Source organism: Peromyscus maniculatus, chromosome 8 (assembly GCF_049852395.1).
Source record: "Peromyscus maniculatus bairdii isolate BWxNUB_F1_BW_parent chromosome 8, HU_Pman_BW_mat_3.1, whole genome shotgun sequence".
In the NCBI taxonomy this organism is placed as follows: Eukaryota; Metazoa; Chordata; class Mammalia; order Rodentia; family Cricetidae; genus Peromyscus; species Peromyscus maniculatus.
Window position 1 is genome coordinate 84882912 of NC_134859.1, and position 106992 is coordinate 84989903.

The 106992-nt window shown below is 50.7% G+C and overlaps 2 protein-coding genes, 2 non-coding genes and 1 pseudogene across 7 annotated transcripts; all 5 read right to left on the minus strand.

Moving 5' to 3' along the window:
• Window positions 1-22403: 22403 nt before the first annotated feature.
• Plxdc1 (plexin domain containing 1) lies at window positions 22404-92283 on the minus strand. 2 transcript variants are annotated; one of them, XM_006971857.4, is made up of 14 exons: window positions 92073-92283; window positions 84317-84495; window positions 57866-58009; window positions 57523-57592; window positions 56899-57021; window positions 56303-56421; window positions 55031-55130; window positions 45505-45600; window positions 42461-42542; window positions 37639-37699; window positions 35749-35881; window positions 28178-28213; window positions 25760-25920; window positions 22404-23611 (listed from the first exon to the last, which is right to left on the minus strand). In XM_006971857.4, exons 1-14 carry the CDS (start codon window positions 92149-92151, stop codon window positions 23492-23494), a joined length of 1503 nt encoding a protein of 500 aa, XP_006971919.2. In that variant the 5' UTR covers window positions 92152-92283; the 3' UTR covers window positions 22404-23491. The 2 variants fall into 2 exon arrangements, with proteins under 2 accessions (XP_006971919.2, XP_042138657.2); XM_042282723.2 differs by having other exon boundaries at window positions 23351-23611; window positions 37630-37699.
• Window positions 80270-84455, minus strand: LOC102915630 (large ribosomal subunit protein uL1-like; annotated as a pseudogene). Its single transcript, XR_013041896.1, has 3 exons — window positions 84317-84455; window positions 81672-82000; window positions 80270-80616 (listed from the first exon to the last, which is right to left on the minus strand). The product of XR_013041896.1 is annotated as a large ribosomal subunit protein uL1-like (transcript).
• A 1605-nt stretch (window positions 92284-93888) lies between the features above and the next one.
• Trnac-gca (transfer RNA cysteine (anticodon GCA)) lies at window positions 93889-93960 on the minus strand. Its single transcript has one exon. It is a non-coding gene; the product is annotated as a tRNA-Cys (tRNA).
• A 578-nt stretch (window positions 93961-94538) lies between these two features.
• Window positions 94539-94610, minus strand: Trnac-gca (transfer RNA cysteine (anticodon GCA)). Its single transcript has one exon. It is a non-coding gene; the product is annotated as a tRNA-Cys (tRNA).
• Window positions 94611-95248: 638 nt separating this feature from the next.
• On the minus strand, window positions 95249-101593 carry Arl5c (ARF like GTPase 5C). 2 transcript variants are annotated; one of them, XM_042282724.2, is made up of 6 exons: window positions 101470-101593; window positions 100442-100502; window positions 98947-99094; window positions 98332-98415; window positions 97565-97716; window positions 95249-95947 (listed from the first exon to the last, which is right to left on the minus strand). In XM_042282724.2, exons 1-6 carry the CDS (start codon window positions 101543-101545, stop codon window positions 95899-95901), a joined length of 570 nt encoding a protein of 189 aa, XP_042138658.2. In that variant the 5' UTR covers window positions 101546-101593; the 3' UTR covers window positions 95249-95898. The 2 variants fall into 2 exon arrangements, with proteins under 2 accessions (XP_042138658.2, XP_006972105.1); XM_006972043.4 differs by lacking the exon at window positions 101470-101593 and adding an exon at window positions 101199-101353.
• Window positions 101594-106992: the final 5399 nt, after the last annotated feature.

A 106992-nucleotide genomic window follows, 5' to 3' on the forward strand; every position in this document is an offset into this window, starting at 1 on the left:
TGGTCACAGTTCTCCCAGAGGCTCAGGCTTCTGTGTACTAGTCTTATTTGTTGGAAATGTCACTCACTTCTCAGTCAACTTTTTCCTTCTGGTCTCGTCAGACTCGGGTCAAAGGTCACCTCCTCTTGAACTCCTCCGGCTCTTGCATCCCCTCCCTTTCCCTAGCTGAACTTGGGCATACCCTCTGAGCTCTGTGGCGCTTATTCGTTAGTTGGGGCGGAGCTCAGTCTACTGATAATGGTTGTGAGCCTGTGAGCCTGCTCTCTTTGGGTCTTTGGTACCTTACACGTTTCTCTTTATCAGACAGGTTTCATGTAGACCAGGCTAGGCTCTAACTCAGGACGCGTAGCCAAGGATAACCTAGAATTTCTAGTCCTCTTGCCTCTATCTCTCATGTGCCGGGATTTTGAACCACCATACCCAGTTCATGCACTGCTGGGGGCTGAACCCAGGGCTTCACGCATGCGAGGCAAGCATCGACCAAATGAACTCTATCTCTAGCCTATGAGCTTCTCTTAACTGATTCTTTGATCCCAAGTTCTTCTACTGATAGAAGATCACTGCTGTGTGATCTCGGCTGATCCACTTAACTTTCTTGCATTTTAGTAGAAACAATATGCCCTTGTTGAAGAGAAACCAGTAATGCTCTGTCAGCTTGTTCTCCACAGCTTCTCAAATATAAGGACCTACTACGTGCACTATGAAGTGGTCCTGTGGTCCACATGCTTTTACTCTGTTGTGGTTGTGGGGGTGAAATCTAGGTTCCGACACAAGCTAGGCGTGTGCTGAGCTATCATAAGGCTGACTGTGCGCTCTCTTGCCTTTCAAATCCCTTGGGACCTTCTTCGCACCATCAGATGCCCCTTTCCCCCTTCCAACGCCACCTCACCTCACCTCAACTCCCCCCTTCTCTCCCGCTCCCGACACAGGCCGCCCCAGCCCCAGCCCCACCTCCGTCTGAAGCGGGACTTTCTTTTCTTCTCCTCATCCTGCCAGAGCCCTTCTCAGAGGGCTTCCTCTGGGTCCCCTGGCTCCCTCAGCCCTCACACCCACTTCTTTCCTGACTGACACAATCTGGATCCTGCCCTCCCACAGCCTAGTCACAGTGCCCTCTGAGAACTCTCTTGCTGCTGGGTGGCAGCCCAGGTTTGCTCATGGGGATCTCTGGGGCATCCTGGGGTCATCTCCTGGTCTGGGCCTCTCCTCCCTGTCTGCTCTGACTCTGCAGTTGCCTGATTCTCTTTCCATCACAGTGAGTTGTTTGTTCTTTTCTCATCAATGCTGGCTCAAGGCTCTAGCCAGGGCCTCTTGTCTTTTCTCTTCCCCTGGGTGGCCTCACCCTCTCCCAAGACAACCACTGGTTGCTCTGGTTTTAACTATCAACTTGACACAAACTTGATCCATCTTAGAATGAATCTTTTCACTGTTTTTAAATTTATATTTTATGTGTAAGTGCTCTGCATGTATACCTGCATGCCAGAATATCCTAATGTAGATGGTTGTGAGCCACCATGTGGGTGCTGGGAATTGAACTCAGGACCTCTGGAAGAGCAGGCAGGGCTCTTAACCCCCAAGCCATCTCTCCAGCCCTCAGAATGAATCTAGTTAAACATTTCTTATTAAAAACATGGGTTCTGGGAACATCACTCAAGTCCTCAGCAAGAAGAGCACAGGTTCTTAAATGCTGAGCCATCTCTCCAGTCCTTCTGGAAAGAGATCGTACTGGAGAATTATCTACATCGGTTTGGCCTATAGGCTGTCTGTGGAGAGTTGCCTTGGTTATCAATTGAGGTTGGAAGACCCAGCCCACTAGGGGAGACATCATTCCCTACTCAGAGGGTCCTGAACTATATAAGACAGAATAAAGATGGATGACAGCAAGCTTATTCTCTTCTTTGCTGACTATGGATGTGATACTTTAAGTTCCTGCCTTGAGTTCTCTGAAATAATGGACTGTAACCTGTAATTATAAGTAGACTAAACCTTTTCTTTCTTAAGTTGATTGTTGTCAGAATCTTTTATTATAACAATAGAAATGGAGCTGGGACCCCTCTCAGGCCATAAGGTTAGTGGAGCTGGAGTTCTGTGTGTCCAGCTGCTGGACAGATATTTTTAGTGGCCTTGTCCCAACCTAGAAGCATCCTCTCGCTGTCTTTTCCCACGCATCCACTTCCGCTCCTGCTTCTGTTAATTCATGAGCAGCTCTGACGTTCCTTAGCCATCTGTAGCACGAATCGTTAGAAGGTCTTATTAATTAAAACAAACCTGAAGCCAGGTATTGGAGTGAATGCTGGAAGATCAGAGAAGCAGAACAAGCCACAGCTAACCTCACCTTGCCAATTCCTCAGCTGATCCTGTTTCCTCAGACTGGAAGCCTCTGAGTCCTCATCCAAATGGATCTCAGCTATGTGGTGGTATTGTGTCCCCCAAAATATTGTGTACCTTAATAAACTTATCTGGGGTCAGAGAACAGAAAAGCCACTAGTTAGGCAGTGATAGCACATGCCTTTAATCCTAGCATTCCAGAGGCAGAAATCCATCTGGGATCTCTGTGAGTTCAAGGCCACATTGGAAACAGCCAGGCATGGTGACTCACGCTTTTAATCCCAGGAAGCAAGCCTTTAATCCTAGGGAGTGATGGTAGAAAGCAGAAAGGTATATAAGGCGTGAGGACCAGAAAATTAAGCATTTGGCTGGTTAAGCATGTGGCTGGTTAAGCATGTGGCTGGTTAAGCATTCAGGCTTTGGAGCAGCACAGTTCAGCTGGGATTCATTCTGGATGAGGACTCAGAGGCTTCCAGTCTGAGGAAACAGGACCAGCTGAGGAACTGGTGAGGTGAGATAGCTGTGGCTTGTTCTGTCTCTCTGACCTTCCAGTATTCACCCCAGGTTTGATTTTATTAATAAGAACTTTTAAGATTCATGCTACACAGCTAAACTGCTGCTAAAAGCCTGAAAGCTTAACCAGGCTCTAGTTTCTAGTTTATCACACCTTATATACCTTCCTGCTTTCTGCCATCACTTCCTGGGATTAAAGGCATGAGTCACCATGCCTGGCTGTTTCCAGTGTGGCTTTGAACTCACAGAGATCTGGATGGATCTCTGCCTCCAGAATGCTAGGATTAAAGGTGTGTGTGTGTGTGTGTGTGTGTGTGTGTGTGTGTGTGTGCCACTATTTTCTGGCCTCTGTGTCTATCTAGTGGCTGTTCTGTTCTCTGACCCCAGATAAGTTTATTAGGGTGCACAATATTTTGGCGAACACAGTATCACCACAGCCATCAGATGCTCTTGTTGTATATTCAGCCTCTTGACAAGTAGGTGGTCGCATCAGAGCATCTCAGCTGCCCATTTTGACTTCCCAGTGTCATGCAGAGGGCCTTCATCCTCTCTCTAAACCACCTCCACAGCCCTCTATCAGCAAATACGTACTGAACACACACTCTGTGCCAAGCACTGGGAAATAAGAAACCGGTGTCCTGCATGGCTGTTCCCAGGATGCTGAGAGTCAGGAAGGGGCGTATGTCTAGGCTCACTCTCCACAGGGCCAGAGAGAAGCAAGTGACAGGAACAGTAGAGGATACTCGGGGCCTCCTGCCCGCTCCCCCTGGCCTCCACTCTTCCTCCGTCCCAATTCGTGTTCTCTGCTGTGCCAGAGAAACATTCCTTAGATCCTGTGACAGTTCTGCCAGGACCCTTCTTCAGAGCAAGGCCTCAGCATGTTTGTTCAGATCTTCATAAAGTGCCTCAGCCTGCTTCTTCTCCAGAGCTAATACCTAGTTTCTCCCCTCACTCCCCATCATAGCCGGCCCTCCACCACAGCCCACCCTCCACCACAGCCCACCCTCCACCACAGCCCACCCCCCACCACAGCCCACCCTCCACCACAGCCCACCCCCCACCACAGCCCACCCTCCACCACAGCCCACCCTCCACCACAGCCCACCCCCCACCACAGCCCACCCTCCACCACAGCCCACCCTCCACCACAGCCCGCCCCCCCACCACAGCCCACCCTCCCCCACAGCCCGCCCCCCCCACAGCCCGCCCTCCCCCCACAGCCCACCCTCCACCACAGCCCGCCCCCCCCCACAGCCCACCCCCCCCACAGCCCGCCCTCCCCCCACAGCCCACCCTCCACCACAGCCCGCCCCCCCCCCACAGCCCACCCTCCACCACAGCCCACCCTCCCTCCACCACAGCCCACCCTCCCTCCACCACAGCCCACCCTCCACCACAGCCCACCCTCCCTCCACCACAGCCCACCCTCCACCACAGCCCATCCTCCACCACAGCCCACCCTCCCTCCACCACAGCCCACCCTCCACCACAGCCCACCCTCCACCACAGCCCACCCTCCCTCCACCACAGCCCACCCTCCACCACAGCCCACCCTCCACCACAGCCCACCCTCCACCACAGCCCACCCTCCCTCCACCACAGCCCACCCTCCACCACAGCCCACCCTCCACCACAGCCCACCCCCCACCACAGCCCGCCCTCCACCACAGCCCACCCTCCACCACAGCCCACCCTCCCTCCACCACAGCCCACCCTCCACCACAGCCCGCCCTCCACCACAGCCCACCCTCCACCACAGCCCACCCTCCCCCACAGCCCACCCCCCCCCACAGCCCCCCCACAGCCCACCCTCCCTCCACCACAGCCCACCCTCCACCACAGCCCACCCTCCCCCACAGCCCACCCCCCCCCACAGCCCCCACCACAGCCCACCCTCCACCACAGCCCACCCCCCCCCACAGCCCCCACCACAGCCCACCCTCCAGAGCTCTGAAAAGACCTTGTTATCGTCCCTGCACCTTTCTCTCAGAGCCCCCACAGCTGTTAACATCCTAACTGTGGCTCTGTCCCCAGCAGATGTGATCCTTCTGTCCAACAGGACTCCCCTTTTCTTTCTCAACAGCAGAAAACCCATGATGGGCAAACCCTCTTCTAGAGGCACAGAAAGCTGCAGCATGCATGCCCCAGGGTTTCTTCGCTACCAACAAGAGCCCCGCTGAATGAGACCGATGGCCCAGAGCACCCCAGGCTTGTCACAGAATACAGATAAGAGCAGAGCCAGCCGCCCTCAGTAAAGACCATCACCAGTGTGACCGTCAGGAGTGGAGAGCCGTCAAGTGTGTGCACAAAGCTCTGTGCAAGCCTGTGGAGTGAATGCGCAGTCCTGGGAAATACCCGGGTCCCCCGCCGCCCTCTCCAGTGTCCTCTCGGTTCCTGCCTCCCACACCGCTACTGTGGCGCATCCCTCTTGCCTCCCCTGGCTCCCACATCTGCCATGCCCGTGGGGACCCTCTGCTTTGTAGACCTACCTTTTCTCCCTCCCTCCTGCCCTTTTTGGAAACAATCTCTCTGTGTAGCCCTGGCTGGCCTGGAATTCACTCTGGAGATCAGGCTGGCCTTGAACTCACAGAGATCCACTTGCCTCTGTCTCCCAAGAACTGGGTTAAAGGTGTGCACCACCATGCCCAGCCAGATCTACTTGTGTAAAATTGACTACATATCCATGGATTTTACATCCATAATTTTTTTTAAAAAAGCATTTAGTAAAAGATTTATTTTATTTGTGTATGAATGTTTTGCCTGTGCGTAGGTATGTACACTGTGTGTGTCTGGTGCTGTGGAGGCCAGAAGAGGGTGTCAGGTCCCCTGGAACTGGAGTTAAAAATGGTTGTGAGGCCAGGTGGTGGTGGTGCACGCCTTTAATCCCAGCACTTGGGAGGCAGAGCCAGGCGGATCTCAGTGAGTTTGAGGCCAGCCTGGGCTACAGAGTGAGTTCCAGGACAGGCACCAAAACTACACAGAGAAACCCTGTCTCAAACAACAACAATAACAATGGTTGCAAGATGCCATGCAGGTACTGGGAATCAAACCCTGGTCCTCTAGAAGAACAGTAAGTACTTTCAACCACTGAGTCATCTCTCCAACCACTATACAATTAAACCAATTGCAAGTATTAAGAAATGTACCTGTGTTGAGCATGCATGAACTTTTGTTTCTTGCCATGATTCCCTAAAACATACAAACACTATAGAACATGTATGTTGTGTTGGGCATTCTATAGTAAATAGCGATGGCAGGACATGCCTGGACTACAAGCACGTACTCTGCTGTTCTATACAAGAGATTTGGGTATTCTCAGACTTTGGTACTCCTTGGGTCCTATTCCCTGTGGACATCAAGTGATGGTTGTATTTTGTTTCATTTCCCCTGCCTGACCCCCAAACTCCTTAGGACAAGCCCTGAAGCATGGAAGTGGGAGGTGACCGTAAACTTGAATTTGGGATGCTTTCTACTGTGGTGAGGTAGGGCAACACGGGACAGGGACCGTATCCCAGACCTGATAGAGTCATACTGTCCAGGATGGCTTTCAGAGTGGTTTAGATGCTTGCGCAGCCATACCCACACTTTCTTTAACACTGATTAAGGGTTTCAGCCCCAAAGTGGTTTATTGCCTTCCGTGGCATTTCAATGTAGGATGAAATTCCTAGTCAAGTGGAAATTCGAGCCACAAAAAAATTGAATCAACATTTAAAACCTAAGTGTTACGTTGCTGGCGCATATGGAAATGCCTAGCTCAGTGTCTGACACATAGTAGGTGTGTTCAGTCGATGTCGGCGTTATTCCATGCACACCTAAGACAGTTTCCTAACCATCAGTGGAAAGATTCTCTCTGAGCTGGAAAGAGCTGGATCGATGATAGGCGTCTCTCCTTCGCTTTCCTTTGTGGGCAGGTCCGTATTGCCTGGGGATAATGAGAAGAGAGCTGTTGTGTATGGCGAGGTGAACAGGGCTGCCAGACGGCCATCCCTGAACTTGGCAGAGCCTGGCTGTGCCACCACATTGTGCTAACATGCCACCGAGCTGAGGAGTTGCCTTACTCCCCGCTGGTGACATACGTTGCGCAATCTTTCAGTTTCAAAGAACAATAGGACCTTTTCCTGGTAAACTTTCATACCTGGTCATAATTCTGAGAGGTTGAAGAGCATGCTGATCCTTTGGAGGTGAGCGCCAAGCTATTTACAGATGAAACAGCAGGGTGTCTAATACGTGCATCGACCTGGTGACAGAGGGTAGGTGGGTAGGGCTATGACAGCCCTGTTGATGGTTACCGTCCTTGTTGATGGGTAGATTCATTCACGGCACCAGCTCATGGGGCCTTCCTGTATGTTAGAAAATTAATTTTTTTTTCAAGCACAGATTTTTATTTTATTTTATTTTATTTTTTTAAAGAACAGAACACAACTGGATTCAACTTCCCTCTCTCAGGTCTAGGGGTGTGGTAAACTAGTCTCATATTCATGGCCCTGGGTTCAGTCTCCAGTACCCCAGAAAGGAAAATGAGGACCAGTGGGTAAAGCACGTAAGCATGAGGACCTGAGTTCGGTTTGTGTGCTTGTGATCTCAGGGGTGGGAAGACAGGATGGAGAGGCAGAAAGGGCAGGGCCCAGGAAGCTGGCTGGCTGCCTCGTCTAGACTGCTTGGCAAAGTTCCAGGCCCGTCAAACAAAGGTGGGAGTCACCGAGGAATGACACCTGAGGTTGATTGTGTACACACACACACACACACACACACACACACACACACACACACACACACACACGAGGTGGGGATAGAAACACAAAAGGAAGAGAGAAGAAGGTTGAAAGGAACGCAGATTCCTCCCGTTATTTTTTTGTCTGGGTGATCTTGTTATATAAGTCTTCTACACCCAGTTTAAATGGTAACCAGAATAGTTTCTGGCTTCCAACTTTGGAGCAAACACACCTAGCCCCTGCGCAGGCCTGGCACACAGTACTCAATCTGTACTCCTGCTGTGGCTCTGTGTGAGCCTAAGCACGCTGGTTATCCTGACCTCAGACTATCTGCTCTTGTAATTCCCAGCAAATGGCGGCCCTGGGCTCTGACTGGGTACACGGCCTAACGTGCCTGCAGTAGTTGAGGCACAATGGTGGACTCCTAGAAAACATTCCTTTTATGTGCTTGCTTGGTTTGGCTTTTTTGAGACAGGGTCTCGTGTAGCCCAGGCTGGCCTCTCACTCATCATGTAGCTGATGAAGCTGGCTTTGAACTCCTGATCCTTTTGCATCCACTTCTCAATTTCTAAAATTACGGTCAGGAGCCACTGCACCTAGCTCTCTTTCAGTCTCTTTGACTGGGGATGCAGAGGGGACATTGAGAGGAGGAGAGGGGCGTCGGCAGGGTGGGTGCCCGCACTGGCACTCGGGCGGCACTCTAGGGTCCTCAGCTTGATTGTCACAACGAGGGGCTGCAGACATGGAGGGGACAGCCCAGGAGAGCAGAACCCTGAAGTGGAATCTCTAGCAGGGACCTGATGGTAGGCACCTTTTCGTTTTCCGTCTGGACATTCTCCCATGAGCAGGCAGCCGGTATTTCGGAGGCTGTCTTGGGACTCTGGTTCTGTCTACCTGGGCAGACTTTCAGGGTCCAGCTGGCAAGGCAGCCCTACCAATTTTGGCAGAGGAGAAAGTGCTAGAATAAGGGAGTGAGCTCAGAGTACCCAGATTCTTCTCCTTCCTGAGCCCTCTCCTCCCCCACACCCATCTCTGCATTCCCCCCTCCTAGGGTAGCTGAGGGGATTTCTGCCAAAGGCGGGCCAGAAGCCTCCCCCCCCCCTTTCTTTTTCTTTCTAAAGACACAGCATTCAGCCCCTGCCAGATGGGAACCTGTCAGCTCAGCAGGCAGATAATTATCTTTTCAGCCGTGGGAGGCCTTTCCATGAATGGAAATTCAGGTATTTGCTTCAGCTGTGGTCCCAACACCACACCAAGCAGGCAAGCGTCCCCCGAAACAGGTTTGCAGGACATCAAGAGGGTGGCGGTGGGGGCAGATTAGGCTCCTACCTACCATGGAGCCTGCTGGACCCACCAGAGCGTCTCTTCCTAGAAGACAGTGTGACCCAGCCCATCCTTCACCTTGCCTGAGTGGGCACTGTCCTCCGTGAGAACCATGAGCTCCAGAGCAGAGGTTAGGATGAACATATCTTCCTCATTCGATGGAGGAAAAAAAAAATCTAATAACCAGTGGGAAATATTGCCTCAGAAAATAATGACAACCCCCCACCCCCACCCCCATTGCTGGAGGTGTTTAAACAACGCACAGCCTTCCAGGGATACTGCAGAGAGAAGATCTGACCTGAGTGAAGATTTGCCACCTCTGCCCTTCAAAGACTGCCTTAATGAGTTCTCAGGGGTATAAGCATGAACCTCAAGTCATCATAGGTCCAGGGTTCAAGTCCTGGCTTCACAGGTAGCCAGCTAGATGTCCTTAGGCAAGAATGTCTCTTAAGTCATTATTTATTGTTTTTTGTTTGTTTGTTTGTTTTCCCCCGCCGACAGAGTTTCTTTGTGTAGTTTTGGTGCCTGTCCTGGATCTTGCTCTGTAGACCTGGCTGGTCTCGAACTCACATAGATCCGCCTGGCTCTGCCTCCTGAGTGCTGGGATAAAAGGCGTGCGCCATCGCCACCCGGCTTAAGTCTCATTACTGTTTTACTTTTATTATTATTGTCTCTGTGTGTACATATGCATGCTATGTGTGTGGGCGCACATGTGGAGGTCAGAGGTCAACGTTGTAGAACTACTTCTCTCCTCCCACCGCGTGAATCCCAGGGATCAAACTCAGCCGAACTCGGCAGGCTTAGCAGCCTTTGTCCCTGAGCACCTCTCCGCCCAATTGTATTATATATTTTTTTTAAAAAAGACGCTCACAATATAGTCCAGTGTGGCCTGGAACTCAAGGTATTCTTTCTGGCTCAACCACCTGTGTGCTGGGATTATAGGTGTGCATCACTGTGCCCTGCAGTGTCTGTTGTTTGGTTTTGTTTGGGCCACTCTCATGTAGCCCACAATGAATTCAATATGTAGCTGAGGCTGGCCCTTACCACCTTAGTGCTTGGATGACAGGCACATGCCTCTCTCTCTCTTTTCTTAAACAAAGATCTGTGTGTGTGTGTGTGTGTGTGTGTGTGTGTGTGTGTGTGTGTGTGTATGCCACATGTATGTGTGTGCCCACAGAGGTCAGAATCCAGCATTAGATGACCTGGAGCTGGAGTTACAGGTTATGAGCTGCTCAGTGTGGATTCTGTGAACTGAGCTCTGGTCCTCTGGAAGAACAGCAAGTGTTCTCAAAGGCTGAATCATCTCACCAACCCCTGGCAATGATTTTTTTTTTTTTAATTTCTTAAATTGTATAGCATATGCAAGTATTCAAGGCCCTTGTTTTGACTCTGAGCACTGCCAATCTTAAAAAGTAGGACGCTGGGAAGGCGAGTTGGCTCAGTGGGTAAAGGTGCCTGCTGCTAATCCTGAGTTCAATTCCTGCGACCCACGTGTAGCAGGCGAGAGCTGACTCCTGCAAGTTGTCCTCTGACTGCCACATGTGTTGTTTTAAAAATGATAAATGGCGCTGGTTACCGTGCAGAAAGGTCACGAGCCACGACAAAACCCAGTATCAGAGCTTTATTAGAAGGGGGGGGGAGGGGCAGAAGAACCAGGCCTGGGGAAGAGGCACGTGAAGAGAGGGTGACGGGGAGAGAGCACAAGAGGGAGGAGTCTGTGTCTGTTTTTTTAAGGATCCCCCTGCACGTGCACAGGGGGCCTTGCGGAGCTACACCACACATGCCCTGATTGTGTGACCACGCTGTGCCCATTTGCACAATCAGGCAGCGCACTGATGATGTAAGACATAAGACCCCTTGCTGAACTGCATGTACTATGGCACATGTGCACCTGTACACATACTCACGGGCACACAAAATAAGTAAGATGGGGAAAAAAGCGGGATGCCAATCCCTACCCTGCCAACTTCCAAAGAGACCTGTGATGACTAGCTGACACACCGCAATAAGGAAGTGCTTTGAAAGCAATGCCAACACCAAGTGTGATTGTATTTGTGCTGAATCCCGCAGCATGCTTGGGTTTCGCCTGGAGAGGGCCAGCAGGGACGCTTCCCGTGACTGCATCTGAGCATGCGCCCTGTGACCGCACCTGAGCATGCGCTCCACTCCCACTCGCCCTGTCTTTCAGACTTGAGTGTGTGGAAGTGTTTTCAGAGCTGTAAAGAGTTACAGAGGAATCCTTTGATTAAGCGTGGGGGCGGAGTGGGGGCACTGCCTTGCCAAACTGATGAGCTCGGAAGAGAGTGTGGAAAACAAGTGGCTGGAGAGACCCACCTAACTCATGTCAGTTCCACACATCCGGGTAAACTGAAGACAAGATGGAAGTGACCGTGAGACTTCCTTTAGGTACCAGAGGCAAGCAAGAATGGGAGGAACCTTGGGGGACCTGCAGAGATTGCCTGCTTTTTTTTTTTTTTTTTTTTAAGATTTATTTATATACTATCTATACAGTGTTCTGCCTGCATATACACCTGCACGCCAGAAGAGGGCGCCAGATCTCATTACAGATGACTGTGAGCCACCATGTGGTTGCTGGGAATTGAACTCAGGACCTCTGGAAGAGCAGCCAGTGCTCTTAACCTCTGAACCATCTCTCCTGCTTTTTTTTGAGGCTGGCCTTACGGGGCCTGCTTGGTTTAGAGTTTCCATTGCTGTGAAGAGACACCATGACACAGCAACCCTTATAAGGAAAACATTCAACTGGGGGGGGGTGCCTCGGTACAGTTTCAGAGGCTCAGTCCATTGTCGTGGTGGGGAGCATGGCGGCATGCAGGCAGACATGGTGCTGGCTACATCTTGACCAGGCAACAGGAAATATCTGTGACATCGAGCAAAGGTTAACCAAAAGAGACCTCAAAGCCCGCCTCCACAGTGGCACACTTCCTTCAACGAGGCCACACCTCCCAATAGTGCCACTCTGTATGAGTTTATGGGGGCCAATGACATTCAAACCACCACAGAAGCCTTTGGGTGTCTGGTTCTCCGCGACAGGCCCAGAACCCCTCCAGCTCCGGCTCCTCTGTGTCTGTATCATAGCAGGTGATTTTCCCCAGAAGCTGGGACCTGGGTGGGAAGAAGGTTCTGGCAAGTGGTTTGTTCACTGCGGTACTCTGCCTTTCTTGGTTTTGTGCCCGGTCTCTGTGAAGCACACTGCCTATGAGTCATGTATTTGGGTGCTGAGGACTGAGACTCAGTTTTCTGTTCAAGAACCAGAAAACTGGCAGGGCCAGGCCTGTGGCCTCTGTGTGTGGGAAGAGCCTCCATGGCAGTGGTCCCTTGTCCTGCGGCAGGGAGCTGCCAGGGCCATGGACTTCCTGTGCTCCTGAAGAAGGGGAGGCAGGTAAGGGGTGAGGAGGGTCTTCAGTCTGGTTTCTGCACCCACCTAAGAATAAGAGGCTCCTGCAGCCAGGCCCCAGGCCTTACCTTGCCCCCTCTCTCCACCTGAGGCTCACAGCCCCTCCAAACACACTGCATGCAAGAAAGCATCACCCGCTCACAGTGTCTCCTTCCATGACCCTGACAGAGCATGAAGGCTTTCCAGTCTGTTTCTTCCCATTATAATATCCGTGGGGGTGGTGGGGGCGAAGACCTGTCGGGCTCACTTTCATTTGCCTTATCTACTGAAGCACCTGTCACATGCAGAGTGGCATTCAGGCACTGGGTTAGGTTAATATGGTTGTTTTGTTTCTTTACGGATGCTTTTATTGAGAGTCTCACATACTAGGGAAGTCTCTACCACTGAGCCACACCCCAGCCCGAACTGTTCCTTTTTCTTTTCTTTTCTTTTTTTTTTTTTTTTTTTTGAGGAGGGGGTTTCGAGACAGAGTTTCTCTGTGCAGTCATGGTTGTCCTGGAACTTGCTCTATAGATCAGGCTGGCCTCCAACTGGCCTTGAACTCAGAGATCCACCTGCCTCTGCCTCTTGAGCGCTGGGATTAAAGGCGTGTGCCACCACCGCCAGGCTTGTCAAACCTGTTTCTAAAAAGAATTTGTAATGATGAATGTAATTAAAATTTAAAAGGAAAGAGAAAACACAGCTCTGTGACTTACCTGGTTTACAAACAGGACATCCTAGGTACTCAGGCCTCTGTCCTCCATCCCTGAAGGAGGGGAGGGAAGGAGAGAGAGGAGGAAGGAGGGAGGGAGGGAGAGAAGGAGGAAGGGAGAGAGGGGGGAGAGAGAGGGAGAGAGAGAGTGAGATTTCAGATACAGAAGCTCTCTATTGTCTCTGTGTGGCCCAGGTTAGCCTCAAACTCACCATCCTTGTGCTTCAACCCTCTAAGTGATTGGATTACAGATGTGTTTTGAAGATTATCTATATCTATATCTACATCATCTACATCTATAGGAAGGCAAGAATCAGTGGTGACTAAATGTTCAAATGTCTTTCTCCTCAGAGTAGTGAGAGCCGAGATCTGCCCCTGGGGGGACAGAGGTGTCTTTCCTAACCCTGGATTAGCAGGTGGTATCTGAGAGAAAGATGCAGGCAGCCAGCCAAACAGAACCCCTCCTTCTGGAATAAGCAGCCGAAAGCACTAGACAAATCCCTTCTCTACCCTGGGTCAACGGATGAGTGTGGTCGGCCATTAGCAAATAATAAAAATGGCAGCAAGTGCCTGATGAGGTGCATGGGTTCCAAACCCTGAGGGGGTGTTTGGCCCTCCCCAGAAGCCTGATGTGCCAGGTGCTGTCACCCCGCCATTTTCACTAAACAGCTGTAAACAGCTGACTCAGTGAGACAGAGATACTGAGGCACCAGGAATGGGGTCAGGCTCTGCCCCTTCTGAGGCCAAGTGGTCACTCTCCCACCACCCTGCCCTACTGCCAGCTGCCAGGGCTTTCCCACATGCTCTGAGGTCCTGGGCAGGCAGGTCATGTCATCAGGCCTCAGTCTGGACTGGAAAGCTGTCCTGTAGGCTGGAACATAACAGGTTCCAGGCTTCAAGCTGTGTGTCCCAAAAGACAAGAGCCCATTCCTCCAAGGCCAGAGCCTAGCAGCCCAGGATCACCCAGCAGGGGCCCTCAAGACTGCTGAACTGAGGCACATTCCCCTTCCTGGCTGGGAAGTTCCGATCTGGGGAAGAAGGGCCCATGGAGCCCTTGACTGAAGGAGGGTTGCCAGGCAGAGCAGGAGAAGACTTACTCTTTCCCACTGAGCCATCTCTTTAGCCTCCAGAGTGAGCAGTTTATTCATTTGTTTTAGAATCTCAGGTGGTATCTGAGGAAGGCGATGAGGCCTTACCTAAGGTCACATGTATTCAGACCCCAGACTATTGCTTTGACATTAAATATTTCTATGTAAAGGGAATATTAACCCCTTCAGCAGCTTTTACAACAAATGCTGGAATTCTAGCTTCTTGGTTGGTGAGAAGCTTCCGATTTCAGGGTGAGGTGTTCTTCCCTTTCCTCTGGTCCCCAAGATTTCTGTATCTTTCTACCCTGCCTCAGGCAGGGGCTGTTGGCTATAGGCTTTACCATTGCCCAGAGCTGTTCATCTTGGTTGCTCTGGGGCTGGAGGAGGGTGAAAACAGGGAGTGAAACAGGGAGGGATTTCATCCCTGCCAGGCTTTGGGGAGGAGACCTGAGGAGCAGAGAGACAGTCAGCAGCTGTGGAGCCCTGGGCAAGAGACAGGTCCTGAGGGAGGCTCTTTGGCATTGAGAAGGGGCTTTCTAATATTCCTTGAGAGAATGGAGTCAAGGCAAGGGTGGGCTGAAAGTGGAATATCTCTGTGAGTAAATTAAAAATGATGACTAGGGCTGGCGATGTATCTCATTGGCAAAACACTGACACCCCCTTCCCCACTCCCAGGACCTCAGAAAAACAGAAATAAAAATAGACTCTAATTGGAGCAGGCCATAGGGCAGGCCGTTGAGGGAAACTGCTGCAGGCCGCAGGAATATATCATAAGAACTCAGCTGGTTATGGCAAAGTCACTACCTGGAGGGATCAGGGAATTCCTCCAGAGGAAGCCAAACCCCAAGGAGTTTTTGGTGTTACTTGGCTTGATATATATCAGTTGTATTCTGTTGTGAAAATCATGTGTGCCTTCATAGTTTTCCCAATTGATTTTTCCCTAAGAAGGGCTAACAATGTGGACTGATCACTCTCTAGACATACACATTCCAGGCATTTGGAGAACAGCCTCAGGAAAGGCTTTCTCTGGAATCAGATATCTCCCCTAGCCACTTTCAAGGACTAAATGAGACATCACCCAGGTGGTCACCCAATTTCCGAGGATTAACAGTGATAACAACCCACAGGCGAGTCTCCTGACTTAAGGTAAATTCCACAAGGGGACACCGCCTAGGTCAGGTAGACATTAAGTAATAGCTTTACACAATTTAGCTCAGACCCCTCCTTTCTTACAGCCTTACTAACTTTATAGATCTCTAACTACTTACCTAACCACTTCTAGGAATTTTTAGATAACCTTCTGTGCTAATAGCTATGCTCAGCCAGAACTCCCAGTTCAAGCCTCCCTGTAATTATCATTATTGGTAGCATCCGGCCAGGTCCATCACCGGATGGAGGAAAGTACCTTATCAGAGATACCTCTGTACTCTCTAAGAACAGACTTAAGCATCTAGGCTACCTGTTTGAGAAGGCCTGGTGGATGTGCTAATTAAGCTTAACTTCCTCCTTTCCCAAACCTTACCTCCAGTTCCAGATCTCCCTTTAACTATCACCAGAGGCATCTAGCTGTACACAGGTTGCCTAGAGACTGAGCACACTTTCCCCCACCCTGCAGAAAAGCGGCAGACAGCTTGGACAGATAGGAGCCACAGGAAAAAAGAAGACAGTTTTATTTTCTCCCATTGACCTAGCAACTTATAGATTTTTAACATCTTTTACCAAACACATTTAAGATTATAGTTGTGCACATAAAATCCCTCTTCTTAGATATTACCCATATTTAGCCTTTAGTTAATTCATTAGTCACTTCCCCTTTGGGTCACAAATGGTAATTAACAACTAGTACCCCTCTTTGTAATTCTTATCAACCCTCCATTTGATCCTGATAGTGGACAATCACTGCCTGAGGAAGTTCAGGCTGAGTGTCCTGGGTGGAGGGGAGGATTGTGATTTTGGGGAGATATATAACTGTAAAGCAGAGGACAGAGAAGAGGGAAGAGAATGGAAGAACTAGATGGGTAAGAACTTGAGAGGAACAAACTGAGATGGGGAAGAAGTAGATTGAAGGGCTACAGGAGAGCACTAGAGGAACGAGATGGAAGATGAGGAAGAGCCAGATGAGAGAGAAGGAGAGGGAGAGGAGATGATATGGGAACAAGATGGATGAGAACCTAGAAGGGGCAGAACTAGATGAAGGAATTAAGATAGAACATAGAGGGGATCGCAGACAAGTGTAGAGAGAAATCAGGCTAAAGATGACCTAAATATGAGAGCAGAATATAAGCTTATAACTGTCACAGAATAATAAAGTATATGGACTAAGGAGTTTCGTGTACATAGATTCATTTCTTTTCATCAAAGATTAATTATCAGCTGGTTGTAGATTCTTCCCGGACCCTGGGAGGGGACTATTGAGGGGCTGGACCCCCATGGTCCCCGATAGGAAACCAAATCTGTTGTTGTTTTGAAGGTTTTCTGGCTTTTCTCGGCTTATCTGGGCAGGATGACTCTTGCCTCTTCTGGATACTCCATCAAATCAAAGGGTGTCTCCAAAGGAGGAGGTGAAGAGTCAAACCCAAGGACCTGGGAATAGCTAATGAAATTTATTTATTTTTTTTTAAATCACATCTATTTATTTGGTGTGTGTACTTGCTGCAGCATGTGTGTGGAGGCCAGAGAGTAATTTGTGAGAATCAGCTTTCTCCTCCCACCATGTGGGTCTCAGGGGTCAGACTCAGGTTGTCAGGCTTGGTGGCAAGAGCCTTACCCTCGCTGAGCCCTCTCACAGCCCAGGTCTGCAGACAGAGGCCTCGTTTTCAGGGCGTTTAGTTTTGTGGAGAACAGTGGGTAGCATCTAGCTGTCCTTTGGGACCTGATATAAAAAAAGTTCTTTGAATATTAGAAAAAGAAAACATCCCCCCTCCGAAGAACCCCTCTTTAGTTTTAGCAGTTCACGTCGAGACCTCCTTCCGGAAGCAGAGCAGCAGACCAGGAGGATGGCTCAGTGGTTGAGAGTGCTGGCTGCCCTTGCAGAGGACCTGGGTTCTGTTCCCAGCGCCCACACGGCAGCTCACAACCATCTGGATCTCTTCTGGTCTCAGCAGGCACCAGGCACGCACCTGGTGCACAAGCATGCATGACATGCAGGCATAATACCCATGTGCATAAAATAAGTAAGTCTTAAAAAGCCTCATCATCATAGTCATCCTCATTGTCATCAGCATCAGCATCATCAGTATCAACAGCAGCAGCATCAGTATCATCATCATCAGCAGCAGCAGCAGCAGCAGCAGCATCAGCAGCAGCAGCAGCATCAGTATCAGCAGCAGCAGCAGCAGCCACCGCCACTATGGCTTGCTCTGGTGCTTTCTTTCTGTGGTCCTGTTGCTGAAGCAGATGGAGGTGGAGGAGGCAGCAGTAGAAAGAACATCTGCATAATCATAGGGTTGTGTAAATGAAGGGAAGATGCACACACAGCTTCGGGAGCCAAGAGTGAGGACTGGAAGTCGTGAATGTGAACCTAAGTGAGGGTCTCCATGGGCCGGGGCATTCTGTCCAAATCTGTAATCTGTTTCTCTGTTACACTGTGACCGTGTGGATCTGTGCTGTACTGAGGTACACAGAGGATATTCTCCAATGGGATTTTGAAGACCTGGATTTGGGACTTGTCTTACTAGCTGTGTGGCCTAGGATGGGTCATTTGGTCCATGGTACACATGATGAATAGATAGTAAATCATCTATCTGAGCCTCAGTTTCTTTGACTGAGAAATGGGAAAAACAAAGCCTCTCCACCAGCTGTGATACCATGCAGAATTGCTTCCCATGAATCCCTGAGGCTGCTCAAATGTATGTTCTGACTTAGTGTGTCTGGAGTGGGTGGGCCTGAGTCCTGTGTTTCCTTCCACACTGTCCCACACTGTTCACACTGTCTGGACATATGTGGACCAGCCAGGTTCCTGACTACATCCCTAAAGAGCTTGACTTTGTTAACATTATTCTTTCAGCCAATGGGGTGGGAGAGTCCCCAAGACAACATGTCTCTGGTGCCTGGGATCAGAGAGCCTCCTGGGAAGCAGGACTTTCAGGACTAGAGCCAGGAGAGTCTTGGACCAACTAGAACAATGTGGTCATCTTGTCAGGATGATGGAAGAGAAAGGGATGCTTTGATTCAAACTGCTGTGTGAATTGAAAACAACCAGGTGAGGGCAGATCGCTAGGGCCTCTCCTTGGACCAACTACACTAGCCCCTCCCATTTCATAGAGGTGGAAACAGGCCCTGAGAGGTTCAGTGATTTGTCACACAGCCCCTCAGGGGCACTGCTGAGGCCCCAGCTCCCACCGTCTCGTTCCATGCAGTTCCCCACCTTCTTCAACAGCCTCCACTGCTTTTCCCAGCATGCTCCTCTTCATTTGGCGATCAGGGCATGTTTATTTATAAATTGGCTTGTTTGGAGCCTGAAATTTGGCATCAGTGGTTTTGGCTGTGAGGAGTTCGAATTTTTTCCTGTTTGGTTTGCTAGCTCATGTTTTGTGAGAGGGGAAAAAAAAAAGGAATAAAAACATGAGGCTGCTGAAGTTCTTCGAATGTGAAGCATCCAGAAATGTGAGAGCATCAACTTGCTCAGATTTATTTTTCGTTTCTAGATAGTAGATTAAAATGCATGAAGTTGGCTCTCAAGGATTTACAGACTCAGCAAGAAGTTCACCGCTGGGTTGCTCCTGGATGATTCTGTTGGAGAGAGGGAAGGATGCCCGCTGGGCCAGTAGCTGGAGGCTTTTTTCCTCCACAGCCAGACTCAGGGCCTGCTGGGCAGGGGATCAGGGCGTGTGGACTCTACATCCTTTATCTCACGCTTTGCACAAAACCAAGGTTGTAAAAGATGGCTTTGTTTTATTCTTAACACCGGAAATTCATACAAGAAACACAAATCTATTGTTTGTAGGGTAACCAGAGTCTCCCAGAATCCAGGTCCTTCTAGATCTACTGAAATTCCAGTAACTTCTTGGAGAAAGACAGACTGTTTTAATGGGTGACATTGATTCTTCTGCTGTGGGTACAGCCCCTGAGTGCTGCTCTATGCCAGCCTGAGTCTGTCCCCACAACCAGGAAGCCTCAGTCCTGCTCACAACCAGACTGGGTCAGCTCACGTGGTGAACGCTGTTTCTGGAAGAGTGTGTCTAGCTAGCAGCTTTTGCCACTGGCCCAACAAATTATGCTAACTGCTGAGTGTAGCTCTAGCCTTGTCCAGCATATTGTTATTATTTGTTTTATTGAGATAGGAATGTATGTAGCTCAGGCTGGCCTCAAACTTGACATGCAGCCAAGGATGACCCTAAACTCCTGATCCTACTTAGCACTACCTCCCAAGTGCTTGTTCAATGTTTTTAGCAATACGTGTGGTTGTGTGTGTGTGTGTGTGTGTGTGTGAGAGAGAGAGAGAGAGAGAGAGAGAGAGAGAGAGAGAGAGAGAGAGAGAGAGAGAGAGAAAGAGAGAGAGGACACAGTGAGCCTGATAAAATGTACCAATTTTAAGAATTGTTTCCAGGCCAAGGGCGGTGGTGGCACATGCCTTTAATCCCAGCACTCGGGAGGCAGAGGCAGGCGGATATGTATGAGTTCGAGGCCAGCCTGGACTACCAAGTGAGTCCCAGGAAAGGCGCAAAGCTACACAGAGAAACCCTGTCTTGAAAAACAAAAAACAAAAAACAAAAAAAACAAAAAAAAAAAGAATTGTTTCCATAGGTTCACCAAGAACCTTTCATGATGCCCAAAGGACACTGTGAACCTCAGGCTCCAGGCTTGTGGTAGTTTGAATGTAATTGGCCCCATAAACTCATAGGGAGTGGCACTGTTGGCAGGTGACTTTGTTGGAGTAGGTATGGCCTTGTTGGAGGAAGTATGTCACTATGGAGGTGGGCTTTGAGGTCTCATATATGCTCAAGCCACTCCCAGTATCTCAGACCACTTCCTGTTGCCTATGAGATCAAGATATAGCTCCTTCTTCATTATCAGCTCCTTCTCGAGCACCATGTCTGCCTGCATGCCACCATGTCCTGCCATGATGATAACAGACTAAACCTCTGAAACTGTATGTCACCCAGTTAAATGTTTTCCTTTATATGAGTTGCTATGGTCACGGCGAATCTTCACAGCAATAGAAACCTTAAGACAAGGCTTAAAAGTGGCCTCCAGAGTCCCAGGGTCCACCGGGCTGGGTGGGGGTCATAGCTGGAGAGTGATTTCCAGCTAAACTGAGTGGGGGTCTCCTGGGTGCTGGGGTTCACAGTAGGCTCATATGACTCGTGTTCTAGAATCAGACAAGGAGGCAAGCCTACAAATCTAGGCTGAATGAAGGAGGCAGCGATGGCCTCTTGCACCCAGGCTTTGCATTCTCCTCCTATTCCCATTTTCTTTTAGAATTATATCTATTGTTTGTATGTGTGTGTGTGTGCTCACATGTTCATAGTGTGCGTGTGGAGGTCAGAGGACAACTTGTGGGAGTCAGTTCTCTCCTCCCACCCTGTAGGTCCTAGGGATTCAGCTCAGGTCTTCAGGTTTGGCAGCAAACATCTTTACCCACGGGGCCATCCTCTTGGCTCTTAGACTGGTTCAAGGGTACAAAACACAGCCATCCCAGGACCCACCGGGCTCTTTGAACAACAGGGAAAACCCCCCATCCAGGTTCACAGACTGAAGCTTCCTACTGTGGGATGAACTTTTACAGAGCCCTTACCCACTTTCCCTAGGATGCTCACAGCCTCCATGTGGAGAAGGCACTGGCAGCTACCTGAATGCGCCTGAATGGGGGTGGAAAGTCTGGTTGATGGTGCACGGTACAGGAGACACTCACTGCCTTGCCTTGCCAGACTCAGCCAGATGTGGAGGAGAGGCCCTAAGACCTGTGTCTCCTGTGTTTACTCACGGTCCCTATCCAGCTCCCCAGCTTGCTCAAACCTTGGGGTCAAATTTCCCGGAAGTAGAAAAGCTTCTCTGGACAGGGAAGAAGCTTGTGCCATGGAGGCCCATGTCTGTGGTAACTGTGGGGTGCTTGGCTGTTCTTGGGAGCCCGGGGTTCAGTGCCCTGTTCTGAGGAATCCAAGGCTCCTCAGCTTTTTGGTGTAAACAAACGGGTCTGCCTGTTTTCCAGTGTCTCTGTATCCCTCCAAAAGTGACACCCCAGGGGTCAGTCAGGCTGGCTCAGTCCAGGCTACCACACCCTGACTTTGTTTCCCCATCTGCAGTGGGTAGTAGCAAGATGTCCCTGCCTCCCTCCCCATTTGTCCATTTCAGGATCCCAGCATGGTTACCCGGGTTGCAAGCGGAAGAAGTGTGAGGGAGTTTGGGTGGGGGCAGAGGCACTGTCCCCTGGGTAAGCTGACGTCCTGAGTGTCCCCACTAGCCAACTGCCAGGGTTAGTTTTTTGTCAACTTGACACAAGCTAGAGTTATTGGGAAGAGGAACCTCAACTGAGAAAATGCCTCCATCAGATTGTGCAGTCAGGTCTAGGGGGCAGTTTCTTGATTAATGATTGATGTGGGAGGGCCCAGCTCACAGTACACGGTGCCACCCCTGGACCGGTGGTCCTGGGTAGTATAAGAAAGTAGGCTGGCTGGGCTGTGGTGACACACGCACACCTTTAATCCCAGCAGGAGGCAGAGGCAGGCGGATCTGTGAGTTTGAGGCCAGGCTGGTCTACATAGTAAGTTTCAGGACAGCCAGGACAGTTACACAGAGAAACCCTGTCTTGAAAAAAACCAAAAAAAGAAAGTAGATTGAGATTGAGAAAGCCATGGGAATAAGCCTGTAAGCAGCACTCCCCATGATCTCTGCATTAGTTCCTGACTCCGGGTTCCTGCCCTGACGGTGAGCCTTTCCAAATTGCTTTTGGTTATGGTGTTTTATCACAGCAACAGAAACCTAAGTACAACACCATCTCAGACCCAATGGTCCGTGGTGTTTTGCTGATTGGTCACTGGCAAAGATCGCCACAGGGCTGGGTGCCCAGGTCACAGACTCGGCCGTCTCCTGAAGTCTGCAAAGCGCTCTACTATGCTTCACTGTCACTTTCTCAAGTCCCGTCCTCCACCCCGTCCCCACAGCTTTTTCTCTTTGGGTTTACGAAGCAGAGCAGACAGCAGCATATTTCTGGTTCTGCTTGTCACTGATGTCCTTTCACGGATCAGTCGTGGAGTGGCTCGAATTTTCTGGACCAGATGTGCTCAGGTATCTGCAGACAACCTTCCCTCCTCCCACTGACCCGCCTGGAGCTCAAGCTTCTTCCCGGGTGCTTCCAAAAATGCCCAAAGGCATGGCGGAGTGGAGGCCGCGACATATTTATTTGCTGATGGTATTTATTTGGAGGGAGGGTAAGCTCTAGATTTTCATCGTCCTTCGGAAGCAGTCCTGCCCATCACAGGGACAGAAGTCCCTTAAAACCAGGCTAAGTAGGGGAGCATCAACTCCCTGTCCCCAAAGCTCTTTGCAGAGCTGGAGAGCTGGAGGCCGATTTCCAGGTCAAGGTCCCTCCCATGCCTGGTTTCTCGGCCCTATGTTCCTGGCAGCTGTGCTTCTACAGGATACAACCGGATGGGCTGGTTCTCAGGGAAACCTCTGGCCACCTGTTTGTTGTTAATGGTTACAAAAAGACCCCACCCAGGTCAGTCAAGGAGAAATAGGAGCCAGGTAAGTTGTTTCCTCTCTTTAGGAAACTCCCGGCATTGACAACAGAAGAGGCCAGAGGGTAAAGCGGGCACCAGACACATGGTACAGCAAGGGCCCACTCATTGCTGGCAGCCATGCAAGACCGGCTTGCAAGGGGGAGGCTGAGGGGCAGCGCAGGGCGCAGCCTGGGATGCAGGCTGCAGTGTTCTGATGTCGGCCCTGGGTCTCTGCAGAAAGGATGCAGCAAAGGACCAAGGCCAGAAGACACAAGTTCCCCAAGGTTCCTTTTCTTGCCTCTCACTTTGTCTCAAGGGATATGAGCTCTCAGATGGAGGGGACCCCTTCTTCAGGCTTCCAGAGCCACGGAGTTTGGAGCCAGGCGCACTGACTCCCCAGCTAGGAAGACCAGCCCTTGAGCCTCTGGACCTTAGAATGCAGGAGCCCCAGCAGGGGCTTGTGACCAGGCTGTCTCCAGTGGGGAGGGGCTCTGTGATAGCTACAGCGCAGACCATTGGGAGACCCCAAAAAAAGAGCCCCTCCCATCGGAACAGAGAACTCTGAGGTTAGTATTCCTTTAAGAAACCCTCATGGTTGTGTTACTGAACCCCTTTTATCTGGGGTGTGAGGACCAAACTCTGGTTTTGTCACCATAAGCTGTTGTCTTCCTGGCTCACGGCCAGCTCAGAGGAAGCCAGGAAAAATCACTTCTCTTTGCTGTGACTCCATCTCATGCCATCCCCAGGTCTCTGGCCTGATGCTCTCAGCACTGCTCGGCCTCCATGAAGCCCTCCTTCTCGTGGCCTGAGGGCTCGACCTCTGTGTAGGTGGAGTGGTTGGGGTGGTTTCGGAACTTCATGGCCGGCCAGTGGTGAGGTCTCCGCTGCAGGGACACAGAAGCAAAGTCAGCGAGTCCCACCTCCTCACTGGACCCCAGCCCTGAGGGCTGGTGCAAGGCTTTCTCTTACAAGGCTTCTGAAGGAATGGGGACTCTGGAGAGACAGCTGTGGCTGGGGCCACTCTCTTCGCAAGACTCAACAAATAAACCCTAACCCACTAGGGACCCTATGTAGTCCTGGCTGGCCTCGAACTTGCAGCAATCCTCCTGCCTCTGCCTCCCAAGTGTTGGGATTGGGGTGTGCACCACCTGCCTGGCACGTTTAGAAGCAGGTTTGGAAGGAACGCATTTTATCCATCACTGTGCGGTTTGCGATATGGAACTAGAAGCTTCGACCACAGACTGGAGGTGCGAGACTGTAGGGAGAGGTGAAGCAGGCCACAGATGCCTGAATGATCTAGGAGACTCTGGGAATGCAAGACAGCCCTCTGGACAGACAGCACAGGTCCTGCATCAGAGTTGATGGGAAACTTACTGAAATCCTTGCCCTGCCCTGCCCCCACTCATGGAAGTCCTTGTGGCCTGAGGACCAGTAGTCCTTGGTGACACCCAGGTAGGCTAAGAATTCAGAACAACTGGAAAGACTCTGTTTCATTTTAAAAAGCTGAGGGAACTACCCAGGCCTCTAGGGAATGAGGTCAGTGGGCTTGAGAGCCAGGTAGAGACTGATGTATCAGATGTGCCTGTAAGGATTCGGTCCTTAATTGTGTCATCAACCTGCAATGGCGTCCCAGCATAAAATGCAGGTGGGCCCTCTGTGCATCTCTCTTTCCTTTCTGCTCCTTCCTTCCATCTGTCCTCTCTCTCCCTCTCTCTCTCTCCCTCTCTCCCTCTCCCCCCGCCTCAGAAATCATTGAGGGGCGGTCTACCGTGGGTCTCGGGAAATGTCTTTACCAGTGGGATAGGGGCCAGATGTCACTGAGCTCTGTGGCTTGCTGAGCCTTGCTTCCCGTGATGTACTCCTGTTCCCTCTGAGCTCCGGAACATCAAAACTGCAGCACTCCCAGCGAAAGCTCCCTGAGAGCCCGGCCCTCATTAACGTTTTGGCTTGTCAGCTGTCAGCTAAAAAGCCCACAGAAGCAGTGAAATATGGTGGCTCCATCATGACTCTGAATAAGTCCAAAAATCTCGAATTTGGGTACAAGAAACCACAAGTCATTAGGGGACGACCCCTTGCCACTATAGGGTACTCTGTGGCATTTCTGACGACTTCCTCTGGGGGCTTTCCTAACCTCATAAGTGGGGAAATCAGCCGCACCCCAGGGAAGGAAACCTAGATGCTGGGTCCTGAGGACAGCAGACTTCCAGAGCACCAGCCACCGAAGATGTGATGGAGTGGAGGAAAGTTTCTCAGGGAGGTGAGGGATGGGATGGGATGGGGCGAGGCAGGTTCTGAATGGCGAGGAAAATACTGATGTGGAAACCGGCCTGAAGCAGATACAGGCAAATCCCAAATCCCACACTAACCTCTGTGGTGATATATTGTGTACTCTAATAAAATTGCCTGAAGATCAGAGAACAGAACAAGCCACTAGATTAAACATAGAGGCCAGGCAGTGGTGGCACACATCCTTAATCCTAGCACTCGGGAGGCAGAGATCTGCCTGGATCTCTGTGAGTTCAAAGCCACCCTGGATTACATGAGATTGATTCAGTCTAGGAGAGAAATAGAGCCACGCAGTGGTGGCACATACCTTTAATCCCAGTATTTGGGAGGCGCGCACACACACATGCCTTTAATCCCAGCACTAGTAAGGAAGTGATGCCTGGGCAGAGAAAGGTATATAAGGCCTGAGGAGACAGGAACTAAAAGTGTTTTCAAGGCTGGGCAGTAGTGGCGCACACCTTTAATCCCAGCACTGGGGAGGCAGAGGCAGGCAGATCTCTGTGAGTTCGAGGCCAGCCTGGGCTACAGAGTGAGTTCCAGGAAAGGTGCAAAGCTACACAGAGAAACCCTGTCTCGAAAAACAAAACAAAACAAAAACAACAAAAAAAGTGTTTTCAGGCTGAGGAGTTGGTGAGGGAAGAGGTGGCTGTGGCTTGTTCCTTTGTCTCTCTGATCTCTCAGCATTTACCCCAATATCTGGCCCCAGAATTTTTATTAAAAGACCTACTAGATTTCGTGTTACAAACCTCGATGAAGAAGAGCGCAGCATTGGAGTTAGGGTGGCCGCTGATGTAAATCCCAGCCAGGATGATGGCCGCCACCAGGAGCACAGCCAGCGCGATGCCCACGATGGTGCCCAGGTGCACAGGGGGACCCTTGGTCTTTGGGGACAAGTTGTCCTGAAGTCCTGTGGAGATACAGGTAGAACAGAGAAAGATTTCAGGGAGCAAAAAAAAAAAAAAAAAAAAAAAGCTGGGCCTCAGAGCCTCAGGTTCTGACAAGGCCCCAGAGACAAACACCCACATTTTCAAACCCACAGAGAGGTGTGGTAGGAGTTGGTGGGACGATTCTAACTACATGAATGTTCTGGCACCTTTAAGGTGTTTTCTAGAATCATTTAGAAGTTGCTCTTAAGTTATAAGGGCCAGGTGGTGGTGGGGGCACACACCTTTAATCCCAGGATCTCTGTGAGTTCGAGGCCAGCCTGGTCTATAGAGTGAGATCCAGGACAGGCACCAAAACTACACAGAGAAACCCTTTCTTGAAAAAACAAACAAACAAAAAAGAAGTTATAAGGAAGCTTTCACAAATCAAATACCTGGTCACAGCAGCACTTCTAAGGAATTCACAAAAGGCACGTGATAGTTAAGAGTTTGGGATCTCGTTAACTTAGGAGCTAACCAGATGGCTCAGTGGGTAAAGGCGTTTGCTGCCAAGCCTTATAACTTTATAACTTGAGCTCCATCCCTGGGAACCACATGGTGGGAAGGAGGGAGCTGATTCCTGCAAATTGTCCCCTGACCTCCACAGGGAGGGTAGCAGGTGTTCACAGACTCTACACACAAAATAAATGTAATTAAAAAAAAATTGGCATCTTAGCTCTGAGTGTGATCTCAAAGGCCTGTAACTCTGCACTTGGGAGAAGGCAGGAGGATCAAGAGTTCAAGGTAACATCCTCACCTACTAGTCAGTTTGAACCTAGCCTAGGTGTGGTGGCATACGTCTTTGATCTCTGCACTCAGGAGGCAGAGGCTGGTAGATCTCAAGGTCAGCCTGGACAGCTAGTACTGTAAGGACACCTATCTAAATAATAATAACAACAATAAATGCCACTTTTTAGCTGTGTGACTCTGGGCAAGTTAGCCCCCGAGAGCCTCTGTTATCACCTTTGTAGGACAAGGACAACAGCTGGGGGTCACTGTGCCGTGGATAAACAGAGCTTATGCCAAGTCCTGAGAACCTCACCCAGCATCTTGGAAGTCCTGAACTAGTATTAATTGCTTTGATAGCAAATAGCCATAGTTATCCTTGCTTCTGTCTGTTGCCAGATTGAGACCTGCTGGATGGTAAGATTACTATCCAGCTCTTAAGAACAAAGGGGTCCACTGTGAAGTGGGGGTCCCATTTCGCCTGAATTCAGTGGGATGAACTAGAGCCTCTGGAGGCACTACAAACTACTGTCAGAGAACATCCCAGGCGTTTGAAATACATCCCAAGGATAAGAGGGCTCATCCAGGCTCACCTTTTCTTTTATGGCCAAGGTAACGGAAACAGAGAAGTTCCGCCATTTGCCTAAAGACACACAGACTGTCAGCTGCCGAGAAGCCGGGTTCCCTAATATTACCTGTAGTGGGTACTTGCTGCCTCCCCTACCTGAGGTGGAGGTATGAGCTAAAAGGACAGATGTGAATGTCAACGACAGAAACCTCCTTCTCACATGGCTCTTGGGTAGGAAGGGAGGCAGTGGAGTGTGAGGACTCGGATAGGATGTTGACTGCATCAGGATTCCTGCTCTCCCCATTTGCCTCTGCGGGCACCGTGTACACAGAAGAAACCCAGGATAGAAACTATCCAGGCCACTCTAGTGCGCGATGGGGCCTCAACCTTCCATGAAGTGGGGATGTTGAAAGGGCACGTCCAGCCTAGGCTCTGCTGACTTGGTGGTTGGCCATCAGCCCTTAGCTTGCTGTGACACTGTGATCTGACCTTCAGGGCTGTGGTAGATGAGCACGTAGCACGAGCTGGAAGAGCCTGGCCTGGCTCCTCCCCCACCCCACACCCAGCCTCTCAAACTCGTGGAGGGGAACAATGGTGTCATCTCCACTGGGAGGTAAGCCAGGATGCTGTAAAAAAGGAGCCTCTCCTGCCCGACTCCCTCCGACTCCGGGAGGATTGGAAAGGCATTCCCACATCCATCCTTGTAGCAGTTCAAATTCTTTTCAGGACAGTAGACACCGGAGGCTCCTGGCTGAGACAAGGGGTGTCTCGAGTAGGCATGCTTCGTTGAGCTAGCGGTCTGTGACCTCAGACCCCAGCCCTCCCGTCCAGTCGGAGGCCTGGGACCCTGGTTGCTTTCTTTTTCTCCTTCCCCCTCTGCTGGGACTCCTCAAGGTGGGCCCACAGCCGTCCATCTGGTGAAGGGGGACAGACAGTTCTGCACTCACCGTCGCCTCCTGCGTAGGGATTCAGTTTGGTGTCATCTTCAAAGAGGACAGAAAGAGCAAAATTAGCACAACCATTCAGACATCTGTCACCCTGGGTCTGGACGGAACTTCCAGGAGGCGTCCTTTCCAAACTTTCCATTTAGACAGGGGAGGTGTCCTGCTCAGAACTGTATGGCAGTGCAATAGGGAGGATCGGGACAAGCCAGCTTTTCTGTCTTGTGTCATTCATTCAACAAACATTATATGAGCCCAGTTCACTGTGGGCTGGGCACGGGGGGGGGGGGGGGGGCGGCGAGGGAGACCACAGATAAAGGATGGACATGGTCCCCACCCACATCGGGAAGGGAATAGAGGGGTAACTGAACACACACAATGCCAGGCAGTAGCTCAGTCACTGAGCACATGCCAAGCGTGGGACATGTGAGAAGCTCTGGATTTAGCCTCTAACACACACACACACACACACACACACACACACACACACACACACACACACACCAAAAACAAACAAACAAACCAACCCCAAACTATAAACAAATAAACTTCACATGATGAAGTCTCTGCAGGCCTCACCCAGATCGTGGGAATCAACAAGTTTCCCAGAGGGAGGAAGTGAGTCCTAAGCTGGGAAGTGGGGAAGATGTGAGAGCCAGAGTCAAAGAATCTGCCAGCTGTGTATACTACTGGGCAGGGAGATGAAAGGGGCCAGGCAGCTGGCTGGGACGCTGTACGGAAATCCTGCCTGGCCTTCTAAGGGGCAGCCGGCTGCTGTGGAAGGCTTACAGTGGTCCCTGGTTGTTTGCGGACCCCAGGGCCTGCAGCAATTTCAACGTTCTCTCTCTACCTCAAGGTGTACACCGCCGCCACTTTCTCGGTTAATCACTCCACCTGACAGTCTCAACTGCACCACAGTTTACAGCAGCTCATTCCTCTTGAGACTCCTATTGGGTCCCAGGTTTGTTCACGGGGGGGGGGGGGGGGGGGGGGGGGGGGGGGTTTGTAGGGTGGGAGTGGGGGGTTGAGGCCCTAGTAGCCCCACAGTGTGGCAGAAGCTGCTGGAAAGAGAGCAGCTGGAGAAGCTGCTTCAGACCCCCTGGCCTTCCACACGTCTGCTCAGCTGTGCATACCGTCACTTCCTCCATGCCCTCTCTCCCTAAGCCTCTTCTCTGACTTCCTCCTCCAGTGTCTCACCACGGAAAACTGAAGAGCTGACCTGGGAGTGCCATCCTCTGCTGAAAACTTTGGTATTTGGCACATCATAGAATTTTTAGATTTTATTTTGATCTTTATCAACACTACATTCAACTATTTCTCTCAAATAATTACTTTCGAGTTCTTTGGAGTCGCCTTGAAATTCTCACCCAAGCCGACTGCCCTGCTCACTGGTCCTGCCTCTCACTGGTCCTGGTCCTGCCCCTTCTCAGGGGACAGTTGGTTGTGTTTTCTGGGCCTCACTGGCCTTAGCACCCGCTTGTCTGCAGTACTGGGGTCCCCAAGGCTTCCACATCTACTGCCTGTGCTCTCAGGGTTTTCAAGTGTTAAAATGGAGACAATGGAAGAAAACTATACTCAAAAAATTTAAGTTGGGGGCTGGAGAGATGGCTCAGTGGTTAAGAGCGCTTGCTGTTCCTCCAGAGGACCCGAGTTCGGCTCCCAGCACCCACATGGCAGCTCACAGTTCCAGAGGATCTGACACCCTTTTTTGGTCTCTGTGGGCACTGCATGCATGTGGTACGTAGCCGTACATGCTGGGAAAACACATACCTAAAAAAAAAATCTTTTAAAAAATTTTAAAAACTTGTTCTTTGTGGGGGGAAGAGGAAATAAGCTGGAAGAGCAGAACAAGAAACAAGACATCGTTGACTATACCTGCTTCTGCAGATTTTACTTTGAAACTCCAACAATTACCTTCAATTACTAAATGATTTTAAACTGTAAATATAAAAAGCCAATCCCTTGGGTCAGTGAGATGGCTCAGCGGCAGGGGTGCTTGCCGCACAAGCCCAGTGACCCAGGTTTGATTCCTCTGACCTCCACACATGCACCGTGACGTGTGCTCCTGCACACATCATACACACACACTAATTATAATTTTTAGATGTTTATAGCGGGGCTGGAGAGATCGCTCAGAGGTCAAGAGCACTGACTGCTCTTCCAGAGGTTCTGAGTTCAATTCCCAGCACCCACATGGTGGCTCACACAACCATCTATAATGAGATCTGGCGCCCTCTTCTGGCCTGCAGGGACACATGCAGACAGAGCACTATATACATAATAAATAAACAAATCTTAAAAAAAAAAAAAGATGTTTATAGGGCTGGAGAGACAGCTCAGTGATTAAGAGAACAGACTCTCAGAGGACCTAAGTTCGATTCCTAGCACCCATGTTGGACAGCTCACAACTTCCTGGAACTCTATCCCAGGAGAATCTGATACCTCTGGCCTCCTAGGGCACTCTTGAACATATGCACACACACATAATTAAAGATAATAATTTTTAAATAAAAAATTAAAAAGCTAATTCCTACAAATTGAAAACAGAGTCACAGACTCATCAATATACTTCCAGGACTTCAATAAATATACTTAAATGAAACTTTGAACCTAATTTTTAATTGCAAGTTGAATATAATTGGTTGACAAACACTGACCGAAGATTTGTGCGTGACTTGAGGCTGAGGCTGGGGCTGGATCATCCCCAATTCAAGACCAGCCTGGGCTACATAGTACAGCAAGACCTTATCTCAAGAAACAAAACACAGGAAAAAAATTTAAAACAAACAAAAAAACCTGATCGAAGTAGCCTTAACTATCATTGACAAATTAGCTTGGCTGGGAATATAGACCAACCAATTACTTGAAGAATGTAATGTTAAAAAATGTTTTACCTAAAGATTTATTTATTTATTATGTATACAGCATATGTGACTGCAGGCCAGAACAGGGCACCAGATCTCATTACAGATGGTTGTGAGCCACCATGTGGTTGCTGGGAATTGAACTCAGGACCTCTGGAAGAGTAGTCAGTGCTCTCAACCTCTGAGCCATCTCTCCAGCCCTAAATTTTTTTTTTTTAATGTGTATGGGTGTTTTGCCTGCATGTGTCTGTGCACCATGTGCATTCCTGGTTACCAAGGAGATCGGAAGAGGACACTGGATCCCTTGGAAAACTCGAGTTGCAGATGGTTGTGAGCCACCGTGTGTGGGTGCTGGAAACCAAAGCAGGTCCTCTGGAAGAGCAGCTAATCTCTTCCCCACTGAGCCGTCTCTCCAGCCCCAAGAATGTGTGTTAGAAGAATCCAGTGCTGCCCAGCCCCCAATGCCTGCAGTAGCCTTCCTCTCTCACGGACACAGTCAGGCACTCTGTGAGACTCTGTCTGGGAGCCCCTGGCTAACAGCCTTTGAGTGCAGGGTTTCTCACCTGGGGACGCGAGTTTACATCAAAGGGGGTATTGGTGGCCCCACACCCACTCTCCGCCCTTTCCCTGGCTCCTCCCTGAGAGCCTGGCTTCAGTCTTGCACAGTGAAACCACTCCCATCCTCAAGGAAGGTGTAAGGAGAGACTTCAACTTCAGTCATGTGGGCCCTGATTCCTCTCTTCAGAGCTCCCGTCATGCTGTTGTCTGTCTGTCCATAGCATTAATAGCTCTTCGAGTAAACTCCATGCTACCCCCCTCCCCCACTTCATCTCAGTATCCCTTCGAGTCCTTTCAACTACAGTCCAGCCCACACCTATCCTGGCAGACAAATGGATGTGAGGGACTGTTCCAGTCCATCCTACAGAGCCACCGAAGGTGGCCACACTGCCCAAGGCAGCCTCTCCTGCTCACCAGGTCTGGGTTCCAGGGGCCATCTGCCAGGGCTCTGTGAAGTATGAGGTGGCTCTCTAATCAAAGGAAAGAGGATGCATCAGCTATTAAACTGATAAGCGCAGACACTACAGTTGTTCTTGGGCACGAGGCCAAGATGCAGTTGGCCGACTAATGAATGGGCTGGATTGTCTGGCAAACACACTCAGAGGCAGATAGGCAGGTGATGCTTCTGGAATAACCACTCATCTAGCTGATCATTAGTTCTAGCTGCTAAGCCGAGCCCTCAGATGCCACAGTGATGCCTGGTGTGAGTCTGTCTCCCTCAGTAAACTCACAGGCTTTCTCACAGTTACTCACTCTTCAGAGGTGATCTGTCCACTGGAGTGAGGGGCTTTTGACGGTATGTAAACACTTAAATCCAGTCCCCAGGCCTCCAAATCCCTGGGTTCTGTCTCTGTCCTGTCCAGGCAGGCTCTCTGCTGCAGTCCCACATCTGTCACTTTACAGCATCTCCTAGGATTAGACTGTACTCCAAGAAAGACAGCATCAGGTCAACTTTCCCATTCATGCCGCTACTAGTGACGAAGGTGGCATGTCACCGCACAGGTGGGAGAGTGACCGACCCCTGTCACTCCACTCATACCTCGAGAGGCTGGGATCACTGAGGAGAATGTTCATGAAGTTCCTTTTGTCTTTTTGGCAATGCTTGGAGTTAAGTTTAGGACCTCATGCCTGGTAGGCAAGTGCTCTACAACTGAGCCACATTCCCAACCCCAAAGTTCATTTCTTTTTGTTTGTTGGTTTTATTTTGTTTTTCAAGACAGAGTTTCTCTGTATAACAGCTCTGACTGTCCTGGAACTCACTGTGTGGACCAGGCTGGCCTCGAACTCACAAACATCCATCTGCCTTTGCCTCCCAAGTGCTGGGATTAAAGGCATGTGCCACCACGGCCTGGCCCCAAAGTTCATTTCTCATGGATGTAACTTGACAATGTTTGCCATGTCCTCTGGCACAGAAAAGACCCAGAGCCATAAACATCCTCATTTTATTGAATGTTTCTGTCAGGAACTATTACACAGCACACAGGCAGGCAGGTGATGCCGCAGGCATACCTCACTCAGGTGATGCCACTGGCATACCTCACTCACTGCCTCTGTACTGAGACAGTCCATGAGAGAATCAGCTCTGAGCGGGGCTGTGAGTACAAGCAGGATTTGCACTCAGCCCCTAGATCTTGTGTCTTGGGGTCCATGCAGCTGAACTTCCACTTCCTAGTGCTGCTGCTCTACCACACAGCTGCCCTCCGAGTGGGTGGGCTTGCTCTGAGCCCAGTGCAGGAGCAGACAGGACCCCTACACATAGGTTAGGCTGAGGGTGGCTCATTAGCTTATTAGGCTTGTTCTAAACATCACCTAGAGGACTAGAGAGCACCAGCAGACCTGAGACTTGACAGGAGGAGAATGAGCTGTTGATAAAGAGACCTGACAGCTTTTTTTTGGGGGGGGGGGGCTGACTATGGGAGGAGGGCTGAGAGCCATGCATTAACGACACCCCATTCCTATGATCCTGGAGGTTGACATTGGAAGGTAAATGGAGGTCACTCCTGCCCTGGGATACTAATGCTCTGAGCACAAGTTTCCCACGTGCTCCGTCCTTACTGAGTCCCATCGAATTCCGAGGAGGCAAGGTGTGCTCTGCTCCTACGTCACAGTCTGGCCACCTTGTCGTCCCTGGCTGCACGAGTAAGGCCAGCTTTCAGAATTATGTTTACCCTTTGCTATTTTCCTGTGTCCTGGATTCATTCAGACCCACTTTTGCCTCTCATAGCACAGAGGAAGGCAGGGGAAGTCTGGAATTCCTGGAGTCCAGTGAGACCATGTCTCCATGTCTTCCTGTCTGTGTGAGCCTAGGCCAGACATTCACCTCTCTGAGTCATAGTGTCTCCTCTACAAAATGGGGGTGCAATAATATCACCACCCAGGACTGTGGGGATAGGGTGCTAATGTCTGACTGTACATCCTCCTGGCACATAGCTAGTGCCCCCATGATGTCTTTCCATTGGTGGCTCATTCTCTTCCTGTCAGGTCTGAGGTAGCTGTCTCTCTAGTCTAGGTGTTTAGAAGGTCAGGGGATCTTATGTAGCCCTGAGTGGCCAATTTGGCCTCTTATAAGCTTCTTACCATCAAGTAAGAATGCATTGTATTTTCGGATGCTAGTCTTTTCTTCTCCCCTTCCCTCCTCTCTAGGGACACTATAAATATCTTACAAGCCTTTCAGGCCTCCTAAGGGAAAAGGATCAGGTTGAGGACTAAATCCTAAAAGGAACAGAAAAGACTCGAAGCCCTTAGGACTGGAGGCCACAGGGACTGTCAGAGACACTCACACGATGTTCCAGGTATCCTGATCTCTGGCAACTTCAATCAAGATCCCCAGGCTTCGAGGCAGCAAAGGAACCCTGTGGACAATCGGGCCTTAGCAGGCAATGGATGGGCACCAACCCAAGAAGGAAGACTGAGTCAGAAGTAAAAGTAAGAGAGGCAGTGTAGCAAATGCCTTTAATCCCAGCATGAGGGAGGCAGAGGCAGGAGGATCTCTGTGAGTTTGAGGCCAGCCTGGTGTACATAGTGAGTTCTAGGATAGCCGTGGGTATGTAGAAAGAGACTCTGTCTCACCCTTTCTCCCCACCCCCCAAAAAAATTCCCAGCACTTGAGAGGTTGAGGCAGGAGGATCAGGAGTTAAAGGTCATCCTTGACTATACAGTGAGTTCCAGCCAGCCTGAGCTACATGAGACCTTGTCTCAAAAAAGCTTAAACATAGTGGCTCACATCTCTGATTCCAGAACTTGGAAGGTTGAGACAGAAGGATTGCTCCTAAGTTCAAGATCAGGTTGGGGGAGTGAGACCCTGTGTGGTGATTTGAATGAGAATGTGTCGTGTTCCCCCCCCAGCTCTCCCCCCCCATAGACTCGTATGTTTGAATACTTGTCCCTAGTTGGTGGAACTGGTTGGGAAGGATTAGGGGGTGTGGCCTTGCTGGAGGAGGTGTGGCCCTGGGAGCAGCCTCTGAGGTTTCAAAAGACTCACACCATTCCCAGTGTACTCTCTGCCTCCTGTTTGTGGTTTGCGATGAGCTCTCAGGTGTTCCCATCCCATGCCTTTGCTCCACCGTCGTGGACGCTAACCCTCTGGAACCATAAGCCCAATTAAACTCTTTCTTTTATAAATTGCCTTGGTCCCACTGTTTGATCACAGCAGTAGCAAAGTAACTAATATACCTTGTCTCAGTAAAATAAGTAAAACAAGAGGCCTGGGCATGTAGTGCTGTAGTAAAGTGTTTGCTTAGCATCGTGCAAGGCCCTGGGCTCAACAGTACCAGAAGAAGGAAAAAAAAATAAAGGTAGGTTATGGAAAAAAAAATCAATCATCTCTCACCACTGACTCCCAGGCAGAGTTATTGTTCTACAGTATAAATAGACTCATGTGCTCTGCAAGATTAATATTAAGACAGAGTGCTCTAACATCCATTTCCCATTCTGAGGAGACCTCCATCTCATAGTCCTATGGTCAGTCTTCCCAGTGGTCAGAGCTTCTCCTTCTGTATCTGCTTCTGCATCTCACCACCAAGACAGCTAAGCTTTCTGAATCTCAGTGCAGGGTCAGTGAAAGACCAGGGCAATCCCTGTCCTGTGAGATGATCCCTGTCAGGGATGGGCCGGCTCTTCCTGGGGATCCTCTCTGCCCCAGGACTCATGTCTTACCTTCTGTGGTGAGACTGTCGATGAAGAGGGAGGAAGAGGTGGTATGGTCACCATCAAAGGGGCCGAAGGAGCTGTCGGGGGAGGCTGAGTAGTGGCCCTCATCCTGGAAGTCCTCACAGGTCCTGCCCTCTGCCTGCAAGAGACCCCAATGCTGCTTCGGGACACAGCCAGCCCCGAATGCACTCAAGCCTTACACTTGCCCTCAACTACTTGGGAGGTGGAGCAGGGGGGATGGGGAGGATTGATTGAGTCCAGGAGTTCAAGACCAGCCTGGTCATCAGAGTGAGACCCTGTCTCAGAAAACAATGAAGATGGAATCTTCCACTTTATCTTGAAAGTGTCCTATCTTACAGGGTAATTTATCTGTCAGCAAATCACTCCCTAAGGAGGGGGCTGAGATGTCAATCTTAAATAAAATAAACAGATAAAATCATAACAGTCACTGGCTGGGTGCTCTCCTTTAATGCCAACACTTGGAAGCAGAGGCAAAGACATCTCTGTGAGTTTGGTGATATCCTGGTCTAAATGGTGAATTCCAGGCAGCCAGGACTACATAGACCTTGTCTCAAGAAAAAAAATCAAAACAAAATAAATAAATAATATCTTAACAGTCACTAAGAGCCAATGTCAGATGTGGCTGGCTCCCCCCCCCCCCCGCCACCATTTATCTCTTTAGTGTGTGTGTTATCTATCTAAAGTGTGTGATCACCACAGCAAGCACACGGAAGTCAGAGAACAAACTGCAGAATTCCGATCTTGCCTTCTATCATGTGGGGGCCAGGAACTGAACTCAGGTCTGAGGCTCAGCAGCAGGGTCCCTCGACTCTCTGAGCCACTTTGCTGCCCCAATTATTATTTTTTTTCTAAGAGCAGAGAAGGATGAGAACATGGCCGGGAAGCCTGAAGGGCTCGTGCTTAAACATTGAGCCTGGCTTCTTGTGGTGGTGAATGTCAGGCCAAGTCTTTAAACGTATCTGTACCTCAGTTTCCCTTCTGGCCAGCGAGGGCCCTGGTCCCCAGCTTTTTGGGTCATGATAAATAAATGCAAGTATGGCGCAGTACATAGTGAGGTGAGACCGGGAAGCTGCGTGAGTTCGAGGTTAGCCTAGATTACAAAGGGAGGAGGCCCTGCCTGAGAGGGGGTGGGAAAGGATTGGAGCCTGGGTGAGATGGCCTCTTCTTGCCCACGTGAGAAGATGTTCTACGGACTAGAGCAGTGGTCCTCAACCTGTAGATTGCGACCCCTCATTTTTTATTTTATTTTATTTTATTTTATTTTTTATTCCCCCCTTTTTAAACCTCTATCTCCAAAAATATTCACATGACGATTCATAACAGTAGTAAAATTACAGTTATGAAATAGCAACGAAATAATTTTATGGTTGGGGGTTGCTACAACACAAGAACTGTATTAAAGGGTCGCAGCACTAGGAAGGTTGAGAACCACTGGTCTAGAGTGTTCTGGAGAAGGGACCTGGATGGGATTCTAAGTAGGAGATGCCTGAAACAACCCCCTCGCTCTCAGAATGACCACCTCCCTCAAAATCAGAAGGGATAGAGCTTCATTAACATTTCAAGGAGCACAGTGGCCCAGAGGAGTCAGCTGTGGCTAAGGCCAGACCTAACACCCCCTTTTCTTGACATAACAGAGTTCCCAAGGGCTGCCTGCTCAAGGCCACATCACCAGCAGAACTAGACTCAAGGATTCAATAAGCCCTGGAAAATCCTCCACAGTGGTTCAGAGCAGAACAGAGAAACCTATCTGGGATGATAGACAGGATGAGGCCGTCACAAGCCAAAGCCACCTTGAGAAGCGTTATCAAGGGCAGAGTCCTCTGGCAGCATCCCTTCTCCAAGAGGGGACCATAGCAGATCACTCACACTTCTCACCTCCTGGGCACAGCCGTATGCCAGCCACTCCTGGCGGTAACGGTCAAAGCCACTGGAGCATCTGTAGGGAAACCAAATACGGGATATGAGGAGTTTAGCAGAGAATCCCCCCTCTCACTCACCCCTCTACTCACCAACAGCTCTGTGAGGGTGGTGAGGGGAGGTGCCCAGCTCTAGGCTGGCTGGTTAGGCTCCAGAAAGGCACTGCACAGGTGCCCTGGGCAGAGGGGATTATGGGACTTGCAGTCAGATCCTCAAGTCCTCTACTTCTTCCTTCTGACCCAGCTCCCCAGATCAAGGCTTTCTCTGCCCAGCAGTGTGTGTGTGTGTGTGTGTGTGTGTGTGTGTGTGTGTGTGTGTGTGTGTGTGCGTGCAGGACTCTGAAAACCCAGCATCCCTTCGACTCTGTACTAAGGTGTTGCTGGGAATCTGGCATGTCCAGGCCTGTGTTTTCCTTTGGAGAAAGCCTTGCTCATTCAGGGCTCTTCATCACCATTAAGGGGTCTCCCTTTGGCAGCAGAGGCTGGGTGGAGGGTGGCATCAGATCATGTAATGTGGCCAACTCCCTCTATGTAATCACAAGGGGACAAGAATAAGAATGGTGTCAGAGCCGGGCGGTGGTGGCGCACGCCTTTAATCCCAGCACTCGGGAGGCAGAGCCAGACGGATCTCTGAGAGTTCAAGTCCAGTCTGGTCTACAGAGCGAGATCCAGGACAGGCACCAAAACTACACAGAGAAATCCTGTCTCAAAAAAACCAAACCAAAACAACAACCAAAGAATGGTGTCAGAGACTGGCAGGGGTCTCTGCAGAGGAAGAAGACACTAAGGCTTTCCTAGGGGGAGGGTGGGGCACAAGCACGAACTGGAGAATGTTCTTTGCCAGCATCCTGCTTAAATTTCCGTTCTTCCTTCTTGGTGCCAGAGGAAGCCACTAAGCCTGATACGACCCAAGCATATCGCAATGGAAGAATAACATCCCAAGCTACCAGCTCAGAGAAAGAATTCTCAGCAAGTTAACTCAGCTCCAGCAGCTGCCATGTGCCCACCCAGTGAGATCAAAGCCAAATCCCCTGAGGGCTATCTCACTGGGCCTCCAGAGGCTGAGCTGGGCCAACCACTGTTCTTCTCTCACTTTTTAGGGGCTGGAGGACAAAGCGCAGTTTGGAGGTTGGAACTCAGGCTGCTTTGATGATGTTGGTAGATCCTTTTAAGACTAAATTGAGCCTGGTGGTGGTGGCGGCGGCGGCGGCGGCGGCGGCGGCGGCGGCGGCGGCGGTGGCGGCGGCGCACGCCTTTAATCCAAGCACTCGGGAGGCAGAGCCAGGCAGATCTCTGTGAGTTCAAGGCCAGCCTGGACTACCAAGTGAGTTCCAGGAAAGGCGCAAAGCTACACAGAGAAACCCTGTCTCGAAAAACAAAAAAAAAAAAAAATACTAAGTTGAGCCCGGTTGTTGTTGTTGGTGTTGCTGGTGGTGGTGGTGGTGGTGTTGCTGGTGGTGGTGGTGGTGGTGGTGGTGGTGGTGGTGGTGGTGGTGGTGGTGGCACACACCTTTAATCCCAGCTCTCTGGAGGCAGAGGTAGGCAGATCTCTGAGTTCGAGGCCAGTCTGGTCTACAGAGTAAGTTCCAGGACAACCAGGACTACACAAAGAAACCCTGTCTCAGAAAACAAGAAAAACAAAACAACACAAAAGACTGAATCTTCACATTGGTTGCAGTGGTGTATGCCAAAGAAGCAGATCAAGGCCAGCCTGGTCTACAGGGCAAGTTCCAGACAAGAGGGCCCAGGTTCCATGCCCAGGAACCACAGGGAGGGCCACAACTGTCTGTGACTCTAATGCCAAGGGATCCAATGCCCTCTTCTGGCCTCCAAGGGCTCCAGGCTTGAACATGGTGCACAGAGATACATTCAGGAAAAACATCCATATACACAAATAAAACAAAACAAAACAAAATACCACAACCCGGAGTCTTCAGTTTGGGTTTAATAGCACATGTGAAGTCTCAAGCTAGCCAACACGGACTCAGAGAAGAATGTGGGAATGGGCCATTTACTGAGTATCTCTGGAATATCTGGTGGTCTGCCACTGCACCAGACCCATCTCCAGGGACCCTCACAATGACATGGTAAGGTGAGAAGTACGACCATCATTTCCAGGGCTAAGGCCACCCACAGACTCCACTATCAGTCAAGGGGACAAGTGGTGGGGATCAGTGTAGAATAAAATGAAAGTACCTGCCGTGGTCGGTGAAACTGTTCTTTACAGAGCAGGGAAGGGAGGCCCTGAGTGGCTAAAGAGGGCAGGGTCAGTGGGAGAGAGGGGAGAAGACACCCACTGGTGTCCCCAGTGTCCCGGCCCTGCCCTCTGGCTTTTCAGGGAACTGGGATCAACTCTCACTTGGAGCTGAGGCTCCAGAGAGCTGGCTGGGGGAAGCATGGGCTGGAGCGAGCCCAGTGCTGTGGGTGTCTGGCTGGGATGGGTGGTTTCAGCTCCTTTGTGCCCTCTGATGGGGCATCCCTGTTTTGTCGAAGAGACAGAGCTCACCAGCAGTGCCCCTACACTTCCTGGCCAGCATCTTCACATTCAGGGACTCCAGCTCTTGTTCCACTAAGTTCGGCTAGTCTCTAAGTTTGGGTGTGGCCCCTAACTGGGGGCGGTTATGGGAAGGGAGGGTTTGCTATGTTTGACCCATTTTCCTATGGCTCAGCACGGGTCGGATCCTGAGTCATGCCTGGCAGCAGCCCCCAGATCCCAGGGATCATGTGAGGTCATCTGAAGTATCACCCCAAGGCTCAGAAAATGCTGCTCGGCTTTGAAAATGCATAAGAAGCACTCCAAAAATCAGACTCCTGGGTCCCTGGGGATCACATTTTGTAGGCTGCTGGTCTCACACTTACTACCCAATTGAAGATGACCTTGAACTCCTGATGTTCCTGCCTCATCCTCTCAAGTGCCACCATGCCCGGGTGGATTTTTTTTTTTAAGGTGTATTTATTTTTACTTTATGTATATGGGTGTTTGGCCTGCGTGTATGTCTGTGTAGCACATGTGTGTAGTGGCTGCAGAGGTCAGAAGAGGGCCTCAGATTCCTGGAATTGGAATTGCAGACAGTTTTAAACTACTGAGTGCTGAGATTTGAACACTGGATCCCTCTGGAAGAGCAGCCAGTGTTCTTAACAGCTGAGTCATCTCTCCAGCCTTGGGCTGGCTTTTTTTTTTTTTTTTTTTTAGTTTGGTTTTTGAGACAGGGTCTTACTATATAGCCTTGCCTGTCCTAGAACTCACTAAGTAGATCAGGATGGCTTTAAATATCATAGACATCGGCCTGCCTCTGCCTTCTAAGTGCTGAGATTAAAAGCCTACATCACCACATCCAGCCCAGCTGCCCTTTTTACCAAGCCTTCCAGGTGGTCCTCACAGTCCACAGAGAGTAAAGCCTCCCTCCGGGAAGACAGTTAGGGGTCTATGCCGCTGACTTCCCCTGGGGCTCTGTGCCTCTCCTGCTAAGGGCCCTGGACGCATTTGGTAAAATGCTATCTGGGGTTGCAGGAGCTGCAGAAACAGGGTGCACCCCACCCATGCCTCCCAGAGTCACATACTCTACGCCATTTCGTAGGGTAAAGGAATTGAGGTCCCCAAAAAGGGAAGGAGGACACAGGCCAAGGGAAGAACACCTTGGAGGATGGGATGGCATCCCATCCCAGCCGCTCTCTGGTGGGTGGCTTGGCATCCCGTGTGCCAGGCTGGCAGTCTGTAGGATGAAGAGCTTCTGTTTCTGCTCTGGGATATTGGAGGGGAGTAAAGGAAATGCTGACCGCTGCAGCAGCTGTACGGAGATTTAGAGACTGTAATTTCGCAATTTTCAAGATGGCTTTAAAGGCTCTTGGAATCAGTAGAGCGTCCTGCCCTTAGGAGAGTCAGCGTCCCCAAAGGAATCCCCATCTCCTGACATTTATTTATTTTGGCTAGGAGAACCAAGGTTGAATTACAAGTCTAATCTTGGAGGAGATGATTCTAGAACTAGGGCTGGAAGATGCATTGGGTTTAAGAACTTTATCCCCAAAACTGAATCTCATCCAGAATGTCCTGAACTTCCAATACCTGCAGCATCCATGCTCCTGGTTTTCAGGAAACCTGTTGCACCCCCAAGACATTGGGGCAGTTTTGGGAGGCCATGGAGCTCACTAGGCAGTGATAAGTCTTTGGGTCATGGCCTGTCACTTGCTTATAAATGAGGTGCCATGTTAAGAGGCAGGCCTGTGCTGGGTAGTGATGGTGCACACCTTTAATCCCAGTACTCGGGAGGTGGAGACAGGTGGATCTCTGTGAGTTCAAGGCCAGTCTAGTCTATAAAGTGAGTTCAAAGACAGCCAGGACTACACAGAGAAACCCTGTTTCAAAAAAACAAAAACAACAAACAAACAAGATGCAGACCTGGTGTCTCCCTGGAAATCATGACAGAAGGGACCAGTGATTTTGGAGTGACGGCCTATTCTTTGAGAAAGCCCTAGCCCAGAATGAGCCAGCCTTCCTGGGAGATCTACAGCCTCTGGAATCTTCAGACAGTCTTCCTGGAGCCTGGCTACCCCAGGCTTTATACCCACACACACCTTGATCAGGTACAAGCCTTGAGAGACACTTACTTGTGGCATTCTTGTCCTAGGAGTCAGAGTGGCACTGGGCAGAGAGGCCCTAATGCTAGCAGTGGCACTGGGCAGTGAGGCCCGAGGCTGTCAGTGGGCCCTGGCTACCCCTGCCCGACCCCACCCTCACCTCCATGGTCCATTCTCAGAAGTCCGTGGGTAACCTGGACACAAACCTCTGCAGGACATGGCACCAGCTGCAGTTGAAGGTCAGGTTTGAGGACATGCAGGTGTTGCAGCTCCGATGCTGGAGGCAGGCTGCAAGAGAGGAGGCCGCAGCTGTCAGCATCTGCCTCTCAGGGCAGAGCTCCTGAGTTCCAGGTCCCTCCTGAACTGCAGCGCCTCTGACTTTGGGGACCATTTAAGGTCACTATTGTGTCTCTCACTTATGTTGTTGTTGCTGTGGGATGGTCTGTATGTTAAATGTGTGCTCTGATTGGCCAATAAATAAAACACTGATTGGCCAGTGGCTAGGCAGGAAGTATAGGCGGGACTAACAGAGAAGAGAATTCTGGGAAGTGGAAGGCTGAAGAGGACACTGCAGCCTCCGCCAGGACAAGCAGCATGTGAAGACGCCGGTAAGCCACGAGCCACGTGGCAAGGTATAGATTTATAAAAATGGATTAATTTAAGCTATAAGAACAGTTAGCAAGAAGCCTGCCACGGCCATACGGTTTGTAAGCAATATAAGTCTCTGTGTTTACTTGGTTGGGTCTGAGCAGCTGGGGGACTGGCGGGTGACAAAGGTTTGTCCTGACTGTGGGCAAGGCAGGAAAACTCTCATTACACGTTGTGTTTTGAGACTGTCTCTCTCTGTAGTCCTGGGTGTCCTGGAGCTTGCTGTGCAGACCGGCCTGCCCTCAAACTCCCGGAAATCCTCCTGCTTCTACCTCCTGAGTGTGCGGAGATTACTGGAGGAGTTCCCCTTCCCTTGCTTCCTTCTCTCCGGCCCTCCTGGTCATTGGTCCCTGGGATAGCTGATCTTCACTACCCTACTTGACTGGATTCTGAATCACCTAGAAGAAACACCTCTGAGGCATCTGTGAGGACCCTCCCCAGAGAGGTATCACCCAGAACAGAAGACCCACCATGAATGTGGTAGGGTAGCACAGTTGGTGAGTTGAAGCGTCCTGACTGCCGACCCCATGGGAGTTGCTCTCACCACACCCGTTTGCCACCACAATGGACTGTGTCCTCAAAGTACACCTGACTGTGAGCCAAAGTACACCCTTCCTTTCTTCGAGACAGGGTTTCTCTGTGTAGCTTTGCGCCTTTCCTGGATCTTGCTCTTTAGACCAGGCTGGCCTTGAACTCTCAGACATCCGCCTGCCTCTGCCTCCCAAGTGCTGGGATTAAAGGCGTGCGATGCCACCACCCGGCTCCCTTCCTTTCTTTTAATTTAAAAAGATGTGTATGTGCATTGGTGTTTTGCCATGGGTATCAGTCCCTGCAACGGGAGTTACAGACAGCTGTAAGCTGCCACGTGGGGGCTGGAATTCCTTCAGGCTGCCATTCAGTCATGGGTGGAGCAAACACCACCACAAACCCAGGTCCTCTAGAAAAGCAGTCAGTGCTCTTACTGCTGAGCCGTCTCTCCAGCCCCCACCTTTAAAAACTAATGTATTTGTTTTATTCTATGTGCACTGCTGCTTTGCCTGCATGTGTGTCTGGGTGGGGGTGCTGGGTTCCCTGTAACTGGGGTTGTGAGTTGCCGTAACTGTGAGTTGTGGGTGCTGGGAACTGAACCCGGGTCCTCTGGAAGAGCAGCCAGTGCTATTAACCACTGAGCCGTCTCTCCAGCCCCTTCCCTTCCTTTCTTAAGTTTGCTTTTGTCGAGTATTTTGTTAGATCAGCAAAAAAAACCAAAAACATACAAACAAAAAACCAATACAGGCCGTTCATATGTCCTGGGAGTCTGGAGTATATGGAAACCACAGCAGGAGCTTTCCTTACCCAGCCTCACAGGAGGGAACTGAGGCTTGGTGGGTCTTGGAGCTAAGAATGGCAGGTCTGGGTTTGAATCAGGGCCCGTCTGAGCCTCCAGTCAGAATGTCTTGAGGTCCCACTGCAGGTGTTCCTGCCCTGCTCCCAGCCTCCCGAGAGTCGTAGAGATGCACTCCCAGGACGACCCAGTACTGCTGGGGCAGCTGAACCTGGCCTTGGATATTCTTGCTCCTGATTTCTAGGACTTAAGGTTTGATTTCCCCCAAAGACAGTCTGCCTATATGGCCCAAGCTCGCCTTGAACTCAATGTCCTCCTGCCTGAACCTCTCAGAGGGAATTACAGGCCTGCATCACCGTGAGCCCGAGATCTACTCTGACGGTGGTCTTTGGGAAACCCCTACTTTCCAGGCCTTTGGGCTTCCTGCCTGAGTGGAGGATGACTGGGTTGGTGGCTGACTGTGACCTGGGCTGTGTCCTCATCTTCTGATGGCCCTGGGATCTGGGGCCGTTCCCTGTTCTGGGAGAAGACACTTGCCTGAGCCAGGCTGTGATGACGCCCAGGACTCATGACAAAACTTTCTTTTTCTATCTCTGCTGTCTATTCCTAGAACTTCCAGGGAAGAGAAAAGTGGCGGCAGTGGCGGGGGCTGGGGCGTGGGTGGTAGGGTTGTACGGGTCACAAGAAATGTCACCGAAGGCCAGCAAACGGCTACAGCTTCAGTCGGCAGCAGGGAGACAAGAGGAGGAATAAAACCCTCTGGAAAAATACGAATCCGAACCTGGTGCAGTAGCACATGCCCGTAGTCCCAGCTCTTGAGGGGTGGAGGCAGGAGGATCACCACAAAGAAGAAGCCAGCCTTGGCTCCATAGCAAATTCCATCTCTACCGAGGCTGCCCAGTGAGGCAGCCTGCAGGGACACCTCCTCTAGGGGAAAGATGATCAGAGACTAAGAGATCTATTTCTGGATCCCTGTCCAAGCAGTCTCCAGGCTCAGCTCTGTGGGGTTCAGATATGTATCCCTAGCAATCGATGCCATGAATTAGACAAATCACGCCCCAGGCCTGGGGTGAGCTGCTCCATGTCAAGGCTGCCATTTCTGTACTCAGCTTGGCCTGTGCGGCCCCAGCCCTGACCCCAGCTTGCCAGGGTGGGGACATTAGGCCCAGAGAAGTTAGGCGACTGTGTCCCCAGGGATCAGAAGTTGGGCCTGAGATCAGAACCCAGTACTTTTCAGTCTAAAGCATGCTCCAGAGCAGCACACCGCCCCCTACTCACTTGGCAATGGAGTGAACTCCACAGCCGATGTGTTGGTGATCTTGCCGGAGTCCAGTTCCACACGATGGTATTCGAAAATGGTCCGTCTCCGAGACTCTGAAGCAGAAGTAGTTTGTCACATCAGGAGCATGTCATAGTCAGAGGGCTCCCAGGCCTGTGCCCAGGACCCCAGCAGACGTTAGTATGCAGCCAGTGGAGGAGAAAGTGAACCTGGCAGCCTGGGATAAGGAGGCTGAAGCCACAGGAAGACTACTTGTGAGGGCCTGGCCTTGGGAGGAAAGCCCATGTGCAAAGCTGCCTCTGGAGCTGCCTCTGGAGTCAGGACCTAGGCATCCTCCTCATGCTCGGGCAAATTCACAACTGCTGCTTATAAACTCACAGCACCTGTCCATTCTCTCTTTGGGTCCAGCTCACTCATGCAGACCCAGCTGAAGGGCTGCTTCCTCTGAGCAGCCCTCTGAGGCTGCTCCCTGCTCGGTTCCACTCAGGCCGAGTGCCTTCCCCACACCGCCTTACTAACTTCTAAGTGGATGAGTGACGAGCACCTGGCTGTGAACTTGACCACAGCGACTGCTTGGCAAATGTTCACAGACAGATAGGCTGCCCTGGCTGACTACACACGCCCCAGCTCTCCCCTCCTGGTAGACAGAGGCGTAGGCAAGGTTCAGAGCCCAGAAACAAGCCTAAATCGCACACCTGTCTGTAGACACTTCCCCCGGGGCCCTCACGGGCAGGACGCTCCCGACTTACTGGGTGACCTTGGCTACGTCACTTGAGCCTTGGTGTTCTGCTAATGAAGTGGAAAGAGAAACACCTGGCCCCGTGCTTTTAAGAGGGAAAACTAGAATTTTAGCTGAAGAGCTGGGCCTAACCTGGCTGTCTCAAAAGTTCCGGTATCCCGACTGTTACCAGGCTCAGCTAAGAATCCTGATCAAGGATGGTTTCCTTCCCACCAAATGACTTTCTCCACACAGTGAGGAAACTGAGGTGCAGACAGGTTAATCCATAGACAAATAAATTTTTTATAACACATCACCAACCAAGCCTAACTACCGCCTTAAATAGAAAACACCTTCTGCAGTTGAAGAGGAAAATCGCACAAGAGCCCAGCACCACCGTGAATGTCTTCGGTTAACTCATCCCGTATGTGGGTGTAGGCACCTGCTAAATCCTGAGCACCCAGCAACTTGCTGGCCACCCTGGAGCCGGCTCTATCCAGCTCATGTCAGACAGAGCTCCCAGATCTGGACCATCTCATTTGCCCTGGCATCTTTCTGGAGGTCGTGGACTGATGTCGCTGCTCACTGCATTTTAGAGGAAGAAGTCAGAGCTGAGTGTATTATCTCTATGTATCATTTGCTCAAAGCCATGTGGCCTTTTTTTTTTTTTTTTTTTTTTTAAATCCAATGGCCAGACTTAAAACTCAGGTTTCACCTAGGTATCCTGGCATATCCCAGCACTCCGGGAGCTACCCCAGGAGGATTGCTATGAGTGGGAGGGAGCCAAGACTACATAGTGAGTACTAGACCAGCAAGGGCTACATAGCAAGACCTTGTCTCAAAAAACACGCGAACAGCCTCAGGTCCCAGGGCTAGGGAAGCTCCAGACCGTCCCCAGAGGTGTGTGTGGTGTGTGTTCAGCAGCCACTGGGGAGGGTGCATGAGCTCTGGCTGGTTTCTGTGGTGTAAATGCTCGACCACCGGATTTCAGCATCCTTATTGGTGTTTCTAGAAGAGGCAGAAAGGAGCATTTGCAGAACTGTCTTTGGAAGTAAACAATTAGACCAGCATCCACAACTTGCATGATTGTGTGTTTGTTTTCCTTCTGTCTGAGGGCTCCACTGCTGTGATAAATACCATGACCAGAAGCAACTTGGGGAGGAAAGGGTTTATTGCATCTTACACCTTTCGGGTCACATTCCCATCACTGAGAGAAGTCAGGGCAGGAACTAAAAGCAAGAACCTGGAGGCAGGAGGCCATGGAGGAAAGCTGCTTACTGGCTTGCTCCCCATGGCCACTTGGGAGGCGGAGGCAGGCAGATCTCTTTAAGTTCGAGACCAGTCTGGTCTACAGAGAGAGTGTTCCAGGACAGCCAGGGCTACATAGTGAGACACTGTCTCAGGAAAAAGAAAAAGAAAAGGAAGGGAGGGAGGGAGGGAGGGAGAGAGAGAGAGAAAGAGAGAGAGAGAGGGAGAGAGAGGGAGAGAAAGAAAAAGAAAGAAAGAAAGAAAAAGAAAGGAAGGAAGGAAGGAAGGAAGGAAGGAAGGAAGGAAGGAAGGAAGGAAGGAAGGAAGAAGCGAACTGGAGTTGTCTACAGGCCAATTTTATGGATGCGCTTTCTTAGTTAAGAGTCCCTCTTCCCAGATATGTCTAGGTTTGGGTCCAGCTGACAAAAGCTAACCAGCACACCTATTAAACAGCCTTCAGTCTGGGAGAGAAGAGGCTGTGGAGGCAGCTTCAGAAATGACAGGCAGTAGAGCAAGGTGTGGTGATATGTGACTGCAACATCAGCAGTCCTGAGGCTGAAGCAGGGGGATACTGAGTTTGAGCTAGACTGGGCTACAAAAAAGACCCTGTTTCAAATGAAGAAAAAGTCACTTAGTAATGTCCAGGTGTCTACAGGGGCACCACGGTCCTAAGAGGATGTGTCCCATCAGGAGCTGGAAGTGGGCTGGAGAATTAGCCCAGCAGTTAAGAGGACTTGTTGTTCTCACAAAGGACCCAAGTTCGATTCCCAGCACCCACACTATGGCTAGCAACCACCTAGAACTCCAGTCCCAGGAAATCTAGTGCTCTCTTCTGGCCTTTGAGGATACCAGGCATTCATGTGATGCGCATATATACATGCACACAAAACACTCAAACACATCAAATAAAAAATCCAATTTTGTTTAAGAACTGTGGGAACGAGCCAGGTATAATGGTGCATGCCTTTAATCCCAGCACTTTGGGGAACAAAGGCAGGTGGATCTCTGTGAGTTTGAGGCCAGCCTGGTCTACAGAGTGAGTTCCAGAACAGCCAGGGCTATGTAGAGCGACCTCGTCTCTCAAAAAACAAACAAACAAGCAAAAAAAAAAAAACAAAAACAAAAACAAAAAAACAAACTATAGGAATGAGGTCTTGTACGTGGGAATGAATCTCTCACTCCTACCAACCCACAATATATAGCCACTTATGTACACATATACACAGGAAGTACAAATAGTCACCTTCATAGACAAATACGTATGCACATAAATACATGCACGCATATATAATTTTTTTTTAGTGCAGGGGGCTGAACCTAGGATCCATTCATACTAGGCAAGAACTCTACCACTGGGCTACATCCCCAAACCCGCACAGACTAATGGTTGTTTGGGACAGAGTCTCACATTATACCAGGCCGTCCTTGAGCTCAGGATCCTGAGTGGTGAGATTACAGGCCTAGGTCATCGTGTTCGACTTTCCCCATACACACGTCTTTTGCAAGAAGACCCCTAGCCATGGGAAAATGAGATGTCATGGGCAGCAGGGTGAAGAAGGACAATTTCCTGTCATTCATGTGTCTGGAGGGACACAGAGGCCCAGAAGGTGGCTTGAGAGACTGGGAACATTTAAATAGAGAATGGAAAATTCTAGTTAGGCTTTTGACAGCTCCGGCCCTGTCCACTCTTCCTAGGAGCCATCTCTCCTAAAGCCACCCCTTTGTACCATGAGGCCTCAAATCTAATGCCAACCTTCCTTCCCTCTTCTGGCTCCACCCTCAGGGCTTAGCTGATTGGTTCCCTCCCTCAGGCCGAATCACTGGTGCTATCTCAGCTGCCACACTGCTCAGTCACCATCTAGATTCCTGTCTCACCCGCTCCTGCCCCAGACTTCAAGATCCCCAGGACAGCGTTAACCCGGCATTTGTCTTTGCCAGTTCCCTGTCAAAGGCCTTCTACCTAACAGGGCTTAGGAAATGGCTGAGAATACACAACAGATTAAAGATGGCCCTGAAAACCTCATCGCCTATTAGAATGTCAGCCACAGCCCATAGAAAGCCCCTTCACCACAGATCAGGGTGGAAAGCCTCAGAAGGGAAGTCTTCAGATGGCCACAGGAAGTCAGACAGACCCAGGCTGGAGCCCAAAGAAGGCACAGAGCTGAATGTGAGGAATTCCTTACCTACGAAGATGTAAACCAGAGCTCAGACAAGGTCAGAAGGAAGGTGACCTGGGACCTGGGCACAGATGGAGTCTGGCGCTTGACAAGGAAACCAAGTCCAAGGACAGAAACATGCAATCCACAGCCAGGGAAGGCAGAATGCTGCAAGGCTCCCATTAGAGGGCAGGGCAAAGGCAGAGCTGAGCCCTGGGCTTGGATGCACCCAGGGGATGTGAGATGTCCTTGGGGAACCAGCGTAGCCAGTGCCAGTCGGGCAGGGCAGATGAATGGTGGTGTGGAGGAGTGTGTGAGGTGATGTTCAGAAATCTGTCTTGAATGGAAAAGACGGGCCACTTCAGCTGTCACCTTGTACCTGTTTGAGTGTATGACTTCGGGACATTTTTATTTTTTATTTATTTATTTTTTGTTGTTTTTCTTTTCTCCCCTCCCCCCAACTGAGGACTGAACCCAGGGCCTTGCACTTGCTAGGCAAGTGCTCTACCACTGAGCTAAATCCCCAACCCTTACACTTTTATTTTTATAAACAGAATCCATACTGGAGTCATTTGTCTTTGGATTATTACACCAACATGTGGGGCTCACCCAGGGACAATGACATCCATCTGCATGGCCAGCTTTCTGGAACCAGGATGGGGACAGTCTCCAAGCCACACTTCCGGCAGTTTGAGATGTTCTGCTTTGTCTGCTTCATCTTTCCAAGATGCAGAAACACTGAGGTTCACAGAAGCCTGCTGCCCCATCCAGACCTGATAAAGGCTCAGAGGAGAGGGTCACGTGTCCCGTTTTGTTCTCACCCCTGCCACCAGCAGGCCAGCATTGCTCCGGTTAGAGTCAGGAGTGGCAGTGCACAGCTGTAGTGCACACCTGTGATTTTAGGGCTGGGGAGGTGGAGGCGGGAGGGTCAAGAGCTCAGGGGCACCTTCCACTGTGTAAAATTCAAGGGGAGCCTGAGCTACATTCGATTCTGTCTCAGAAGGAGAAACAGGCAGAGGAGCAGGGAGGAGAGAAGAGAGGGAGAGAGAAAAGGGAAGAGGGAGAAGGAAGAGGAGAAGGATCACTACTAGTAGATACTGAAAGTTCCAGCCACAAAAGTCACCCCAAATGTTGTAACCATTGTTTGGAAATGTGCAATGGCGGGTCTCCATATATCTATCCATCCATATCCATCCATCCATCCATCCACCCATCATCCATCCACCCATCCATCATCCATCCATCCATATCCATCCATCCATCCATCCATCCATCCATCCATCCATCCATCCATCCATCCATCAATTCATCATCCATCCACTCATCCATCATCCATCCATCCACTCATCCATCATCCATCCATCCACTCATCCATCATCCAACCATCCATCAATCCATCATCCATCCATCCATCCTCCATCCACCCACCCATCATTCATCATCCATCCATCTGTCCATCCACTCATCCATCCATCCATCCATCCATCCATCCATCCATCCACCCGTTCCTTTGCTCACTTGGTTATTTAGTCAATAACCAGGATTAGAACCCTGGCAGAAAACCCTGAGGGACTTTCAACTCCGGGCAGGAAGCAGAGCTGATCTTCATCATTGCAAAGAAGGGGCAGAAAATTAAAACACAAGACTCCAGGGGCCAAGTGCGGGGAACACAGGATGAAAGTGGAAGAGTGGACGAAGCGGAAAACTGTCCAAGGAAGAGCACTTTAAATAGCCAGTCAGTGGTGGTGAGCACCTTTGATCCCAGCACTCAGGAGGCAGAGGCAGGTGTATCTCTGAGAGTTCGAGGCCAGCCTGGGCTACAGAGCGAGATCCAGGACAGCTTAGGCTACACAGAGAAACCCTGTCTTGAAAAACCAAAATAAATAAATAAATAATAAAAGAATATTTTTCTCTGTCTTCCCCCCTGTTCTTTCTGAGACAGGGGCTCATGTACTCCAGACAGGCCTGGGACCCACAATGCAGCTGAGGATGACCCTGAACTAATCATCCTCATGCCTCCACCTCCTGAGTGCTGGACTACAGGAGCACAGCATCACGTGAGGCTCTCTCTATGAAGGATCCTTTATCAGGGGAGTAAGAAGTCAAAATGGGCCAGATTTGGTGGCTAATCCTCCTCCACATCCTCTTTGGCTGGTCCCTCTCCCTTCTACAGCCAGCTCTGAGGCCTCCACCTCCTTCATGGCCGCCTGGCGCAGAGATATGGCACATGCTTCTGACACACATCTGGCCTCAAGGCGGCTTTGGAAAGGAAATTCTGGGAAAGGAGGACCAGTGTTCTAGGGCCGTCTGAGGCCAGTCAGATGCCATCCAGAGTTCACATTACAATCTGGAGCCCTGGATAATCTGGCCTTCAGTGACTGATTGCACTAATTCACAATATATCAGTTTTGACAATTACATGAAAATGTTTTTTCAAGACAGAGTTTCTCTGTGTATCATCTCTGGATGTCCTGGAACTCTCTCTCTCTGTAGACCAGGCTGGCCTCGAACTCAGAGATCTGCCTGTTCTGCCTCTCGAGTGCTGGGATTAAAGGCCTGTGTCACCAAGGTCCAGCAAAATAAAGTTTTTTAAGACAAGTTGAGGGGGCAGAGTATGGTGGCACATGCCTTTGCTCCCAGCACTACGGAGGCAGAGGCATGTGAATCTCTGAGTTCAAGGCCAGCCTGGTCTACAGAGAGAGTTCCAGGACAGCCAGGGCTGTTACACAGAGAAACCCTGACTCCAAAAACAAAACCAAACAAAAACCACCACCAACAAAAGACAAGTGAAGGGAATCACATTTGGCACGACCTCCAGCCAAATGAAGAGCATTGCGGCCAGCATGGAGGATCTGAGCGCCTCTGCCAGCAGATGCTGCTGACACCCACAGCTTTTCTCCACATCACAACGCTCTGCGGACTCTGATCTCAGTGTGAGCAACAGTTTAGATTAGGGAGCGATGGTAAGAACCCGGCTGTATCTAACAAATCTCCCCTGGTCCCGCCATAAGACCTCTCCCATCTCACTTGGCAGACAGAAGGACTCAGTGGCTGGCACATTTTTGGCTGTTTGTTTTGCTTTATTATATATTCCATTTGGGGGGGCGGTGCGGGGAGGTGCATGCGTTTGTGAATGAGTAGGCCAGAGGTCGATGCCAGCATCTCCTCCATTGCTCTCTACCTCAGCTTTTGAGACTTAGTTTCTTGCTGAACCTGGAGCTCAATGATTAGGTAGGCAAGACTAGCTGCCATCAAGTTCAAAGGTGTCTGTGCTACAACTTCAGGCATGTGCTGCCATGGTAGGGAAAGGAGCTTACGTGGATGCTGGACATCTGAACTCGGGTCCTTATGCTAGCTCGTAGGTAAGCGTTTACCTACTGAGTCACTGCCTAGACTACTTTGTTGTTTTTTGTTTTGTTCCGTTTCGTTTCGTTTCGTTTTTTTGAGACAGCATCTCTTGTAACCCAGCCTGGCTTTGAACTCCTTAATCCTCCTGCCTCCACTGCCATAGTGCTGACATTGCAGACAGACATGTGTCGCTATACCCAGATGGCTGGAGAATCTTCAATACCAGGAAAACTGAATTCCACTCTGTATCATCTCAGGCAGCAAAGAGCTGAACATGGTCACAGGACAGAAGAGGCCTCCCATTCTGGGCTTGGACAGTGGGATATCCATGGAAACAATACTCTGCAGGCCACAGTGCTCTCCCTCAAGCAGTTCCCTGCTTGCCAAGTGGAACAGACTTAAAGGATTCTGACTTTTCAGCCTTTGAAGAGCCATCACTTCGGAAAACAGGGGCTGTGACTTATTATTTTTTGTGATACAAGAGAGTGAGCCCAAGGCCTTGTACATGCTACATGGCCCACTTTAAAACTCAGTGAAGAGCTGGGCAGTGGTGGCACATTCCTTTAATCCCAACCCTCGGGAGGCAGAGGCAGGTGGATCTCTGTGAGTTCAAGCCCAGCCTGGTCTACAAAGCGAGTTCCAGGACAGCCAGGGCTGTCACACAGAGAAACCCTGTCTCGAAAAACCAAAACAAAACCAAACCTCAGTGCAGGCCAGGATACTGCCTCAGAAAAATGCACCCATGAGCCTCTCACTATTGACAGTGGATGGAGCCTGGGCCTTGCACTTGTCACACAGGTCTCTACCACTGAGCCACACTCCCAGTCCCCCTCCAGCTGTTCTAACAGACACACCACAGTGAGCTGCACTCATTGGCCACCAGCTCCGAGTCTAGTATTTAGGATTTGAACTGTGAATTAAATGACAATGGGACCTGCAGAGTCACACAATGTGGGGAGCCGCACACTTCAGCTTTAGGAAGTTCAAAGACAGCTCCCTGCACATTCAGCAAAGACTGGAGACAGTCCTCCATGGAAAACAGAAGATCCTAGGATGCTGTAACATGACAAAGGGACAGGCTTGGTGGAAGTGGGTGCTTTTGAACAACCATGGACACAGGGAACTCTAAAGAGTCCTAGGATGAGTCACCCACAGATGCTGAGGGCTTGGTAGTCCAGTCTCCATCATCAGATTCATTAGATTTAGGATCACCCAGGAGACACATCTTCAAAGGGCTTTTCCAGAGAGGTTCAGCTGAGGAAGGGCCTGGCATACGGTGGTGTTATCCATGGGTTATGGACTGTTCTGGTGGAAGCCCCATCTCTCTGCCCAGACCCTGTCCCTCAGAAAGTCCCGCCAAACATGGCTTCTCCCCTAGAGATGCTCAAGACTACTCCCACAGGGCATTTAAACTGCCCCCCAGAAAACAGACAGGTGGTTTTTGGGTCTCTCATCCCTTTCTCTTCTCTGGGAGGTAGGAGAATCACCTAGGAGTGCTTTACCCATTAAACTGGGGCTTTTTCTAATTTGGTCTGATTTGGTCTGGTTTGGATTGTTTGGTCTGGTTTGGACAGAGGCCTGTCTGGGTGCAAAAACTTTTCAGGGACCAAGACTGAACACCAGCATTCACCTCTCTCTGCTTCCTGACTATGGACTCCATGTGCCCAGCAACTCACACTCACACTCCTCACCTTCCTCACCACATTCCTTAAATTGTCTTGGTTGGCGTTTAGGTGGAAGCCCCATCTCAGTCCCACCTCTCTCTCTCCAGACTCTGCCCCTGAGAAAGCCTGCCAAGCGGCGGCTCCTCTCTCTGAGATGAGATCACGCCTACAGGGTACTTGAGACCAGGCCTATAGACCTGCTGGGTGGTTTCTCCTCTTCCCCTGGAATGCTTTGCTCAGATTAAACCTGGACTTATTATTTGGCCTGATCTGACTTATTGCATCAGCAGGGTTACCCACTACCGGGGGACATTTTACTTATCAGCTGGGTATTTTGTCATAGGAAAGGGAAAAGTCGCTAACACAGAAGTAACTGTATGGGGGGACTCACCGGGCACCTCTGGGGATGAATTGAGAATCATGAAGGCATCTGACAGGCCTGCCTTGACAGGGTGCTGGGCAGAGCTGATTTCCAGGACAGCCATAGGGATCTGCAGTGGGGAGAAGAGGCACCAGCCATCCACCCGGAACCCTCTGTGGCCACCAAGTCCCCACTCAGAGCTCCACAGCCAGCTCTCTGCTCAGGAACCAAATCCTAGGACTCCCGCACTTCCTCTTCCATGGACCCTCTGGCTCCACCCAGGCCGGAAGTCGCCCTTGGCCTCTCCCTGTCTTTTCTCTCCACTTTCCCTCTTCTCAGCCATCTCCAAATACCGTGGGTTAACCCAGTGGCTCTTACATCTGTCTGGTTCTCTCATCTCCCTTCTCCAAGCTACATCACGTCCCTAGACCATCTTCCAGCATTCCCTTAAATCTTCAACAATCTGTCCTCCACTCTGGAGCCACAGGAGCCTTTTCCAAAGGTGCATCTGGTTGTTCCACGCGCCATCCTGTCCCCCAACTCTCCCCTCCAGAAAAGCCACCTTCATCTAGTGCTTTGTATAAACCATGCTCTGTCCTGCCACAGACCTCGGCATTCCGTTCTCTCCTCCATGTGGTTGTGTGGTTGGAAAGAAAATGGCCCCCAAAGGGAGTGGCACTGTTAGGAGGTGTGGCCTTACTGGAGGAAGCGTGTCACTGTGGAGGCGGGCTTTGAGGTCTCATATATGCTCAAGCCATGCCCAGTGAGACAGACCACTTCCTGTTGCCTGTGAGTCAAGAATAGAACTCTCAGCTCCTTCTCCAGCACCATGTCTGCCTGCATGCTGCCTTGCTTCCCACCATGACGATAACGGACTGAACCTCTGAACTGTAAGTGAGCCACCACAATGAAATGTTTCCTTTATAAGAGTGGCCGTGGTCATGGTGTCTCTTCACAGCGATAGAAACCCTAAGTAAGATGGCGCTTCCTTCTTTTCTTTCCTTCCTTCACTCCTGTTCATCCTGTAGTTTTTCAACCCTTTTCCTCAGGGGAGCTTCCCCTGGCCTCTGACAACGTGAAGATCCCCATAGCAGCAGGCTTTTAGCACCGGAAGCCTTCATGTAGGGGCACTAATCAGACTGGCACTTCCATATTGGTCTCTGTAACCATCTCTCGATCTGCGTAAGCACCAAGTCCACAGACAAGCCCAGAGCTGTCGTGGCACCGAGTCCAGTGCCCAGCACACTGCAGATGATCCATAAAAATTTTCTGGATAAATGGGAGGCTCTGGAGCTCACTCACCTCTTTGTAGCCGAAGACAATGCGGCCATCTTGGTGAAGGGCTGCCTGGAAGGTGAAGCTGCCCCTGTCCTCTCGGCCTTGGAGGTAAACATGGTCCCACTGAACCACAAAGACTGTCCCTGAGGAGAACAGAGACCTGGCTGAAACAGGGAGCCAGTGCAGGGGGACCCAGCAGACATGGTAGTCAGAGATAGGGAGGCATTTGTGAGTTTGAGAAGCAGGAACTGGACAACCCACACCACTAGTCTGGCTTCCGAGCTACAGAGGCCCCCTAAGATCCTGTTCCTGCCCCAGCTGATCTGTGTGCATACCCCTTCTTCCTTGCCTATCCTGACCCCTGGAGACAAAAGGGAAAATGGAAATGTCTGTCTCCTGGGGGCGGGGCCTGACGAGAGTGAGAAGTAGTGGAGGTTCCTGAGAAAGCTTCCCTCTCTTCATCTGGCTCAACGGTCCCCTTCTCACAGTGAGAAAACGGCCTGGGGTGGGATGGAAAGGCGGCTGTCTGCCTGTGTGACTGTGGGCCCAGGGCTCCCGGGAAGGGGTTAGGCCAGGACCCCCCAGTGCAAGGTGAACTATCCTCTGAGATCGGACCTCACCATTGTCAAAGTAAGCAACTGTGGAGTTGTCGGAGTAGCCGGGGTTGAAGTTGGCCATCAGGGGCGCCACATACTGAGTAGCTGTGAGCATTCGGTGGAGCACGTCACCCATGAAGATAAAGCCTGTGGGAGAGAGGTTTGGGGCATCACTAGAAATGGCTCAAGGGGCTGCCTCTAGGGCTGCCCCCTCCCACTGGCAGGGGCTAGACGTGAGCCTCGTGGCCTTATCCCCTCCCCACCCTGCGGGCTCTGGACTTGGTAAGACAGAAAAATGGCCCAGACTAGAGAATGCTTGTCCTTTGTTTGTCTCTGGGTAGGAGAAGGAAGAGGAAGTGAGGCCCATCTTCCCTATTTTCAGGGGAAATAGGAAACAGAATGACAGTGACAGAAATCAAAGAGACTCCTCATATCCACAGGGACCCTGGTCCTTGCTTCCTCAGGCTCAGACTCAGAAGTGGAGACGCCAGAGCTATGCATACTCTGACTGTGTTGGTCCAGCGGGATGGATGCATGCATGCGCGTGCGCCTACGTGCGCTCTCTCTCCAGTGAGTCCCTCAAGAGCCTCCCTGAGTCAGGCTGAGACCTCCAAGCGCCCTCCCCTCAACCTCACTGTTTTTCCTTACCTCCAGTTGCTATGGTGATCTGCCGCAGAGGATGCCCGTAGAAAGGGAAATCAAAGGACAAGACCACTCTCTGCAGGGACAAGAGAGAGTCCCCATGGGTAGAGCTGCCAGCCCAATACTGGTCACCCTCCCTGCTCCAGATTTGTCTGAACAACGCGGGCATAAGCACACCCAGGGTAGGCCCCTGAGGACTCCAGCTGAGTACGCGCACTGAACATTCTCTGACTGTACCTACCCCAGATCACAAACCTCAGGCCATAACTATGTCCACGTCCAGGCAGTCAATGCTGGCCTAGTCCCCAGCCTCCCAGCCCAGGCTGTCCTGCTAAGCCTAGGCACTCACCGAAGCCTGCCGGTGAGAGCTTGAGAGGATCCTGTGGACCTTCACGTGGCTCCGGTTGGCCACGGCTATGTCCACCCACAGATCCCTGCTGCGACGCTCACCAGGACCATAGACACGGGACACATAGTAGTTGTGGTTGTCTTCCTGTGGGGACAGAGATCGAGCCCATGGGAGGTGTGATGAGCCAGGTAAGCTGGGCACCACTCTCTGCCCCTCCCTACCCAGACTTCCCCCAGATCCTCCTGGCCCAGAGCACTGGACCCACTGCTTTAGGCCTGGGAGCTTCTGGAACAACCCTGGAGAGCACAGCCCTGCACCATTCCTCACAGGTTTGGCCCTAGCCAAATCCACAGTAGCTCCATTTGGGCTCAGCTGTGTCCTGCCCAGACAAGCCAGAGGCTTATCCTGTAACCCTGGATGTTTCAGATGACAAAGGCCAAGTTCAACATTGGAGACATGATGGAGAAAACTGCAGATAAAGCCTTTGTCTAAAAGGAGGGTGCTGAGACCACAGGGGACGCAGACTTGCTGACCTGCCCTAAGAAAAAAGAGAAAAACATCTACAACAACTAGGTCTTGGGCGACGAAGGGAGGAGGCGGTTGCTGGTCTGTTGGAGGAGGCAGGCACTGGAACACTCAGTCGTGGGCATGAGCAGAGCAGAGGGCAGCAGCTGTGACTGCGGTCAGCAGATGGAGTGAAGGAAGAGAGAAGCGAGGAGTTCCTCAAGGGATAATTTTGCATCTCCCTATGTGGCTGATGGGGATACCACAGCCGGCTGGGTTCATTCCACAGCCTCCCTCGGAGGAGCATCTGGGGCCAGGGCTTATAGCGGGCCAGGGAAGTGGCTGGCAGAAAGAATGGGAGAGCCAGCAGGCGGGGCTGTGTCTCAGCACTTCCTGGAGCTGGCCCAAGAGCACCTCAGAAGGCTGGTGGGAGGTCAGAGGCTCCGGAGGCTGCCTCGGGCACAGTGATGTCCTGGGCATCGTGGATCGTTAATCAGGCTGCAGACACAGCAGAGCAAACCGTGTTCTTCCTGTCGAGCTGCCAACTGCCCAGCCAGCCCTTGGCCTGAGCCCAGGAAGAGCAGGGAGCTGGGGCCCTGATCACTGCATGCCTGCAGACCAGCAGACTGTGATTCTGACGAGCGACACTCTCTGAACACATGTTTGGAGACCTAGGGCTGCGGAGGGCTTGGAGAGAGAAGTAAAGGATCATGGGAAATTCTGCCGGGACCACCTGCTATTGCAGGTCTGCTGCTGGGTGCTCTCTGTTCCCGCCTCAAACAAAACAGTTCAAGAAAGGCCAGCTTTGGGCCGGAGAGACGGCTCACTCTTAACTCAAGAGTGCTTGCCGCTCCTGCAGAGGACCAGAGTTCAGTTCCCAGCACCCACATTGCAGGGCTCACAATTGCCTAGAACTCCAGCTCCAGGGGATCTGATCTGTGAAAAAAGGAAAGCAAGTTTAGATGCTATTCAGCCCATCATGTTGTTGTCGTTTTTTTTTAACACGGGGTCTCATGTAGCTCAGGTTGGCCTAGAATTTGCTTTGTAGCCAAGGATGGCCTTGAACTCCCAGTATTCACTCCTGATTCCACCTCTCGAGTGCTTGAGATTTCAGGGACGTGCCACCATGCTGGCTTAAATGGCAGTTTCAGCTTCAACTTGAGCCCTTGACATGCAGGAAGAAGTGAGTCCACCTCTGTAGCTGTGGACCAAGTTCTCCCTCACCTGCTCATCAGTGCTCAAGAAGTGTGTAAGAGTCAGGTATGGTAGAGCATACATGTAATACCAGGAATGTGGGAGGCTGAGGCAGGAGTTCAAGGCCAGCCAGAGGTTCCTAGAGTCAGGGTCAGCTTAGGTAACATATCGAGACTCTGCCTCAAAACACAAAATAAACACACAAAACCCAGCTGGGGACACAGCTCAGTGGTAGACCATATGCAAGGCTCAGGGTGATCCCCAGGAGAGCAACAAAAGAGACATCAACAAACCATGTTTGGGGCACAGTGTGCCCTCTTATGACTAAGACTAGTGAGGGACCAGGGCCCGCAGTGGGTTGAAAGTTTAGGAATAAGTCTGCCTCCTTAAAGGCTGAAGTCCTGGCTGACAGTGAAGAAGGCGTGAGAGGCAAGCTCTGGTGTCTGGTCCTTGGGCACGCTGCGGAGGGTTTAACCCAGCCTTCCTAGTACCTAAGAAGTTGCCTTCCCTGGAGAGCAGCCTCTGCAGGTAAGTGGAGTCAAGGGAACAGAAGGTCACCCTGGATCAGGTAAGGCGTTGATCCAATGGCTGCTGTCTTTTTCACTGGGAGAGGGCCAGGCAGAGGAAATGAGGGGCACAAGAAGTCACGTGACCACAGAGGCTGAGCCTGGACTGATGTTCCCAGGCCAAGGAGGGCCAGGGACTGCCAGGAGTCACCAGGAGCTAAGAAGCTACAAGGACAGGCCCTTCCCAGGGCCTCCAGAGGGAACGTGGCTTCAGTCTCTAGGCATAAGGGAGAATAAATGGAATAATAATATAAGAATAAATCACTTAATAATAAGAATAAATGGAATAATACTTTGTTGTGGCCGAAAACGAATTCAGGTGCCCACAGCTGAGTGCTGCTCGGGCTCAGTGGAGACAACCTGGAGCTGTTGACCTCTCCCCCTGTCACCCCCCTGCTTAGGACACCATGGCGTCCAGCTAAAGAGAATGAATATCAGACCTCTTACCACAGGGCACAAGGCCCTGTGGGGCAGAATCTGCCTGGCCAACATCCACTCCCAACTCCTCTTTCCTAAGAGAACATCGCAGGAAGTAACACATCCCACCTCCACCAACAAAACAGAAAACAAACACCTGGCGGTTGAGGTTCTGTTGGACTCTTCTGAAAGAAATCCAATAGCTTGTCCCCGTTAGTTTTTTTTTCCCCTTTTCCTTGTCCTATTGGACGTGCAGCCATGATGGCTGGATCGCCGGCAACCACATTATAAACTTAAGGGCAAGCACCACATCATAAGGATGGAGAAGAACAGAGTTGGATGGAGCCCAGGTCTTTGATGACATGTTGGAAAGATGTCCCTTAAGTCTCTGATGCCTGTCACCTAAACAAACCCTTCCAGATGGCGGTGGTCTGAGCCCCACCCACCTCCACCCCCGCCCCTCCCCAACCCCTGTACTTTCCTTTCTCCCCGTTTACTGGGTTCTCGTCTGTTGGGTTTCTCTCTGTTCTGGAAGTCATCAAGTCTGCCTTGGGGCCTTGGTGACTCCCGTCCCTTGATCCTTTCAAAAGATGGCTCCTCACCCAGGCCTGTTACACATGCCTGGAATCCCAGAACTAAGGTAATCATCAACTACAAGTGAGGTCGAGGCTAGCATGGGCTACATGAGGCCCTGTCTGGGGTGAAGGCAGAGTGCTTAACGCCTCAGTGAGGGGTCACTCCCTAAGAAGCCATTCCATACCCTGAGTCTCTCCCTCAGAGCTGTCTTACCTGGCTTCTTCAAGTTTTCTTTCATTAAGGTTTGCTTACTTCATGTGTGTGAGTGTTTTACCTGCATGTATGTGTTTTGTCTGCATGTATGTCTATGTACCATGAATGTGCCTGGTGCCTGAAGAGGCCAGAAAAGGACATCAGATCTCCAGTGACTAGAATTACAGACTATTGTGAGCTGCCATGTGGTTGCTGAGAGTTGAACCTGGGTCCTCCAGAAGAGCAGCTGGTGCTCTTAACCGCTGAGCCAGCTCTCCAGCCCCCCTTACCTGACTTTTATACCCATAAGACACAGGTTCCCCGAGGGCAGGGTCTGCACTCCCCTCCAGAGCTCTGTCCCAGAGCAGGGCTTACTGAGCAGAGTCCAGACACGGGACACAGTTCAAGGCCTGCATAAATGCCGTCTGTCTTACAGCTTCTGTCATTGGTTCTGGACACAGATCGTGTTACCAAGCAGGTATGACAGCAGGAAAAAAACAGGGGTCTTAGGGACTTGAGCCCCACCCCCTCCTGGGAACCTGAGCACCCAGGCTGAAGATGGCACTGTGGCCTTAGTCAGCCTGCTTCCTGGGACTCACAAGGTAAGAGCATCCCTAAACCTGGGAGAGAAGCTGTGACACTCTGACAAACAGATGCCAACACGTCTCTTGTTTCCTCCTGTAAAGAGGGGACTCTGGGAACAATGTGTCTGGCTGGTCCTTGCTCTGAGTCCTATACATCATGTAACAACCCATGGCACAGTCGACAGGCCCTGCTGGCGCTGGTTAGCTAAGGAGCCAGGTGATGGCCCAACTCCCAACTGCAGCATTTGAGGGAGGTGCATGGGCCCATCGACTTCTCTGAGGTGACAAAGATTGCATTTGTTCAGATTCAAGGGCAGTTTGCATTTAAGGAGCTGTCACCTGTAAGTCTGTCCTGTCCCGTCGAGTTGCTAATAACACAACAGGCTGGGTAAGTGTAGCTCAGGGTCTGCTCCCTCTTGGAGGGGCAGCACCTGAAGATGGCTTTCTTGCTGGCAGATCCTGAAGCAATGCCAAGCTTTCATAATTAATAGAAAGTCCCCATGTCATTATTCAGGAGCTGGTGGTTCAAAGAAAGACCTGCTACACACATGTGCACATGAATGATAACACATATACATGCATACATGTACACATCCACATGCAAAAAAGGCACAGGTGTACACACAGGTACACAGAATTGAACACACATCACATACATACATATTCATGCATAGGTGTGCACAAGAATGTGTATACACACACACTAGTGCACATTATACAAGTTCATGCACACAAAGACACATGTTCATAGATGCCCACATGTACAGATAAATGCACACAAATACATAACCATATACATAAGTGCAAGCCTGTGTATGCAGATGCACAGGCTCACACATTTAAACAAGTGTTTGCACACACATGTAAAAACATACTGACACATGCACGTGTGCACACACATGCATGTATACTCATGTACTTATATGCATAAGTGTGCATGGAAAGAGAGACAGGGTCTCTCCATGCAGCTCAGGCAGACCTCGAACTCTGATCTTATGCCGCAGCCTCCTAAGTGCTGGAATTACCAGTATAGGCCACCATACTGGGTTTTTCCCTCTTATAAAGCCTGCATGGTCACTGGGCAGTGGTAGTGCATGCCTGTGGGAGAGTTGCTCCCACTTTTTCTCCAGGGTACTATTGAGGAGGGAGAAGTGAGAAATATTTAGACAGAAGGATAGAAGGGAGAGAGACAGACCCTTCCAAACACCTGGCAACCACACATGTGGTCAAGCAATCCTCTAATGCAGCCCTGCTGGGTAAAGCAAGCTCAGATCTCACTAGGATGTGAGCCTTTGTGGGCCTCCACAACTCCCCCTTCTTGATATAAAAAAGGCTCCCCAGCCCCCTCAGATAGACTGTGCCTGTCTTAGGTTGTCCTCCTTGATTGATCTTCCTTACCAGTCAGTAGTGTAGATACACAACTTTCCATCAAGCACAGAGATATACTTTCCATCAAGCAGACTTAGGTTGGAAGCTATGAAAAAGAAAGCTGCCAGTCTTTGATCATCAACCTCTGGCAGGAGGAGGTACTGAGCTTAACTCAGCTCTGGCCCAGGCCCCTACTGAGTTTGCAAACATCCACAGCCATCTCCATAGCTGCCACACCTCCCAGTAAAGGAGTAGAGGATAATAAACATGGAATATCCTCTTTGGAATGGGTCTAAAGTGATTACAGCAGTCTCAGCTGCACCAAGCCCTTTTCCTGGATCAAAACTCTCTCCTAACAGATGTTCAATAAAACTTTCAAGAGACTATTTTGATTCCCAGGAGAAAACAGTCATTTCAAATCATTTCAAAGTATCCGCTCAAATAAACAAAACCCATGCTAATTATAAAGACACTTTTACAAACTAACTGGATTGTGGAAGACTTATCCCTTTGTGGGAAGCCTACCCCTTTCTAAACAGAAACAGAAGGAGTGGAAACCTCTACGAAGCAGACAGAAAAACTCCCCTAATTATGACATCTTCACTTAAGTTTTCCAGGGGCCACTGAGATCATAAAAGTATTCAAATATATCTGAAGGTAAAAGAGTAATAAAAACTTCAAGATGCTTCTGATGTGAATGATTTGGTTTATCCTTTACAAATTAATAGTATCTAATTTGTGCGGATGAGACAGATATCGATGGAGTAATAAAAACAATTTTAGCATGAACTTACATTCAACATTTACACTTTTTACACACATATTCAAAAGGAAACACTATAGGACTATTTTATAAACTTTAACAGACATCTAGAAAGAATCTCTTAACAGAACTAACAAATTCAAAAGCAAACTATTAGCAAACAACTAGAAGAGTTTCTTAACTGAACTATTAACAAGACAGAAAGTACGCAAATCATTTCTAAAGTTTGGGGTTTATAGTCAGCTTTGATATCATTCTGAAAGTTTTCTTGAGAGTTTGAAGTCAGAGTTTAATTCATCTAAGCTTGACTGAGGATAAAACTCCCTCTTCTTAATTTCTTGAAGCTGCCTTTTAAGATTACCATGAGCTTGCCGGGTGGTGGCGCAAGCCTTTAATCCCAGCATTCGGGAGGCAGAGCCAGGCAGATCTCTGTGAGTTCAAGGCCAGCCTGGGCTACCATATGAGTTCCAGGAAAGGCTTAAAGCTACACAGAAAAACCCTGTCTTGAAAAACCAAAAAAAAAAAAAAAAGATTGGCATGAGCTTTTTTAATAATGTCAATATTTTCCTCTTGCATTTTTTTTTGCAAATTGGGTCATTGACAGAAAGTGAAAGCATTTGGAATAAAAGCTTTTTCAGGAAGGTCTTCTCCCAGGAGTTTGCGTTCATAGTCCCACAGTTGGAAATCAAAGACATAGTTCCTCTGTCTTGTTACTTGTCTTATCCTAAATTTTTTCTTATACTATATTCCTATCCCAATATTCCTATATTCTACCTTACTCTAAATTTTTCTTTAATTTTATGGATAGAAATTAAGAGAGAGAAAAAGAAAGAAACCTAGATGGAGAGATATATGCTGCAGCTTTACTTTTCAACTTCAGCATTCCTCCACCTGACGTTCACTCCCGAAAATAGAATACTCCTGCCCAAACTTCCCTCGGGACCCTCTCTCCCCTTTTGCCCCAAGTCCCTGGTCCCTGTTTGTGGCTCCATCTTTAGGAGACCTACTCCCATTTTACCCCAGGGTACTCTTGAGGAGAGAGAAGTGAGAAATATTTAGATAGAAGGATAGAGGGAGAGAAACAGAAACACAGGATAGCTCGGGAGGGCCTGGATCCTTATCCACTGGCCCCTTCTGTCTCTTCTAAAGGGCTATTTATAGGAGTGCCAAGGGGTGAAGCAAAGACCTCCCCCTAGCTCAGCCAGGTATAGACCCTTCCAGTCACCTAGTAACCATGCACACAGTCAAACAATCCTCTAATGCAGCCCTGCTGGGTAAAGCAAGGAAACCTTGTAGGCCTCCACACACTCCTTTAATCCCAGTACTCAGGAGGCAGAGGTAGGTGGATCTCGGTAAGTTTGAGGCCAGCCTGGTCTACAGAGCAAGTTCCAGACAGCTAGAACTGTAACACAGAGAAACTCTGTCTCAAACAAACAAACAAACAAACAAAAAACAAAAAACCCAAAAACCTGTGAAGTCCTGTCTCCGGTTCCTCACTGACAGTCTTATCTAGTGCTCATCACCTCCCAAGGGCCCCATGTCTCCATGGTGGGTTAAGTTCCCACCCTCATCCCTGCCCCATGGGGACTGAATTTCAACACTGGTACCTTCTGGGGACATGTGTACATTAGAATCTCAACTGAAGTGGCCCCTCGGGCTTCAGTTTTCTCCCAGAGCCAGCAGTTCTTGGAGAGAGTGGGGAGAACCTTGGTGAAGACTGTAGGCAGACTGGGCCAGGCTCTGCTCAGGCCCTCACAGCAGCAGCACAATGGCTTGCCAGAGAGTACTGCACCAGGTGGCACCACACACAGTCACCCTCGGGCCCCACACAGCCCCTTCCCCCAGTACAGGTGACCCTTTGCAGCTAGGAGCTATACCTATCCAGAGTCCTGGCCGAGGAAAACTGGGTGGTAAACAGGGACCAGAGAGAGCTTGGGGAGGGGGAAACGGAGAGGGGACACTCGGGCACAGCAAAGGACCGAGTCAGGGTGAAGTGAGGAGATGGGAGGGAGAAGCAGGGAGGCAGTGTTTGTGGTGCCGCTTGGAAACAAGCTGGCATTTCACAGGTGGCACTGCCAGCCACTCCAGAAGCCCAGTTTCTTTTTTGTTTTGTTTTGTTTTGAGACAGGGTTTCTCTGTGCAGCCCTGGCTGTCCTGGAACTCACTCTGTAGACCAGGCTGGCTTTGAACTCAAGAGATCCACCTACCTCTGCCTCCTGAGTGCCAGGACTAGAGGCGTGTGCAACCATGCCTGGCCCTCCGTTTTCTAAGTAGAGAAACTGAAGCCTCAGATCACTGTCTTTGATTTGGCCCCAGGTAGGTGTGTGATCTGTGCTCTGTCTCTAGTCTCTCAGTTCTTTTAAAAGGCAACTGTCCCACTAGAAAGTAACCTGGGATACTTCTCGGTTAAGAATTAAAATCTCGCCGGGCGGTGGTGGCGCACGCCTCTAATCCCAGCACTCGGGAGGCAGAGCCAGGAGGATCTCTGTGAGTTCGAGGCCAGCCTGGGCTACCAAGTGAGTCCCAGGAAAGGCGCAAAGCTATGCAGAGAAACCCTGTCTCGAAAAACCAAAAAAAAAAAAAAAAAAAAAAAAAAAAAAAAAAAAAAGAATTAAAATCTCTCACATCACCAGGTGCTGTGGTGTACCCCTAGAATCCCAGATCTTCAGGAGGCTGAGGTGGGAGGACCATGTGTTCAAGGCAGCCTCAGCCAACACAGAAAATGTCCCAAAAAACAACATCAAATGCCTCTCACATTGGAGCCAACCTATGGGTCCTTTATGGAGGACAGATGGGGTTCAGGGACAGAATCCCTTCTACCTCACCACCGGTACCTGAAATTGTGGCATGGTTAACCAATCTCAAAGCCAACGGTCCCGAACCACGATGTAAAAGTACAGTGTGGCTCCAACAAGAATGGCATCTTCCTTCACTCCTGATGGCAGGTGACCCAAAGCCATCAGTGAAGAAATGGCTCCTTCCTCTGGGAATCTAAGTCCATGGAGAACATTCTCAGTGAGGACATCCTGGTCGCAGGCTGCCACCTTGGCTCCTTAAGCTCTTCTCTGCGAAAGTGAAGCTTTGGGGGATGAGGAAGGGCTTCCTCCCGTCAGCAAGTGACTGGGAGGCTAGCAGCAGGACAGGGGACAGACACACAGAGCTCTTACATCGTCAAGGGTCCTCACACGGTGACCATCCCAGTGCCGAAGAGAACTGCCCACAGACACTCAGGCAGCACATCTCCTTGCTCAAGCTCAAAAAGGTGACTTGGCCCCAAGGTCCTCCAGGAAGCTTGGAAGACAGAACCTGGCTTCAGTCTGACTGGGTCACCTGAGGGGCCAGGGCCTGAGGAGTCCTGGCTCTGAGGGGAAGCCGGGAGAGAAGTGAGGCAAGCAAACCCTATGGTGATATTTTATTTGTACTACAATGTGATTTGTATGTTAATAAATAAAGTTGCCTGGGGGCGGGTCAGAGCTACTAGCAAGCCTTAGCAGAAGCTGGGCGGTGGTGGTGCACGCCTTTAATCCCAGCTCTTGGGAGGCAGAGCTAGGCGGATCTCTGTGTGTTCAAGGATACAGCCAGCATGGAGACACACACCTTTAATCTCAATACCAACCATAGAAGACCTGGAGGTCTGTACAGACAGGCAGTGACTAGGAGGTCATGTGGTTGGGTTTACAGCCAATGAGAAGGCAGAACAGAAACACTATAAAAAGACAGACACACAGGAAGTAGGTCTCTTTGGAGAGGTAGGGTAACAGCGACAGTGAAGGGTAAGGTTTTTAGCTCTTAGCTATTGCTCTGACTGCTTGTCTTTCATCTTTGTATTGGCTCTGTGTTTCTTATTTAATAAGACGGTTGGTTACATCTACAAAACCCTGGTGTCTTGGTGACATAAGTGATTGGGAATGTGCCTCAAGGTCAAGATCAAGCATTTTGGACTTTTCTTCTCTGCTGTCTTCATCATAGGTTCTAAGGCTGGTTACCTTGGTAACGTAAGATGGCCGACTCGCATCCTGGCTTGTGGATTACAAGATCCTCTCCTCAACCACTGAGGGGCCATACATACCTCAGATGGATGGGCCTGGGTAGCCTGCTCCCCTTTTCTTGTTTATTTTCTTGAGGCAAGTCTTGCTGTGTTTGTGTAGACCACACCCAGCTGCATATGTGTTTTAGGGTTCCCAGACCCCATCCAAGAACATCTGCCTCATCTCAGGCCACATCTGCCATGTTCTGCAACCTGGTGCTTCCTCAGCCAGACTGATTGGAATGGGTGGTCACATGATTCAACACACACACACACACACACACACACAAACACACACACACTGCAATGGAATCCTGTCTTGTTCAGCTATTGCTTCTGCAGCCCACGCCAATCTTATCCTTCCAGAGCGAGAGTAAAATTGGATGGGTGGGAAGGCAGTAGCTGAAGAGCTGAACTAAAATGCCACTTCGCCCTGTCCACAGGAGACCCTGGTCCCCAGACAAGAGAAGGAACAGCTTCTTGCTCCAACTCATGAAGAATGGAAATGAGACAGGAACTGAGAGGTGTCTGGAGAGACAGGTTGAGCTCTGAGTCCCGGCGGTGGTCTAGGATCCTCAGAGTCTAGACTTCTCTGTGACGCAGCTAAGGTGGCCGCTGGAAGCCCAAGGGACCTGACCCAGAACAGTCTTCTCTATGGGGCGACTGGAAGAGGGACTTCCAGGAAGACCCCAGGCAACTCTTCATTAAGCAGCACAAACCCGAACAGCAAGAGAGAAGGAGAAAACCAAGCTTCTGGGCAGCTGTTCTGGGGCCTCCATGTTTGTTCTTACACAAAGTCTGCCATGGCTGGCTTCTTGACTGAACGCTGGAGCAGAGTCTCACAGCTTGCAGTGAACCTCAGGAACGCTCCCCAGTTGCCGCTACAGACCTCTGGTCATGTCGCCACACACCCCAGCAGTCCTGACGGAGGATGCCCACCATGGCAGAGATAAATCATGGCCTTACAGCAACCACTGTCCCCATCTTACTTCAGCAGCAGATGCTCCGCGGTATCTAGGCACAGGCCACCTAGCTTGCCTGGCTCTCCCCCAGTCCTCTCAGCCAAATGGCTATGTATGAACAAAGGGAAATTAGCAGAATTCTGTGCCCTCCCCCACCCCCCAGCCTGAATGGGATGCAGATGTGATGGCTGGAACGGAACACAACCATCTTAGATTACAAAAATGGAAGGCACAGATGCAGAGTGCAGAGCCGCAGGACAGAGGGAAACTTCCCATATCATGGAGATTCTTTGCTTGTACTATTCCCTGTGAGAGAAGAGATGTGTTGTGTCTGAAGGCCCGGTCCCTGAGGTATTTGCCACGATGGCTGAATGTGCATTCTGATTAAACGAACACAGGGCATGATGATATATGTTTGCGATGCCAGTGCTTGGGAGGTCAAGGCAGGAAGGTCAGCCTTGGCTACATTGCAAGTCAGAAGGCAAAGGGGGTGGGGCAGGGAAGCAAGCCGTAGTCGGTCTCCCTGGCCAGTTAACACTATACGATGTACAACATTGTGTGTGCCTTATTCAGGATGCACAGACCAAGGAACTCACACCATCCACGGTCCATCATCACTACAAACATGATATTTGCTTCCCCAGAGGGTGGGGCTGGGCCGGTTTGACCCTTCAAAGAGGGTCAATAAGTCTATGACGGAGGTAGTATCCGGGACATGTTGCAAAGCCCTGGTCTGTGGTGGTATTATGTTCCCCAAAATATTGTGTACTCTAATAAATTTATCTGGGGTCAGAGAACAGACAGCCACTAGATACAAAGGCTAGAAAATGGTGGCACTCACACCTTTAATCCTAGCATTCCAGAGATAGAAATCCCTCTGGATCTCTGTGAGTTCAAGGCCACATTGGAAATAGCCAAGCATGGTGACACACGCCTTTAATCCCAGAAAGCCAGCCTTTAATCCCAGGGAGTGGTGGTAGAAAGCAAAAAGATATATAAGGCGTGAGGACCAGAAACTAGAAGCTTATGGCTGGTTAAGCATTGGGCTGGTTAAGCATTCAGGCTTTTGAGCAGTAATTCAGCTGAGACCCATTCCGGATGAGGACTCAGAGGCCTCCAGTCTGAGGAGACAAGACCAGCTGAGGATCCGGCGAGGTGAGATAGCTGTGGCTTGTTCTGTCTCTCTGATCTACCAGCATGGACCCCAATAACTCGCCTCGGGTTTGATTTTATTAATAAGAACTTTTAAGAATCCTGCTACACTGGTCCATGATCTTCTTGTTTCACAGGCAATGGGGTGACTTCAGACTTTTTCTTCCTTCCTTGGCAGCTCAGGACCTCCATCACATCACAGTGAAGCCATTCTGTGCCTTCTCCAACCCCCTCTATCCCATAGCAGCCCGTGGGGCATCTCCAGGAACTCTTAGGGTTCCACGGGGCATCCTTTGAAAAACCACTGCCCCAGGATCAAGTGTGTGAGCTTTGGTGTCAGCCTGATTCAAGTTTGAAACCCAGACATGACGATCATCATTCTCCCCTCTGGTTACAGTCCCTTCCTCAAGGCTGCAGTCTTGAAAGGATTCCACGGAACAGGATGAAGGAAAGCTTTTGGCCCGGGGCCCACAGCAGGTGTCCCGTAAGTGCGAGTTCTTAGATGATTTTGTTGGGCCTTTCCATGAAATGTCTTGACAGCACAGGCTGTCTACACACACACACACACACGCACACGCACACGCACACGCACACGCACACACACACACACTGTCCAGCCTGGTATCTGCACAGCAAGGGCTCTTCTCCCTTGGCCGCTCACATGCCGCTGCCCCGAGACCCTCCCGGCTCTTCGCTCTGACAGTGGCACTCTATTTACTTTGGCTGAGCTCAAGATGTTTCTGGAAAGGAACTCCAGCTAAGCTGTCATAATCATCCCATCACCTGCCAGCCAAGTGGCTGGTAGGGATGCCAGGCAAGCAACCAAGGGCACCCGCAGGGCTGGCAGGAGAGCTTGACTGGCTAGGCTTGTCATGGTAGCACTCAGGCAGCTGGAGTCAACCGGGAAAGTGCTCTGAGAAGGGGGTTCTCAGTCCCCCCAGTCCACAAGGGTTTATAAAACCACCCGGAATGTGTTCTAGATCCCAGCTATTCAATATGTGCTAGGGACAGTGACAGCAGTGTCACTTAGGAGCCCGTCAGAAATGCAGAGTTCTGGGTCGGGTGCAGTGGTGGCGCACACCTTCAATCCCAGCACTCGGGAGGCAGAGGCAGGTGGATCTTGGTGAGTTCAAGGAAGCCTTGGCTACAAAGTGAGTGAGACCCCATCTTCATTAAAAAAAAAAAAAAAAAAAGAAAGAAAACCAGATGTGGGGACTCATTGTGTAATCTTAGTACTTGGAAAACTGAGGCAGGAGGATTGCTACCAGCTGAAGTCCAGCCTAAGCTACAGAGTGAGTTCCAGGCCAGTCAGAGCTAAAGAGGGAAACCCTTACATAAACAACAAAAGGAAGGAGGGAGAGAGGGAGGGAGGGAGGAAGGGGTGGGAGGGGAGGGCAAGAGAGGGCAGTGTCCTTGGTCAACCCCAAACCTGCAGAATTAGAGCCTACATCTGCATGAGATTCTCAGTGGTGCTTTCGCAGAGAAAAATTTTAAAAATTAAAAATGCAGATTTTAAAAAAATTAGAAGGTTTTTACCCACACATCATCCTTAAGGAGACAGTAGCTATGAACTAGATTGTGAAGCAGAACTGGCATTCTTGTCTGGGTTCGGCCACTTATGAGATGTGTGACCTTGGGCAGACAACTTCAGCTGTTCACTCTGGATCAACAGAACATCTGAAACACCTGTCTTGAGCTGGTAAGGCGGCTCAGTGGGTAGGATTGCTCAGTGGGTAGGATTGCTCAGTGGGTAGGACGGCTCAGTGGATAAGGCGGCTCAGTGGGTAGGACGGCTCAGTGAGTAAAGGCACTTGCCACTGAGCCTGAGATGGGCGTTCTATCCCCGGAGCTCACATAGTGGAAGGAGAAAACCAATTCCCAAAAGCACATTTGTGACCCTCACACATTTGTGATGGTGCACACACACACACCCCAAATGTTCAAATAAAAAGAAAGAAATGCTTGCTCATGAGGTAGATATGGACCAGGCTAACATCCAGAAAAGGTTCATTTAACATTGTCTTATTTTCCTCTCACCTCAGTTTTGTTCCTCTCAGAAACTCATGTTGAACTCTGGTCCAAAGTCTACCACTGATGGGACCTTTGAGAGTGGTGTGGTCGTTAGGAGGGACTCACGCAGTTCTTGAATGTCTAGTGTGGGTAGGGTACCACAAGAGCAAGCTCTTAGAAAGCGAAACCACCCTGTGTTCACTTTCTGCATACAGCTCCTTCTGAGCTAAAAAAAAAAAAAAAAAAAAAAAAAAAAAAAAAAAAAAAAAAAAAAAAAAAGGCCTGGCGTGGTGGCACACACCTTTAATCCCAGCACCTGGGAGACTCAGAAGGTAGAGCAGGCAGATCTCTGAGTTCGAGGCCAGCCTGGTCTACAGAGTGAGTCCCAGGACAGTCAGAGCTACACAGGAAACCCTGTCTCAAAAAACCAAAAACCAAACCAAATCAAAACCCATTTATCTCGTTAGTGTTTAGTGTATGTGCATGGCGAGTGGGAAGCGCCCAGGGAACAGCTTGCAGGAGTCAGTCCCTCCCCCCCCCCCCCCCCCCCCGTGTGGGTCCTGGGGATGGAACTCAGGTCAGGTGCCGGGTAGAGGGCACCTGTCTTAGCTGGGGTTTCTATTGCTGTGTAAGAGCCGTGGCCACAGCAACCTTACTTGCAGGTTGGCCCCGCCCACAATGAGTCAGGTCCTCCCACACCAGTCATTAGTCAAGACAACAACCCACAGACTCACCCACAGGCCAGTCGTACCCAGGCACTTCCTCAGTTGAGATTGACTCTTCCCAGATACGTCCAGGTCTGTGTCAAATTGACAAAAACCAACCAGCATGGCTCTTCACCCACGGCTCACCCTGCTTCCCTGTCATGCTACGGGGCCCTTGCCAGATGCAGCCCCAAATCTTGGCCTTCCAGAATTGTGAGGTAAATTAACCTCTCTGTTTCTAATTAATTACTTAACTAATTAATTAATTTTTGAGGTCTCAACTCCAGTACCTACAAACTAGTCAGGCATCGTGATATAGCCTAGCTTGATGCAATGAGCGCCTGTCTCACAAAACAAACAAACAAACAAGGTGGACAGCCCCTGAGAAATGACAAATTAAACAAAGCAGGTTTTGATGGGGAATGTGGTCTTCCTAGCCATTATTTGTTAAAGCTTCATGACGGTCCATACAGAAGAAAACCCAGTCTTTGTTTTTAAGACAGGGTTGCTCTGTATGTGCCCATGCTGGCCTTCAGATCCCAGTAATCCTCCTGCCTCAGCCTCCCAAGGATTGCAATTCCAAGTATGAACCACCACACCCTACCATCTTTCTTTCTTTCTTTCTTTCTTTCCTTTCCTTTCCTTTCCTTTCCTTTCCTTTCCTTTCCTTTCCTTTCCTTTCCTTTCCTTTCTTTTCCTTTCCTTTCCTTTCCTTTCCTTTCCTTTCTTCCTTCCTTCCTTCCTTCCTTCCTTCCTTCCTTCCTTCCTTCCTTCCTTCCTTCCTTTCTTTTTTTTCAGTTCTTCGAGACAGGGTTTCTCTGTGTAACAGTCCTGGTTGTCCTGGAACTTGCTCTGTAGACCAGGCTGGCCTTGAACTCACAGAGATCCGCCTGTCTCTGGTCTAGCACTGTCAGGCTAGCACTCAGGCAGCTGGAGTCAACCAGGAAAGTGCTCTGAGAAGGGGGTTCCCAGTCCCCCCAGTCCACAAGGGTTTATAAAACCACCCGGAATTAAAGGTGTGTGCCACCATGCCCAGCACCCTACCATTTTAACTATTTCCTTTGTTCTGGCATTTCTAGCATCTGTGCTTTGTACTCTCCTGAATACCACTCTGGTGAACTCACTGCCGCATTTCCCACAGGCCCAGATGCCCTTGCTTGAAGGCCGTCCGGTAGGACATCATGCTTCTCAGGCTTGAGGGTGACTACCAACTCTGGGAATTCAAGTTTACTTTTATAGGGCTGGGATTCTGTCCCATTGCACATGAGCACACAAAGGGCAGTGTCTGAGGTTTCCAGGCAGGGCGTTCTCTTTTATTCCTGGGATCCTATTTTGGTAGTTTCAGGTAAAACCTGGGAACGATCTTTTTGCCTAATTTCTCTGGTTTTTATAACTCTATGAGACATTATTTATCCCATTTTACGGATTAAAAAACTGATTTAGAGTGATGTCTTAGCAAGCATACTTTCTTAGCCTATTTAGGCTGCTATAACAAAATACCTTAGACTGGGTAATTTATAAACAAGAAAAATGTATTGCTTGCTGTTCTGGAGGTCCTAGATGTTTTTTTGTGTGTGTGGGGGAGGGGTGTTTGATTTTTGAGACAGGGTTTCTCTATGTAGCTCTGGCTGTCCTGGAATTTACTCTGTAGACCAGGCTGTCCTCGAACTCACAGAGATCCTCCCACCTCTGCCTCCTGATTAAAATCGTGCACAGCCACCACCTGGCAAGTCTCTTTTTAAAAAGACCATCTCAGGAGAACCAGGATGGCTGGCCACTGTGGACCATAACCCACTTCCCAGCCAGTGTGCATCCTCTGCATCCCTGTCAGGACCAGCCTTCCTGGACCTGACTGTGCATCCTCTGCATCCCTGTCAGGGCCAGCCTTCCTGGACCTGACTGTGCATCTTCTGCAGCCCTGTCAGGGCCAGCCTTCCTGGACCCGACTGTGCATCCTCTGCATCCCTGTCAGGGCCAGCCTTCCTGGACCCGACTGTGCATCCTCTGCATCCCTGTCAGGGCCAGCCTTCCTGGACCCGACTGTGCATCCTCTGCATCCCTGTCAGGGCCAGCCTTCCTGGACCCGACTGTGCATCCTCTGCATCCCTGTCAGGGCCAGTCTTCCTGGACCCGACTGTGCATCCTCTGCATCCCTGTCAGGGCCAGTCTTCCTGGACCCGACTGTGCATCCTCTGCATCCCTGTCAGGGCCAGCCCTCCTGGACCCGACTGTGCATCCTCTGCATCCCTGTCAGGACCAGCCCTCCTGGACCCGACTGTGCATCCTCTGCATCCCTGTCAGGACCAGCCTTCCCGGACCTGACTGTGGATCCTCTTTGCAGCCACACTGAGCCAATAGCATCCACAGCACAGTGAAAACATGGGCTTGAGGGCTCAGGGATTTTCCCAAGACAAAACCAGACAACCTGATTTAAAAACAGAGAAAAGTCATCAGTAGACTCTCCTCCAAGGAAGATACGCAAATAGCCAATAAAAACACAGAAAAAAGGGCTGGAGAGATGGCTCAGAGGTTAAGAACAGTGGCAGCTCTTCCAGAGGTCCTGAGTTCAATTCCCAGCAACCACATGGTGGCTCACAACCATCTGTAATGAGATCTGGCGCCCTCTTCTGGGGTGTAGGAATATATGCAGACAGAATATTGTATACATAATAAATAAATAAATCTTAAAAAAAACACACACAGAAAAATGAGAAGTGTCATTAGTTGCTGGGGAAAATCAAATCAAAACTGCAATGTGAGTTGGGAGTCAAGGTACCTGTTGCCGGGTGGCGGCGGCAGCGGCGGTGCACACCTTTTATTCACAGCACTCGGGAGACAGAGGCAGGTGGATCTCTGCGAGTTCGAGGCCAGCCTGGTCTACAGAGCAAGATCCAGGACAGCCTCCAAAGCTACACAGAGAAGCCTTGTCTGGGGGGGAAAAGGATACCTGTAATCCCGCACTCAGGAGCCTGATGCAGGAGGACAACACAAGTTTGACTATAGGCTACAAGTCCAGCCGTGGCTACAGGATGAGACTCTGACTAAGCAAGCAGACATGGGTCTGGGGAGATGTCCTGTGGGTAAGAGTGCTTGCTATGAAAGCAAGAGGACCTGGGTTCGAGTCCCCAGCAGCCACGTCAAAGCAGAGCATGGCCATGCATGCTGGTAATCAGTGCTGAAGAGCAGAGATAGGTGGATCTTGCTAGCCTAGCCCAATGAGAAGCTTCAGGTTTAGTGAGAGACTTTGCTTCGTAGGTGGGCAATCAGCATCCCTGGTTGAACACTGTTTAGAGCAGAGCTGAGTGTGAAATGGACACAGATTCTTGAGACCCTGGCACCCCCTTTCCTCACAAAATGTATATCCTTTTGCTAACAAGCTGACCTAGCTTGAGACTTTAGAAAGTGGGTCTCCCTGAGCCCACCCTATTTTGATGGCGTGTGCTGTCCTACTATTGCTGCGGTCCAGTGTACGTCCTTAGCCGGAATGTGACCCGAGGCGAACCTCTGGTCCGACCGGTACCCCGAGGCAGCCGCTCATGAGCCGCAGGGCGCCATCGAAGTCCACCCCGGGATGGATTCTTCTCTCTAACACCATGGAGCCCTCTAGGGATGGGGAGCCCTGCCTTCCTTTGCTCCCTCAGAGGAGGAAGGAGAACCTACCATGGACAGGCATTGATCACAAGCGACAAGACAGCCTGGATCTAAGGTGCCAGAGGGAGGCGAGCAATACAAACACACACAGGTACTTCAGTGCGGGTGCCAAGCAACCTGAGGCAAAAATAAGACCGTTCCTTCTGGTCCATTACAGCTTCACAGCTGTCAGGAAACAGCCCCATCTCGAGCTTTCTCTGCACCCGGAAGCACCCTAAGGGTCTGCCTCCATGTCTCCAGCGATCAGGAGGTCTCTTCACTGTCCTGTCTATGGTCTCCTGGGCTCCTCTGGGTTCTAGAGGGCCACCTGAAAGGGACCCAAGCCAGAAGACAGTCTGCAAGATGCCCCGAGCCCTGGCTCTGGTCCCCGCTCTCCTGGGTTTCCTTTAGCACAGCTGCATTCCCGCCTCGCCTCCGTCCTTGGCAGAAGCTCCCAGTGCCTGACTCAGCCCCGCCCACAGCAGTCCCACAGTGGTGAGAAACCATTTCCCGGGGCTCACAGCTGAGTCACTGTAGCCTTAAGCCCCAGGATTTACATTGGTCCAGGCAGCTGCTCCTGGTCACTCCAGCCCACTAAGGATGAGATGACTCTTTCCCGATACGGCATCTGAACTCTTCCTGACAGATTTCATCCTAAGCCTTCACCTCCCGTTTCTTAGACAGAGCTGAGGACCAACCCCATAGAGGAGTCTTTCCTCAGATGGCCTTGTTCTACCGTGTGGTCTTTTTAAAAAATTAATTTGTTTGTTTTTTGAGACATAGTTTCTCTGTGTAGCCCTGGCTGCCCTGGGACTCACTCTGTAGACCAGGCTGGCCCCGAACTTAGAGATCCGCCTGCCTCTGCCTCTCTGGTGCTGGCACTAAAGGTGTGCGTCATATGCCCAGCTGCAGTGTGGCCTCTTAGTGAGTGGTTGTCAAGGGGATCATGAGGCCTCCAGATGGCAGAAGTCAGGTGCTTTAGAAAGCCTGGTGTTCTGGCTGTCACCCTGGTCACTATTATTTACTTATTTCTTTCAGGAAGTTTGAGACAAGATCTCACTCTTAAGTTCTAGAATTTACTATGTAGTCCAGACAGGCTTTGCACTGGTGGTAATCTTTCTGCCTCAGCCTCCTGTCCTATTCATTTTATTTTTGAGACAGGTTTTCACTAAGTTGCCCAGGCTAGCCTCGAAGTCACTCTGTAATGGGCCTTGAATTTGTGATTTTCCTATCCCAGCCTTCTGAGGAACTGGGTCACCTCTGGCTACCATTATCAAGGGACTGGAGACATGGCTCTAAGGTGAAATGCACATAGGATTCTTCCAGAGGACTCCCAGCACCCACATGTATTGACCCATAACTGCCTGTAATTCCAGCTCCAGGGGATCTGACACCTTCTTCTGGCCTCTAAGGGCACCTACACACTCGAGCCATAGACTCTCACAGACATACTCACATACACATACATACAAAATAAATTAAAATGAACCTCTTAGAAACCTCAAAATCACCTGGACATCTTAGACCGCAGCAGCTCTTACACCCAGGTGCCCAGCAGAACCACACACAGAGTTTTGTTATTTCCTTTTTCACAGGAGCGAAGATGGAACCCAGGGCCTCACACACATGCTAGGCAAATGTTCCTCCACTGAGCTACACCCCTGCCCTAAGTGCATTTTTATTTTTGAAATTATTTTACGTGTACAGGTATTTGGTCCGCACATATGTCTGTGTACCACATGTGTGCCTGGTGCCCAAGGAGGCCAGAGGAGTTACAGACAGTTGTGGGCCGCCATGAGGATGCTGGGAATAGTACCCTGGCCCTCTGGAAGAGCAGCCGGTGCTCTTAAGCGCTGATCCATCTTTACAGTGGGGACACTGTAGAGAAATGAATCCCAGTCTTCATTGCTACTGAACTAATCTGTCCAGAGTGGAGCCCAAGAATGTGTGTTTGTTTTTAAGCCTTGGTGTTATTGAATCCGCCAGGCTCACTGAATGCCACTGCTCTTTCTAAACACCCACAGACAATTGCTTCCAGAAGTCTTTGTCTCTGTGGCTACTTCCTGTGATGTCCTCTTTGTGCAGACTGGGACACGGCCCTCCCGACCTCCGTGTCCAGCCCCTGAGTGAGTATCAGTTATTTAATCTGAGTTTGAGAGGTAGTGAGGAATGGGGTGAACCGACAGGAGTCTTTGCTTAGGGACACCTCATGGTCTGGCTGTCCACTCTACTGTTCTTACGCACCTACCCTACTCCTCCCTTCTGAATGTTCCAGAAAGCAAGACAGAATGGTTAAGTGAGTGGAATGTCTTTTGAGAGTTTAGCATGGGGCTGGGATGAGGGCCTGTTGAGGGAGCCATTTGCCTCTGGCACAGTGATACAGGAACCATAAAGTTCGAGAGTTGAGAAGAACATCTTAATATGGCATTTTAAAAATCAACATTACAGCCAGGCGGTGGTGGCGCACACCTTTAATTCCAGCACTTGGGAGGCAGAAGCAGGTGGATCTTTGTGAGTTTGAGGCTAGCCTGATCTACAGCGCAAGTTCCAGGACAGCCAGAGCTGATACACAGAGAAACTCTCTCTTGAAAAACCTAGAAAAATTTTTCCCAGGCCGGGCATGCCTTTAATCCCAGCACTTGGAGGCAGAGCCAGGCAGATCTCTGTGAGTTCAAGGCCAGCCTGGTCTACAGAGCAAGATCCAGGACAGGCACCAAAACTACACAGAGAAACCCTGTCTTGAAAACAAACAAACAAACAAACAAACAAGCAAAACAAACAAACAAAACAACAACAAAAGATATTTCCCTTCAAAGCTTGAAAACATCTCACCATTTTCTTCTAATGTCACCTGAAGGGATCTACTATAACCACAGAGCATGGTAGCTCACACCTATAATCCCGGCACTTGGAAGGCTGAGGCAGGAAGATAGCTAAGAATTCAAGCCCAGCTTGGGGTACCTAATGAGACCCCCATTTCAGCACATACATCCACCCTTGCTTCCCACCCCAAAGACACTTGGCGTAACCTAGGGCATGGTGGCTCATGCCTGTAATCCCAATACTTGGGAGGCTGAGGTGGGATTACTGAGAGTTTGAGGCCAGCTCGGTCTACCCAGCAAGCCCTGCAGAGAAAAGGAAACCGAGGCTTAGTGCCGCTCTTATCCCTGACCTGGTCACGTACTTAGCAGTGTTCACTGTCACTCCAGCCTTCTGAAATCATGGTTGACTGTCCAGGCTGGCCTGGGATTGGCCGTGTAGGGACAGGCTAGCCTCCAACCGGAGCCACCACACTGTTGTGGGGTACCCACCAGAGAAGACTGACCAGAACGGGTCTACGCCTATATAGAAAGTCTTGATCAGCCAGCCAGTGACTACACTAGATGTTTGGGATCCCAGTATAGCAACAAGCCTTTCTCAGGGTGAGCTTTTAAGAGCAAAAACCATGCTCTGGATTGACACACTTCAGTTAACAAGAACAGTTAGCCAGAGGCAGAACTACAGAAGTCAAAAATCAAGGTTAGTCCATTTAGAGGCTTTCCCAGAACTGTGGACTTTGATGGATTAGGTCTTTGTTTTCATTTTGGCAGATGGTGCTGTCTATGTGTTGAGTTTTATGGCCTGAATGGTATTTCCATCATGGAGTCAGTTATATTAAGGTCTTGGGTCATGTTACACACACCTGGCCACGTTTTAAGTTTCTAAGACCTTTTTTTTTTTTTTTTTACAGTAGCACTAAGGTTTATTGGGGTGCCCTAGTACAGATGCTGGAGCTTGCCCATGGGCTCTTGATGTACAAAGCCCGGACATTTTGCCAGTTCTTCTTGAGCAAGGACACCAAGAAATGGACAGCCAGGTGGGTGTTGTAGACCAGCTCATCATCGGTCATCTCTACATGGCCAACAACAACAGCCAGACACAGCACCTTCTTCATCTGGAACTTGATGGTGGACTTGACCTCATCCACTTTGGCCACCATGTTTTCATTGTGTGTCAGCATGGAAAGGAATTTGCCAGCCTTGTTGAGGTCTGGGTCCAGGATACGAGGGATCTGCTTGATCAGACACTCGGAGGCCAAAAAGGCATTGTACTTCTTGGCTAGCTCCCCCCACCCCCGGCCCAATGCTGTTTATTGAAGGAGGGAAGAGGTCTTAAATACAGGCTTACAGCACAATGGGAGAACCCTGGAGGGCAGAAGTTCGATACCGATGTTTTATAATCTTGCATCTAAGCTGTTAACGCCCATTATGCAGGATATACAGACAAGGAACTTCCCTTAAGCATTCAGGAGGGTGAAACCTAGCAGGGAATTAGCATAGGGAGGATATCAAGGTCAAGGTCAGCAAACAAGGCAACAGTTACCCAAAACGGTGCCAGGGGCCTACAGGTCTCCCTTTTACTAAAAAATGAGCTTCTGACTTAGGTTGTGTGGGATGTCAGCAGGTCACCTTACCCATCATGGAGACGCCTGCCCAGGCCATACCGGCGTTCTGTCTTAGGTTGGTGAGTGCCCTTCAGGTATTACCCGTCTCTGAATACTCATTATCATACAGGCTCAATCATGTGTGAGCTGCAGAGTTAACTGCTGCCAAAGATCTCAAAGTGGCACTGGGCTCGCAATCTGTGTGTTCGACACAGAAAAGACCAACAGAGGTCCTATCCAACCCATAGCCAGTAGGCTAAAGGCAACTGAACCATTCCCTTCCTTAACGAGCCTTACTGCAAATTGGAGTCCTTGTAAGATGGTATTCCAAAAGCAAATGGAACTTGAGTTTATAAATTTATAATTTTCAAAGCCAATCAAAACGTATATAACTATTGAATTAAATTTATCATGCCAAATAGAATGAAAGATTAACTAACTATGGTAGCTACTTTTGCTGCCAGGGTCTCCACTGTGCTAGCTGTAGTAAGCAATTATGAAATGGTAATCCCAGAAACAGTAGCAATGATGGCTCCCACTGCTATAAGAGCAACAACATTGGCTAGCTTTTTTTTTTTTTTTTTTTTTTTTTTTTGGTTTTTCGAGACAGGGTTTCTCTGCATAGCTTTGCGCCTTTCCTGGAGCTCACTTGGTAGCCCAGGCTGGCCTCGAACTCACAGAGATCCGCCTGGCTCTGCCTCCCGAGTGCTGGGATTAAAGGTGTGCGCCACCACCGCCCGGCCGTTGGCTAGCTTTTTGACCAGCTTCTTGTTCTTATTAAGCTTCTTGAGTGCTTCGATGTCCATGTGAGGGATGTCCACGGCCTTGGCCTCATCACAGTGCTGCTGGTCCCCCAGGACGCACACTGAGAACTTGGGGTGAGGCATGGACTTGAGCCTGACAGTGCCTGAGAAGCATTAACTCTTCGGAGGGTCGTAGTTCTTCAGGCTGATCTGCAACTCCACCGTCTCCAGAAACTTGCGGTGTTTGCGCTGGTTCCTGTGCAGGACTTCCCGCACCGCCTCGTACAGGGTGTTTCGAGAGACTTTGCTGCTCATGGCTGCTGCGGCCGCGAAAACTGGAAAAGAGCTCTAAGACCTTTTTATTTATTTATAGATATATTAATTTTTGTTTAATATATTATATTGATGTATTAATTATATATTAATATTTAATATATTATATATTAATTTTCGTGGATAAATCATCTTTTCTCTCTAAGGGTATTTCATAAGCTTTGAGGTTTTTTTGTTTTTTGCATCCTGTGTCATTTCTATACTGTTTTCCTTTTACCTCAGTCTCTGAAATAGTTGGCACCATGGCTGACTCTGTCATTATTTAACATTTTGAGATCTCATTCATGAAAATATCACTAGAAAGCCGGGTGGTGGTGGCGCACACCTTTAATCCCAGCACTCTCCCGGCAGAGGCAGGCTGATCTCTGTGAGTTGGAGGCCAGCCTGGTCTACAGAGGGAGATCCAGGACTGGCACCAAAACTACACAGGGAAACCCTGTCTCAAAAAAATAAAAAATAAAAAATAAAAAAATGAAATAAAATTAAAAAAACCGAAGAAGAAGAAGAGGAGGAGGAGGGGGGGAGGAAGAAGAAGAAGAAGAAGAAGAAGAAGAAGAAGAAGAAGAAGAAGAAGAAGAAGAAGAAGAAGAAGAAGAAGAAGAAGAAAATATCGCCAGTGTTTGGCACAGATGTTAATTTTTTTTGTTTTGTTTTGTTTTTCAACAGGGTTTCTCTGTGTAGCTGTGACCTGGAACTTGTTCTGTAGACCAGGCTGGCCTCGAATTCACAGAGATCCTCCAACAATCAAGAGACAAAGGAGGAGGAGGTATGGCAACCGTGGATCGGGTGAGCAGTCTGCCAAGTTGGGGCAAATTTTTATTTCTATGTGTTTATTTTGTTTGTTTACTTTAAAGAGAGGGTCTTATGGAGCCCAGGCTGGTCCAGGACTTACTATGTGGTCAAGGGTGACCTTGAACTTCTGATCCTCCTACTTCCACCTCTAGAGTGCTGGGATTACAAGCAGGCACCATCACACCTGGTTTATATAGTTTTGGGGATCAAACCCAGGGCTTAATGAATGCTAAGTGAGCACTCTACCAACTGGGCCCCAGCCCCAGCTCCCTTGATGACAAGTTTGACCACACTGACGATTACATTTGAAACTAAAGGCTGGCATGTAAGAAAGTGTTCCCGAGCCAGGCAATGGTGCCATGCACCTTTAATCCCAAAACTAGAGGTGGAGGGAGGTGGATCTCTGAGTTCCAGGCCAGCCTGGTCTATATAGTAAGTTTAAGGCCAGCCAAAGCTACAATAGTGAAACCCTGTCTCAAAACCAGCCAACCAACCAACCAAAGCTCACTCATTAAGGGAGCCAAAGAAGCAGACTAGTTGGAAAATAATAGCCTAGAGGCATCCTGCTGTGGAAAAGGCTGTGGACTGTAGGAGGCAGCCTGGGTCTTCTGTGTTTATTCTTCTATGATTCTAGGACGATTTTTGGCCTGCATTGCCCAGGCTGGCCCTAAACTCTGGGGCTCTGACAATTCTCTTGCCTCAGCTTTCCACTCAGCTGGGCCCTTAGGCACACACAGCTACATCCCACTACCTCTAGCACTGCTGGTGTTTGGAAGTTTCTGGAAGTTCTTCAAGACAGAAAATAAAGATGCTGTGAAGCACACCCTCTTATTGCTGCTTCTCATTCTGTAGTTTTCCTGCACCCTGAACCTCCACCCTTCCCTTCCCACCGCACACTCACCCCCATCCCAGACACAAGCCACCCGCAGAGGCAAACTCCGGGCACGTGGACACAACATGCAAAATTCCTCCGCCAACAGGTGCAAACCGCCTCCAGCTCACACTCACATATGGATGCAGAGGCCCCTTCCGCTTTCAGAGTTCTTCTCTCCTCCCACAGAGTGCTCTCGGTCCCCAGGCCCAGAAACTTCTGCCTCAGTGACACCTGGACTGCTTCCTCCTCGACTCCAACCACCTCAGGACGCCTCTTGCTGTGGCCCTGTCCTGTCCGTAACCTTTAGGGTCCCACAGTCTAAAGATGAGGCAGAGGTGCGGCAGAGTGTTGCTTAAGCTGGCAGCTGCGCTGTAGCCACGCTACCTTCACCCTTCTTGTCTAAGTCTTGGCAGAGCTCAGTGCCTGTGCTCAGTGCCTGCGCTCAATGCATCCTGGCGCAAGTTACATCATCTCTCGGGGGTCCTGGCGGAGGCCAGCCGCCTGCAATTCTGAGATGCTTTGATCCTATGACCCAGCTTGGAGTCAGACTGTCTCTTCTTCCCTGGGATCCCCATCCATTCCAGTCTCCGTATCAGACCCCAGCTCTGTTCTCCCGCCACGCTGGTTGAGCACTTACCACCACCCTGGTCCTGTTGTCTGGGAGTGTGTCAATGGCCAGGGAGGCCCCTCCCAGGTCCTGGCTTAGCTGGGTCCTGCCTGGCTTCAGCACCTGCCCGGGACTCTCTCGAGCTCTCCGACGCCAGCCTTGCCTGGTTCCCTCAGCCATCCATTCCGGGCCTTGGCCTTCATCATGACCTGGGAGAAGGACAGAACACTGAGTGCTGGTGTCCTGAGGAAGGACATGAGAAGGGGTCCAGACCTTCTATCTTGCAGAAGCCTCAACACTACACTATCATTGGTTCTGGGGACACTTGATGACCAGGACAGAAGGTTCACAACACAGATTGAGAGCTGTGTGCCTCATACCATGCCCAGAAACACGCACATGCATTGCTAAAACCCCTCAACCCTCCACAGTGGACATGGTATGTCTGGCAAAACAGAATCTGGCTCAGAGGTTAAAGGTGCTGGGGACTGAACTCAGAGCCTACAGGTGACGCTCTACCATTGACCTACATGCCCAACTACGTCCTTCTACTCTCTTTCTTCTTTTTTTGAGGTGGGGGACTTTAGACAGGGTTTTTCTGTGTAGCCCTGGCTGTCCTAGAATTCATTCTGTAGACCAGGCTGGCCTTGAACTCAGAGATCCACCTGCCTCTGCCTCCCTGGGTGCTGGGATTAAAGGTGTGCGCCACCACGCTGGGCTGAGATTTTACTTTCTATCTCTGTGTTTTTTGAATACTCTATGTCTCGTATATGTGGAATTATATCGTGATTGGCTTTTTTCACTTAGCATAATGTCTTCAAGGTTCAGCCCTGTTCTTTTGGAAAACTGAATGGTGTTCTGTGCTATCCCACATTTTGCTTATCTGATCACCTGACAGTAGGAACTTGATTTGTGTTCATGAGTTGGCTATCGTGAAGGATTCTAAGAGGAATAAAGGATACCAACATCTCTTGGAGACATGTTTTCAATTCCTTGGGTTATGTGCCCAGAAATGGAATTGTTGGCTCCTGAAGTAATTCCATTTCCTTCCATGCTGTTTTCCATGTGAAATGACTATGCAAGTTCATTTGTTTGTATGTTTTTAAATTATTTTTATTTCATTTTATTTTATGTATAGGGTATTTTGTTTGCAGGTAGTGCCCATGGAGGCCAAAAGAGGGCACTAGATCTCCTAGAACTGTAGTTACAGAGAGTTGTGAGCTGCCATGTGGGTGCTGAGGATCAGACCCAGGTCCTCTGGAAGAGTAGCCAGTGCTCTCAACCACTGAGCCGCCTCTCCAGACTCATAGGCCAGTTTTTATTCTCAATAGTGTCCAAGGTTGCCTATTTCTCCACAGCGTCGTCAAGCCTTGTTCTTTCCCAGGATCTTGGCAGTAGCCATTCTGATCGATGGACAGGAAGTGATAGGTACTTGTGGTTTTTGATTTGCATTTCTTTAATGACTGGTGAGGATGAGCACCGTTTCATGTGATATTGGCTGTCTGTATAATGTTCAAGTCTTTGGTCCATTTTTAACTGGTGGCTTGGTGGACTGGATCATGGTTCTGTTAGCTGTTTAACAGCATCTTCTCTCTCTGCCCACTGGACCCAGTTGTGCCTCACTCTCCCTCCCTCCCCCACTGGCCTTGACTGCTGAAAATGTCTCCAGACATTACCAGAAACTCCCTGGAAACAAACGGTTCTCCCTCGCCCACTTGATTTGGTTGATTTTGAAACAGGATATCAATACTTAGCCCTGGCTGATCTGGAACTTGCTGTGTACATGAGGCTGGCCTTAAATCACAGAGATCTGCCTGTATCTGCCTCTAGGGTGCTAGGACCAAAGGTGTGTGTTACCTTACCTGGCTCCCTTGTCCTCCTGAGGAGCATAGTCTTAGCTCCATCGAAAGCTTTCATCTCAGGCAAATCACCTTCCTATGTAACAGGGGGCTGAGAAACCCGCTGGGATGGCAAAGGGGGTCCATCTCAAATACCATCTCCCATTCATTACTGGCAGCCAGAAGCAGTCTATATAGGAATCCCAAGACTTCATCTGTGTTTATCAGCAGAGGGTGTCATGATCGATTAGTAATGTCTGTCACGAGCACAGAATTGGCAAGTGGGTACCCAGATGCAGTTGTTCCAAGACTCCAGCTGTCTTGGGCTGTTAAACTCATTCTAAATGACACTAAAAAGCATCCCTTTCCATTTCGGAGAGTTAGGTCCCCAAAGCTGTGCCCTATGCTGTCATTCTAACTGTCACACCTGCCCTGGATATATAAAGGACACAGACCACCCCACCTGTGGCCTTCATCAATTCTGGGTCCTCGATCAGATCCCTCTCTCCTCTCCACCTCTGGACTCCATCCACCTTGCTCACCAAAGCTCCTTGAGCGGCTCTCACTGTCCTGGATCCCTCCCTGAGGTCACTTTGTGCCCTCTCCCTGGGAGACTTGCGCTCCTCAGAGTGCAAACAGTAAGTGCTCAATCATTGCATAATCGAGGACACTACACTAAGGGATAGCTCTCGGGTAGACACAAGGACAGAGGCTGAAACAAGGCTTGGCTGGACCACGCCTGGGGTCTGGCCAGGATGCTGCTGTGGAGCTCTGATTTGTCATTAGGCATTTTATCCAATTAAGTCATTCTTGGCGGCTGGTGCCTGCTGGACTGTTGCCCCCCCCCCCATCTCTGCCCCTAATCATAACCAGATGCTCCTGGAGAATGTGGGCAGAGGGGCAGTTCTGACCTCTTCCCCAAGACATCCACCAAATGGCTGAAAGCCCGGCGCTAGGTGGCAGCTGAGGACCACTCGGCCCCACGAAAGCTGCCTGGCCTCATCAGCAAGGCCACAGCTCACTGTTAGTGGCAGGCTGTTTGTGCTGAGTTGGGTGGCCTTCCCCCCAAGTCCTCCTGCAAGTAGCCTGGAGGGGAGGGCAGGAGCCAGAACTGGAAAGGCGCACACGCAGGCCAAGTGGAAGGGCTGATGCGTGGAGGGCGGGAAGTACCACCCCTGGACTGACTACGGTGAGGGATGTCAGATAGGGAGCTAGGAGGCCCGCAAGATGGTCCGTTCCAGCCCACCACCGTCCAGCTGGGACCTGGCAATTTAGCTCTGCCAGCTTCGGGGTCCCTGTGGGACAACCACACCAAACAACACGATGCCCTGGGTACTGAGTGAAAAACAGAGATGAGGTTCGAACCAGCCGGAGCAGGGGCACAGGTTCTGTGCAGGATGAGGGAATAAGGGCAAGGGAGGCTAAGGAGAGCTAGGGATCCTGAGGAGTGTCTCTCCACCTCAGCTTCTCACCCTTCCCCCTTGGATGGGTCAGGATGCCACCTCTCAGCCCATGCTAGGAGCCAGTGTTGGTGGCTGGTCGGTCACACAGCCTTAAAGCCTAGTGGAAGCCTCAGCCTAACAGGTTCATAAGGGTGGCAAGCCTAGGCACCTTAAGACACCCTTGCCCCGGTTACTGCCTCTCAGTGCCCATTCCATCCTTTGCTTCCAGAAGAAGTCCGTCACTCAGGGCTCCTAGCGCTGCATTATCTAACGGGATGTCGGGACAGCGGTGACTTTGAGAGGCTGCTGTCTTAGCTGCGGTAGTCTGAGGACTCACGCACTCTTCATCCCCATGTCAATCAACCCCGGGAGATAAGCATTAGCTTTAGATCCATTTTATAAAGCAGGAAAACAACCCCCCTCAAGGTCACCCAATCAGTCCATGGGCAGGATTTGAACTCAGGCAGGATAGCTTCAGTCTGGTCAGAACCGGAGAACACAGCACAATAAGGCCAAACATAGTAGCACATGTCCTTAATCCTGGCACTCAGGGGGCAGAGGCAGGAAGATCTCTGTGAGTTCAAAGCCACTCTGATCCCATAGCAAGTTTTGGTCAAACTGGACTGCAGAATAAGAACTTATCTCAAAAAAAAAAAAAAAAAAAAAAAAAGCAATGGGAACTGATAGGATGGAACCCCTTGAATCTCCACTGAACCTCCATCATTCCAGAGGCTGAGGTGGGAGAAACTTTAGTTAAAAACCATCCTGGGCTAGCCGGGCAGTGGTGGCGCACACCTTTAATCCCAGCACTCGGGAGGCAGAGCCAGGCGGATCTCTGTGCGTTCGAGGCCAGCCTGGGCTACCAAGTGAGCTCCAGGAAAGGCGCAAAGCTACACAGAGAAACCCTGTCTCGAAAAACAAAAAAAAAAAAAAACATCCTGGGCTACACAAGAAATGACTAGAAACTCTCAGGCTGTCTCTTAAGGTGCAGGGCAGCCCCAGGGCTGGGTTCCCGGAGGGTGCCCTGGGTACCACTGGCCTGGACATGGGAGCCGCCTGAGGAGCCTGGCGACCTGGGTTGGTGTAGAGAATGCAAAGGTCATGCTCCCATCTCTGACCTGGCACAGCCGCTCTAAGGCTGAGGAGGAGCCAGGCTCCACCACCCAGCGCCTGACCCAACCCACGATCTCATTTGCCACTCAAGCTGGTCTTTCCAGCCAGACCGCCACCATGCTGTCCAGGCCACTGAGAGTCTCTCTGGATGTTCCTTTCAGCGTCCACTCTACATGCCCCAGAGCCACTGCCCACACAACTCTAGCTAGAGCAGGCCGTCTAAAAGACCTGCTTGAGTCCATCTCTCACCACATGCCTCCTGCTGATCTGAGGGCACTTGTGGGCAGACCCCGCTTTCTCTCACATCCCTTGAGGCCCTCTAGGACCTAGCCCTGCTCTCCAGCCGCCAGAGATCCACAGTTTCCTCAGCCAAGACCACTCCGCTCCTAGACAATGTTTTTCACCTGATGAGCTCTTACTAATCCTCCAAGTGTGACAAGGTGACGAGACCGCCAGAGTCTCCCTGACACTTCTCTCCCACTCACCCAGATGCCAGGTACGCCACCCGAGCTGGCCTCCTCGACCATCATGCCCTTTACTGCCTGAGCATCTGGAATTCTGGGTACTGGGAGGACCAGGCTTCAAGGGGCGCCAGTGAGTGAAGCGGGGAGGCTGGCAGGGGGGAGGCTGGCATCGGGGAAGGGGAAGCCAGCACCAAGCCTCATAGGACAGAGGAGACAGACCCTCCAGCCCTGCTGGAGACCCCCACTGTCCTGTCACAGCAGTGGAAGAGCACAGGTGTGTCACCACGCTCGACACCACAGTTTACAGATTCTCTGGAAGCTTCCATCTCTAACAGGTAAGATGGGGTGAGAACAGCTCTACCACTTGCTAGGTTGAATCTTTAACAAAATTGTGTCCACAAAGCAGCCAGCAACTAACCTAGCCTCCCCTGGGTCTGGAAATTCAAGTAGTAGGCTGGCCTGGAACTCACTATGTAGGTGAGGATGACCTTGAACTTGCGATCATTCTTCCTCCAAGTGGCCTTGCTCTCAGCGTGACCCACCATGCCCAGCTTTCCCACACACATTTATTAAGCAGGTTTCCATACACGCTGTGGTGAGGGGGTGGAGGGGATCTCAGTGACAGGCAGGCATGATCCTGAGCCCAAACATTCTCAACTTCTTCCCATAGAGGCAGGACAGTGGATCAGGCCAGGGAGTAAGCTTGTTGTCTGGCCCCACCGGCAGGCAGGGCAGGTCTCTCTGAAGAGGGGGTCCTGGAGCTGATGGGAGGCAGTAGCAATGCCAGCAGCCATTGTGAGGGGTCTGAATTTCGGTCACAGTATGTTAGTTTCTTGGGAGGCCCCTGGTGGTCAAGGAGGGAGCTGGAAACAGATTACGGTTGGACGGGTTATGAGACATCTTTCAGCTCCCACTCTAGAGACAGGCAGCCTTGGCTTTCAGGGGGCCCTGGCGAGTTTGGAAATGGCTGCCTGCGGGATTCTTCCTTCTGTGCATGCCCTGCATGTCTCTGACCCCTGAGACCAGACCTTCAGGGTCCACTCCCTGGGCCCCGAGGCCATCTTCCTGTCTGCCATCTGTTTGTCTGTCTGCCTGCCGGTCTGATGGCTTCTTCTGTCTCCTTGTGACTAGACTCCTACTTCAGGTCATTAGTGTCTCCTGTTCCTGGTCTAAGGATGGATGTGGGGACAGGGCTCTAGGAATGGACCTTGCTGCTGCCAGGCTGCCAGCCCTGCCAGGGACACCATTGCCTTTGCAGGGGCTCCTCTGTGTCGCATTCCCTGGCCAGAGTCGCTACCTCACAGAGCAGGCAGCCAGCCTCCCTGAAGGGACCCCTCTCAGCCTTCCCCATTTGTACACACGGTCTCTACCAACACCACCACCACCAAAGCCCAGCCGAACCTGGGAAGAGTCAGCAGTTGCCCTGATGGCTTTTCACAGCTTCCTTGGGTCTAACCTCAGTCTTACTTGCCACAGATAGTCCAAACCTCCCAGATGAATCTCAATGAAGAGAACGCATAGTCCATAGACAGGTGACACATGTCCCTCTAGGCCCCGAACGCAGCCAACTCCCCTCCCTCAGCCCCCTCCATGGCCCAAACCCCTCATCCACCCAGCCATATTTGAGCTCAGAAAACACACCAGGCTAAGGCTGACAGGAACTCAGACATTAACCCTCCCCGAATCTTCCTATTTGCAAGTTTAAAACAAATTATCAGTTGCCTGTATGTGTTTGAGTAGGGAAGAATATCGTGTGTGTGTGTGTGTGTGTGTGTGTGTGTGTGTGTGTATGTGTAATCTTTCATAACCCTACTTCCAAAAGCCGAAGATTTTGCCAATAACCTCATTTTATAAATCAAGAAATGGGCCCAGAGAAGGCAAGTAACTTGCCCAAGGTCACAGAGCAAGTGAGACAGCAGAACTAGAAGCCAAGTGTCCAGCCACCTTCCGTAGGGCCTCCCTGAACGCTGATGGCTCCATGGCAGTCTCTAGACACGTGACTTCTCTGCCCTCTGCCCCCACGGTCGTCCCCAGAGTCCCCCACCCATACCACCTCATGCCAACACAGGCTCATTTGAATTGCATACTGTGACCAGGAGAGCCAAGAACACGGTTAGAGCCAATGCAGACACAACAGCCAACAGCAGCACCCCATGAACTACCCCTTCCCTGACCCCAGATGAGGGGCACCCAGTTCCCTCTTTCAGGGAGCTTGAAGTGATCCTTATTCCCAGCCCCAGAGAAAGTCTGTGTACCGAGCCTAAATTATATATTGAAAAATGGCCTTTCTTGATAACATGAGGGATTCAAGATAGATCTCCGAAAGCATCCCCAAGCGGAAGAAATGTTTTTGAGAAACTGGGCAAAGAGGAGTGTGCAGAATGGAAGCTCCTCCCCCACTGCCTCCCCGGGCCCCACCCCCACCCCCGGCACAGTCAGGGCAACTGAGAGCCAAGCAGAACCAGACAGGAGGGAGAGGGGACCCTTGACTCTGGGAGATTCGGGAGCCGCAAGCTGCTTTTTCCTGGGGCCCCTGCCTCTCCGCCGGTGCGCGATAGGTAGGGGAAGCAAGTTAGACGGCCACGCTGGTGCCCAGAGAGAACGGCTGGGCTAGGGTGTCCCCCCATCCTCCGGCGGCTCCCACGCAGTCTTCAAGCCCCACTGGGACCCAGCCTAGACCAGCCGAGGGTGCCAACAGGGATGAGCGTGGAAAGGCAAACGCCTCCCTGGAAGGATCGCGGTCCCTATGACTCTTCTGGGGACCCCCGGCTGGGTCCCTCCACGTCTTTCCGACAGAAACAAGGGATGCGCACCTTCTGTGCGCACACAGGGAAAGTAGGGTCCCTGTCCCCCCCCGTTCTCGGCCTCCCGCGGGTAATATCCCGCGTCCCGCTGGCGGCTCTGCACCTGCCCTGCCCGCGCGTCCTACCTGCGGGTGTTGCGGGACTGAGCGCGCGCGCGACCCCACGGAGCAGCAGCAGCTGCAGCAGCCAGAGCTGAGCCCGCATGGTGGGCGCGGACGGCCTCAGGGTCTTCGCGGCGGCGGCTGCAGAGGGAGCGGCCCCGGGCTGGGCGAGAGGGGAGCGGGAGCGGAGCGGGCACGGCGAGCAAAGCGCGGCGTTGCGGCCTCGGGGAGCGCGGGCGGGAGGGCCCGGAGGGCGGGGCGCGACGCCGGGGTCCCCGCCTCCCGGAGCTCCGCGCCGCGCCCCGCCGGACCCGGGACCGCGCCGAGACACCTCTGGTCACCGAGAGAACGCAGCTCGCCCAGAAGATCGGGGAAAAGGCCGCGGTGGAGGACCCCAGGAAGCGCCCCTGCTTGGGCCATTGACTCCTGCCAGGGCATGTGACTTTCTGAGCTGGTCCCTGGACTTCTGTGGCTTCCTAGTGTTGTGCAAAAGCGCACACACCGACCCACGCACAGGAATGCCCGGCAGCCAAGCCCCCCAGCTTCTGCCCCAGCTGAGGCGCGATTTGCATTCCCCACTTCACGGCTTTACACCCCATCTCCAGCGCCGGCTCTCCTCCGACCCCCAGCCCAGCAGACGTGTAGGTGCAGGAATCGGGCACATTCCCAATCTGAAGCAGCACGGACGCCCCCTCCCCAAGAAGGCCAGACCCAATCAAAGCTAGACCCAGAGCCTGGAAGGGGCGCCCACTGCCACCACACTCTATCGGGCTCTGGGAATAGGGCACTTTTTTTTTTCCTTCCAGGAGAGAATAAAAATACCCGCAATTTAGGAGATTTAATAGACGGCAGGGAACCAGGTCAAGGCGCGAAGGTGCCTGTGACCTACTTCGTGTGAAGGATTGGGGCCTAGGGAGTGGTGAGGGCGGAGGGGCCCCTGGCTTCCTCCGTGCTGGAGACCTGGAGAGTGCGAAAAGAAAGGGTGCACATCCAGAGAAGGAGGGTGCGGGCGAGGACAGGAGTACTGTGTGGTCTTGAGTAGGTGGGTGGTTTGACACTGAGGTCAAAAGAAGGACCGGGGGAAGGAAATGAAAACTAAATTCTCTCTCATCTTTCAGGATCCCAATTACGCTCTCTTCCGCAACAGAAGTTTTTGTTGTTTTTTTCCCCAGACAGGGAGTCACGTTTTAGACCCTGTCGGCCTCGAACTCACGACCACCCCTCCTGTTTCTGGTTACTGGACAGATGACAGGCGTGAGCCCACCAAACGGGCCGTTGAATTCCTAACTCCTAACGTGAATTCTCCCTTAACAGCCTGGGGGTGGGGTAGAGTAGGGTAGGGTGGGGGGACCCGAATAGGCTGTCTCTTCCAGCTGCGGCCTCCTACCGCCACCCAGAGGCCATGTGATGAACCATCGGGTTGACTCTGCGCCCACGCAGGCGCCGTGGAGAGCCTTTAGAGTGTCCCGGGATGGACCGCCAGCCTCAGTTCTGGTGTCGTCGTGCACGGCCAGTCTTGGTGCCCGCGCTGCATTTTTAAAAGGCCTTTTTATTAAGGTCCAGGCCAAAGCAGCAACTTGGAAGTATTAGAAGCAAATGATGTTTACAAGTTTCTAAACCTAAGCCTCTAGAACGTGAGCGTGCACCTGGGGCTCTCCTCGGAACACACATTTCTAGCCCCACGCCAGGCTATTTCATTGGGTCATAGATGACGACAGGAACCTTCATTTCTAGCGTGGATTTCAGTGCTGAGAGGCACTGCCCTCGAAATTCCCGGGTCCTTAACCGCCGTCATCGCTTCCCAACTGTCTGGAAGGTGAAGAAACAAAAAAGGTACGAGAGGGGGCACCCGGATTTGAACCGGGGACCTCTTGATCTGCAGTCAAATGCTCTACCACTGAGCTATACCCCCTCTGCCGGCAGCCCTGCGCCAGTAACCACTAAATGTGATTCTTGCGCAGGCGCAATAAAGCATCTCTGGAAAAGCAGAATCAAGGGCCGAAGTTTTCAAGAAATATAAGGAACTGACGGGCCGGATTGCTCGCTTGAAAACAAAGGGTACTTCCCGACGCTCTGAGATTCCTTCTGATGGTACAAGAAAATGTACCGAAAGATGGAGGCGATCCCTCGCTGCCCCGGCGCTCCTCTAGGCAGGGTCCCGCTCTGCAGCTCCGCCGCTGCTTCCCCACGCTCTCTCGACTTCTTCCGACCTTCTTTCTGCCTCCAACCTCAGCCCCGACCCTAGACACTCAGCTCTCCCTAAGGGACAGCCGTCGAGCTCACTCGTCGCGCCCTGCGGCTCACGAGCGGCTGCCTCGGGGTACCGGTCGGACCAGAGGTTCGCCTCGGGTCACATTCCGGCTAAGGACGTACACGGGACCGCAGCAATAGTAGGACAGCACACGCCATCAAAATAGGGTGGCCTCGGGGAGACCCACTTTCTAAAGACTAAAGACTCAAGCTAGGTCAGCTTGTTAGCAAAAAGGAATGAGGGGGCACCCGGATTTGAACCGGGGACCTCTTGATCTGCAGTCAAATGCTCTACCACTGAGCTATACCCCCAGCACGCTAGACTGGGCTTATCAGAATGGATTTCTATGGAATAGATTTCTATGGACCAGCTATCTCTTTCCATTTTTATTTGTTATGTTAAAAATAACCTAATGAAAACATAAAGTATGGCCAAAATGTCTAGAATTCACAAGGTTTTCCTTCATAACCACATCGCAGGGAAACTACAAGATTAAAGATGCTGGGTCCTCTGTTTTCTCTGCCCAGGTTCCCCTAGAGGTCCACCGCCTGATTGGAAAGGAAACGCGCTATCCTGGTTAGGTCCCTGAATGTAGAAGGGCAGCGTGGGCCTCCAATCCATCTTTAGCATCACCTCTAAAGGACCCTGGGGACTCTTCCTTCCTCTGGGGTCCCCTTCTCAGTGGATCACTATCAATCCTCTTACCACCACTAGATCTAGAACCAAGAGCCCCGGTCCTGGTTAGCTGGTACCAGTGTCCTTCAACCTGGCTAACCCTAGCCAAGTTCTCTAGGCAAATGGAGCATTGAGTTCTCGCTCCCCCACCTTCCGCTTCCCCACCCCGTTTCCAAGGTGATTCTCCCACCCACCCACCTCCCCCCCCCCCCCCCCCGCCCCCTTTGCAAGGAACAAAAGCCAGTTTTCGGAACAGACAGAAATAAGAGAGACGTTTTCAATAGCACTTACTATATACCTTTACTTTTTAAATCTTAATGCAATGCGTTGTGTTTTGTTTTTTAAGCATGGCACGAAGACAAAATAAGTAGGTCCTGTAGAAACCTTTGGCATTTGAGAGGAGTGGGACTCACACCGGAAGGACACTGAGAGGGAAGGAGCTACCACGTGATGACTTAGACCCAAAAGCTGTGGTCAGAGTTAGCATCCAAGAGGGAGCAGAAAGGCGAGCGGGAAGTGTGAAGGATTGCCTCTGTCTGGAATGTTCTGTCCTCCCATCCTCCACCTCTCCATCTCACCCCATCCCCCAACTTTTGGCTCGGTCCTTGTTGCCTCCTTTATTGGAATCTCCGTTGTCTAATGGATAGGGCCCAATGTCAAAGATCTCTTGCTTTCGGGCAGACAGAAGGTGAGGGCTGGGAGGGGGTCCCCCAACACACTCAGCAGGTTCCCTGTGTCTCCTCAGTGAGGGGCAGTTTCCTCCGTGGCCCTGTCTGTCCCAACTTGAAGTCTTTGGTCCAGCTCCTTAGCGACAGTTGAGAGGACAGGGGCAGTCTCTCTGTCCACTCTGTTTCCACCAGCAAACGACTGGGTTTTCGCACCGGTGCTAACCGTGTGGTTTCTGGTTGGCTTCAGGCTGGAACATCACTTGGTGGTGGCCTGAGATTTCATCCACTGGAGCCCAGCTGGCAGCCTGCAGGGAGGGAGGGATGGACTACTGCACAAAGGACCGTCAGCATTTCCCATAAGAGGACGTCTGGGAAGCTCCAAGCCTCTGCCCGGGACAGACTGAGAGGGTAGCCAAGGTTAGAGTCAATCACTTAATGGTAGAAGGGAAGAGAGTTCCAGCATGCATCAGCACCCACTGAGCTGGGGGCTGGGGCTCCTGGGGAGAAGCAGTCTTCCTACAAAGCTAGCCGAGGGAATGGACAATACATTAATAAACCAACAAATAAGGAGTCGGAGGCCTCTGGTAGCCCCGGTAGCCTCTAAGGCAGCTTGGAGCCTCACCTTCTGGGCCCTGGAGCAGTGTGTCTGGACAAGCCTTCTCGTCCTGTTTTGAGATTAGGGGCAGTAGCCGGGTGACCTCAAAGGCCAGGGAAGAGACAAGTTCCTCACCAGGTGAAAAACACCTCCAGAGCCAAAGTGGAAACTTAGGAAAAATGTCTGCCATTGCCCAGCTTAGCCTGGCCCCGGGGTATGGCACAGGACCCAGGGAGCACTGTGAATTAGACTACACATTGGAGAAGACCAGAGTCCCTAATGGGTTGAGGTGACAAGCATATTGCCAGAAATCTGTGGTCCCTCGAATTCTCTTATTTAGAGTTTCCTTTTCTTCCAGAAAGTGTCCAGACGGGAGATGAATGGAAATTTCCAGGCCTCATGGAAGGCCCTTTTGGAGAAATCCAGCCCTTCACAGTCTGAGGTATTTGATCCAAGTGCTAGGATCCTTTATCCTCAGCGTGGGCAGGTAAACATGTGCACATACAAAGTTTCCCCCCAACCATTGCCAATTTTTCTTTCCTTTCTCCACCTTCCTGTGTATCACCTGTTTGTTTGTTTGTTTGTTTGTTTTGTTATGTTCTTGTTTTTTGTGGCAGGGCCTTGATATGCAGCCCAGGCTAGCCTTGACCTCACTGGATGGTGGAGGAGGAGCTTGAACTTCTGATCCTCTTGCCTCTGCAGCCCGAGTACTGAGATTGCAGGTGTGCAATGCTTCAGGGCTTCAGACATGTGCGGCTACAAGCCAGCCCCAAGGCAGGGATTTTTGTCTGGTTTGTTCACCACTGTTTTTCCCAATTCCCAGAACAGCACTTGGCACAAAGTAGGTATTCAAAAAAGCCTAAGAGAGTGCCAGTCACTCTCTGCAGAACTGGGGGAGAGGGAAGTATGATCCCCTCCTTTTACAAGAAAGTCAGAGAGTCTGCGACTTCCGCCTTGGAGGCCAGTCTCCTGCGGTCTTTCCACAGCTTCTTCCTCTTCCCTGGGACCTCAGCTATCCCCGACCATGGAGACAAAAATCAGAGTTACCCTTGCCCTTCCACCGCTTTGTCCATTTCACGGTCTCCAAAGAGTTTCTCAGTCCCTAAAATCCCTGTTGTTTTGGTGGAGTTTTAGCCCTTACCGTTAGAACAAGCCCCTGGAGCACAGGGCTCTGCAGGCCCACAGGACCTTAGCTTTGGGCCTGTGCCCATCTTACTGGGCCAGGAGCCAGCTGTGGGCCAGATCCTGACTGGAAAGAGACAGGAGGGGGTTCCTGGAACCTTCTGCCCGTCAGCTGGGCCAGGCCAGGGACAGGTAGGGGACTAACCCTTCTCCAGTGAGAGCGCAGCAGCCCTGGATTTGCCACGGGTGGTCTTTGATGGCACTGAGTGTGAGGACTTGGGAGATCTCTGCTGTGGTCATGGAGTCTTTCACATCCTGCTTGTTGGCAAAGATCAGGACTGAGGCATCTCGAAGTGCCTGTGGGCAGAAGAGCCCAGCCCAGGTCAGCAGCCAGCCAGCATCCCTCCTGCAACCTCAAGAGTCCTCTGGGATCCCTGCCCAGCTGTTATAGCAAGAGAGGCCCATGGCCCGATGGGACAGAGGTGGAGATCCACCCGACATTAACAACCCCATCAAATGATGCTACAGCTCGTGGGACATCTTCCAACTGCTCACAGATGGTTACAATAACCTCAGACATTGTTTTGTTATTGTTGTTTGTTTTTGTTTGTTCAAAACAGAATCTTACTCTGTAGCCCAGACTGGCCTGGAACTCTATATGGAGCCCAGGCTGGCTTCAACCTCATGGCAATCAGCCTCAGTTTCCCAGATTGCATGTAAGAGCCACCATTGCCACTGTGAGGTAGAAACTAATGATCTTCCTTATTAGTAGAAATGAAGCAACTTAACTTGCTCAAGGTCTCACAGTGAGTGAGTGGTGGGCTCAGTCCTTGAACCAGCAACTCTAACCTCTATACTCAGTTGCTCTGAGAGCACTGACTGGACCCTTTATCTATAATAAACGAGCATGCGACCAGCCTGGGAGCACACAGCTGGTCTCACTGGATGGCTTCCCAAGTTCAGGGGGCTTACCTCATGGGCCAGCATCTTATACAGCTCCTCCCGGGTGGTCAGCAGCCGATTCCGGTCTGTGCTATCGATCACAAGGATGACAAACTGCCCAGCAAGAGCGAGGTGTGAGCTGCAAACCTTCTCATTGGTGAACATACTTCCTACCAATGGTTAGGCCTCTGACCGAGTGCCAGCCCCACAGGAGAGGAGCTGTGCAGCCTGCCATGTGAACCACGAAGGACCCGTTTTTAATCACCTTATACTTTATTCTTTGGAGACAAAATCTTGGCATGCAACCCAAGCTGGTCTGGGACCCTCCTGTCTCCATCCCCCAAGTGTTGGGATTATGGGCATGGACCACCACACTCATCTTAGGATTCGAAAATCCTTCTCTTTTACATTCGTATTTACATATTTAAAATTTTTTGTTTTGTTTTTTTAGGATTCAAAAATCTTCACGGATGCTACACAATGTTAAGCATCTGACAACTGTTTGTTATTATTTCCTTTTCAAGACAGCTTGAGTAACCATTGTTCAATCACATCCCAGGTGGCAGAAGCTAGGCTCAGAGGGGTGGTAAGTGATTGACAGGCTGATACACAGCCACCGGCCTCCCAGCCACGCTCCCTCCTCACCTCAGCATTGGAGTAGTACGTGTCCCAGGTGGAGCGCAGAGTCTCCTGGCCCCCTAAGTCCCACATGAGGAAGTGAGTCTTCTGAAGAACAATTTCTTCCACGTTGCTGCCAATGGTTGAACACGTGTGAACCGCCTCGTTAGTCAGGCTAGGGAGGCAAGAGAAGGTTCTGAGGTCGTGGCCTACCTCTGACCATCGCCCCTCAACTCCCAAACCAGCTGAATCCAATTCAGAACAGCTCGGCCCTGGGGGACCAAGCAGGCGCGGAGGCCTACATCCTGTGATTGATGTGTGTGTGTGTTGGGGGGCAGGGGTATGAGTTAGTTCAAATGTGGCCTTGGCTGGGACCCCAGAGAGGAGGGGCTCCTTAGAACCATCCCAGAGGCCCAGAGGCCCAGAGGCTTGCAATACTGTTAAGCTCCCAGATGGTGGCGTTGTTTCTGGACTGTGAACCACACTGGAATTGTGGGAGCTGGGAAGAACCAGTCAGATCTGAGTTAGGACCATCAGACTCTCCCCTGGTTTAGAGGTGAAAAAAAAAACCAACAACAACAAACAAACAAACCCTTATTTTTATTTGTTTTCATTTTGGGTTTTTCCCCCCTGGGGGAAGATTTTATTTTTCTTTTTTCTCTTCTTTTTTTTTTAAATGGTCGTGTCTCATCGTATGGTCTCAAATATGAGATGTTCTTGTCTTAAGCTCCAGAGTGCTGTGATTACAGGCAAGGACCACTATGTCCGTTACACTTGTTTTCTGAAAGCTCACCAAGAAGTTATAAGGAGGAAGATTGGGAGTGAGGACTTCGTACTACTTGAATTTTTCTTTTCTAATCTAATAGTGTCAGGAATCTAGAGTCTCAAGAATTCTAGGCAAGCACTCTACCACTGACTGATCAACACCGCCAGACCTTTCCCCCCCTAATATTAATTAATTAATATTGCACATATATTACTTTCTCAGAGAAGAAGCACTTGCCCTAAATAAATAGATACTTTGGAGTCTCCACATCAGGAGAAACTCCATCCTGAGCGAATGCCTGCGAAAGCCCGGGTTGCTGTTTGGGAGCTTGTGCGGCAGACCCGGAGCTGCAGAACTTCGGGGAGCTTGTATAGCTTCGGGGAGTTCACGGTCCGCCCAGAGGTTGGAAGTTGGAGAATGAAAAGTTAACTAAGGTGCAAAGGTGAGAAGGACCCTGCCGCCAGGGGGAGCCAAGAGCGGCGAGGCGAGAAACCTCCAGGCATTCCAAACCCTCCAGAACTGAAATGCGATCAGGACTGATTGCGGAAGGCGGTGGGATTAGGGGTCGCCCACAGCTTGCAGGATTCAAATCCAGGCCTACAACCACTCAATCAGGAAGGTCACACCAGCATCCACCCATGAATCTTCTTGTCTACAGCTGCCCACGAACCCAGGGAAGGGCTCTGGTGATTGGTCCAAATGACTATCAGTCTGGTGTGAAGCTCAGCCCTCTCCGTCCACCCAGTAGTTACTTACAACTGGTAGAGAATGGTGGTCTTTCCTGCATTGTCCAGTCCCACGATGATGACTTTGTGCTCTGGAGGGATCCAGGGGAAAGACAAGGTCAGCGCCAACCCCGAAAGCCATGGGCTCGGGTGTCCCCAGCAGGCTTCTTGTCCCTCCGCTCCTGCCTGGGTGCCCTCTCCTCTCCCGGCCCCACTCCTCTCCCGGCACTCTCTGGAACCCAACCACACTGATGTAGAACTCAGTATCTCAGATTTCTGTGTCGTGTCGGTCTCCTGCCCCCCATCTCTCCATCCCTCGGGTGCGCTGGGAAACGCGTTCCCCGCGGGCTGGGGACCGTATCACTTCACTTGGCATCGGACCGGACCCCAGCACCTCTCCAGGAATGTGGAAGAGAGAACTGACCCCATCCCATCTCCCTCCACATTTCTAGAAAAAAGTGACTGTCTGAGGGTCGGAACCACGCTGGATTCTAAGTCACCACCGCAGGAAACTGACTTATCCAGGGGGCGCGCAGCCCAGCTAGGTGGTGGGTAGGGGCAGGAGGCTCTCCCACCCTCATGCACTGAGCACATTGAAGCGCAGAGACAGGAAAAGTGCGACGGGGAGAGCGGAGAGGGAGCCGTGGAGCATATGGGGGAGCACACAACGGACTCTAGAAGTCCCAGGTTCCCAGTCGGTGTTCTCCGAGGACCCCAAAATCCCAAGAGCCCCAGAAGACAGCGGAATCAAAGAGGTCAGTCACTAGGCTGTCCGGTGCGCCCCTTACCCTGGCTCCCAAAGATTCGCATCAGTTTGGCTATCAGCTGTCCCATGGCACTCCCGGAACTGGTGGTCGGGGAACCTGGGGGGCTCCGTGGCCTCCGGGACCAGATCTGGCCTCAAGCTTTCAAAGCCCCGCCTCGGGGAGGGCCGGACCTGCTGCTCCTATCAGCTAGGGGAAACCCCAAGCGTCACCCTCCAGACCTGGGAATCCCACGGGACGCTGGCACCTCACTGGTGCTAAGGGACTAAGGGACGTCACTATGAAGACCAGGTACCTGACCAGGGGCCCGAAAGTGCAAGGAAAATCCCAGAGTCCTCTTCACCCCGAGAAAACTGAAGAGTTTGGACCATCTGCTCCAAGGGCTGCAAGTCAGCAATGTGTAAGGCGAATGCCTGCTCTTCCTCCCCCCAACAGCCCCCGCTGGGGAAAACCCTCCAAGGGCGGTCCAGCTCTCTGACATTGCGACACAGCGTTGTCATCTACAAAGTTCCACACTGGAGAGCCCTGCAACTGAGTTACAAAACAAACAACAAAAAAAAACCCTCAGGATGATTTTGCCAAACCAATCTCTTAATTTTTTAAAGATTTTGTTTTGTTTCTGTTTTTTTGTTTTGTTTTGTTTTGTTTTTCAGACGGTTTCTCTGTGTAATCCTGACTGTCCTAGAACTCGCTGTGTGCTTTGTAGACCAGACTGGACTCGAACTCAGAGATCCACCTGCCTCTGCCTCCAGAGTGCTGGGATTAAAGGCGTGCGCCACCAAGCCTGATTCCTTAAGAATTATTTTATTTTATTTTATTTTATTTTATTTTATTTTTTTTTTTTTTTTTTTTGGTTTTTCGAGACAGGGTTTCTCTGTGTAGCTTTGCGCCTTTCCTGGAGCTCACTTGGTAGCCCAGGCTGGCCTCGAACTCACAGCGATTCGCCTGGCTCTGCCTCCCGAGTGCTGGGATTAAAGGCGTGCGCCACCAACGCCCGGCAAGAATTATTTTATTTATTTATTTATTTTTTTTTTGTGTGTGTGTGTGTGTGTGTGTGTGTGTGTGTGTGCCCCATGTATGAATACATGTGTATGTGTACCTTTGGAAGCCAGAAGAGGTCCTCAGATCCCAACTTGGATACTGGGAACACAATTTGGGTCCTCTGGAAGAGCAGCAAGTGCTTTTAATTGCTGAACCATCTCTCTAGCCCCTAATTACATATTATTAAGTTTTCTCGTTTTGTGTTAAGTGGCATTCATAGCTATTCTTGGCTACATGAATTGCACATAGCCCATAGATCATGGTTGGACATGCCTAAAATCACAATAATGGCTAGAGAGGGCTCAGTGTTTAAGTGCATCCCTGCTCTTCCAGAGGACCCAAATCTGTTCCCAGCATCCACATCAGACAGATCACAACTCTGTTGACTCCAGGTCCAGGGAATTTGGTGCTTCTGGCCTCTGCTGACACCTGCACTCATGTGCACATACCCACATGAAGACACACACACACACACACACACACACACACACACACACACACACACTTAAAAATAATATAAATAAAAAATTTAAAATCACAATGTCCAGGTGTGGGTGGCGCACGCCTTTAATCCCAGCACTCAGGAGGCAGGAGCAGGTGGATCTCTGAGTTTGAGACCAGCCTGATCTACAGAGCAAGTTCTAGGACAGCCAGGGCTACACAGAAAACCAAAAATAAAATAAATTCATAAGAACCTCAGGTAGGGGCCTGGAGAGATGGCTCAGTGGTTAAGAGCACTAGCTGCTCTTCCAGAGGACCTGGGTTCAATTCCCAGCACCCACATGGCAGCTCACAACTGTCTGTAATTCCAGTTTCAGGGGATCTGATACTCTCACCCAGACACACATGCAGGCGAGATACCAATGCACATTTAAAAAAAAAAACTCCAAGTGCGGTCCAGCTTTCTGATATTGCGACACAGGGTTGTCATCTACAAAGTTCCACACTGTGAGCCCTCAGGCAGGCTCACAGATCACATCCCAGCTCTCAGCCGGTCTCCAGCTGACTCATTAGGAGGGAGTTTTCTGGCCCAAAGTGGGCTTCCCTAGAAAAGAATAGGGGTCTCCTTTCCTCTTGTGGGTATCCCTAGTCAGTTTCTGGAGAAATCAGTTGTACAAACAATGCTCTGGCAGTTGACCAAGGTTGGAAGTCTGCAGACAGGAGCATCCAGTCAGTGACCCCGCAAAGGGGAGGAGTCATAATCTGTAATTCCAGCACTGGGGAGGCTGAGATGGGAGAATCCCGAGTTAAAAACCAGCCTGGAATACACAGCGAGACTGTCTCACAACACAAATCAATCAATCTCTCTTAGCAGAGGAGAAACGGTCTTTTTATTTGTTGACCCTTTTCTGTTTCTTTTTTCAGAGGACATGTGATGGGCTGGTTTCAAACTCCTGGATTCCAGCACTCCTCCTGCCTCAGCCTTCTGAGTGGCTGGCCCACAGGCTCTAGCAGCACACAGACCCAACAGAAGGTGACATGGGTCACAAGGGAAACAGCAGATCCAGCAGGAGGAGGAAGAAAAAAAAAAAAATGTGCTCTTTGTCAACGTCACAACCTGGGGAAAACCCAGAAAGCCAACAGAGAAGTGGAAAAGGCAAGTTGACCTCAGGCTGAGAAACTCAGAGTCCCAGACTCCACAGTCCTTCCCTGGCCCTGAGAAAACTGGAGATCTCTGATCGTCTTCTCCTGCACTGTGAATCAAGGCAGGCTCCAAGAGAGCGGCTCCAGTCATCACCGGACACCCTGGAAGTCGGCTCCTGCAACCCCTTATGGCTGACTGCCCTCTACGGGGGCAGCAACCCTTAGCTGCTGCTCTCTCTATCTCTACCTCCTCCGCTGTACGCAGGGCCTCCTCCTCCTCCTCATGCCCTACCAGCCCTCCTTAAGGACAGCTCATGGTCACTGACTCCCGACTCCACAAGCTTTCAGTGGCTCTCTGCTACCCACTGGGGTTAGAACAGCCTCCTCATGTGGCCTTCAAGGGCCTCCGTAAACAGTCCCCGTCTGTCTTTGCAGCCTGCCCCCCAGGCTCAGCATCCGCTGATCTTCATTCAGAGAGGCCCAGATCTTTTCCAGATCTTCTCAACCGGGCCTGTGCTTCCGTGTCTCCTCTGCCTTGAATGCTTTGAAAGGGAAACGCCAGAGAGCCTTTAACTTAATTGTTATCATTGCCTCCTATTCTCCAAGCTCTGCCTTGCTTCTGCCGCTCCTGAGACACCCCATTCTCCCTGTCTGGGGTCTGGGGATTGGAAGCCTGTTTCCTTTCATTCCCTGTGAGTCCTACAGTGTGGAGCTTGAATCCTGTTCATTGGCACATGTCCCCCTTCCCTGCCTTGTCCAATGCCTGTCTTATGATTAAGGAAGAGAAGTCATTGGATTGTGTTAGAATGAGTTAAGCTATAGCCTGGAGAATGCCTGGTTAGAGCATTAAAAAGGTAACATGGGCTGAGTGGTAGTGGCTTGCGCCTTTAATCCCAGTATTGTGATTTTATTTTATTGTTTTGTTTTGTTTGAGACAGGGTTTCTCTGTGTAGTTTTGGTGCCTGCCCTGGATATTGACCTGTAGAACAGGCTGGCCTCCCCAGCGCTGGGATCAAAGGCGTGGGACACCACCACCACCTGGAGCATTGTGATTTTAAGCCACAGGTAGAAGCAGGCAGATCTCAGTGTATAGCCTGTGTACAGAATGAGCTCCAGGACAGCCAGGGCTGTTACACAGAAAACCCTGTCTCAAAAAAACAAAAACAAACAAACAAAAAGCATCAGTATAAGAGGACTAAGGAAAGCTGGGATGTTTGATGTTTGTAGTGAGCAAAGAAAAACAGAACCAGGCCCTGGAAGTTGGCCACTGACCTCCACAGGCTCACCCAGGCACATAGACTCTCACCCTATGTTTTTTTCACTCTCCGTGGTGAGCAGCGTTAGAAGATTACAAAACTGACCGCCACAGTCCACACAGTCCATCTGGGCTGATTCCATTTCAGCCCCAGGAAAGGAGCTGGTGTGGAGGCTGTGAGACTTGCGGGGGGCACAGAGGGTACCTGGGGGATTACTGGTGTTTCAGCATTGCTACCATCTGGTTCCTAGGGGGACAAAGGCGTCCTGCTTTGTCACTCAGTAGCAGAATTGAAAGTGACACTCTGTGGGCACACTAAGTAAGCAGAGCAGAACTGCCTTGGGGGCTGGGGAGGCGGCTCAGGGCAGGGTGATCTTGGTTTGCTGCCCCCCCCCCCCCCCGCAGGTGTAAGTTTGGTTCCTAGCCTCCATGGAGGGCAGAGGACCTGACATCCTCTTCTGGCCTCCAGAGCATTTGCAGACACACTTCTCCGAGAAGGTTTGATTTAGAAGGGAGCGCGGACAGACTTCACCAAGAAAGCCGTTACAGGAGCCAAAACAAGACTTAGGATATTAGACCGGAACCACGGTCCCATCCTAGGCCAAAGTTGAGCCTCAGCTCAACCCAGTTTGTTTCAGGATAGTGAACCTTCGGGCAAATCTGGGCTCTGTGGCTTATCCCACTTCAGCTCGCTGGGGCAGCGAAGACCAGAGATGGAAGCAGCTGGTCAGAGCAGAGAAGGAAAGGTATCCCCCTGCTTCCGCTTCTGAGTCCTGGAAGTGACGGTGGTAGCAAGGGCAGCTGACGTCATGGCTGTTAAAATCTTCACGTGCTGACAGCCACCAGCTTGCTGACTGAGCAGAGTGGGTAGAGGGCTGTGGTTACCTGGAAACCAGGCTTTCTCCCCATCCCTATTATCTACGCCAGCTAGAACTGCCCACCTCTAAGTTCTGAGCAAATGCAACTGTAGGCAGAAGGTACAGAAAGACAGAGCGTGTTCACACACCTGCTTCCTCCTCCTCGACTCCCTAACCCCCCTCTTTCTAACGTCCACGCTTCCTGGAGCAGAAGAATTAGCTGAACTTGGGGGTCACAGGCACTACAAAATTCAATATCTGTGGGGGCTGGTGAAGTCACCGCTGGTGACTCCCAATTTTCTCACCTGCCACCTCCAACTTACTCCCTCTGAGACCTTCCGATCCTGTAGGGTTCCTCTAGTGGTCAGCGCCTGCCTTCCCCCCGTGGCCTGGGCTAAGCCCTCCTCCTTTCAACCTGGAGTATCAGCACTGTCTGCAGGGAAGGCTATAGGCTCCACACTGCACCCCTACGTTGCCATGGCGACTTACCATCCTTCAATTCCTGCATCGGTTTCAGATCAAAACTCAGACTCCTTAGCATAAGGTAAGGCCTACTGTGAGCACGCCCCCTCTGGCCAGCAGCGATCCCCACACGTGGTTAGTCCTGTGCCAATAGCATGTGGTGCATGTCCTCCTCTTCCTCTGCATGAGGAATTTCCTCCCACTTCTCTGTCTAGATTAACCTAACCATGTTCCCAGATTGCAAACCTTCTCTGACCTCCCCTGTTAAGGGAGTGGTGTTCCAGGACCAATGCTCCCCGACAGCAAGCTACTCAGAGCGCTGTCTGCGCTTCCCAGTTTGACCTGTGCCTACCGTCTAGATCTTTAATAAATGCTGGTTCCATAGCTAAACACAAAAGTGAATAATTGATTGCCTTCAATTGAAAGGTAGAGAGAAGGCTGGCAGGCAGAGCAAGGTTCTCAACAACTCCATCACTTCCCCAAGGGACTCTGGCATTGGCCTGCCCGGTTCCCTGTCGGTGATCTGCTGACTCCTCAGCTGTGGGCATCTGGGGTCTGCTGTCACTCTGCACACTAGAACACGCTCTTTGGGCAGAAGCACTCAGGTGGAGGACCCAGA

What these genes read in the sequence shown, in the direction of transcription:
- Plxdc1 (XM_042282723.2), bottom strand. Translation starts at nt 92,151, where the DNA reads ATGCGGGCTCAGCTCTGGCTGCTGCAGCTGCTGCTGCTCCGTGGGGTC. An exon ending in CAGTCCCGCAACACCCGCAG is followed by an intron (nt 84,496 to 92,072) that starts GTAGGACGCGCG and finishes TCCTTCTCCCAG; the next exon opens with GTCATGATGAAGGCCAAGGC. An exon ending in AGTTGCTTACTTTGACAATG is followed by an intron (nt 56,422 to 56,898) that starts GTGAGGTCCGAT and finishes TGTTCTCCTCAG; the next exon opens with GGACAGTCTTTGTGGTTCAG.
- Arl5c (XM_042282724.2), bottom strand. Translation starts at nt 101,545, where the DNA reads ATGGTCCAAACTCTTCAGTTTTCTCGGGGTGAAGAGGACTCTGGGATT. An exon ending in ATAAGATGCTGGCCCATGAG is followed by an intron (nt 97,717 to 98,331) that starts GTAAGCCCCCTG and finishes TTCTGCCCACAG; the next exon opens with GCACTTCGAGATGCCTCAGT. An exon ending in TGCGCTCTCACTGGAGAAGG is followed by an intron (nt 95,948 to 97,564) that starts GTTAGTCCCCTA and finishes CCCTCCCTGCAG; the next exon opens with GCTGCCAGCTGGGCTCCAGT.